Below are 131,579 nucleotides of genomic sequence, written 5' to 3' on the forward strand. Positions count from 1 at the left end.
CCAGTTCCTTTGTGCATCCCCAAAGCTTTGAACAATCCATTGTACATATTAAGCTTTTAGTCCTTGCTTACTTGATCAAATGAAACCCATGGCCTAAGGCGATGTATAGGTTTGGAGAGAACTGTGAATAGTTATTTAGGACTTCTACAATTTAACAAACCACCCAGATGTGATGAATAAAAGCAACATATAACAAGACTTCTGTAATAGGTGCACAGGTGGATACTTGCAGCCAGCTATTATTTAGTCTTTTCTGCTTCCAAAGATTTTTGGAGACCCCCCTGCACTTCCTAATAATTGGAAAGAATGTAGAGCTCTTCTCATTGTACCGAAGAAACACCAAAAAATAAGCTTGAGTGACTTATCCAGTGTGCTACTGTGATTTGGTCCAAGATGCCCACAGATCCCCTGAGTCATGCTTTCAGTCTGTTTTTGAAACTTAATGCCTTTTCAATGGGGCATGAGATTCTGGGTCATCTTCTCAAAATAAACCAGAAGGGTCCATGTCTGGTCTTGGGGAGAAGCGACTCTATTGCCCCAAAACATCAATGAGTAGAAGTCAAGAGGCAGTACTGACATCCTTGAGGGAAAAACTACACCACCAATGGCTCTTTTCTTTTCTTCCCTTTTCAGGAATTTGTGAGGCTCACAGTATCTGACATCCTGGTGACATTTATAACTATCCTGCTGGGAGACTTCCTTCGGGCTTGCTTCGTCAGATTCATGAACTACTGTTGGTGTTGGGACCTGGAGGCAGGATTTGTAGGTCATTGTTTTATAGGCCTTTGGTGCAAATGTTTTTAACTCCTTTATTTTATTTTTATATGTAGGTTTGTGGATTTTTTTTAATGCCTAAGGACAGACTATTTGTTATTTCCAAGAATGGAAGTGTCTACTCTGCACTTTCTGTAGGCAAGGAGATTTGCTTGGAGAAGGGAAAACATAGCTTATTCCAGTTTAATTTATACTATGACCTTCTAAAATGGTAGTCTTTGACGTAAGAAAAATTTAGTCAATACATTTAGGTGTTACTTGGATGGCTGCCATAGATGTGTGATGATGGGAAGAGTTATTAATGAGGCCAGAAGACCAGAAGAGTAAAGGAGAGCGAGAGAAGAGCAAAAATGGAATCAAAAGAAAAAAACAATGTAAGAAAGCTTTATTTCATTTTAGGAAGTGCTAGACAAGTCAAATAATGGCATGATTTTCAGTCCATTCTTTTGGAATAAACATTAAGACAGGGCCTTTCATATCCAATTGTTTCATTATTTAGTCAAGAGACATTAATGAAATACCCGCTCTCTGCAAAGCACTATCTTAGGTGTCAGGGATACAAAAACAAAAATAGTCCCTGCCCTTAAGCAGGTTGCATTCTGTTGTACTTTTATTTCAGTTAAATCAGCTCAGTTGATGTTAGCATTTTGGCAATATTGCCTTTCTCAAGTCCATGCCATTAATATAGCAATGACAAATCAACAAACCACAGTCCAGCTACACAGGGTTCTTCTTTCTAGCTCAGTTATGAAAGTCTACAATCAACTAAAGTCCCAGTATTCATACAAGCTCCCCAAAAAGGAGCCAATGAACCAAAAAGCTAAAATTTCTTATGGACAAGATTGTTATTGTTTATTCATTTCACTCATGTTCAATTCTTTGTGTACTGTTTGTTTGGGTTTTGGGGGGGGGTTGGATTTCTTGGCAGAGATACTAGTGGTTTGCCATTTCATTCTCCAAATCATTTGATAGATGAGAAAACTGAGGCAAATAGGGTTAAGTGACTTGCTCAGGGTCACAGAGCTTGGACAAGATTAGAACAAGTCATAAGTCAACTTTGTACTTTCTCCTCCTCTTCTTTCCCTTCCTACTTCAAGGTGGACCTTAACTATAGGACTATCTTTTAAAATGTCCTCATTATTGCATGAAACTCAGATCCTGTCCCTGATTAGTAAATAATGATGGCTTATAAACTTGGAATTCTCTTCCTTTATTGCAGGGCTGAAGCCCTCAAGCTGGAGATTTAGAAGCCAAGCAGCATTTGTCAAGCAATTAGCATCTCTGAAAATCTAAATGTAGATTTTCCCCACAGACATATAGCCCATCTCCCCATGTTCCCATTGTCTCCATGAAAGGTTACTTAAGCTTGCTTGGGACTCCCCTGGCAAGTGCAAGCAATCCTATCTAATTCCAGTATAGTTAGTGCTTTTTAAAGGGCTTTCTTTGCACCATGGAATGCACTCTAGGTTGAGGAAGGAAAGGAGTACACATGTCCTGCCCTAAATCACAACTGTTAAACTTCGCAGGCATCTTTTTATGGAGAAATATAAAATATTTAACATTTTATTAATTATTTCTATATTAATAATATAGGAAGTAATACAAATCTATATTCCTTGTTCTTATAGCTCTTCTCCATCCCCTTTCCCCCTGCCCCAACTATGTCTTTGGAGCTTGGTCCCATTAAATATTATTGTTGTTTAATCATTTTCAGTCATGTCCAACTCTTCACGACCCTTTTTGGGGTTTTCTTAACAAAAATACTGGAGTGGTTTGCCATTTCCTTCTCCAGATCATTTTACAGATGAAGAAAACAAGGTCAACAGGCTTAAGTGACTTGACAAGGGTCACACAGCTAGTAAGTATCTAAGACTGGATTTGAACTCATATCTTCCTGACTCCAGATCTGGCACTTTATCCACTGTGCCACCTAGTTCCCCACCCCATTAAAGATACAGGAATCTAAAAACTGGATGCCCATATTAAGTCCTTCCAAGGCCCAATAGCAAGTTAGCCAGCAATTCTTTCTCAAAAGAAACATAATTGGAAGCTTCAGGGGACAGAGACTTAGTCCAGATTCCCAAGGCGGGGAATGCCATTTCTTCCTAGCCAGGGTCTATCAAAAGCTCCATGCAGCATTATTATATATATGAGATATGTCCTGGATCACAGGAGGTAAGAGAATATATGGCTTCTTAGGCTGTTGCCTGCTCCTCTGGGTCTTATTCAAACCAAAGGCATTATATAGTACTGGGAAAGTGGAGAGCCCAACCATGAGATGTGTTGCCACCTGGGCTCCACTTTCTTTACTTGGGGCTTGAAATTTAACAGTTTGTGCAATACTTTAGCAGAGATGTCTCTCTGGGTACATGACCATTATCATCCAAAAGACTACCAAAAGAATGGGTTCTTTTTTTTAAGTTTTATTGATAGGTTTTATTTTAATATTATAAAATTGTACAGATTACTCCCACTCCATGAGAGAAAATAAAGCAATATATTTGGAAAAGTCATAAAATATTCTGTCTGTAGAACCCTCCCCCAATTCTCTGATTTTTAAAATTATTTTTAAGAAATGAAATCTCTTTTCTCTCCCTCTTACCCTTCTATCCCTTTGGGATAAAAAAAAAGAGAGAAAATAAAAGCAAATCCCTTGTTACAAATACTCACAGTTAAGGAAACTATATTCCTTCATTGAGTATATACAAAAATAGAATATGTCTCATTCTGCCCCCTAAATCTATCACTTGTCTGTCAGGAAGTAGATAGTATATTATTCCATCATTGGTCCTCTGGAATAGTGGGTGGTCCTTATATCAATCATAGTTTTATAGTTTTTAAAGTTTTTCTAAGTGTTGTTGTAGAAATTGTTCTCCTGGTTACTTTATCAATCCATACAATTCTTTTCATTGTCTTTGAAATTATCTATTTCCTCATCTCTTAGAAAATATTCAATCACATTCATATACCACAACATATACACCCATTCTTCAATTGAGGAACATTAATTTAGTTTCTGATTTTTTTGACAACACAAAAAGAGCTGCTATAAATATCTTTGTATATATAAGAACTTTCTCTCTTTCACTGATCTCTTCTGGTTATAGGCTTAGCAGTGGTATAGCCAGATGAAAGGAAATATGTTTAGTATTTTTTTTGTGTATAATTCCAATTTGTTTTCCAGAACAGTTGTACCCATTGAAAGGTCCACCAACAGTGCATCAGTGTTCCTAATTTCCAACAGCCTCTCCAACATTTATCATTTTCCTTTTTGGTCATCTTTGCCACTATGATATGTATGAGTTGGAATCTCAGAGTTACAGTAATTTCCATTTCTCTGATTAATCGTGATTTGGAGCTATTTTTTTTACACATAGCTATACATTTTTTTAACACATGGCTATAAAAAACCTGAGTTTCTTCCCTTGAGAATTGCTTGTTCATCTCCTTAGACTATTTATCAATTAGGAAATAGCTCTTATATTTATATATTGAAAGCCATTCCTTATTTATCTTAGAAATGAGACCTTTATCAAAGACATTTTACCTGAGGTGAGAAGGAGGAAGGAATTCTTTTCTATTTTTATTTACCTCATTAGTTAAAGGTCCTTTTCTTCAATATTCAGCCGAGACCTTTAAAAAACAAACAAACTCTAAAAGCAAGGAAAAGCCTACAAGAAAACTATGTTCACACTGAGTAATCTGGGTTGTTTCTTTCATTAACAAATAGGTTTGTTTGTTTTTTATCCCTCTTACAGAAATCTTTCAGTTTTATATTATTTCTTCACTTTCTTTTTAGTCCTTCAGGGAATTTATAATCTTTTATCTTTACCAGAAGCCTTTCACTTCCATACACTGGGGTTAAGGATCATATTTGCTACTTGTCTAAGAGGATAGCTCGTTTATAATTGAACTATTTGATGGCAGAATTCAACTGAGTTCTATTATTTTCCTCTACTCTGCCATCTTGGTTGGCTTTTTTTTTCCCTAAAGTTACATTACATCATCCCTTAACCTGTCAATACCATTACATGCTCTGATTTCCTGGGGCTAGAGCTGTGCATTCTCATTGCTGACTGGGATACTATGAATGTTGCATTAAGACAAAGAGAATCCAGCTGTAGGAGGTTTTTCTGGATCTTGTCACATTTCTGTCCATCCTACTGCTAAGAATCTTTCCTGGTCATTTCCCTAAAGCAAAGACTTTTAATAAGGTTTTTCCCCCTCCTCATTTGGCCCTAGAAAGAATAAGAAAAATACAACATAAAGAATCATTTTCATATTGAATCCTCTTTTGTATCCTAACGTATGGAAATGCACTTTTATGGGCCATTTAAGTTAATTTTTTTTATTCAGAAACAGAAAAGTAAAATACGATATAGGACAACACAAAGAACACTTATTAAAGGTAGGTGTTGGAATGGATAGAATGCTAGAAAATGAGTCAGTAAGATCTTAGTTCAAATGCTGCCTCAGCCACTTACTACCTATGTGACCCTGGGTAAGTCATTTAACCTGTTTGCCTCTATTTACCCATCTGTAAAATGGTAATAATAATAGCATCTACCTTCCAGTATTGTTATGAGGATCAAATGCATTAATTATGGTAAAGCACTTTGCAAACCTTCCAGTGCAGCATAAAGGCTAGCTACTCACTATTACTATATAAATACTATGCATGGAGCACTGCACTCAGAAGTCAATAAGCATAAATTTTAAGTAAGATTTGGTTTTTAAATGTCTACCATGCTTTAGGAATTTTGTCAGACTAGTGACTTAAGAACTATAAAAGACTTCCTTAGATCAAAGCACAGAACCTGGAACTCTTCAAGGAAAGTTTTGGATTATCAATTTCTTTCTTTCCTCTACATTTGGCTGAATTTTCCCCCTTCTTAACTTGGCTTCTTTTTCTACTCCTCCCCAAGAATCCTTTTCTTGAGAAGTATAAGAAAGTAGCATTTAAGGATGTCCACCGTTTAATCTTTTTTTTTCCTTTTTGCTCTTCCATACTTTACAAAATACACAATGTGTTTTATTTTTAAAGTTCAAAACCAAAAAGCAAAAATCTAAATCAAGGTTAACTTCACTGGCCTCCCTAGTAATGTTCACAGATGCTTTGATGCTCGTGGGGAAGAATTTACAAGTATTCTGTTTTTTCAAAGGTCCTCTTTTCACATCTCAAAACTTAATGAACAATATTTATCTAAACTTATTTTATTTATTGGGCTCATTCTTTTCTTGTTATTGCCAAGGAACATTTACAAGGGTAGAAGAAATAAAGATAAGTACCCTATCTTAGCTCCCCAGTAGAGGACCAAACTAAATCAAATAGACTAAAAGGGAATATTTTAAAACTATAGCCCATAGCAGAGGAAAAAAAGCAAATTCCATTTCCTTTTTCACGAGAAGACACTAGTCAGTTAAGAAGCAAGTGTTAACGGTTTACTATGTACCAGAAACTATGCAAAGCACAAGGGATACAATGAAAGGTAATATTTTTAAAAGGGCCTTTGGCTTCAAGAAGTTACACACATATACATAGTGTATATATATATTACATACATATGTAATATATATACACATTGTTGCACACATATATATGCATAAACATAGTATTGTTTAGCCTTAAAAACATGTTTAAAATCCCCTTTTTAAAAACCATGGTATTGTCAAAGAAACTGAGTCCAGTGGGAAGATGTTGGTGATGGCCATCCACTTTTTGAACTCATTTACTTATGCTTCCCCTCTTTCTCCTTTTTGGGTAGCCCTCATACTCGGAGTTTGACATTAGTGGAAATGTGCTGGGTCTAATCTTCAACCAAGGAATGATCTGGTGAGACACTTCTTGAGTTTTTAGGGGGCACCGACTTTAGGTTATCTTGATACTTGAATTGTATCCCTAATTCAATCACAAACAATGAAGTCAATGTGAATGATAAATTTTTTTTTAAAACTACTCATTTATATACCACTATGTGATCATAGACCAATCAATTCACCTTTATGGGCTTCAGTTTCCTCAATTGTAAAATTATTGTAGGGTAGATGATCTGAAATGCTTCTCAGTTTTCATATTTAACAATTCTATATAACCTTCCCACTTGGTTTCCTATTACTCTCTGGATTTTTCCCACATGACTCAAGCAGGTGTCCATTTCCCCAAAGAAATGCCAGATACTCTCATTATACCTTTGTGCTATATTCTTTAGCAAAATCATCTTGCCTGAAGAGAAAAGTATTAATATATGAGACTCTAATGTGAGCATTAGTAATTGATTGATCAAGGTCCTCTTTCAAAAGATCTACTTAGAGGAAAAAAATAGAAGGGAATCAGTAGTTTCTTCCAGATGCCCTTCTGAGTTTTAGAAGTTATAGTAGAATACTGCTAATCATTAGCCTTTATTCTTCCTTTAAAGGGCTCAAATAATTTTCTGAACACCAACTCCATTTTATTTAGAGAAACTCAATTGAGAGATCTGAGTGATTTGCCAATGGTCAAACAGCTAGACAATAGAGAAGAGATTAGAATTCAAGTCTCCTGATTCTTAATCTATCATTTTCTCCCTTCTGTCTTATTGCTTCTTTCACATGGTTGGAGATTTCATCAAAATAGCTTCATAGATGGGTTAAGTGAAGCTCTCCAATTCCTCCCCTTCGGTAGCCTTCCTCGCATAGCTATCAAAAGCCCCTCATTCTCCCAATCTTCCTATTCCCTTCTGTTCATACTTGTTGTTGTTTTTGTTTTTGTTTCTCAGGATGGGCTCCTTTTATGCACCTGGACTCGTTGGTATTAATGTGCTACGCTTATTGACCTCCATGTATTTTCAGTGTTGGGCAGTGATGAGCAGCAATGTCCCCCATGAACGAGTTTTCAAGGCCTCTAAATCAAATAACTTTTATATGGGCTTGTTGCTACTCGTCCTGTTTCTCAGTCTCTTGCCAGTGGCTTATACCATCATGTCCCTGACACCTTCTTTTGACTGCGGGCCATTCAGGTATAGTACAATGGCATATGTTGGTGGGGAAGTTGGGAAACAACCTTCTAATCTTGGTTTTACATGATCAAATCCATAGCTTGGGTCCAGATTTTGAGAAAGAGCATTGGGCTCAAATCAGAATTCTGGGGGTTGAGTCCTAACTTAATCACTAAAGCCTCAGTTTCCACCCATAAAATGGACTAAGAATCTTTGTCCTCAGTTAATTACAAAGCCTTCTAATTACCACAAGGATTAAGAGAAAAAAAGAAAAAAAATATGATGCAAGGGAAATGAGTGAGGAGTTTAAGGTCGAAGTCCAGCCTTGCCACTTAACTTCTTGTGTTATCTTTTTGTAAATCACTACTTTCTTAAGCTTTGGTTTGCTCATTTCCAAAATTAGAAGATAAATTTCTATTTCTGTTTGGAGGTGGTAACCTGCAGGTATGGAATACTATATATAACAGTGGCTTTTCCAACATGTTATTTCATTTTCTGAAGATGTTTTTGGAGTTCTTTGTTATAGGAATAACTCTCTGGGAAGGGAAGAAGGCAAAAGAAGCCATACAATCTTTAAGATTCAGAGATGACTTTTAAATTAACTTCCAGCTCTCAATTCTATCAAACGAGATAATATTTGTAAAGCGATTAGCACAGTGCCCAGCACATAGCAGATACTTAATAAATGCTTGTTATCTTCCCCTTCCTCTACAGAAAATAAATTTCATATGAATGTATATGGAGTCCTGGAAGAACAGAGGTCTTGATTCCTCTACTTTGCAAAAAATTCAATTCAACATTCATTAGTCAACTGCTATGGGTATGACACAGTCCTAGCTGCTGGCATACAAGATAAAAACAAAAAGTCTCAGTTCTCAGGGAATTTCCATTCTAAATCACATCCCACCACCACCACAGAGTCCATAAAAGTCACTTATAGAATACATATTAAAAGGTTTCCTAAGAAAAAAAGGTTTTCTAAGGAAGGTAAGCTAAGGTAAAGATGATTTATAAACTGATGGAAGGCAGATTGAATTTAGACATCAGCCATTGGTTTTGACCTTCTAGTAAAACCAACATTAAGTTGGACAAACTGGAGGGGGATTGCAAGATGGCAGGACACTGTGTTGGTTAGATATTGCTGGGTGCTTAACTCTACCTGTGACCAAGCTCCACTGACTTAAGCCAGTCTACCTCTGCTCCCCCAGGAGCATTTCTTCCCATGCTTCTGCCTTTGCCCCAGATGGCCCTGGCATGCTAATCACACCCTAATTGGACACAGAGACACAACATCATGTCTGAGTCAGAGGAAGGCAACAAATCTGGATAAATTGGACCTTTGGTTGCGTGGTCCTGAGCTTTTGCTAATGAACAGAGCCCTAGTTAGAAATCTGCTCAGAGCTCTAAGAAATGACCCTGTCATTGGCTAGTTAAATCAGCTATTATACTCCAGGGCACACTTATTTGCTTCTGTACATGAGACAGAATCAGGCTTTCAGGAATATATTTTTGATTCTGAATTCATTATTTTTTAATTTGATTATACTATGTTGGGGAGTGAAGAGAAGGAGAGATACACTTGCAGTTTATGTATTACATCTCCCACATTTTGTGCCTTTCTGGCACGATATTTGCTAGTAAAAAAGCACCCTAGATTCTGCTCATTCAAATGTAGCCTGGTCTTGATCGTTGGTGCTAGTAAAGGAAATGGAAAAAGTGAGCAGGGAAATTTACTACCGTCCCCCATACCTTGTTTTAAACCATAAATTCAGCCTGTCTTTCTCTTTAACTATTTGCTGAAACTATGAACAAAGAGAAAAAAACAATGATTGATGCTTCATTGTCATTTCATTCTATTAGATTACAAATTCCTTATGAGTAGAGATTATGTCATTCTTCCTATTTTTAATCCCAGGGCCTAGCTCAGTGTCTAGAACTTAGTAGGTATTTAATGATGCTAGCTGAGAAAGAGTGAAAGTAAGAAATCAGAGAGAGTAGATATTTACTCTGGCCTGGTCTGAACCAGGCAGGGCTTAAGAGGCCCCAGCAAAGGGGGCCCAGAGGTAAATTAAACAAAGGTTTTAGCCAGATGGCCTCCTCCAAGACGAAGGGCCTCTCTGGAGGTTAGTAGCTGCAGAACAAGCCAGGGAAAGGATTCAGTCTTTTTCACTCACTCATGTGGTAGTTCTAAGGAAAAATAGAAAAGCAGTCCAAGGTCCTCAGCCGGAGCTCCTCCAGGGTCAAGTTGAAGGTGAAAGACATCGTCACAGGAAGTTCTTTCCACTTTTTTTTTTACCCTTGTACTTTGGTGTATTATCTCATAGGTGGAAGAGTGGTAAGGGTGGGCAATGGGGGTCAAGTGACTTGCCCAGGGTCACACAGCTGGGAAGTGGCTGAGGCCGGGTTTGAACCTAGGACCTCCTGTCTCTAGGCCTGGCTCTCACTCCACTGAGCTACCCAGCTGCCCTCTTTCCACTTTTAAAGACCATTCCTTTTGTCACTTCCTGTGCCTTCCTTCCACTTTACGTGGATCAATTACAGCTAAAGTTTTGCTTAGGACTGCCCAGGGGACAGTCAGTCTATTCTGATGCATCACCCACTATTGCATACATGGTCACAGACCTCCCCATCCTTAAAGATAAGTGGGGTATATACCCTACTGGTGATTAAATCTAAAAATGGGCAGGGGAGTTAATCCCATCTTCACACTAGATTATGACATCCTCCAGAGCAGGAAGCCTATCATATAAGTCTCTCATTATACATAGTTTGACTTTGCATATGGATAAATAAGAAATAAGAATTTTGTAACAAATCAGGTTGGATCACATTTTGGAAGGTGCAATACTTCTAATGATCATAAATATCCTGTTGTAAAATTCCATCTCTTTTAATGCTATTATTCACTTGATGGCATTGTATGACTCTAGACAAATCACTTAACCTCTCTCAGACACAGCTTCTTCATCTGTAAAATGGAGATAATAATAGCACCTATCATATAATACTGTTATGAGAGGAAAGTGATATAACATTTGTGAAATACTTTACAAACCTTAAAGAGCTTTACAAAAGTTTGCTATTAACTATTACAATGAAATGGTCAAATTTGTTCATTTCAAACTAAAAAAAATTAATATACAGGAGAGTATAAAGACATAAACTTGTGAATATAGACTGAGATAACAGAAAACAATATGTGAGTAGGTAAGAGAATCAAGAGAAAATCAAACTAGGAAAAGCCAAGTCAATAATATTTATTAAGCACTTACTATGTGCCAGCCACTGTGCTAAGCACTGGAGTAAGAAATACAAACAAAAGGAAAGGTAATTCCAAACCTCAAGTAGCTTACATTCTAATGGGAGAAAATACACATAAAGGGAGCTAAAAGCTAGGCTAGACAAAGATGCCTACACTGAGGCAGGATCACAAAGTCTAGTGAGTGAAAGGTCACTTACTGGAACTTCCTCAAAATGGAGGTTCTGGGAAGAACCCACCAATGGTAGAGGAGCGATGCAAGGGTAAGGAAGAAGAGAAAAATACATAATAGAAAAGAGGAAGAATAAAGAGAACATGCATGTCTGGTTAATGAGAGTATAATATGTTGTAATCTGTGCAGAACATAAGTCTCTGGGAGGAAAAGCAGAAAAGATGGGTATAAACTAAAAATTCTGTTAGAACTCCTGCCATTGGTATGGTTTATCCTAATGATTTTCCCTTGAGCAAACAATTTATTTCTCTGCCACATTGGCAATGGGACTTGACTCTTCTATATTGGTAGGTGGAACACATTTTTAAATAGCAGGAACACAATTGCTATTTATATAAATCATAATGATGATAAAAATTAACAGGTGGCTGACCAGTCTTCTCTTCTCCCTAGTGGGAAAAATAGAATGTATGATGTCATCCCGGAAACCATTGAGAATGATTTCCCAACCTTCGTTGGCAAGATCTTTGCTTATATAGCAAATCCAGGCCTGATCATACCAGCCATTCTACTCATGGCGTGAGTTGGGAGTGGAGCTTGTCTACTTGCATGCCAGTGGCCTGTGATACTTCCTATCCTACTCTTTCCTCTGTAACTATTATGATGTTCTTCTGAAAACATGGACTGTTTGCTGATCTCATTTTCTTGGTTTCCAAAACAATCTTTAGACAAATAAATTTCCCTCTGAGGACTAACCTTCGCAAAAAAGTCATAAATTTGGCTTGCTCTCTGTCTACCCCAAAAGAATTTCTTACAAGAGAACAGTAAAGATATGAGGGGAAATGAGGTGAATTCAAAACAGTTGTGACCAAAATACTCCTGCCTTGGTGCAATGAAAATCCTTTCTCCCAAAGTCAACTCCTTTCTTTTTTGTGTATGTCGCCTCACCTCAGTAAAGTCAGCCTATAATGGAATAATGTACAGAAGGATAGAGGCCTTTAATTATTTTTATCTTTTTGTTCTTGGTCTGCATTTGATCAATAGGATTCCATTTGATGAGAAAAAATAGATCCTAATAAAATTATATAATCACGTCTTGATCATTCACAGAAATTTTTTAAAAAACAGTTTTCCTGTGCCATATGACACATGCTACCCCTTCTTCCTTTCTGACTTACATGGACTTCTGCATGCCAACCTTTGCATATATTTATGAAATGCAAATAGATGTTAGCATCAGTTTCAGTTTAACAGTTTCAGTAAAACATGATTGAGACAGTTACAATAACACCAGAAAAAAATAAGAATTATTTCTTATCTGGGGATGGCTAATTATTCATTCATTCACACCAGCGAACCCCATCTTGGTGAGTAATCAAGAGTTGTCTATATTGTATTGGGCCTCCAGAACTTTGTACTTGAAGTGTTTATGCTTAGCTTTCTTTTTTTTAAACCCTTGTACTTCTGTGTATTGTCTCATAGGTGGAAGATTGGTAAGGGTGGGCAATGGGGGTCAAGTGACATGCCCAGGGTCACACAGCTGGGAAGTGGCTGAGGCCGGGTTTGAACCTAGGACCTCCTGTCTCTAGGCCTGACTCTCACTCCACTGAGCTACCCAGCTGCCCACTTTCTTTTTATCTGTAAAGAACTCTTCCTTCTCCCAGAATCATTATTATTGTGACCCCACACTTAAATATATTTAAAGATAAACTGTCTCTGCCCTTTCGTCATCCCAATGATGCAAAGAACATGCTAATATAGTTCCATATTTCTCTCAGTCTTTTCACATTTCTGGCAATCCACAAACCTCCCTTTATTTCCCAAGTCTTCAGTGGTTTTTCTGCAGCTGGTTTACAGAAAGGCACAATGTTGTTCCATCCTCTCTGAAGGACTTAGCAGAGAATTAAAAGTAAGTACCAAGGACAGTACATCCTACAAAGTAGAGATGCCCACAAGAAGAGTGAGGCCAGATTGCTTGACCCATAATTCACTATTCAGGAATGCTCTCTTCATTGGGTGTCCAAAGAGTCCATGGTGGAAAAATGGAATTAGCCAAGGAAAAACTCTGGAAATTACAACAAAGGGAAGAAATATATAGGCCAGTACTTTAGTCAACCTAAACTAATGAAACCACCTTAGTCAGAGAAAGTAAGCAGAAAAGACCACCAAGCAAGAGGGAATCTTTTTACAATGGTCCTAGCTCTGTCCTCTAGAGATGTGATCATTATAATGATGGATCCCAGGCTACAACCTCCAGCAAGAAGAGGAATTAGGCACAAAAACTTTAAGACTGGTGATACCAAGAACTGTAAGTGTTGAGAATAGTCCAATAATTAAATTGCTCTACAGCCTTGAGGAACTCTTATTCATTGCAGTTTCTCCATCTGCAGAATAGATATAATATTCACCTATCATCTTATCAGAAAACTATGAGAAAAATAAGATAAACTTAATCATTGAGTTTGAAAAACAGAAATCTTGATCACAGTGTTTAAGGACAGTGAATCTCCCAGAAGGTAGTAGATAATAGAACACATTGCATTTCAAATTGATGAGACTTCTGATAACTTTGCCTTTGGGAAAAGGGGAATAGATTAGCACTATATTTAATTAACTACTTAATCACTTTGGGGGGAAACAACTCTATTAGCAACAAAACTCAAAAAAAAATCTTGGAGAATTTAACAAAGGAACTCTATGGGAATTGGAGCACTATCATAGGCCAAATCATCAGCCACAACAATACAACAACCTACAAAAATTTAACAACCATGTTTTAATAGATATCATCATACTTCCAAAAAGCATGTAATAAGAAGTTTTCAAAACATAGAGCCATAGCAAAAGAAATCAAAAGCATATGAGAATAGGAAGATTCATAGAAAATCAATATGGTCTTCTTGGCTACTGCATATGCCTCAGAGATGTCTAAAGTAGAAATATAGAAGACAAGCCAACATCTCAATACTCTTGTTCAGTCACAAAAATCAAATGTTAGCCATCTGTGTAGGTACATGAATCATAAAAGATTAATACTAGTATTTGTATATCTCTTCAAAGTTTGTAAAATGCTAAAAAAATATCTATATTGACCCTCAAAAAAATCCTAGGAGGTAGGTGCTATCATGGTTCCCATTTTACATATGAGGAAAGTGAGGCAAACCAAGGTTAAGTGACTTGCCCAGCGTCAGTAGCTAATAAGTATCTGAGATCAAATTTGAACTTGGGTCTTCCCAACTACAAGACCAGAATTCTATCTACTACATGGCCTATTTCAGGGCCATTTTGTGAGCAAACTCATCACCCATGAGAATGAAATAGTAATAATAATTCTTCACAATTATTTAGGGAATGAGGTTTACAAAACACTTTACATACATTATCTCATTTAAACTTTTAGATACATATTTCACTCTGTGGACAAACTGAGAGGCAAAATGCCTAGAAGTAGCAAATTCACCAGGGAAAGTCAGCACAGGACTTGAAGACAGGAAGACTTGAGTTAAAATCTTGCCTCTTACTAGCTCCATGACCTCCGAGTCAAAAATCATCCCAGTCTCAATTTATTCTGCTGAAAGCATGAATCCCCCAGTAAATCAAAAGTGATCTACCAGCTCCCTAATTTTATCCTGGTTATTTTCAAGCTAGCTACTACCGTGTTATTCTGGACTGACCTTGAATTAAGTCAGTCCTCTGGTGGTTTATGTTCAATGCTGAAATGAAATGAGATTATATGTAGGTCATCTGACTGTAATCCAAAGGAGATATTTAGCCACAGCAGGAGAAGCATCTTCAATAAATATATGCATTGAGGATACTCTGAGTTGCCTCAGCTAAGTGAATTTCTCCTGCCTCTGAGCCAACTATCTTGGTCCATCAGACAAGTGTACCTGGAGCTCCTCATTTGCTGTTTTGTTGTTTTTGTTTGTTTGTTTTACCATGAAATGATCTCAATAACTCTAACCTTTAGTGTCCCTGACCCAATCCAATCTCAGAGATGGTTTCAATGCCTTTGGAAGAAAAGCTAGTCCAGCTTGCATGAGAGGCAGGGATTAGAGTATTGCTCCAAGAACATGTGCCCTGCTCTCCCATTAAATTGTGAACTCCTTGTGGATAGGAACAATGTCTTTGCCTTTCTTTATATTCCTAGCACTTAGCATAGTACCTGGCATAAAACTATTAAATTTTTTAATTGGTTTTTTTTTATTTTTTAGAAAATTTTTCCCATGGTTACATGATTCATGTTCTTGTTCTCTCTCCCCCCATGCCTCCCCACCCCCCCAGTAGCCAATGACTATTTAGTAGTCATAAAACTATTTAAGAAATGCTTCTTGAATCAATGAATGAATGAATCTCCATGGCTCAAGAAATTTTCAATTTTGTTTTATTTTATTTTTTCCATGTTCGTTTTTGTAAGTAATTTCATTTTTTAATAATAAAACCAAAACCCCCCAAAATAAACCCAAATAAACAAATGAAAAATTGTAGGCTTCCATCTACATTCTAACTCCAACAGTTCTTTCTCTGGAAGCAGATAGCATTCTTTGTCATAAGTTTCTCAGAATTGTCCTAGGTCTATGTATTGCTGAGAGTAGCTAAGTCACAGTTTATTGCTTTTTAAAATTTTTATTTTATTTCTCAAGAAGTTTTAGAGTGGGAATGGGAACACCACCCAATGCCATGCCTCCCACCCCCAACACTCACTGATTTTTTTTCTCTCAAGTCACTGTCAGCCAGCCCTTACCACTCAGAATCATCAATATTCTTCCCCAATATAAAGTCAAGTCTAGAGATGGGAAGTCCTGAGTTAAAATTTGACTGTGGCATTGCCTGGCTACATGACCCTGGGCAAGTCACTTTGCCCCAATTGCTTAGCCCTTACTGCTCTTCTGCCTCGAAAATGTGGATTTTAAAATTAATATCCAAGAACTAAATATTCTATTTTATAAAGTTTTATTAATAATAAACTAACATAAAAAACTAGAGTGAAAAGGTGCTAAACTAACCCAGTCTGCTTCTGAGAGCAAAAAAGGAGGGAGGAGCTACAGAACTTATAAAACAATAACGTGACCATGCAAATATGGAATCAGAGGAGAGATTGAAGGGAATTTTGGGGAAATACTAAGGGACTTATGGTGGATGAAGTCCAAGGTTCAAAATCTACATTTATACAGAACCAGTAGCTAATATTGATTCTAAGACAGAAGATAAAGGTTTGTATTGCTGTGTTTTTTAAAGGCTTTGAGAAAATAAAAAGTATCTCTTTTTGAGCAAAAGAGTAGAGGCTCCTTTCCCCAGATCTTTGCCCCCTGGATCGTTGGGAAACTGGAAAACATTGAGGCTTATCAGTTACAAAAGTAACTGAACCACATTTTTCTTTTACAGCTTGGCTATCTACTACCTGAATTCAGTTTCTAAAGGTCTTTCAAGAGCCAATATACAGCTGAGGAAAAAAATCCAAGCAGTGAGTAGAATGGGTATTCCTTCTTGGAGGGTATAGGAATGGATTCATTCATTTTCAAAACAGATTTGCTTCATGAGCCCAGATGGATTATGAATAATAAGCATTTTAGCTAGCATCTATATAGTCATTTAAGGTTACTAAACTACATTACATGTTGTCTCATAACAAGACTGTTAGATGGGAACTATTACTCTTCTCTTTTTACAGATGAGGAAATTAAAGTTGGAAGAGATTGTCAAGGGTCACACAATTAATAAACACCAAAAGGAAGATTTGAACTCAGGTCTTCTTGACTCCAAGTCTAATATTCTATGCATTGTACAACCTAGAGTTAAGTTAAAGACTTAACTGAAATTCTTTTCACCTAAAATTGAATCTCCAGCTCTACATCAAAAAAAGAAATGAGCACCCCATTGTTCAATAGTATTCATTTACATATAGGCGCATTTGGGGGTTAATTACAGTAATGATAATGATTTCTAGCAAGTGAGAATATTGGCTCGTGCCAGATTAGAGAGGAATGAAGATGGAATCACAAACTCTGCTTGCATCATAAATCCATAACCCCAGCAACTCAACTAATTAAAGTGAATTCTGTGAATTCTACTGCCGGGAAAGTGTATTGTCATAATAATATATTGCTTTATCTCCAGAGCCCAACTCATCCACCAGATCTCAACTCAAGAAAGAGCTCATCATGTCCCCCCAGAAACTTTCCACTTTCTAAGCCACTCTCTGCCTTGTTTAACGTCAATAACTGACATTCTCATAGGAAGCCGAGGTTGGCCAAGCATTTTCTATACGTTGTGCCACTTTACTCCACAAACACTCCACAAGTGCCTGCTATGTGCAAAGTGCTAGAGATAGACAGGACAGTGTATGTATGTGTGAGGGTAAGTGTGTCTACCAGTAAATACAAATAGATAGATAGTATAGACTGATACACAAATATACATATGGATGTATTCTCTTGGCTTGGCTTGGCTTGGCTTTGTATCTATAGTGCCTTGCATATTTTCTTTTTTTTTTTAACTTAGAATTGGTACTAAGTATTGTAAGAAAGAGTGGTAAGGGCTACACAATGAGGGTTAAGTGACTTGCCCAGAGTCACACAGCTAAGAAGTTCTGAGGCTAGCTTTGAGCCTTGCACATTTTCCTGAGGGAAATAAATACACATACATATGTAAATTCCTTAAGAGAAATGACTTTTGGGGGCAGCTGGGTAGCTCAGTGGATGGAGAGCCAGGCCTAGAGATGGGAGGTCCTAGGTTCAAATTTGGCCTCAGACACTTCCCAGCTGTGTGACCCTGGGCAAGTCACTTGACCCCCATTGCCTACTCTTACCACTCTTCTGCCTTGGAGCCAATACACAGTATTGACTCCAAAACAGAAGGTAAGGGTTTAAAAAAAAGAGAGAAATGACTTTATATACATATATTTCTATACATATATAAAATAAAAAATGTTCATAAACACATAAAATGTACATTTTATATGTTTAAAAATATATAAATATATACAAATATATAAAAAAGATATAAAATGAATCACCCTTTTATCTATTGCAGATACTATAAATGTATATTTGTATTATGTATATTTATATTGTGTGAATATATTTATATATTTCATCTATTCAACCCCTTCAAAGAGTCTGCATATATGGTTGAATTTGTTTGTATATACATACATGTAATAAACATATTACATTATATGTATTTGCATAATTATGTAATATCCATTAATAAATTTTTTTCATGTAAATGAATACTATTGAACAATGGGGGTGCTCATTTCTTTTTTGAGGTCCAGCTGGAGATTCAGTTTCAGGTGAAAAGAATTTCAGTTAATTCTTTAATAAATATTTCATCAAATAAAATATTTATTAAAGATTAAATAATATTTTAATTTATTAAATAAAGATAAGAATGAAATAAATAATTGAGATGTTAAATGAAATAGAATATTTTTAAAATAAATTACTATGATCTTCTCCATACTTCTAACCAAAACTTCTTTCAGATCATAAAGTCGTTTTCTGCCTCCTTTTATTTAGCAATAATGTACAAATAATAGCCCTTCATCGCATCAGTCACTTAGAGCATTTAAGATTAAGTTATCAAGGAAAAGTAACCGTGTTTCCTACTCTTAAGGATTTCACTATCTTACCTCTCCCTATTGCCTGTGCCTATTCCTCATTTGTTTCAAAGGAATCACTAGACCTGGACCTAGAAGCAAGAAGATCTGAGTTCAGGTCATCTCTAAGTCATTTAACCTGCCTGACTCAGTTTCTCACATCTGTAAAATGAGGATAATGTTAACTTCTACCTCCCAGGGTTGTTGTTAGGTAAAATAACAAGGCATTGGTAAGGCAATATATAAACACTGAAGTAACATCTAAGTGCTGCCTATTATTTTTATTGTCATTATCATTCCTGCAGCTCCGAGAAGCTGAGAAACTGAGCAAAAGCTTCAAAGCCAGCGCTGCCAGGAAAAGCTTCCAGGACACACTCACAAATAACCTCAAGAACATGAACCAGCTCCAAACCCCTGCAGAAGGTGAGCAGGACTAAAGCCCCAGCTTTCCTTTCAATGGAACAGACTCTGAACCGATGGATAATGGGGGAATCTGGTCATTGAAGTATCTGGGCAATATTGGGTGGGGATAGTGGAGTCATATAGTCTTAAGAGGGGGATGATTCAGATGTAAAAAGAGTGTAAATACTGGAGTGTCTAGATATCCTTTCACCTCCTCCTAAAGCACTTATCCTTGTCTTTCTGAATTATCACATGCTAGAATATAGAATCTCTTAAGCTCCTGAAACTTGAGTACTTTATTGCTAGGTTCTGATTAATGCAAATAATGAATTCCACGAAGTAGCCAAATGTATTCAAACTTCTCAAAGTTATAATCATCAAAAAAAATTGGTGATGGGGCAAAACTAAATGTTACAATGGATAAAGTGCCAAATCTGGAATCAGGAGGACCTGGGTTCAAATCTAATCTCAGATACTTCCTAGCTGTGTGACCCTGGACATGTCACTTAATTCCATTCACCTAGTCCTTGCCCTTCTGTCTTGGGTGTTTTTATTAAGGCAGAAAGTAAGAATTTTTTTTTAAAAGAAAAACAGGGTAAGTAATTCCAGCCCAGTGGACATGCCATGCACATTCCAATAATGTAGCCACTTATTTACACTAATCAGGACCTGGCTGTATAGGAGAAAGAAAGAGTGCTAGACCTGGAGTCGTTACTATCTCTGACATAAGAATCTGAATGGCTAAGGGGCAAGTTATTTGACATTTCTGGGGCTGTTTTCCTATCTCTAAAATCTGAATAATAATCCCAGGAGTTCTTCCTCAGTGGGTTGTCCTGAGGCTCCAAGATGATACTTATAAGCTGCTTTGAGGACTGAAAAACACTGTAGAAATGCCAACTACTATTATTATTCCCTTAGCATTCCCTCCAGTTCCACATCCGCCTCTCCTCTTATGTTTTCAACTACCCTTACATTTCAAACACAGACAACCGGATTTATTTTTCCTTTTAACCAGCAAAGCATACCAGGCTGCTGACAGAAGAAAATGTTCATAGACGCCTTTAGAGCTACCTTAAAATACATTATGTAGTGGTAACCCTTTATGTATTAGTTTATGGGAAATCAGTTCTAGAGTTTCCATGGATATCTAAATAGGATTCCTCCATTCCACTGGAACAGAGGAGGACTGTGGGGTCTGGGATGATAAAGGAGCTGAAGTGAGGCTTTGGAAAGTTCCCATAGGGATTTTTCTTTATTTTAATGATAAAGGAAGAGAAGCAGATGAAAATCAAGTGCTTTCCCATCCCCCTTATCTTTGTCCTTTAAAAGAGAATAGTTCAACTCAATATTTATGAACTACCTACTACATACAAGGCAGTGTTTTGGACAACAAAGACAAAAAGGAGAGCGCTACTCTCAATGAGCTCACATTCTACTGGGCAAATATAATACACATACATAAGCAAACAATAGGTCATTTGAGGAAGGGAAGAGTGCTAACAACTTGCAGGGTGAGGAGAGTTAGGAAAAAAATTCATAAAGAAGGTGACCCTTAAGCTGAGTTGAGCTTTGAAAAAAATAAGTCTAAAATATAATAATAAATATTATATAATAAAATTAAATCCTTCAAGAGAGGGTAGGATGATTTTCTTTTTAACTATGGATGACTACTTTCTTCATATGGATAAATTAGATATCCTCCAGCTCTGCTTCCCCAGAAATTATCCTAATTTCTGAACAAAGGATCTCAAGGCTGGGAGATATTTACACAGAATCCTAAATATTATCATAATTCTAAGATAGTATTATAAACATTCATACCATTAATTTTATGGTACTTGGGACTATGCCTTTATCCATGCCTACTCCCAAAGTCTCTTTTATCTTAAGCTCTTACATTCCATTTTAGAATCAATACTAAGTATTAGATCCAAGCAGAAGAGGTAAAGGCTAGACAATGAGGGTTAAGGGACTTGTCCAGGGTTACAGAGCTATCTAAGGTCAGATTTGAATACAGGACCTCTTGTCTCTAAGCCTAGCTCTCAATCCACTGAGCTACCTAGCTGCCTGGCAAAGACACCAAAAGAAAAAGAAAAACAGCTTAATGGAGATGATTTTTTTTTCAGGTACATGGATATTTAGATAAAGGGCTCATGCTAATTTTCCAAGGACTTTCCTTATTTTGAAACCAGAGAGGGCTCTCTGCATATCGCCTCTGATCAAAGCACAAATGAAAATAGAAGTCAGAACCTTGGAAAGCTGATGACTGATTCTACCTATTCCATTTGTATCAAATTTGATTTAAACACATTGTAATAATTTATTTTATCTTACTTTACTTACTGGCCATGGCAATCCAAGAAAGAAGGAAAAATACAAACTAGCCTTTAGTCTTTCTGGAGTATTGACAAAGAACAAAGATGGTAGTGCCAAGAATCACAATTTTTAGACTGTGATTAGCTTATTGTTGGTATTTTCAATGCCAAATTCTTATCTATTAACCAAGCTATCAATCAACAAGCTTTATTAAGAAGTTAATATTTGCTAGGCACTGGAGTTACAAAGACAAAAGAAAAATAGACTTACCCTCAAGAAGCTTACATTTTAATAAGGAAAATGATATGTACATAAATAGATACTTAGAGAGATCAGATAGAAGAAAACCTTGGACAGAGACATTAGCAGCTAGGAGTACTAGGAAAGACTTCCTGCAGAAGGCAACCAAATCACAGACAGAATAATGAAAAAAAAAAATTGAATTGTGTTAGTCTCAACAGTTTTGCTATAAATCAGTGATTCCCAAAGTGGGTGCCACTGCCCCCTGGTGGGTGCTGCAGCAATCCAGGGGAGCAGTAAAGACCACAGGTGCATTTATCTTTCCTATTAATTGCTATTAAAATTTTAAGAAAATTAATTTCCAGGGGCGCTAAGTAATATTTTTTTCTGGAAAGGGGACAGTAGACCAAAAACGTTTGGGAACCACTGCTATAAATGAAATAAGATAAATAGAAGTTGTACCTAAATGCAAAGATTGACTCATAGATTCTTCCTAAAGAAGCAAATAAAGGAATTGATGGAGTTAGTTCTATCATGTATCTAGATAATAGACACAGCATTTCAGAGATAACTTAGTCATTTCATATTGTAGGACTCATGAAAAGCATTTGAAAAAGATCATCATGAAGGTAATTGAAGCTTTTGTAATAACATTTATTGCAAAAGATTAAGAAATAGAGCAATTTAATAAAGAAATCATTATACTTCTCAAGATTGATCATTATATACTTATACTGGCTCTAAAATGGACAGATAATATGGCTCAGGAATAGAAAATGAAAGATCCAAGAATCTTCTCAATGTAGCGAATTGGGAGTTACCTCGGTGGCAAGCACCAACTGACACAATATAAATGAAATTAATTATAGTCAAATATAAAATATAAAAAAAGCTAGTTAACAATGTAGGAGTCATTTCTGAATCAGCTAGCTTGTATAATCAGACTATCAACTTATTTAAGCAAGGATCAAAATTAATACCAAATTAGAGTAAGAATGAGAAAAAGCATGATGTGCTTTTAAATTAAATTAATTTAATTTAATGTAAATTAAATTAAAACTACAATGTGCAATTAAAACTACAATCTTATTATTTTAACAAAGTTATTAAAGCTCATTCATGGGGAGAACTAGGTGGTTCAGTAGATTGAAAGCCAGGCATAGAGACTAGGTTCAAATTTTACCTCAGACACTTCTTAGCTGTGGGATCCTTGGCAAGTCACTTAATGCCAATTGTATAAGCCTTATGGCTCTCCTGTCTTGGAACCAATACATAATATTGATTTGAATATGGGAAGTAAGGGTTTTTTTAAAGCTCATTTAAATTTATTTAAATAGTATTTTTAAATACTGAAAACTGGGAAATGGATAAAAGAACAGAAGTCAACAAAGAATATTGGCTTTTTTTTCAAGAAAGGTTAATCTATATTAATCAATCACAACAAAACTGAAAGAGCATAGAAATTGTCTCAGTCAACAAACCTTTAATTTCCTTTCCAAACAGAGCAGTATGGCTATCAAGGGCAACACCAGCTTGGAATATAAATTCATTTGTAAAATAGTGAAAAGTAGTAGAGGGGCAAAAAAAAAAAAAAAGCTTGATGAGAGACTCAATTAGCCTCAGAGGATCCAAAGAGCAAGTCAGGATGAGCCTGGAAGGACAACAGATGAAAAAATATAAAAGATTTATCAAGATTTCTACAACAAATTATTCTTTTCCATTAATGATGGCAGGACTAGCACATTCAGGCTCCTAACATCACAGTCCATGTTATTGATTATCTATGGAAATAAAAAGAGTAAACAAAATGAGAAAAGCAATTATACTAGAACAATTATACATAGAGAAGGTCCATGCTGAAGACAATATGAATTTGAGAGCATTTGCAGATTGGTTCTCCAGATAGTCAAAAGAGGAAAAGATTCTGAATGAATTGGAAGAAATTGTAATGGAAATGCTACTTGATTTAGAGTCCTAGGACCTCAGTTCAAAACCTGACTGCCACTTAACAATTTGTATGACTGTGGACAAATCATTTAAGCCTCAGTTTCTCATCTGTAATCAGTCAATGAATATTGATCAAGTGCCTATTATGTGGTAGGCACTACACGGAGCCCTGGGAATATAAAAAATATATAAAAGGTCCCCCCCAAGAGCTCACAGATAACAGGAGTGACAACATGCAAATAATTACATTCAAATAAAATGTACCCAAGATGAACAGGAGAAAATGAACAGAGAAGGCATTGAAAATAAGTGAAATTGGGAAAGTTAGATGGCTCAGCCGATACAGAACCAGGCTTAGAGAGAAGAGGTCTTGGGTTCAAATTCGATCTCAGACACTTCCTAATCATGTGATCTGGGCAAGTCATTTAACCCTTATTGCCTAAGCCCTTCCCATTCTTCTGCTTAGAACCAATATACAGTATTAATTCTAAGACAGAAGGTAAGGGTTAAGTAAATAAATAAGGGAGATTGGGAAAGTCTTCCTCCAGAAAGTGGGATTTTAACTGAGACAGCTACAGAATGAAGGGATTAGAGTACTTGACCTCTCATGTCCTTTCCTGCTTCTATATTTATAATCCTATGATTTTCTACGGCAGGCTCTATCTTTACCAGTTCCAGATTTGACTAAAGTGTTCAAGGTATATAAGATTCACTGTGCTTGCTATTTGTTGACTATTAAAAATGTACTTGATGTGATCAAGCAAAATGCTGTCTCAGACAAAAAACAGTTTCCTCCAACAGGGTGCCCCCTGGGCTGTATGTTAAAATCATACAAGATTCTTTAAAAGATGTAACAACAAAGATGTTTGCTTGACAAACCTCTGATCTTCGATATTAAGCAAGGCATAGAACAAGGAGAAGAATGTTCAGCAAAGGCATTCGCCGTTGTCTTGGAGGATGGCTTGCATTAAGCCCAAATTAAAGAATCATTCCCTGTGGATAACAAGATCCTCCTAATGTGTTTTTTGGTTTTTTTTTTCTCTCACTATTTTATTTCTTCCCTTCTCCAAATGCCAAACACACAAATTAATCAAACTTTTTTATCTAATGTGTTTTTGCTGATAACATTGTGCTGATTGTATTAACCCCTAGAACACTCTTAAATGAGATCCATAAAAACTGAATGTGAAATAAAAACTGAATGTGAAATGCCTATTTTCCAGAGTATAATATGCTGTCAATGGACAACCCATAGGGCTAGGTCTACCTGTGCATAGCTTTTAGGCACTATGGAAAGACAATCGAACAGGACTTATAATTGAATAAAAAGAAAAGAATGGGTTGGATTATACATGAAAAATTGCTTTTAATAAACCCCAAGATTTTTTTCTGAAACAAAGTTCTATCTGTTTGGATCAATATTTTTCTGACTCAAATGAGATAATATATTTAAAGTGTTTGACAATCAGAAGAATTTTGGAGTGCCAATTTTTTATTTTTATGGTAGTTATGTAGGCTGTTGTATATTTACCAAGAAAGAACTGGGCAGAAGCAGTAACATAAAAGCATGTGTATCATAGGACCAGAGAGAAGAATTCAAGGACAAGGAGATATGCCTGTTATGTAATAAGAGCATTTAACAACCAATGAATAAAATGTAAGCATCACTGGTATCTATAAGCTACAGGGAGAAACCTAGAACATTTGAAGTTGATATCCCTGTGGAGGATTTATAAAAAGGCATGAATAAGGATAAAAAGGTATTATTAGAAGTGAGAAGATGCTACCCCTTGATCACTTCCACAGTATCACAGATGCAAAATATTTGACTAGCTTAGAGTTAGGTGCTTTTCAATCATAGCATGTATAAGTAAACAACTCAACATGCAAATGTATGGAGAAAGAATACGAATAAATATATCCAAGGAAATATGCCAAGCTTATTTCATCAAATAGTCCAGGAATGAACAAAAAAAAATTTTTTTAACAAAGAGGGAACTAATACACTGATATTTATGTTATTTATTCTCTCTCCCACCCATTTTTTTTGTCTCAAGGAAACAAGCCAAACTCTGATAATCAAAACCATCCTAAGAAGAAGGAAGAAGGGGATACCAGGAATATTAGCTCTGGAAGAGGAATGATGCTACCAGCTACTCTGCGCCTGGCAGTTACCCGACCCCCTGGCTCAAGGTCTGGAGCAGCCCCATCTGGGCAGCCTCAGCCCCAACTCCAGACACTGAGCTCATCCCCTGGAAAGGGATAGGAGAACCCCGAACAATAACATGAAGGGAATGTTGAAGAAGAGAACAGTGTTTCAGAATTGAATCCCTCCTCTTTCTGCCCTCCCATGACTCTCCCTTCACACATTCCTCCCATTTTCTTATAAGAGGTTTGCTTTGTTATTCCCCAGTCCAGATTTCAGCAAGGTGTGAAATGTGTTGGGACAATGACTCACTTTTAATTTTAAAGTTCAGATGTGATGCCTTTTGGCCCACCCAGCCTCTACTTTTGGCCCTTTCCAGGTATCTGCTTCTCGGCAACCTTAGGTTCCATTGCTCTAAGTTTAAAGCAAATGCTCCCACCTCTAGGACTTCTTGAATTACCCATCCTTCGGGAATGGGAGCAGGAACAGGACTCACCATTCTTGGCTCTCTTAGTGTCTTTGCTCATGGAAGATGCAAATTTCTACCCCAAAGATGACCAAAGGTCAAAGAGGAAAAGAGAGAGTCCAAAGGTACCACTCTGTCTCCTCCATCAATCAATCAACCCATCAACATTTATTAAGTTCCTGCAATGTGCCAGGCATTATGCTCCTTCTGGGCATATAAAATCCAAGAAAACAAAATAATCTCTGTTTTAGAGCTTGTATTCTATCTAAGGGGATTACAACAGCCCCAGTTCTGGGGACAGAAGTATGGGGGCAGAGGTCAGGGAGCAGAAGGAAAGGGTCCAATAGGAGCACCAGAATCTCAGGGACACCAAGTAAACATCTGAGTTTTAACCTGAAGTGCCCAGAATATGTTGAGTAGAGGATTAAGTCTCTTTCATCTGCTCTGACTATAGCATCACATAGGCCAGCCCCAAGACTAATCTCTGGAAACCCAATGGACTTCTAATTAGGCATCTCCATCTGCCTTCAAGCCAGCATCCACAGAATCACAAAAACACAGGACATATATTAGTGCTGGTGGGGTAAGTTCTCATGTCACAGATGACAAAGGAGACAGAAAAATACAAAGGAGCATCACTGTGATGGAGAAGGATGGGAGAAGCCAGAAAGCTTCAAGAAAAAAGCTAGATTGGGAATCATGAAACCTTCCCCCTTCCTAGCTGGGTGATCCTGGGCAAGTCACTTAACCCCCATTATCTAGCCCTTACCACTTTTCTGCCTTGGAATCAATACTGAGTACTGATTCTAAGACAGAAGGTAAAGTTTAAAAAAATAACATAATAATAATAATAATAATAATATATACACACATATATATCACTTTGTAATGTTACATATGCTTTATAAATGTAACCTACTATAATAAAAGGTGAAGAAAAGAAAGTGATTCATCCAAGTTTTGTGGCCAATAAGTAAATCCACTAAGATATCCTCACATTTATAGAATCATAAGATTTCCTTCTTGAATTTAGTTTCTAAAGACTTTGGTTGGGCCAATGCTTGACTTGGAACTAAGCAGAATAGATATTCCATCCTGCAGAATGGACAGAACTCATTTGATTTCTGAGTCATAGACTCACAGACTCTTAAGGCTAGCCCCAACCTCATCTTATATTTTTTCCCTGATGAAACTGAAATCCTGAGAACATGTAAGGGATGGAGCCAGGACAGGCGTCACAAAAACCACAGAAACAAAATTACAGAAATGTGGAATCAGGATGACCAAGATTGAGAGATGGAATGCAAAGGACCAGTCACAGAGCTAAAAGGTCCAGGCCTAGAGTCACAGAATCAGAAAAATCAGAGAATCACAAAATCCTAAAATCACATCCCCATGAAATAAAGGAGTCATAGATCACAAAATGCTAGCACTCACAAGGATTTTTAAGTTCATCTACTCATTTTTTTGTTGACAGTCATTTTTTAGTCATGTCCAACTCTTTATGACCAATTTGGAGCTTTCTTGGCAAAGACACCAAAGTAGTTTGCCTTTTCCTTGAGATTCAGCTCATTTTACAGATGAGGAAACTGAGGCAAATAGGATTAAGTGACTTGCCCAGGGTCACACAGCTAGTAAGTATTTGAGGCCAGATTGAACTCAAAAATATGAGTCTTCCTGACACCACTGCACCACCTAGCTGCTGTCATCTACTCATAGGTTCATATAATTATAGATTTAGAACTGGAATCATCTTTAGAGGTCCTCTAGCCCTATTCTTTCACTTTATAGACAGCTGGGTGACATAGTAGATAGGCTATGAGACCTAGAGTCAGGAAGACCTGAATTTAAATCTGGCATCAGACACTATCTGTGTGACTCTAGGCAAGTCACTTAGCCTGCTGCTTCAGTTTCCTCATCTTTAAAATGGGAATAAAAGCACCTACCTCCTAGTGTTGTGAGGATTAGACAAAATAATAAATGTCAAGTGTTTGGCATATAGTAAACATTATCTAAATATTAGCTACTTTTCCTGGCTCTCTGTCACTGGGCAAATCATTTAAACTCTGTTTGTCTCAGTTTTCCCATTTATAAAATGGGGATAATAATTGTACCTATCTAACTGGGTTGTTGTGAGGATCAAATGATAAAGTATATGTAAAGCACAAATGCCTGCAACACAGTAGGCACTATAAAATGCTAATTATTATAGCTGTCATTATTAGATGAGAAAAGTAAGAAACAAAGAAGGGAAGTGACTTGTCTAATATCATATCCTTACTAACTAGTAAGAAACCAAGCTCAGACCCACATAATAGAATAATATATTCGCAGAATACCAGAATCATTCAATCAATGAATGTGCAAGTGGAAAGGATTTTAGAGATAATATAGCGTTAAACTGCCTTATTTTACAGAGGAGGAAACTGAAGCCCACAGAGGTCAAGTGACTTATCCAAGGTCACATAGCTAAGAGTGACACAGAGAAGATGAAAAAGACAGAATCACAAAAATAATTACCGAAATTCCAAAAACACATCCCTTTCCCCAATATTAATTCGCCCTGTTTGTTAAGCAAAGATTAGGATTGTCTTTCTCTTAAGGAATTTTCAAACCCATTAGCCACTCCCTATCCTATTGCCTGAAGGTTAAATTTACATCAATTTGCCAAGCTGCCAGTCAGAGTAATATCAGTGCTCCTTTTTAAGAAATAAATAAATAAATCTAGGGGTGGCGATAAGGACCATTTTGTGAACTGACTTCAAAAACCTTTTTTTTTTTTAAATTTTCTTCTGGCATCTGCAGGAAAGATTAAATCCATCTCATTTCTCCTGAGGCTAAAGAAGAAAAAGCTCAGCGGTATGGGACTGGCACCATTCTGCTCAATAAAATGTCTCCTCTGCCCATTTCTATGTCCCTCTGCTACTGCCTTTGGCTATACATTCACTATCACAGAACTACAGATTTAGAGCTGGAGGGAACATCAGAGGTCATCTATTCCAGCATCCCCATTCTACAGCTGAGCTGAGGTTCTTGGAAAGCAAGAAATTTGCCCCACGTCACCCAGGGAATAACCAGCAAAGCTAGGATTTCTAGCTAGGTTCTCTGACTTCAAAGAGAACATTTTTCCCACTCACAATATCGGAAATGTAGCAATGACCAAGGAGTATCCCTAGGATGGACTAATGAAAACATTTTTCCTTAGGAGGTTTGATGGCCGTTGTTTAAGATGAACATTCAACACATTGACTAAGACCCTACCTTGTGTTAAATGCTATACAACGCCTGGAGACATGAGAGGGAATTAAGACCCAGAACCTGCCTTCTAGAAGTTTCCCATCCATTGTGGGTCTAGGAATGGCTTCATGTCTAAATAGAATAGATAAGTACCTAAGCAATAAGCTCTGAGGGGACACCAAAATATCTCCTCCATTGACTCTTAAAGTCAGTCATTGCCATGAAAAATCATAGCAGCAGCAAGAATTTTCCAGGTGAATGAAGCTCGGAAAAAGCTAAAGGGAAAAGCAGATTAAGCATGGCTGGAATAAAATTCTCTGCATGCCCAAAGAATTCTGAAGTAGGATACAGTGGGGGAAAAAAAGCACTGGGTTGGCACTGGAACATCCAGGTTCAAATCACAGGAGTACTATTTAATTCTTATATGTCCTTAGGCAAGTCATTCAATGTGTTTGACTTCAGTTTTCTCATCTTTAACAAGGGGGAAGGAATAGTAGTGGGAGATCTCTGAAGTTTCTCCCAACTTTAAAAACTAAGGCTATGAAAAAATATACCAAATTGAGAGTCCTTTCTTTAGCTCAATACCTTGTCACTTATCTCTATCACATCTAGTAGAGCCAAGCTACTAGGGACATCTCTCTATCTTCCATAGGTTTTATTGTATTATTTATAATAATTGTGTTTCTACTTTAGACGCACCTGTCTTCCTCATTCTGATTTTTGTTTGTAATGATTCTTCCCACTACCAACGCAGGAACTTCCCATCAGCCACTGCCTTTCCCTCAATCATGCCTCACTTCCAAAGGAAAAAAAGTCATCCTTCAATCGATGTAATGTGGCTTACTCTGCCTGAAGTTCATGACTAGTAGAACCAGGAAAACTATAGTACTGACAATGACATTTATAGACTGATGCTGCCCAATAGCCCTCTGATGTGACTACAAATGTATTATCATCCTCATTTTACAAGAGAAGAAACTGAGACTCATTGAGGTTAAATGTACAAATGATTTGCCCAAAAATAAGCTTCAGAGGTGGGATATAAACCCAAGTCTCACTGACTCTAAATCTAATCATTTTGGTCTCAGTACAGACTTCTCCCTGGGTCCTCTTCCCTAGGATGGGTACCATTATGTCCTTAACACTAGTGCAAATGATTTTATCAGAAACTTTTCTATTTGTCCAGAAGGGATAGAATAGAAATGAAGAAGATGAGAGGGAGAGAAAAGGGGAACAGAGAGAAGCACAAAGTACAGAGCACTAAGCCTTTGCCTCAAGGAGAGAGGCTGAGTTCAAATTTTGAGAGCTCAGCACTCCATGTCCTGCTTCCATATATAAACATTAGCCATCTCCCATGCCAAAAATGAGCCCATCCCTTCTTCATTTCTGTCTCTGATATTTCTATTCCTTCATGGCTCAGCTCAGGGGTCACTTCCTTCAGGAATATTTCCCTGGTTTCTACTTCTCTCCATAACCCCATCCCAGCTGTCACTACTATTCTCTCCTTCTTTAATTTTCATTGAACTATATTAATTTCTTCATATGTTACATGTCCACAGTAGACTATAAGCTGATTGAGGGCAGGAATCATTTCATTTTTGTCTTGAATATCTTATATGTAGTAAGTACTTAATAAATATTCATTGAATTACTTCATAAATGTACCTGAGGCTGGCTCTTTATGGAATTGAAATAAATTGGATGATACTAAGTAGTGCAGGTGGTACAATGGAAAGTGGAGTCAGGGAGATCTGAGTTCAAATCAGACTTCAGATATTTCCTAGCTGTATGACCTTTTTTAGATACAGTTTAGCTTTTTTACATACAGTTTACATACAGTTAAACTGTACGATGTTTAACCCCACTGGCCTTGGTTTCCACGTCTGTCAGATGAACTGGAGAAAGAAGTGGCAAACCACTCTAATATCTTTACCAAGAAAACCCCAAATGTGGGCAGGAAGAATAGGATGTGACCAAAATGACCTAATAGTTCACCTCTTTTATCACAGGCAGGGCAGAGTTTTTTCCAATTTTTCCTGCATTCAAAAATTATTCCTTCAATGTGTTGAATTCTGAAAGTAAATGCAACCCTTATGTCAGAGGTAAGGGGACAGAAAAAGGTTCAACCTACCTTTTGGATGTCATCCCTCTTTTCCAACTTTGAGTCCTAACCTGGTAATCTAAGCAATACCTTCTATTTGGCAAGCTGAACTATCATACTCATAAGTACTCATAGCTTGAGTAAACATAATTTTTCCTAACAAGGTTTCTAATATGTGTGTGTGTGTGTGTGTGTGTGTGTGTGTGTGTGTGTGTGTGTGTCACCTTTAGGACCATTGACTCAAGTTCCTGTTTACTCTCAGAGGGACAGACACCTTCAGTTCCCAGCTCATTTCCAAAGCAAAGATGACTAACATGGCATGAGCTCAACAAATTATCAAGCCTTGCCCTGCTTGTCATGAACTCTACCCATTTCCCCAAGGTCTCTCTCTTGAATCATCACTTAAATGAGCTACACTGTCCTTTCCCCAATCCCCAGAGTAACAGTCTTCCAAAATCTTATGATAGTTTAAAAAAACACATCAAATATGCTTTAGAGTAACATCAAATGATCATCATCCACAGACTTGAGACCTTAAAGATCAGTTTGTACAATCTCTCATTTTGTAGGTGAAAAAACTAAAGACCAGAAATATTATGATTTACCCACTAATTTCTATCAAGGGATGAAGAAAATAGCTTCTCTGAGCGGGAAGGATGCAAGGTTGCTGGCACAAAAGCTTTTCAAAGCCAAATTATAAAGATGAGAGGACCAAGAAAAGTTCTAAGGATCTCCCTGCCACAGGGCATGTTAGGAGCCCTGATATGCAGTAACCATTACCGGCAAGTTTTAATTGGGATGCTACTAAGTCCATCACACAGAATCTATTATAGACCAAGCTCAATTGCATGTCCAAGATCCTGGAAAATTTGGCAACTAAAAATCCTTTTCTTTTTCCATTTTCTTTTTAAAAAGTTTTAAGCTTGATCATTGATTTAAGTCATTAAGTCTTTGATTTGAGTCATTGATTTAACTTTATATTCTTGACCATATTCAGCTCAATATTTTCTTTCTCATCTCCACTTTTGCTCATTATTTCCACCACTGCACTTAACACAGTGCTGAACACATGTATGTATTTATGAAATGAAGATCTATCAACCTTCAAAATATAGAAATTATTTTGTTCTTAAGCAAAACAAGGCCCAAGAAAATGATTTGCAGTGAAAGCATGTAGCCCTGAGTTTCATCTTGAGTGGTATTCATATTAGTGAGCAAGAGATCAATCTCCCATTCAAATAGTTTTTTACCCATTTTCACACAATCCACCTATGTCATTTTAAGCCCTTACCTTCCAGCTTGGAATTGATATTATGTACAGGTTCCAAGGCAGAAGAGTGGTAAGGGCCAGGCAATGTGGGCTAAGTAACTTGACCAGGATTACACAGGTAGGAAGTATCTGAGATCAGATTTGACCCCAGAACCTCCCACCTCTAGACCTGACTGTCTATCTACTGAAATACTTTGCCTGCCTTTCCCCTACCTCATCCTTGCCAACCAATTATATTTGAAGGTCAATAACTCACTGGCACTGAAGTCATTTACAGGGACATAGAGTCATTTGGCTTGACCTCCAAAATTAATGTATTTTCCCAGATGTATTCACTTTTCTCACTTTTGCTTAATAAGTTCCTGATTTCCTATTTTCCAACTTAAATATGTGCTTTCCCTTTCACAAATAAAAGCTACATTGATTTTTTTTTATTTTTAAAATGAGAGTTGTATCTATGAGAAGGGATTTTCTCATTATATTTTTTAAAAAAGAAGAATGAATCATAATTAGATTCTGATTCATGACTGACATTAGAGTCCCAAGTCAGACTCATTAGAAAAACAAAGGTGTTCACACTGGTCCCACATAGTCTTCTGCTGCAGAAACAGCCAATGAGAAAAAAGGACATATCTGGTACTAATAGAACATATTACAGAGAAAGGCAGTTCAAAATGAACCAAACGGCTAAAAAAGAAGAGGCTAAAAATATTTGGATCACAATCCATAAAGGCAAAAGGAATATAATTGAAGCCTGTAAAATATTAAGTGCTATCCAACAATAAAAGGAAGTGGTTGAATAGATTGTATTGGATATGATAAAGCAATTAAAACTAAGAAGTACAAAGAAAGTGGAGAAATCTAGAGAGAACTTTCTGAAATAATGCAGAGTGAAAAAAAGCAAAATTAGGGAGCGGCTAAGTGAGTAGATATGGTCCAAAGGCAGGAAGTCCTATGTTCAAATCTGACCCCTGATACTTCCTACTATGCAATCCTGGGTAAGTCACTTAACAGCCATTGCCTAGCCCTAACTGCTCTTCTGCTTTAGAACCAATATACAATATTGATTCTAAAATGGAAAGTAAGAGTTAAAAAAAAAAAGCAAAAAGCAAAGATAGGAGAACAATACAGTCTAACTATAACCATGGAAGAAGAAATGAGAATGTATGGAAAGAGAATCTTTTTGAAAACAGATGAAATAACTGAAAAATTAAGGCTTTTTATGCATTGAAATAGATTAATTAAATGTAAATAATTGCAAAATGTGTGACTGATGCTGATATTAATGCTGTCTTAATAAGTCATTAAATACTTGATCTGAAATGCATAAAGTTCTTCATTAATACTATAAATCAATTAAATCTGGCCTCAGACACTTCCTAGTTGTGTGATCCTGAGCAAGTCAATTAAACACCCATTGTCTAGTCCTTACCTGTCTTCTGCCTTGAAACTGATATTTGGTATTGATTCTAAGAGAGAAGGTAAGGGTTTGGTTTTTTTTTTTCATAATTCAAAAAAATACTAGAAATCAAGGGTAATGGGAAACACAGATTCAAAGATGAAAGGTACTTCAGAGATTACCTAATCCAACTCCACTCATTTTGCAGATTAGAAAATCGAGAAAACCAAGCAACTTGCCTGAGGTCATAAAAGGAATAAGCATTAGATTTGGAATTTGTACCTAAGTCTAGAGTCAATGCTCTTTCCACCACAATGTGCTGTCTCCCATAGCTCTAATTTTTAAAATTTTTTTTCTAGGTTATACATGTATTATCATGAAAAACTTGTTTCCATATTTTTCATTTTTTGTAAGTGAATAATCTTATAAAACCCAAACCCAAAAACATATACCCAAATGAACAAGCGATAAGTCATGCATTTTCATTCGCATTCTTACTCCAACAGGTCTTTTTCTGGAGGTGGATAGCACTTTTTCATAAGTCCCTCAGAATTGTCCTGGATTGTTGCATTAGTAGCAAAGTCTATCACATTTGATCATTCCACAATATTGTAGTTACTCTGTATAATGTTCTCCTGGTTCTGCTTATTTCACTCTGCATCAGATCACATAGGTCTTTCCAATTCTTCCTGAAATCATCCTTTTCATCATTCCTTATAGCACAATAGTATTCTGTCTGTCACCAACATATACCACGATTTGTTCAGCCATTCTCCAATAGAAGGACATCCATTTAGTTTCCAGTTCTTTGCCAGCACAAAAAGAGCAGTTATAAATATTTTTGTACAAACAAGTCCTTCCTCGTTTTTTATCTCTTATGCATTCTTTTATAGCCCTTTGGGCATAATTCCAATTTGCCCTCCAGAATAATTAGATCAATTCATAACTCCATCAGCAATGCATTAGTGTCCCAGTTATGCCACATCCTCTGCAATAGTTATCATTTTTCTTTGCTGTCATATTGGCCATTCTGATAGGTGTGAGGTGATACCTCAGAGTTGTTTTGTTTTGTATGTTTCTAATCAAGAGGGATTTAGAACATTTTTTCTTATGATTATGATAACTTTGATTTCTTCATCTGAAAACTGCCTTTTCCTAATGTCCTTTGACCATTTCTCAATTAGGGAATGATTTGGATTCTTATAAATTTGACTTAGTTCTTTATATGTTTGAGAAATGAGGCCTTCATCAGAGAAATTTGTGATAAAAATTTTTTCCCAGTTTGTTGCTTTCCTTCTAATCTTGATTGCATAGGTTTTGTTTGTATAAGACCTTTTAAATTTAACATATTCAAATTTATTCATTTTATATCTTATAATGTTCTCTATCTCTTGTTTGGTCATAAATTCTTCCTTCTCCAAAGTTTTGAAAGGTAAACTATTGCATATTCTTCTAATTTACTTATAATATCACTCTTTATATTTAAATCTTATACCCATTTTGACTGTATCTTGGTTAGAAGGCAGTGATGATGAACTTTTTAAGGGCTGTATGCCATGCCCCATCCCCATAGATTTTGTGCCAGGACCCTCCCCCACAAGGGATCAAGTGCCACCACCACCACTACTACCTTACCCTAGACAGAGGAGGGAAAAAGGGATGGGAGTGGCACAGATGTTCAACTCAGGGGAGGGAGGAAGCACTTCCATTGGGTTGCTGAGCAAAGGGACAGGGAGGCATGGTGGAGAAAGGGCAGGGAAAAGCCCCACTTGAGTCCCTCTGCCTTTCTAGTAACTAACTCTGGTGGGCTATGGTACATGCTCACAAAGAAGTCTCTGTGTGCCATCTTTGGCATGCATGCCATAGATTCATCATCATGGGATATAGGGTGTTAAATACTGATCTAAACCTAATTTTTGCCATACTGTTTTCCAATTGTCCCAGAAGTTTTTGTCAAATAATAAGTTCTTATCCCAAAAGCTGGGATCTTTGGATTTATCAAACATTAGATTGCTGAGGTCACTTACCTCTAATCTATTCATTTGATCCACCCTTCTATTTCCTAGCCAGTACCAGATTGTTTTGATGATCACTGCTTTACAGTACAGTTTATGATCTTGTACAGCTAGGCCACCATCCTTCACTTTTTTTCATTAGTTCCCTTGATATTCTTAACCTTTTTGTTCTCCCAGATAAATTTTGTTATAATTTTTCCTAGTTCTATAAAATATTTTTGTAGTTTGTTATGGCACTGAATAAGTAAATTAATTTACATAGGATTGTCATTTTTATTATATTAACTCAGCCTGCCCATAGGCAATTCATGTTTTTCCAATTACTTAGATCTAACTTTATTTGTGTGGAAAATTTTAATTGTGTTCATATAATTCCTGTATATGTCTTGGCAAATTGATTCCCAGATATTTTATATTGTTAAATGTTATGATGTTAAATTGAGTTTCTCTTTCTAACTCTTGTTCCTGAGTTTTGTTGGAAATACATAGAAATGTTGATGATTTATATGGGTTTGATTTGTATTCTACAATTTTGCTAACAATATTAATTATTTTATTTTATTTTTTATTGGTTAAATTTAATAATTCAGTTCAGAAAAATGTTTTAAAAGTTATTAGGAGACTTTCAAATGTTTGTGCATATATTCTTCCCTTTTTGAACTATTTCCAATAAGTAAGTTTTTGAACTATTTCCAATAAGTAAGTTTTAAGCAATTACCTCCTTCATTTTCTCTCCAGTGTGAAAGCTCTTCCTTGCATGCCTCTTTTCTATGAGAAAATTATCATCATTCTGCCTCTACCAGTGCACCCCTTTTTCTTATCCCCTAATTTTTTTGGCAATCATTCCAACATAATCTATTCACATCCAGGCCCTCTGCCTATTTAAACTCCTTTTGACTGCCCTAATAATGAAAAAGTTTTTAGGAGTTACATATATCATCTTCTCATATAGGAACATAAACAATTTAACTTTATTGAGTCCCTCATAATTATGTTTTCATATTACCTTTTTTATGTTTACCTTTTTATTCTATTGAGTCTTGTGTTTGAATGTCAGATTTTCTATTTAGCTGTGGTCTTTACATTAGGAATTCTTGAAAGCCATCTATTTCATTAAATATTTGTTTTTTCCCATTGTAGTCATCTTTTTTCAAGTGGCCATTTTCTACAAGCAAGATCAAGTTGGGGTTAAGAGTTTAGAACCCCAAAGAAGCCAGATGTCAGTTGAAAGACCATTAGAGCAACACTATAAAAGGAGGTGAATCCCAAGGACCCTGGGCAAGTCACTCGACCCCCATTGCCTACCCTTACCAGTCTTCTACCTTGGAGCCAATATACAGTATTCTGTTTTTGTTGGAGTTTTTTGCTGACTGCCACTCCAGAATTTGGCTTGAGGGCATTATTTAAAGTTGGTGTGACAGGAGGTCCTAGGTTCAAATCTAACCTCAGACACTTCCCAGCTGTGTGACCCTGGGCAAGTCACTTGACCCCCATTGCCTACCCTTACCACTCTTCTGCCTTGGAGCCAATACATAGTATTGACTCCAAGACGGAAGGTAAGAGTTAAAAAAAAAAAAGTTAATGGAGCAGAATGTTGAGAAGATTCAGCTGGGTTGCCTCTAATCTGCCATCTTGGCTCCATCTCCTTCTGTATATCCTATAAATATATTCTTATATCCTTAAATAACCTATAACCTTAAAAATTCATTGATGTAATTATTTGGGTTTGCTATTACCACTTTTTCTTCCCATATAACTTCCTTATCCCCCAAAAAAAGGCAATCTTATATCAAAAAAATATAGTCAAATAAAACAGATCCAAAAATTGGCCATATCCCAAATAGATGAGATTTTAGTTGGGGCTTAAAGGAAGCCAGGAGGGAGAGGTTAAGAGGGACAGCATTTCAGACCCAGGGGACAGCCAGAAAAATACTTAGAAGATGCAGTGTCTTGTATGCAGAACAGTGAGGAAGCTGGTGTCACTAAATTGAACAGTATTATGGCAAAGACTAAGGTGCAAGAAGAATGCAAAGGTAGGAAGGAGTTGTGTTATAAAAGGTTTTCAACTCCAAAAAGAAGATTTTGTATTTGATCCTGGAGGCAAAAGGGAACCACTGGAGTCTACTGAGTCAGGAGCAGTAAGGGTTACATGGTCAGGCCTGTGATTTAGGAAAAGCACTTCGGTGACTGAATGGAAGATGAACTAGAGTGGGGAAGAGCCTTGAGACAGATGGAGTCACCAGAAGCCTAAGGCAATAGTCCAGATGACAAGGTCTGCACCAGGGCCAGGACAGTGTCAGCAGAGAGATGAGAGTGTATTTGAGAGACATTGTAAAGGTTAAACTGTCAAGCCTTGGTACATAAGGGAGTTAGATCTGGGGAGGGAGACACTGAAGACTTAAGGATGACAATTAGTGAGTCATAGGGACTGGCAGGGTAGTATTGCCTTCTATACTAGTAGGAAAGTTGAGGAGAGCAGGAGGATTCAGAGGAAAAGATAATGAGTTCAGTTTGGGGTATACTGAGTTTTGAAGTTAAGATGTCTATTGGCATCTGGTTTGAGATGCCTGAAAGCTGGAGATACAAGACTGAAAGTCAATAGAGAGGTTAGGGGAGAGGTAGATCTCCATTAGCTGGTTTACGCTAATGTAGAATCTCAGAGGATTGGCTGGGGCCTTGACAATGAAGGGACTTGCTCCAACTCACAAAAACAATTAGGTTTGTGTCAGAGGGGAAGACAAGTCTACAAGGACCACCCTCTATCTACCCCAAACTGCCTTTGCCATGTTGCCAGCATTAAGTAGAATTCTTCTCAGTTCCCTTTTGATGACTGAAGATGTATTTTGAGCTACAAACTTTCTGTCCCAGAGTCAGAGCAGTTAGTCCTTGGTAGGAATTTTGGGAGATCTACAGGACAGGGTCAGGGACTGGGCCCCACAGAGTTCCAGGTGACACAGATCTGTATCATCTCTGCATATTACAGACAGAAAGTTGCTTAAAGCACTGAGAGATCTTTACAATTTCTTTAACTTCTCCTAAATATTCAGTAATGTTAACACCATTATTATAAAACTCTTCATTGTAATGCTTAGAAAAGAAAAGTTGAGTGTAGATACAAATACATGTTTTTCTGCCAAGTAACATTTTTAATAAACACTAAGAAAATCCTTGAATATCAAAGAAAATATGTCACTGAAGCCAGTGACTAAAAAGCCATATGTTCTAGAAACATAATTATAATTACAATTTCTGAGACATTAAGTTCATTTCTGATCAGATGATAAAGAAAAACAAGTAAGTCTATCAACTATTTGATCTCTTCATTTCCCAAAAATTTCATCTTCTTCCTTTAAATTCTGCAGAGTTTCAGTGGGAAATTTTCTGTGATGAGGTGATCATCATGAAGCAGGACCACAATACTAACTTCAAATTCAACTTTGAAATTGGTAGTTTCAAGAGTGGGGCAAGTGAAAAGTCTGGGAAATATCATGTATATGGGAACAGATAAACTCCTGCAAATATCACCATCAGCAATTTTAATATTTTGAATCTCTGTGGCATCTCTGGCATAGCCTTCCACACAACCACAAGTTTCCACTCTTACCAACTGTAACTCTATGTTTTTAATGGCAGCTTCTGAGTACTCAACCACCAGCTCCCCCGTCAGTGGCTGTGTGATAACATAGTTGAGTTGAGATGTCCTCTGATGAGAAATTTGGGGAGGGAAGCTCTCTCCTTAACATTTTGCAAGGTTTCAGGTGTGATTGTGAAATCCACAGGACTTGGAGTTGATTTACCCTTCTGAGGAGTTGAATGAATGATGAATTCACATATCTGTCAAGTCCTTGGCCAAAAGAAAGCGTTTCAAGTCACACCGGAGGCTATACTTAAGAGAGTTACAGAAAGCTTCAAACATACCAACACTCTTGGCACTGAGCTGCAGGTTCACTAGACCTTCCATTGTTAATAAAACTCCCTGGTGTTGTACTGAATCTTTGCTAGATATAACCACTACACCAGAGAGTTTTTCCCCAGCGTAATATACTCTATTGGCCCTTTTGATCTTGATGTCCAGGACGGTTCCCATAATTAATAGCAGCAGAAACAATCAGGGACACTTCCTACTACTGCAGCCTAGGACCTCCTATCACCCAGTCCCACGTATCTCCTCACTCTCTTCCCTTCTTTTTCCCAGCAGCCATAGAGTCCAGTATTAATTATTTTAACTAGTTTTTTAGTTGATTTTTAAGGATTCTCTAAGTATATTATCTGCAAAGAGTGATAGTTTAATTTCTTTATTGCCTATTTTAATTCCTTCAATTTTTCTTTCTTCTCTAATTGCTAAAGCTAGAATTTCTAGTACAATATTAAATAATAGTGGGGATAATGGGCATCCTTGCTTCACTCCTGATCTTATTAGGAAGGCTTCTACCTTATCCCCATTGCAGATGATACTTGCTCATGACTTTAAATAAATACTACTTATTATTTTCAGGAAAGATTTTTTTTATTTCTATGCTTTCTAGAGTTTTCAATTGGAACAGGCATTATATTCTCTCAAATGCTTTTTCTGCATCTATTGAGATAACCATGTGATTTCTGTTAGTTTGATTATTGATATGGTCAATTGTGCTCATGGTTTTCCTAATTATTTTTTTTAAACCCTTACCTTCCATCTTAGTATTGGTTCTAAGGCAGAAGAGTGGTAAGGGCTAGGCAATGGGGGTCAAGTGACTTGCCCAGGGTCACACATCCAGGAAGTGTCTGAGGCCAGATTTAAACCTAGGACCTCCTATCTGTGGGCCTGGCTTTCAATCCACTGAGCCACCCAGCTGCCCTCTGGTTTTCCTACTAGTTAATTGGTTTTCCATCCATTCCTGATATAAATCCCATTTCATCAGTGAATAATCCTTGTGATGTGTGTGTGTGTGTGTGTGTGTGTGTGTGTGTGTGATTTTTGCATCGATCTTCATTAATGAAATTGGTCTGTAATTTTCTTTCTCTGTTTTTGGTCTTCCTGGATCAGATATCACAGCATATTTATGTCATAAAAAGAATTTGGCCAGACTCCTTCTTTGGTTATTTTGCCAAATAATTTGTAAAGTATTGGGATTAATTGTTCATTAAATGTTCAATAGAATTCACTTGTGAATCCATCTGGCCCTGGGGATTTTTTCTTAGGGAGTTCATTGATGACTTGTTCAGTTTCTTTTTCTGTGATAAGATTATTTAAGCATTCTATTTTCTCTTTTGTTAATCTTGGCAATTTATATTTTTGTAAATATTCATCCATTTCATCTAGATTATCATATTTATTGCCATATAATTGAACAAAATAAGTCCTAATGATTGATTTGTTTTACTCTTCATTACAGGTGAAATCATCCTTTTCCTTTTTGATACTGGCAATTTGATTCTCTTCTTTCTTCTTTTTTTTAAATCAAATTAACCAAAGCTCTATTTTATTTGTTTTTTCATAAAACAAGATCCTAGTCTTATTTATTAGTTCAATAGTCCTTTTACTTTCAAATTTATTAATTTCTCTTTTGAGTTTTAGCATTTCCAATTTAGTTTTGAATTAGGGATTTTTAATTTGTTCTTTTTCTAGTTTTTCAGTGGAATGCCCAATTCATTGATCTTTTTTTTCTTTTTTATTGAGATACGCATTCAAGTATATAAAATTTCCCCTGAATACTGCTTTGACTGTATCCCATAAATTTTGATATGTTGTCTCCTTATTGTCATTCCCTTCAATGAAATCGGTGATTGTTGCCTCTAACAACTATGATAATGATAACATTTTTTAAGAATTCAAGATATTGTCTTTCCATATAGGAATATAAACAATTTGATCTTATTCAAGCCCTTAATTTTTTTTTTCCTTTCTTATTTACCTTTTTATGCTTCTCTTGAATTTTGTATTTGGTATGGCACTGAATAGATAATTAATTTCAGTAGAATTGTCATTTTTATTATGGTGGCTTAGCCTATCCATGAGCAGTTAATTTTTTTTTGTTTAGATTAGATTTATTTGTGTGAAGAGTATTTTGTAATTGTGTTTATATAGTTGCTGGGTTTGTTTTGGTAGATATACTCCCAGGTATTTCATATTGTCTAATGTTATTTTAAATGGGATTTCTTTTTTTATATCTTGCTTGTTGGTGGTAAAAAGAAATGCTGATGATTTATGTGGGCTTATTTTGTATCCTGCAACTTTGTTAAAATTATTAAGTATTTTTATTAGGTTTCTGGCTGATTCTCTAGGGATACCATTATATCATCTGCAAGGGGTGATAACTGTTTCTTTGTTGCATTTTCTAATTACTTCACTTTCTTTTTCTACTCTTATTGCTATCATGAGCATTTCTAGTACAATATTAAATAATAGTAGTGATAATGGGCATTCTTGATTTACCCTTGATCTTATTGGGAAGGGTTTTGGTTTATCCCCATTACAGGTAATACTGATAGTTTTAGATAGATGCCATTTATCACTTTAAGAAAGGTTCTATTTATTCCAATGCTTTCTAATGTTTTTATAAAAAATAGGAATTGTATTTTATCAATGCTTTTTCTGTATCTATTGAATAATCCTATGTTTCATATTGGTTTTGTCACTGATAGGGCCAATTATGCTAATGGTTTTCCTAATATTCAACCATACCTGCATTCACAATATAAAACCCAATTGATGGTGACATATGATTCTTATTTTATAATACTATAATCTCCTTTGTAGTATTTTATTTTAAAATTTTACAGCAATGTTCATTAGGGAGATTGGTCTTTAGTTTTCTTTCTCTGTTTAAGCTCTTTCTGCTTTGAATATCAGTACCATATTTGTGTCATGAAGAAGAGTTTGGAAGGATTCCTTCTTCCCCTATTTTTCCAAGAAATTTATATAGTATCAGAGTTAGTTGTTCTTTGAATGTTTACAGAATTCCCTTGTGAATACATTTGGTTCGGGGACCTTTTTCTTAGGGAGTTCTTTGATTATTCAGTTTCTTTTTCTGTGATAGAGTTGTTTAAGCATTCTATTTTCTCTCTTGTTAATCTAGGTAGCTTATATTTTTGTAACTTCATCTATTTCACTTAGATTGTCAGATTTATTGGCATTTAGTTGGGCAAAATAACCTCCAATAATTGCTTTAATTTCTTCTTCACTGGATGTAATTTCACCTTTTTCATTTTTGATACTGGTAATTGGGTTTTCTTCTTTCTTTTTTTTTTTTAAATTAAGTTAACCAATAGTTTATTTTACTTATTTTTTCATAAAACCAACTTCATTTCTTTTTTATAATTTCATTATTTTTCTTACTTTAAGTTTTATTAACTTTTCCTCTGGTTTTCATGATTCCCAATTTGGTGTTTAATTGGGGATTTTTCTTTGTCCTTTTTCTAGTTTTTTTTTTAGTTACATGCACAGTTCATTGATCTGCTCTTTCTCTATTTTATTGAGGTAAGCATTTAGAGAAATAGATTTCCCCCTATGTACTACTTTGGCTACATCTCATAAATTTGGATATGTTATCTCTGCATTGTCATTTTTGAAAGCTATTAAATTTTAAAATGCATAGAAAAGTATTTCAGAAATGACCACCAAGATAACTTTTAAATTAATATAGTAAATTGATTATATACTTTAAAAACTGTACATAATAAAGATTGTTGGTGTCATATAACACCCTCTATTTCTACTCTACTTCATATAGAGAAATGTTCTCTCTTTTTCTGGTGTTCATTAAATTCAGAATAAAAACAATTTAAAAAATTAAGATTTTTGACCTTGGAAGAGCCTTTAAAACAAAGGTCAGCACATGCTTGGCACAAACTAAGCATTTATCAAATGCTTTTTCTTTTATTTCATTCATATCTAATTACTCATTAATTCTATACCATAATCTCTCTCATGTTTGTTCCCTTCTTTCCACTTATATGATCACCATCTTAGATCAGGCTCTTAACATCTTTTGCCTACTATTACAAAAGGTTTCTAATTGATTTCCATGCCCCTTCTCCAATCCATCCTCTTCAAAGATTCCAAATGAATAGTCCTAAAATACAGGTCTGACTATGTCCCTGAAGTACTCATAAATTGTCAATGGCTCCCTATTGCCTCTGGGATCAAATACAAACTCTTCAATATAAAGAGCATTTAAAATCTGTGGCTCCGGTCTCCCTTTCCAGACTTATTTCATATGACTCCCCTTGTAACACTACACTCCAGCCAAACTGATTCCCTAAACCTGGTATTTCATCTCTTATCTCTTTGCTTTTTTGAGAAACTATCCCCCCCCATACCTGCAATGTATTCCTTTCTAAACTCCCCTCCCCTTAAGAGTTCCTAGCTTCCTTCAAGATTCCTTTCCTATGTAGACACTAAACAATAACTCCAATCCAGCTATCAATAGTATGGAATTAGATCTTAATCAATGATACATATAAAACCCAGTGGAACTGTGCATCAGCTACAGTGGGGTGGGGAGGTTTGGGGGAGAGGGAAAGAACATGAAACATGTGACTATGGGAGAATATTCAAAATTTTAAAAAGAGGAAAAAATGATTCCTTTCCTATACCAAGACAAACTGTGGCTGGGTTCCCCAAGTACTTAATGCTCACCCCCGCTTCAGATTATCTTTTTTTAATTCATCTATATAAATGTTATATTCCTACTTTCCACTCTCATTAGAGTTTTAACTCTAAAAACAGGGCCTTTTCCTGATCCTAAGAGTTGATGGTCTCCAGAGAAAGAACCATTAGAACTGGATGGATGTGGATCAAAGCAGACTATCTTTCAATCAGTGTATTTAGGGTTTTATTTGGGGGTGGGGTTTGGTTTTGCATGAGTGTGTTCTTACAACAATCGCCAATTTTTTTACATGTGTTTTACTCTTGTTTCACATGATAATGTGTTTTACATGATAATAAAAATAAATTTTTTTAATTTTTTACATGATAATAAAAATAAATTTTTTAAGTTGTTCATATTGTGGTAAAAAAATACTCTTCTAAACAACTTCTCATCTGATCTTGCAAACTCCGTGAAATAGAGAGGACAAAACTTATCTCCTTTTTCTGAGAGGAAAATGGAAGCACAGAGATATTGGAGATTTTTTTCTCAAGTTCATATAGCTAGTAAATGGAAAGAGCTAGAGCTTGAAACCAAGTTTTCTGACAAGTACATATTTTTCTACCTCTGTGGAAATACTTCTTCATACAGTAGTCACTTAGTAAATAAAATATTTGATGAATGAATGAATGAAAATCCAAAGAAACTATCCTCCACATAGGCCCACAATCTTTTCTTTCTGATCTACATGCAGAATAAACTTTTCTGGGCTACCTGCTCCATTCTAGCAGGCTTTTCTGTCATCTAAATCTCAGGTATCAAACACTCTTTGGGCAACACTTCCAAATGTTGGGAGCAGATTAAAATGTTATTGGGATATGACAAAGTAAAATTGTCATTGGGAAATTCAACGAAGTAAATAAAACATGGATAACCTTACATTTCAAAACTAGGTCAATGGATCCCCTTGCAGGGAATTTCATATGCAGATTATTGGACCCCATTTCTTCTTGAGTTCAACATCACTGATCCAGTCAAGAGTCTGTTGTCAATCAGAAGGAACCCGCCAGATCTCAATCCTTCTGTTCTCCCATTACCATGCATCAAACTTTGCATGCTCAAAAGCCTTGCTTTTTATATAGACACAAAAATAACTGAACCATCCAGGAGACTCTAAGGCATGAAGCCTCACCCAGAACTGCAAGCTGTCAGAATTCACAAAGGCACCCTCCACTCCTACCTGCTCCTTATTCTACTCCTCAAGATTCCAAATGGGTTTGAGCATGGATTTCCCAACTCTTTATTCTTCTCTCTTCCCATGCTTTCCATTCTTCTAGCTCAAAGCAGCTTCCTTATTCCTATTTTGATGCTTAAAATATAAGGTTATCAAAGGTTTCAGAGGTAAAAGCCTCAGGTGGCCTCACTGCAGTGAATCTTCAATTAACCAAAACCTCAACTGCTGCTACACCCTCAATGAATGGGAATTTTATTGTCCTTAAGTTTTAAGAAAAGGTAACAAATGACCAAAAAAAAAAAAAAAAAAAGAATTCTCAAAATTCGATTTAAAAAGAAAAAAAAAGAACGTTCATCTTTGTCACAGAGGTAGTACTTCAGTCCAGCTTTTTGTACCTTTGATATCTACAATGAAATAAGGATATTCATAGGATAACAGATTCAAAGGACATTTCCTCCACCCTATTTCTCTTACAAATGATCAGATTAAAGCCCAAACACCATAAATTATTGCTCCAAGGGCACACAGGTAGTAAATATCAAAGATGGGTCATGAACCCATCCAAATATAGTGTCCTAGCCACTGCTGTACATTGGCTCATGATGGTAATCTTAAATCAGTAAGAATAAATTCAATGTACTGAACCTAACTAAGGCAGGAAAACAGATTAATATAATTTAGAAGGAATTTCAACTAAGGTTTTTTGATGAATGGCTCACCAGAAAATTTAGTTAATCAGAATTTCCCTTCTCCTCATTCCACCAAACATTTTCTTTCATTGGGAGTTTGGGACACTTTTTCCTGTACCTTTTGGTGTCTTCTGGACAGCTAGGTGGTGGAAAGAGCCAGAACTGGAGTCAGGAAGACTAAGCTTTCTGAGTTCAAATCTGAGCTTAGACATTTAATATATATGACCCTAAGCAAATCACCTAATCTTTTTTGCTTCAGTTTCTCATCTGTAAAATGAGCTAGAGAAGACAATGGCACACTACTCTAGTATCTTTGCCAAGAAAACCCTAAATGAGGTCATGAAAAGTCAAACACAACTGAACAACACTGTCTTAGAAACAACTCTAAGACGGAAAAGTCAAGGATAGACAAATGAGATTAAGTGACTTGCCCAGAGTTTCACAGCTAGGAAGTATCCAAGGCCAGATTGGAACCCAGGTACCTGTGAGAAGACATACCAAAATGATAAAGAATACAATTAATTCTTCACTATGCCCATTAGGAGTTTTAGTTAACTCACTCTCCCTCCCCCATTTGCATCACCAATTTGTAATCAGCTACACCAGTATCATGTGCTAGATCTCCAAAAATCTTCCCCTCCAGCTGAGTCATTTCAAATGTCCTCCCTGCAAGATTGCTAAAAACAGTTCCCTGCAGTTCCCTCCAGGGTCTCTCTAATTGGCCTCCATAAGGTTGTCTTCCTGTTAACAAGTCTTAATTCCCCTTCTAACCGTCTGGCCTGAGACTCTCCACCAAAATAGAACAAGATATATGTATGCTATAATATCGTAGATGCCACCTAGCCTCTGAAGGGCACTTTCCTTTTTAACAAAAGGATTTTCCAGTCTGTTACCTTGTTTTATCCATAAAAAACCTCTTGCAACAGAAGGAAAGAGGGTATTATCATTCCCATGTTTCCCATGAGAAAAATGAGGTCCAGCTGATTACAAACTGGTGACACAAATGAGGGAGGGAGAGTGAATTAACTAAAATTCCTAATGGGTATAGTGAAGATTTAGTTGTATTCTTTATCATCCTGTTATGTCTTCACTGAGGTACCTGAGTTTAAATCTTGCGTCAGACACTTCCTAGTTGTGTGACCCTAGGCAAGTCCTTTAACCCCCATTTGCCTACCCTTTCCTTTCTAAGACAGAAAGTAAGGGTGAGAAAAGAAAGCCCCAAATGGAGTCACAAAGAGTTAGACATAATAACAATGGCATGGTGCCTGGCACACAGTAGGCACTATATATAAATATTTATTTTCTTTCCTTCCCTCACATGCCTAGTGTTTGTCCTGATGGAAAACCCTATCTCCACAAAACATCGAGGATTTTGGTCTCAGTTGCTCCAAAGCAAATATGCATGTGCCATTTATCTCAATGACCAACAAAACAGCGATCTGATCACAAATATTAAGGAATATGATTTCTTTCATTTCATAGACCATCTCTCATCCTTGGGAGAAGTCCTTTAGCATCAAGGTTTTGATCATATTTAGCTACTCTCTTCAGCTCACTGACCAATTAATTAAATGAATTCCTAAAACACTGGTTGGCATCGATGCCATTGTGTCCTTCATCTCTTTGGCTGTTGAGGAATTTGTTATAGAAGAACTTGTTTGGAGATCAGTTGTAGAATATAAGAAATCCAGAGGAACAAAACAAGATTTTATATGAGCTGGTAAAGGGCAGAATAGACAGAATGAAGAACAATATTACAATTGATTACAAAAATAAAAGTGAAAAGATCAAGAAAAGGCAAATTCTGAGTAACCGAAAAATCAATGATGGTCCCAAAGACCACATAATATATCTTACCTTCTTCCTCAAAGAAAGGAGACAGGTTCCTACCTGTATCACCCTGGACAAGTCATTCAACTCTACTGCCTAGCCTTTACTGTTTTTCTTTCTTGGAACCAACACATAGTATTGATTCTAAGATGGAAAGTAAAGTTTCTTTTGTTTTTTCAAGAGGGCGGCAGTGTTTGTTTTTTAAAGAATAGAGGGAGGCAGGAGATCAGTAGGACAGAATGGGGCACCTCCTTAGTCATCTTACCAAGAGTTTTTGTTTAATTTGGGATTTGTTGTTTTTAAGGAAGTGTTCAATGTATAGGGTAGAGATGAGGTTTCTATTTACTTGCTGTTGTTCAGTCATTTGAGTCATGTCCAACTCTTTGTGACCCCATTTGGGATTTTTCTTGGCAAAAATACTAGAGTGGTTTGCTGTTTCCTTCTCCAGCTCATTTTTACAGATGAGGAAACTGAGACCAGCAGGTTTACATGACTTGCCTAGAGGCACACAGCTAGTGTCTAAGGTCAAATTTTTATTTAGGAAGTCTTCTTGACTCCAAGCCTAACATTCTATCCCCCCCTACACCACTTAGCTACACAAATAAAATATTATTTTAAAAAGATTAATAGTAGAAAAAGATATAGCATCCCTACCTTGAAGAGGAAGACCTCCAACTCACCTAGAAAAACAGAACGGCATATATATTATGTCACCGAAAAAAAAAAGAAAAGGCTGAATGGGGACTATCAATGAGACAGGTGTGTTCTTATGTCCTTGGGAGAAAACTGGGTCCAAAATCTGGCTTGAACTCAAACTAATTATGGCTTGGCCTTTGTCAGTGGACTTGGCCTTAAGAAGCTGCCAGTTTTGCTCTGAATGTGTCCCAACATTCCTGTGAAGTGGGACAGAGTGTCCTGTTATCTCCATTTCACAGAGACAGCTGCAGTACAGCAATTAGAAGTAGGGCTGAGATGGAAACTCACCATTTGAGGGTGTTTGGTGCCAGGCTGCCCCCAAAGACTCATCGTGTGACTGTAGATGGAGAAAAGCTTCCTCGATCGATCCAATAGAGACACCGTATGTGGATAAGTGTATCTGTATGGATGGAGTGTCTCCATCACTATATACAAGATGTCCCCAAAGTCTACTATGGTTCTAAGTCATAATACTGCAAGCCGCAAGTATAATTTTTGGGATTTTTTGTATAGGACCTTTTTTTCCAATACAATCTGTGGTAGAAGTTTACATAAACTTCAACGTTCTTTGTGTCTTGACATATTTGTGATTATTATTTTTCCCCCCTTCTAGGAAATGAGATCAAGTAAGTTAGCCAGGGTTTCACAGCTAGGAAGGGTCAGAGACCAGGTTTGAACCTTCCTGATTTCAGGTTCGGTGCTTAAATCTTTAAATTAAATCAATCTAATATATGTATTACCCAGTGCAATTGCTTATCGACTCCGGGAGAAGGGAGGAAGGAAGGAGGGGAGGGAGACAACAAGAATCATGTAACAATAATATATTGTTATTATTATAAATAAATTATAAATTTTATAATTTATAAATTTATGTATATAATATATAAGTAAATGAATGCATGAATAATATATAAATTTATAATAAATATAAAATATAAATCATAAAAATAAATAAATAAATAATGTTTGAGAGTGATTAATGATTAATGATAAAATAAATGATCAAAAATAAATACATTTTGAAAATAAATAAATCCATCAAAACAATCAACAAAAAAAGAATAAATGTTGGTTTAATGTGTACCCTTTCTGCATCTTTTTTTTTAATTGTAGTTATCTGTATGTGTATTGTTAGTTTATGAGCTCCATAAGGGCATTAGTTATGCCTTATTTAATCTTTACACCTCTCCCAGGAATCTTGGGTTACCCAAAGGGCCATACAGGGAAGGTGCTAAAAAGTAAGTTCTAGCAAATTTCCAACAATGACTTAGTGAGGAAGGAATGTTAAAAATATCATATATGGGGCAATTAAGTGGTTCATTGGATGGAGAGCCAAGCCTGGAGGCTAGGAGTCTTGGGTTCAAATCTGACCTCAAACACTTCCTAGTTGTGTATCCCTGAGCAGGTCCCTTAACCTCAATTGCCTAGCCCTTACCACTTCTCTGTCTTGGACTCAATCCTTTTATTGATTCTAAGACAGAAGGTCAGAGGAAAGGCTCCAGCACCTCTGGTAAGACAGAGGAAATTCCATTGAGGAAAACTGATTTTTTTTCTTCACATTTACCTTCTTCTTCCTTTTATAAACAGCCTCTTTTTTTGCATGATTAGTTAATTGTCGCTCTTCTGCCTTGGATGGCTGAAGCTGGCGGTCCATGCTAACTCTACAGGCAACTGATCTCAAGCTAGAAAAAAAAAAAAACTCTTCCAAAAGAAGCCTAGCCTTGCCCAAATCCCCCTCCGGCACCTAGGACGGGGCCTGGCAGTACAGGGCCCAAGCTCAGAAGCAAAGCCAGCTTTGGCTCATGGGCACAAGTACTCGGCCTGTCTGAAAGCTAGTGAAGCCTGGCAAAGCAGCCAAAGGTCAGGAACAGAGAAAAGCTCAGGGAGGCAGGAGACAGGCGCAATCCAATTAGTTCTTAATAAGATGTGAATTTGTTTCTCCTCCGAATGATAGCTGCTTAAGGTCCTAAACAGGCATATTTTGCAATGCGGCTATGCCTCCTAATAACATCACCATGATTACGATTCCTGTCACTGCCACAGGATGCAAACCTCGAAATAAAATGTCGTTTCTCTAATTAAAGAATGTCCCTACAGGAGATCATTTCCACGGCTTGTAACTCAGAGGCTTAAAGAGACGTTTATAGTCTTCGTCGTGTCAAGGGCCATATATTTAATTTACTTAGCATGTATCTGAGAGCTGGACAGCTGATTTACTCATGGCGTGGGAAAGCCTACAAGTGTCCTATCTGATGCCCGTTTCTCTGTTAAGAAGCTTTTGTCAGGGGCAGGTAGGTGGCTCAGGGGATTGAGAGCCAAAACTGGAAACTGGAGGTCCTGGGTTCAAATATGACCTCAGATACTTCCTCACTGTGGGACCTTGCACAAGTCACTTCACCCCCATTGTCTAGCCCTTTCCACTCTTCTGCCTGTGTATTGACACAGTATATATAGATTCTAAGATGGAAGATAAAAATTAATTTTTTAAAAAAGCTATTGTTTAAAAATAAAATTTAAAAAATAAAAATTAATAAAAATAAAAATTTTAATTTAATTAAATTTTTTAAAAAAGCTATTTTTTCAACATTTCTGGAAAGATTTAGTGCCTGCTTTATCCATCTGGGCAAAGATGCTTCCCTCTTTCTCATGGCTCTTGTAGGGAAGAGGTGGGGTACCACAGAAACCAATGCTGCACTTAAAGACAAAGAACAAGTGTACAAATCCTGCCATAGCCACTTCTTATCTTCATGATCCGAGGCAAGGCACTTATGCCCTCTAGACTCAGTTTCTTTATCAGTAAAATGAAGGAATCAAACTAGATAATCTATGAGCTTGTCAGCTCTAAAACTATGAAGAAGTCAATTAAACAGTGGTTTCCAAACTTTTTTGGCCTACCACCCCTTTTCCAGAAAAAAATATTACTTAGCCCCCTGGAAATTAATTTTTTTTTAAATTTTAATAGCTATTAATAGGAAAGATAAATACACCTGTGGCCATCACTGCTTCCCTGGATCACTGCAGCACCCACCAGGGGGCGGTGGCGCCCACTTTGGGAATCACTGAGCTAGAATAATCAGAACAGCCACAAGCCTTAGCTAAGGAATAAATTCAAGATAAAAGAAATGGTAGAAAGGACCCTGGCATCAGAAGACCTCAATTCCTCTCCCAACTCCATTGCGAGAGAGCCACTCAATGTCTCTGTGCCTCAGTTTCTCCATTTGTCAAACTGAAAACAACCCAGGCTTCTGTGCCTTCCCGCAGAGGATTCATGTGTAGACCAAATGAGATAACTGTGCTTTGAAAACAGCGACATGCAGATAGAAAGTATAACTATCAGTCCTTACCATCATTGCTATTATGATTTCTTGTGTAAGGTTGTTTCTTCCTACTCCCCGTCTCCCTGCTTAGAAGTGCCCACAGGGTGCATGCAAGCCATAGATTAAAAATGTGTGTGCTGGCAGTGCCCTCTGCTGATCAGGATCAAAAGTTACACAGATGGTGACAAACTCGATTTCTAGTTCCTAGATCCAGAGCTCCTGGAATCATAGAATTAGAGGGCTGCTGGCAGCTGCCTTGGAAATGATCTGATCCAATGATATCATATTCTTAGCTGCATGCTGGCTTAGAAAGCCACAAAGTCACATTATCTTGGTTGTATTATGCTTTTATTTATTTTATTAAATAATTTCCAATTCCATTTTAATCTGGTTCAGATCTTACTAGAGCCCTTGACTCAGTGGATAATGAGAGGGACACTTCTGACTTAATTGAACCCCATCATCTCACAGATGGGGGAATAAAGGCCCAGAGAGTTGAAGGAATTTGCCAGAGTTCACACAGCCAGTAAGAGATTCAAGGCAGTACTCCAACTGCAAATACAGCCCTCTAACTACTTTACCACATTGCCTGCCACCCCACCAGCTTCTAAAAAAAGACAAAAACCTGTGAATTAGGCAAAGTTTGTGTTCCAACCATGCTCTCTCCATACCGCACAAAGAAAGCTTAATTCTTAAAAGTAATAAAACTTGCAGCTTATAGGAATTAAGATCTAAGGATAGAATCTGAAGCAATGAGTTATTTTTTGGGGAGGGAAAGCAGAGAAAGCTTCCTGTATCCTTTGAAATCATACCCTTTTGACAAATATCTATGCTATCTAAATATAAGAATGTTGTTTTTTTATATTAAGGCATATGATTGCCCTCTAGGGAAAAAATGGAATCTGGAATAAAAGTAGCTTTGGAAAAGCCTTATATTCATAGCTTCCAAGGAATTTATGAACAAACCAAAAAAAAAAAAAACCCCTATAGTTTAAGGTTTGATTCTAGAACACTGAAGGAAAACTACAAAAGGGGGTTTGTAGATTGTGGAAATCAATGAATTTATAGTCCAAATTAATCCCTCTTAAGAGACATTTATATAATTTACATTATATATAAACTCTCACACAAGTGAAAATTGAGTCTCCTAAGAAAGGCACCCCATATACCGATCTCTTTATCCTTTCTTGAAAATCAGAAGAGAAGCTGATCACCTTTAGATACAACAGAATAGTGTACTAGACAAAGTACTGAACTTGGGGAGAAAAAGGATGGCATAATGGAAAGGTAAGGTCCTAGATTGAAGAGGGAGAAGGTCTTGAGTTCAAATTTGATCTTCTATACTCACTAGCTAGGTGGCCCTGGACAAATCACTTAATCTCACACAGCCTCACTTTACTCACCTATAAATGGGGATAATAGCACCTAGCCCATTGGTGTATTGGAAGGATTAAATACAATAATAAATTGAAGTGTTTTTTTGCAAACCTTAAAGCACTCTATAAATGTAAGTTATTATTATCTTTACTATTCCTCCTCCTATTACTACAACTACTACTACTTTGCCTCTGGATTTTTGGAGCGGATTTCTACAAGTTTCCCCTTTCAGGTCCAAAGACATTTTCCATAGTAACATCTGTACAGGTCAATCCAAGAGTGAAATACAAGAGAAATGCACAGTAGGACTCTCCTTCTTAAGAGCAATCTGTTAAACTGTCTATCCAAAAGATTAACACAAAAGGGACATCCAATTGCATTTCTCTGGGCCACTGTCCTGAATTGCTAAGTATTCCAATCAAAGGATTGTTACAAACCATGACCTTCCTTCAAGGCAAATGTTTCCCTCTCCTCTGCCTAAAGTTATAGACATATAATCATGGCGCCATAAAAACTTATAGAGGTTTAGCTAATCCAATCCCCTTCTTCCTCTGCTACCTCCAAGCATCCCTGACAAGTGATCAGCCTTACATTCTACTTAAACACTTCCAGGGATAGAGAAATTACTATCCAAACAAGGAAGTCCAACCTTTGCTCCTACCCTTCTCATTTTAAGAAGGAGCCTGTCTATGCTTCATCTCACTAAGGCCTGAATTCACTCTCCAAGACTCCTCACTCCAACCCCATCTTTATTCCTGTGGAACAAGAATTGAAGCTGGCATGGATCAGCCCCAGGACCCAGCACCCTGGTATATGTGGCAGGAATTTGCCTAGAAGGTGTCATGAGTTGGTTTGGGCCCTTTTGTTTCGTTTTTTTTGTTTGTTTGTTTTGTTTTGTTGGCACTATAACTGAATCTTTGCAAGGGGAGAGGGGTAGGGGATGAGGGATGGAATGCCATTCACTGGAAGATGGGCTACAATTATTCCTTGCTAGTCTTGAGTAGATACAAGTTCCTTTCCTGTTGTTTATATGATAACCCTGTTTTGTCTTCAGATGTTTATTGCTGGTTTAATTATTTCTTTTTTATCTTTATTTGTTTTAAACCCTTACCTTCCATCTTGGAGTCAATACTGTGTATTGGTTCCAAGGCAGAAGAGTGGTAAGGGTAGGCAATGGGGGTCAAGTGACTTGCCCAGGGTCACACAGGTGGGAAGTGTCTGAGGCCAAATTTGAACCTAGGACCTCCTGTCTCTAGGCCTGGCTCTCAACCCACTGAGCTACCCAGCTGCCCCCAGGTTTAATTATTTCAAAAGAACTGAAGGTCCTCTCCAGAAGAGTCAGGACCAAGCCAACTTCAGCATTTCCTTAGGTGGTGGCTCATTCTTGTCTTTAAGAGGTCCCCATAACTGATCCCTATTCATATAAACGTGGACCAGAAGCCGTGAGCAGTGAGTTAGAGACATTAGAGGCTGTCTAGACAACCTCTTCTTGAACCACAATCTACGACATCCTAGATAAATGCAAATCCAGTGTCTGCTTGAGGAATTCTAGTAGCAGACATCTTGTTCCAATTCTTCCAAGGCAGGCTTTTCCCCTACAGCAGGGGTCGGCAACCTTTTTGGCTGTGAGAGCCATAAACGCCACATTTTTTAAAATGTAATTTCGTGAGAGCTGTACAGTGCTCACAGTACCACTCCTGTAACAGTGCCTGAAAAAAAAATGGACTTTATGGCTCCTGCAGAAAGAGCCATATCTGGCCCTCAAAAGAGCCAGATATGGCTTGAGAGCCATACGTTGCCGACCCCTGCCTTATAGGATCAATCTAACTGAAGCTTTTCCTTATAGTATATTCTACTCCCCATCCCCCCAAAAATCATATATATATTATAATTTATTTAAATGTATGTGTGTGTGCCATATATGCTTAACATCAATTTCGATAGCCTCTCCTAGAGATAACTGTTATTAGTTTGATGGAATACTAAGAAGCAACAGAACCTTGGACAGTGCTTAACTGTCTATGAGGAGACAGAGTTTAACTTGTTCTGAGAGTACTATTAACTGCAATTTTTAAAGAGAATACAGGCAAAAAAAAACAGACTAAGAGAATTTATTTCCTAAGAATATTAAGTTTAATGCGTATCTTGAAAAGAAACAGAGAGAAGTGTTGAGAAGACACTTTGGTAAATCTGAAACAAAACGATGGGACTATGTTTGCACAACTGAGAAGTTAGCAATTATTATGATGGTTAAAAATGATTTAGGGTATGATATTTCTCACAGCTAATATATTATAAATAATCATGTCTGTTTCCTTACTGTTGATTACTTGTTAATAAATAGTATAGTCAATAACCTTGATGTTTATTTAAGCTAGGGGATGGGTGGAGTGATTGAGATGGACAGATGGATGGATGAATAGATAGATGAATAAGATAGACAGAGATGATATAGAAGTAAAATCCTATGGGAAATTTCTCCAGTTTATTCTTTTTATTCTGAAGTAAACTTTTCCCAATATTTTTATGAAATAAACTAGGGTAAGGGCTTAGAACATGTTGATTAGTGAGACGTGTTATGATTAATTTAAAAAGAAATATAAAAATATATCCCATGGTTGTATTGCTTCTAACAAGAAAAATGAGCTAGTAGTATGAAGAAACATCACCCCACCTAGGCTATACATGAAGGTCAATCCTAAAACAAACCCATTGCAAGTAGGGACTTCCATGAAGGGTTTTGCATTTTTCTTTCCTATAGATACTGTCTTTCATTTTCAGCCCCTTCTTTTCCAATTTCCCCATCAAATAGGAATTATTTCATTTATTATATATTTGTATTGCCAGCTCCTAGAACAATGCCTGGCACATTGTAAAAGTTTTAATATTTAATTTACCTATATTACATGTTAATTGCATATAATATTTCATAGGTTATTATTGCATATAACTATTATTTCCTAGGTTATGTCTGCCTCTCTTGAATATTTTATCATTAACTTAACATTATTGATTTGCTAAATATAATTTTTGTATTGCCATTACTTGTAAAACTTAGAGGCTGACAAGTTTAATAAATGTTGTGATTTTTTAAAACTATAAATTCATAGGGAGCTCCTGATTCTAAGAACTGACTAAAAGAATAAAAATAAAGACATTAAAAATATATTGAAATGAAAAGTCTATTAGTAATATATAAAAATGCTGATGATTTATGCATTTTATATCTTGCTACTTTACTAAAATTATTGATAATTTCAACTAAGATTTTAGTTGAATCTTGAGTATTTTCCAAATATACCATTATATAATCTACAAAAAAAAGGTCTTAATCCTTCGATTTCTTTTTTCCCTTTTATTGATATTGCTAGCATTTCTAATACTATGTTAAATAATATTGTTGATAATGAGCATCCTTGTTTCACTCTCAATCTTATTGGGAAGGCTTTTTGGCTTACCACCATAACAAATAATATTTGCTGACAGATTTAGGTAAATGCTTCATACCATTTTAAGAAAAACTCCATTTAGGAATTCCATGTGAACTGGAAAGACCTCCAGGAATTGATACAGAGTGAAAGGAGCAGAACCAGGAGAACATTATACACAGAGACTGATACATTATGGCACATTCAAATGCAATGGACTTCTGACTACTAGCAGCAATGCAATGATCCAGGACAATCCAAAAGAACTTAGGAGAAAGAATGCTCTCCATATCCAGAGAAAGAACTGTGGGAGCAGAAAAGCGAAAGAAAAACATAGGATTGATTGGTTCGATGGGGATATAATTAGGGTTTTGACATTAAAGAATCTACTGCAAATATAAATAACATGGAAATAGGTTTTTCTACATGATACACGTATAACCCCTTCGAATTGTTTGTCAGCTCAGGAGGGGGAGAGAAGGGGCAGGGAATCATGAATCATATAACCATGGAAAAATATTCTAAAGAAAAAAAAAAGAAAAACTCCATTTATACCTATGCTTTCCAGTGTTTTAAATAGGAATATGTTATATTTTATCTATGGTATTTTCTGCATGTATTGATATAATCATAGTTACTACTTTTGTTATTAATATAATCAATTATGTCAATAGTTTTCCTTATATTAACCCATTCCTGTATTCCTGGTATAAATACTATTTAGTCACAAAGTATAATCTTAGTGATATATTGTTATAGTCTCTTAGTATTTTATTTAGAACTTTTGCATTCATATTCATTAATGAAATTAGTCTATAATTTTCTTCCTCTGTTTTTCTCTTCCTGGTTTAGGTATCAGTACCATAATTTGTTTCATAAAAGAATTTTGATAACTTTATTATTTCAAATAATTGATTTAATATTGGAATTAATCAATGTTGAATTCATTTGTAAAACCATCTGATCATGATTTTTTTTTAGGAAGTTCATTCATGGTCTGCTCAATTTCTTTTTTAAAAAAATAGGTTTATTTTGATACTATATTTCTTCCTCTGAGTCTAGGCCAGTGATGGGCAAACTAGGGCCCATGGGCCAGATGTGGCCCCCTGAAATGTTCTATCTGGCTGTGGGACATTATTCCTAATCTGACGAATACAATGAGTAGGATACAATACAATGAAACTTCAAAAGAGTTGCCTTAGAAAAAGATTGAGAGGTGAGCATTTCCTTTCCTTTGGCCCCCTCTTTAAAAAAGTTTGCCCATTACTGGTACTCTAGGCAATTTCTTTTATTTCACTTATATTGTTAATTTTTTTGGTATATAATTGAGCAAAATAACTCCTAATAATTGTTTTAATTTTATCTTCATTGGTAGTATATTCACTCTTTTCATTTTTAATGGTAGTGATTTGATTTTCTTCTCTTTTTTAAAAATCATATTAACCAATGGTCTATTTTGTTCATTTTTTTTTCATAAAACCACCACCTAGATTTATTAATTCAATGATTTTCTTAATCTTAATTAATTCAATGATCACTTTTAGTGATCAATGATCTTATCTTTAATTTTTAGGATTTCTAATTTAGTATTTAGTTGGGGATTTTAAATTTCTTCTTTTTCTAATCGCATTTCCAATGTACTGATCTGTTCTCTATTTTATTAATATAAGCATTTAGAGATATGCTGTATTCTATAGGTTTTGGTATGGTATCTCACTATTATCCTCTTTAATGAAATTATTTAAGTTTTTATGATTTGTTCTTTAACATACTCATTCTTAAAGATTGTTAGTCTCCAACTAGTTTTTGCTTTGTTTCCATGGTCCCTGAGTATTGCATTGAATATTGTAGCCTAAAAACAATGCATTTAATATTTCTGCTTTTCCACATTTATCTCTAAAGTTGTTCTGCCCTAAAATATTCAGTTTTTTAAAAGTATCACCTACCATGAAGTATATTTTCAATTCGTGTACACTTCTCTACAGATATCCGTCATATTTAACTAATCTAAAATTCTATTCATGTCCTTGATTTCTTTCTCATCCTCTCCCCTTGTCCTTCTAGTTCAACTTCAATCCCACCCTTCTATGGGTCCCTCCCTTGTCCCTTCCCCCTTATCTCCTAGTTATTATTCTACTCCCTCCCCCTTACAAAAATCCCTATTACTATCAAAGTCCTACAAGAAGAGAAAGAAAATAACCATTAAAATAACCATAGATAGAATAAAATGCCTAGGAGTAAGGAACTACACAAAGCATAATTATAAAACTCTTTTTTACGCAAATAAAGTCAGATTTAAATAACTGGAAAAATATTAATTGTTCATGAATGGGCAGAGCCAATAAAATTAAAATGACAATCCTACCTAAATTAATCTACTAATTCAATGCCATCTTAATCAAAATGCAAAAAAATTATCTCATTGAGCTAAAAAAAAAGTAACAAAATTCATTTGGAAGAACAGAAGATGAAGAATAACAAAAGAAATGTAAAGGAAGGTCTAACAGTGCCATTTTTAAAATTGTATCATAAAGTAGTAATTATCAAAACTATCTGTTACTGGCTAAAAAATAAAGGCAGATCAGTGGAACAGAAGAGACATATAATAGTAAAAAATTATAGTAACCTTATATTTGACAAAAATATAGGTCCAGGGTATTGGGAAAATTTGCAAAAATTTCTGGGACACAATACACTGAAGTACAAGGGTTTGTGTCCTCGAAGTACAAGGGTTTGTGTCCTCTTAATGACTACAATGAGTCCTCTTACCAAAGAGAGTCAAAGGACCTGGCTCTGGTCACTCAGCCAGCTGTACATAATCTTCAACTGGTCATTTACCTTCCCAAACCCTCTAGGAATGGAAGACAGCTTCCATTTTTCTACCAGCTGTGAGGATAATGATACTTATCCCAAGTCTCAGAATCTCAGAGTAGGAAAGCACCAGCACAGAAATGAAAATTCCCTCATGATCTAATGGTCAAAAAGCCTACATGAGAAAACCCTTAAATGATGGGAACTAATCCATCATTGGGCAGATGAACCTTCCCTAAGATGAGCCTGGAGAGGCCCCCAACTCTATCTGGTTGCCCTAATACAAAAATAAGTTGGAAATAACTAATTCAGGGAAGAAAGTGAAATTTAAAGGGTCTTAAAGACTTCCTGTAGAAGGTGGGATTTAAGCTGGGAAGTATAGGAGGTCAGTAGGTAGGGAGTTGGAGGAAAAGCATTCTAGGCATGGCGGACAGACAGAGCAAATATCCAAAGCGGAGATGGAACAGCTTGTTCTTATGGGAGGCTGGTGCCCTCCACAAGGGGATGCCAAGGAAAAGGAGATAGTTCCAATGGCTTCTGCAGAATCATTTCTCATTCCCAACTAGGATCAAGGTGAAGTTCTCTTTGTATATGCTAAAAATTGATCAAAAAAGAGGTTAATTGCATTGGGGGCCAATTATCTTAGCAGTATTGCAATAGCATTCCTGGACACAGCCTCATGGAAGACTTGACCCTGAAAAACTGAAGAAAAGCAAACTCACGTTCATTCCCCACCAAAATCATCCTGCAAACCCAAGCTTCTAGAGCCTGACTAGTCTGAAGCAATCACACTCCAGATTACTAAACAACACAGGACTCTTCAGGGGCTGCTGTTTCTTCCCTCTTCAGCCTCCCATTTCTCCCCATGCCTGACTGAAAGCCTAACACAAAAACCAAGACATACTTCCTGACACCAGTCAGACATAATGAATGAGTAAAAACATCACTTCTTCCTGTTTTTACTTCAGTGGCTAAAGGAGCATAAATGAAGTATTAAATGCCACCTTGCTTCAAAATTCAATCAGTTCACATCTTCCCCCATTTCCAGTTTATGTACATTGTTAGGGGTCTCCTGATGACTTTTCTCCTGTTACGAACCAGCAGCCTAGCATATAAAGCTCATTTTAAGGTTTACAAAATGCTTTTCATGTCAACTTAACTGATCCCAACAATCTTAAGGGGTAGGTTCTATTATACTGTTTTGGAGGTTAATAAATTGCCCAGAATGACAGTTAGCGTCTGGCAAAATTCCAAGTCCTATGTTCTGTCTACTCTATGTACCCTCGCTGTGCCATTTCTAAGATCCCTTCTACTTCCCATGAAACTTGAAAGCTTTCTAAAGCTTTCCCTGGCATACCAGTTCTTACTAAGTAGGATCCCCTCCCATTGACTTGCCAAAGAATTCCAGATATGCTGTATAACTGCTTGAATACATCAGGCTTCCTAAACAATAGTATTTTTTTTTTAAACCTTGCCTTGTCTTAGAATCAAGGGTTCCACAGCCCAAATAGTAAGGGGAGACAACGATGGTGTAAGTGCCCAGAGCTAGGTAGTGAAGACACATTTGAACTCAGGACCTCTACATCTAGGCCTACCTCTCTACCACTGAGCCAACTAGCTGCCTCATAAACTGGGTTTTTTATCTGGGCTCTGTGAACTTTTTAATTAACTTTTATTTTAAACTTCAAAACATTCTGAAAATGGGACTCAGGCTTCTGAGAGCCAAAGAAAGGGATTTATGACAGAAAAAGTGAAGACTACAATAGGAAACCAAAGATCTTGGATTTGAAATGTTTCATCAGCAATTTTTCAAATTCTATCTTAAATAGAAGTTTTATCAGCAACCATGACTTATCCTCATCACCAAAAAGCACAGCACTATTGGTTAGGCAGTGTTTATAATGTCCCTTTTGCTAGTGAGCATTATTCCCCAGGACACTATGGACAAAGGAAAGGAAACATGCAGTGTCTGAAATACCTCACTATAGCCAGCTACCAGGTAAATCCTTAGAAAGTCCCAAATTCAACTTCTCTTAAATCCCCATTATCAGTGTAGCTGGTCCCTCTAGGCTCACACTAGACTAGACATACAGCCACTGTAAACATATCCTACTCCCTAAAGGGCAGGCAGATTGATATTCCTAAAACTCAAAGGCTTCAAAAGTAGCATTTACTTACTCAACCACACTGTACTGAATCCCTCACTAAGTGAATAAGATCCTAAGGTAAGGTTCTAATGGATTCCTTTTCAGATCTGAAGCAGTTATAAATTCACTAACCAAGATGTTTCATTCAATTTTTGGTCCAAATCAATATTACTAGAATAAAGATTAGAAAATCAGCTCAGAAAGGATTAAATTCAAACCCCAATTACATTTAAGATATTGCAGTGTCCATGATGGATTCTTAAATCTCTCTAGCACTGTCTCCACAAGTCATTAAATAAATTGACCTTACTGTTAATCCTGGACAAGTGAATACCAAGGAGATCCTATAGGTTTTACAAATAGATTTATGACAGGTGGACAAAGGTTCAAGAAAGAATTCAAGGCCGTCTAAGGGTCTTTCAGTGTTCTAAAGTGTAAAAATCTGAGGCAAAAAAATTGGAATAACCAACATAAAGGATGAAATGAGACCAAGAATGTAAGAAACTGATGTTTATTTTTCAGTCATAATTTCTTCAACACTATTAAGAGCATCTGGGATAAAACTTAGGACCACTCTGTGGTAGTTCCTACCCACTCAGTAGCCTGAGCAGTAGGAGCTGCAGACCAGTCCTCAGTAGCTGGCTGAGCACTCCAATCTTCTAAAAATAGAAAAGAAAAAATCATGAGCTCTGTTCCCAGAGTGCCATCCCCACCCCATTTGCCTTTCAGTTCAATAAATATTATCTAAAAAAAAAAATCCACGATAACATATATATGAACCACATATCTATGGCCATATGTTCAGAGCCTCTTAAAACAGCTAACTGCTCTCCCCAACTCATGGAAATAACGTACTTCACTTTGTAGGTGCACAGTAGGATCAGAGTTCCCCATTGTCCATATCCTAATACACAAACTACATCCTCTCTTACCCCAATACTTACCAGTAGGGAACTGTTGAATGGGCACAGATGGAACCTGTACTCCCTCAGACCAATCAGCCACCTCTGGCTGAGTAGCAGTGAATTCTGGGGCAGGTGCAGTCCATTCACCCTGGAACTCCTCCTTTGTCACTGCCTTCTCAGCTGCGGCCTGCTCTTCCTTTTCAATCTAGTAAAAATCACAGGGAACACGTCCATCACTATGCTAACCAATTCTCCACTTACAGTGCAGGAACATAGCATGCAGTGTATTTTTCTTAATTTCAGAAAACCACTTTTGTTCAGGGTTAAGTTATAGGACTTAATTATGCCCAAACACCACATATCTGCCTTTCATCAAAGCTTCAATTCCACATTAAAAATGGGCAAGTTACCTCCTCTGGATCCCTGTAGAAGTAGAGATCAGGCATAACCTCCCATGGGTGCTCACGGGAGATAGTACCACGCATTCGCAGGACTTCACGGGCCAACATCCACCACATCAGACCCACTGAGTGAGCTCCCTGCAAAAGTCACATAGTCAAATATAATCATGCAAACATTATGACAGCTCCCTCACTTCATAACTGCCTATTGTTATACTTTCTCTAGCTTCTATAACAAAACGAAAAATTAACATCTACCTGTGGTTTGTTTCAAAGCTCAGTGTCGTACAGAAAGGACCTCTCATTGAACCTTAAAGCAACCTGCTATCCATCTGCAAATTCATAAAGTCGGGACAAGGAACCTTTTTAATAATAAGAAGGAGCAAAAACTAACAAAAAATAAGTAAAAGTGCAAAAAAAAGTGCCTTTACTATATAATATATCCAGAACTTGGGCACTTAAGGTCCTAATGTATCACAGGTTGCCCAAGACCCTCTCTAGTGCCTAGTTTACTCTTACTCTCTCCTTTGGAACGTATTTTAAAAGCAATTTAGTTACCTGTTGCATGGAATACTATCAAACTCCACTCATTGGACCACAAAAGGCCCTTGTGGTGTTAGCGAAAAACCTGCCATTAATGTAGCACACAACCTACACTTGTGAGTTCATTGGCCAGTAACTGGCCTCAGCTCCAAGCTCTAACAGTGTGCAAAATGACACCTAATGAGCTCTTCCCAAGAGCTAATTCTATTCTGATACTCCTAAGATGCTAATACCAGTTTAGCACAGTGCCTGCACATAGCAGCCACAATATGGATGTGCACTCCCTTCTCTTTTTAAGACCTCATTGGAAAATCTAAGTGATGGAGAGATCATTGTTGGTACCTTATTGTTACACGGAATGGCAATGTCCACATAGCGGAGTGGGGAGTCTGTGTTGCACAAGGCAATGGTTGGGAGGTTAACATACGATGCTTCGGTAAGAGGCTGGTGATCGGCACGGGGATCAGTGACCACCAAGAGGCGAGGCTCCCTGAAAGCTGCCTGGATCTGGTTAGTGAAGGTGCCCGGTGTAAAGCGTCCAGCAATAGGTGTGGCTCCAGTGGCAGCAGCAAATTTTAAAACAGCTCGCTGAGGACAAAAGTGACAAACCAAAGGATTACAACTGAACTGAGTATATATTCCACTGCAAGGACAGATGAGTATCCAACAATTCTGTCAGTAATGAACAAGGTTGCTTTTGGTATTGAACTTCAAGAACACACTCCCATATGCTCCATTTCCTTTTTATCATGTGGAAAAGGGTACATTCTTTATGTGCCCTAAGAAGTGACAAAATGTTGAGTTTCCTAGGAAACTGAAAAAGATTTCTATACAATCATGCAGAGATGTAAGCAGAACAAGTAAAATGTATACAATGATAACATTATAAAGAAAAACAACTTTCTAAGACTTTAAAACTAATGAATGCAAGCAATGATAAACCTCAATATGAAAAAAATTTCCCAATCCACATACCTGGCCAGTATTCCTGGATGAGATGACACTCACATCAGCTGGATTCTCAATGGCAACAATGGCCCGAGCTGCCAGCAGAAGCTTTTCCCAAGTTCTCTTCAAATTGATGATGTAGATACCTATAGCGGGCAGAACAAAGTTCTAAAAACCAACTTAAAACATGACTATGAACACCACCTAAAATCAAGACATGTGGCAGTGACTACTATCAAACTCCAGTCACAGAGACAAGCTCTACTGGTGTTAGCGAAAATCCTGCCCAACATACTGTAGCACACTTCCGACACTCAGAAGTTCATTGGCCCAAAACTGGCCTAAACTCCGAGTTTTAATAATGTGCAGGTTAGAAATGTCCCAAAAATGGAATCTTTTACATCCATTCTTTCCTAATTCTACCAATTTGACTCAAATTCTGATCACCTAGATTATCAAAAACTTTTGCCTTCTAAAGTTGATTTCTCTATTATGTTCAGTATCTACAAATCTCTTATCTTCAGTTATATATTAATTATATTTGTTTCATCTCAAGGGATCTGAATAGGAAAAGTTGACCACTTTAAAAAATGCTTCTAGAGTATCTTTATGCAGAGGGGAGTTAGAAAGACCCAAGCTGGAATAGTCTCATATAGCAGCTATAAGTTACTTAACCTGCCTAAGTTTCCTCAAATGTAGGATGGGGATCATAATAGTACCTACCTCACAGGGTTGTGAGGATCAGATTATTTGTAGAGCCCTTACATTAGGAACTGGTCCATAGTAGAAACTTAAATCTTTTTCCTCAACAACCCAAATGTAAAGATTAACAGAATCAAAAAGCTAAGGTGAGAAAGAACAGGAGTAATATTCACTTATCAGGCTATGAATTTACCAATTCTAAAATTAAATCAAGTCAAGAATGAAACATGAAGATACTTAGTATTTGCAATGCCTTTTTTCTTTTGTTTAGTGCTAAATTACATTATTCTGGAGAAAAAGGAAACCATTTTTTTTTCTTTTTGCCAAGAAAACTGCATAGATAGTACGGTCCAGAGGGTGACCAAAAAAAATTACTATTAATTTCATGTGATTATATTTAGTAAGATTAAGTGAGCTCATTAACAGATCTTTCTTATTCCACAGTATGGAGATACATTTAGTCCTACCACAGTGTAATTTTGAAAAAATTGGGAATCCTTAAATCACTACTTCCCGGATGGCATACACAATAAGCAGAAAAAAAGTAGTTTGGCCCACTGAATATGGAGTAAGAAAACCTGCAAAATGGGCAAAGTGCACACACCTCACACAGTTGTGAGCAAAGTGCTTTGTTAACTTTAAAACACTCTATTAAATGTGATCTTATTATCCCTAACTTTTCAGGATCCTGTTAAATATATCCTTAAATGGCTCAGAACTGCTCCCTCCCAAAATCATCCTCCAGCATCAATTCTCCCAGCCACTTCCTTGACTTGGTAGCCTGGTGTTCCCCAGGCACAGGACAAATTAGGAATATGCAGGCCTCCCAACCTGTCCAGCACTAGTTTTAATGTCAGAGACCCACCATCACTTTTTCTTTTGTAGATATACTGTTCCATTTGGAAGTCCAAATTGGTGCCACCCAAATGGGTCCCTGCAGCAAGGAATTTAAGGACATCCTCCTCCTTCATCTGCAAGACATCTAAGGCTCCGGACATTGTGGAAGTTTCCCTTTAAAGTTACGACGGAAACCTGAAATGGCAGAAGACAATCAGAATTTGGGTGGCCTTTTGAAAAAGCCATCCTCCTAAATAAACCAAAGAGTATAAACTGGAGCAGTATGGAAATATCTAAAAGCGTTTTGTCTGCATAGCTTCCTTGGTTGAAAAGCAGCCTCCATACGGGGAAGTCAAGGGTTCAAATCCCTCCAGACACTCTGGCAATGTGAACCTGGCCAAAGCCTTTGCAACTCTGTCACGTTAGGTTAAGAGAGGGGCTGCTAAGTTTCCTGACAGTTAACTCTCGGTGATTCTCCAAATGGGGTCTGCCAGGGGCCCCCCAAAGTCTAAACCATTTCCCTAACACGAAAGAGCTTTTAATTTCTATTAAGACACTAACCAAAGCCCCATGTCAATTAGAAGGTTCTCCAGGCTCATCCCTAACGCTTCAGTGAAGCTCCTTTGCTATTGGTCGAGGACCAGCAGCTGCTCTGCTACTGAAGAGATTCACTGAGCGTGGGTGTCAGAGGAGGCCGTAGGACCCCCGCTGCCCTGTGTCTTGTTCTGGGACCCTGGACAAGTCCTCTCCCTCCTACAAGGGTGCCTTTCCTGGCCCTTGCGGGTACTCGGATCGTACATGGGGGTAGAGGGGCCCTTTTACTGCACCAGCTTCAGGTACGCAGCGCGATTGCTCACCGGGCCCAGCCTTCTTTCTTTCTACGCAGAGGCGCGGGCTCCGGAACCTCCACGCGGAAGGCAAGAAGGAGCGCGGCCTGGCGGGCGGGCGGCCGAGGCCCGGGGAGGCCGCCACGTGCACCCGCCCTCCAGAGGCCTGTGGCCCCGCGCGCCGTCAGGGCCAGAACGGCGCTGTCCCCATCCCACCCCGCGGCCTCCTGCCTCCCACTTCCCGCCCCTCCTTCGGCCCAGAGCGGCTGCAGCCGCAAGGACGCGGTGGGGAAGCCGCGGACACTGACCGAGTACAACGCCGTATGGAACCCTCTTCTGGGGACCGCGGAAAGGGAGCACGGGCGGAAATGACGTCCTTATATAACCCGGTCACGCCAGTGGGCGGGGCAAAAGCAGGAAGTACTCCTTTGTCGCCAAGCTCTTCTTTCGCCACTTGTAGTCACCAGGGGGCGGGCCCAGCAGAGAGAAGGTCCTGAAGCTGACGGGGCTAAAGCGACTCCCGGTAAGTGGCCGACGGGAAAGGGACGCGCTTACTTCCTTCCTCACCGAAAGATGCCGGGTGTGCGCGTGCGCGTGCGCGTCCGAAAGAGCGCCTTTGTGAAACACGGATCTGAATAGACTGGGCACCAGCCTGAGCGCATGCGCAGCATTCTGGCTTGGAGCGGTAGGGACATAGGATTTAGAGGATTAAATTCTTTTAAGGCTCTATGGTGGAACTGGGAAAAAGAGGAAAAGGAAAGAAATATGAGAAGGAAGAAGAAAGGAAGGAAGGGAAAGAGGGAAAAATGGAGGGAGGAAGGGGAGGGAAGAGGGAAGGAAGGGAAAGGAAAGGAAAGGAAGATAAGAGAGAGGAAGAAAAAAGAAAAATTATGAAGCTTTACTGTGTGCCAACCCTGGGAATCCAAAGACCTGCAAAGCAGCCCTTGCTCCCCAGGGAGCTTACATTCTATCTTGTTCACAGACAACCTGTGGGCCAGAGGAAATTGATGATGCAGAAGATGTTTGAAGAATTGTAACTGATTCATGGAGAAAGTAACACCACAAAGCCCCAATGCTGCCCATCAACTTTTCTGTGTAATAACTCCAGTTGTGTCTAATCGGATAAAACTGCAACTAGCACTTAGAGACAAATTGAATTTTTGTCACAACAGAGATTTCATTCAACAAGTAGTGACTGAGTGGTGTGATACAGAGCCAGTGTGGTCCTAAGGAGTTTTGGACTTAAAATCTAGAGAGCTTCATGAACTTCAAATCCCACCAGTGATGCATGCAGCTATATGAACTTCAGAAGTCACTCCATCTCTAAGTTTTCATCATCTATAAAAGAATATATATATAGTACCCTCCTCATAGGGTTGTTGTAAGGATCAGATGTGATAATATTTATAAAGTGCTTGGCACATAGTAGGCACTAAATAAAATGCTTAAAATTTTTCTAGTCCTGGGATTCCCAGTGTCCATGCAGTCAACACATTTGTACCTTTCCTACACTCTGTCCTCTCCAAAATTGTATTTTTCCCTTCCTGGAACAACCTTCTTTCCCAAAAGTTGAATTTCTATAGGGCCTCCTCCTTAGCAATTAGATTAGAGTAATTCTTGATGGCACTGTGGATATAGAGCTAGCTTTGGAGTGAATAAGACTTGGATTAACACGTCACCAGGGGTATCTAGATGGTACAGTGGATAGAATGTCTGGCCTATAGTCAGAAGACTCATCTTCCTGATTCAAATCTGGCTTAAGCCACTTTATACTGAATAGGCAAGCCACTTAGCCCTGTTTACATCAGTTTCTTCATCTGTAAAATGAGCAGTAGAAGGAAATGGCCAACCATTACAGTATCCTTACAAAGAAACTTCAAATGGGGTCATGAAGAGTTGGACATTACTGAAAAAACACAACTGAACAATAACTACAAAATCCCTCCTCCAAGTGTTGGCTTTCTGTGCAACACTGAGAAAGTCACAACTTTTAACACCTCAGGAAACTCTCTGAGACACTAAGTATCTGAGAAATTACTAATCTGAGTTAAAGAAGGAGTTTCCACACAGAAATCTCCCTACACCATTAAAAAAAAAAGCATCAAAGGAGATAATTGCATTTTAGAAAAGCTAGTTAACCCAAAGGAATTATTGATTATTAGAATATATGGGGGAGGTAATTTTGAGAAAAGACCTTTCTATTACCTCTGTATACTCTAAGCTTGCCCACCCACCATGTTTTTCAATGATTATGCATCAACAATGGGTACTTGAAGGAGATGGAAGCACCCCTTTATATTTCAATACCAAATATTATTGCACAAATAAAACATGAAAATAAAGATTTACAATCAAAAGTTCCCTTCCCACTCTTAACCCTTATCCCATATTTAATTAGTAACTAGTTCCTTTCAATCTTGTATCAGACCCTTCCTTTCTCAATTACTATCACTTTAGTTCAGGCTTGATTATAATTTCTGTATAATTTTTTAACTATCAGAGCATAGCTTTCCTCATTTGCCTGATGCTCAAGGCAAAATAGTAAGACATTAGAAAATGAAATGAAAGAAGCACCAAAGAGTTCAGTTTTACTGAACTTTATGAAAATCAAAGCCAAAGAAAAAACAGAAACAAGGAAAAAGGTAGAATACATTCAAAAGGTAATAAAAATGAAAAAAAATTAGAGCTCACTAACACCTTGCTAGGAAATTCTGTGACTAATACTTGTTAGTTGTATTGTTTAAGGTTTGGAGATGTAAAATTTTATTTTTGACATTTTATGTTCCTGATTAACCATAATATTGAGTTTTTTGTTTTTAAACCTTTACCTTCTGACTTAGAATCGATACTAAGTTTATGTTCCAAGGCAGAAGAGGGGTAAGGGCTGGGCAATTATGGTTAAATGACGCTAGGAAGTATCTAAGGCAGATTTAAAACCAGGACCTCCTGTCTCTAGGACTGGCTTTCCATTGTGCTGCCTAGCTGCCCCCAGTATTGTTTTAATAAAAGAGTAAAGCTCAAAGAAGCCTAATGTTTCATGTCACGTTACAGAACCAAAGAATCATTTTTATGACAATTATCAGAATTCAGTGGACTATTTTCTACATTGCTTAGCTACATCACATTCCTCTCCTTAAATATATCCATTTTTCAGCAAAAACATTAGTTGACAGGTCTGTTACTAGTAGAATTGAAATATCTTACCTAACACTTCAGCAGATTCTTTGGAGAAAAAGCTCTCAAAAGTCTGTGAACTCAGGTCCAGTCTTAACTGCATCACTAACTAGCTGTGATCATCAGGTCTCATATACTCATCTGTTTAAATGAACGGATTGAACAAGATGATTCTTTGGCTTCATTTATTTCCAGATCCTATGATTTTAAGAAATAATTTGGGAATAAGTGATAGTATATAAAAAATGATAAATTTTGCTATCAGAAATTAAGGAAAGGAGAAGTCGATGTTTGTTAAAATTGCCTAGGAAATAGGCAGCTCGGTGACTTAGTGTAGAGAGCTAAGCTTGGTACCAGAAAGTCCTGAGTTCAAATTTGAACTTGGCACTTCCTATCTGTGACCCCGGGCAAGTCACTCAACCATAATTGCCTAGACCTTAGCACTCTTTTCTTAAGAACCAATACTTAGTATCAATTCTGAGATAGAAGATAAGGGCCCAAAAGAAAACTGCCTAGAAGAGTTTCATGGAAGAGATGGGACCTGAGCAGGGCCTTAGACAATAGTTAAGGACAATTGGAAATAGAGGGAATGCCCACTGGGGAATGGTGGAACAATCTGTGGTGTGATGATTGTGATGAAATACTGTAAGAAATGATAAGGAAGATGGTTTCAGAAAAACCTGGGAAGACTTACATGAACTTTTGCAGTGTGAAGTAAGCAGAAGCAGAAGAACATTGTACACAGTAACAACAATTTTGCAATGATGATCACCTATGGAAGACTTAGCTACTCTCGATCAAGATACTGATATGAGACAGTTCCAAAGGACCCATGATGGGAAATGCTATCCACCTCCAGAGAGAACTGAGAACTTGGGAGTGCAAACTAATATATACTTTTTTAAAACTTTTCTTTATTTTTCTTGTTTTATTTTTAGCAACATGGCTAATATGGAAATGTTTTGTATGATTTCATGTGTATAATTGATATATTGCTTGTCTTCTGGGGACTGGGGAGAGGATAGGAGAGAATTTTTAACTTAAAATATTAAAAATGCAAAAAATAGATAATAAAAATTTTAAAGAGTGAAAAAATTGCTAGGTGGAAGTGTGTGCCTCAAGAGGCTAAGAAAAGACACAGAGGTGGGAAGACTCTGCATCCTGCCCTGGATACTTGCTAGCTTTGTGGCCCTGGACAAGTCTTTTCATCCCTATCAGCCAGTTTTCTCATTTGTCAAATAGCACCCATCTCACAGGATGGGTAACTGTGAAGATCAAATGAGCCACTGCTGAGAAAGGGCTTTGCAAACCACAGCAACAGCTAACATTTTGGGGGCAGTTGGGTGGCACAGTGGATTGAGAGCCAGGCCTAGAGATGGGAGGTCCTGGGTTCAAATCCGGCCTCAGACACTTCCCAGCTGTGTGACCTTGGGCAAGTCATTTGATTCTCCCCCCCCCCCCCATTGCCCACCCTTACCACTCTTCCACCTAGGAGCCAAAACAAAGAAGTTAAGGGTTTAAAAAAAATTTTTTTTTGATAAAAAAACAAAACAGCTAACATTTATCTAGTGCTTGCTATGTGCCAGATACTGTGCTAAGTGCTTTACTCAGATTTGAGCTTCACAGCAACTCCAAGAGTTAAGGTGTTATGGTTATCCCCATTTTACAGATAAGGATACAAACAAATAGAGATTAAGTGTTTTGCCCATGATCACACAACTAGGAAATCTCTGAGGCCAGACTTGAATCCAGATCCATCCTCCTGACTCTAGGCCTGACACTCTATCCTGTTTCACCTTGCAGTCCAACAAAATGCCAAATGAATGTTCATGTATTGGCTTTCCTCACACCCTCATTAGTGCCTGCCTTTCCTTTAAGATCACACCCCCAATATAATTAATTAATTAATCAATTAATTAGTTTGAGGAAGCAGGAACCATCCCAGGGGAAAAAAAAAAAGGTTACATTCCACTGAGGCAGAGAGGTGGCTCGGTGGATAAAGAGGCAGGCCTGGAATTGGGAAGACTTGGGTTGAAATCTGGCCTCAGACACTTCCTAGCTATGTGACCTTGAGTAAGTCACAACCCTAATAGTCTAGCTCTTACCAATATTCTGCCTTAGACCTATAGCATAAGGGTTTAAAAATATTTATATTCTATTTACTGTTTCCTCCTCTTTCCCCTTTCATTTCTCCCTCTCCCCTCATCCTCCATTATCCACATATTTGTGTTTATGTAGCAGGGTGCCCCCAAAATCTTAGTGCAGTTTTAAGGCTTAATAGTGGAAACACCTTGTGTGTGTGTGCATATATGTACATCGACACATGGATGTAGATAGATAGAGAGACACACGTGCAGATTTATTTACTTGTCGCTCTCATTAGACAATGAGTTCCTCGATGCCAGGGACTGGGCTTGTGACAGGTAGCATCCGGAACCAGCCGGATTCAACTATGGGGTGTTCGGGAAACAGCCACCTGAAAGACCATAGGGGGAGGGAGGGGAACCATGCACGCAAGAAGACAAGGAAGTCTAATGGAACATGGCCCGTTTATTGCTGGTAAAGGACAAGAATATATATGTTCAGGGTGAGGGGGCTGGCGGTCGGGATGAAAGGAGAAAGGAACAAGTAGTTACGAAGCAGGAACATGGAAAAAGAACACGCAGTTATGTGGAAAGTCTGAAGGAGGTTTTGCAACTATGCCCCCGCCCAAGTGGGGCTCATAATCCATATCGTTCTCGAAGAGTTACTATTTTTATTTTATAGTCTTGGCTCCTAACAAGGTAGAATCTGAAATGACTGAGGAAATAATGGTTTGAATTTTTTTTTAATAAAAGTAAATTAAAAATTCAAGTAGTAGGCAGCTTTAAAAAAATATCTTGGAAAAAGGAAAACGACTTAACAACATCAATAAAAAACAATCAGAGAAGTCCACGTTTTCACATAAAAAAACTTAAAAAATAGGGGAGGGATTTGTCTTTAATGTGACTGATTCTGTAGTCACTCACATCTACCTTCCAGGACCCACACAATCCTCCAAGCCTGGGGCAGCAGATTCCAGACAGTGTTTTATAAAGTGGGAGGCTCCGTGTAAATGCAAAAACAAGTCATGCAGTCATCAAGATCCTCCTCGGAGGGTCAAAAGTATACGGCTTTAGTGAGAGTGGACTCCATGACAAGGACTACTTTTATCGGGCTTCTTTTTATGTAAAAGTTGGTGTGCACCACTCGGTTGTTCACCTACAAGGCAAAAAGCATCGTTACTCAAAGAAAGGAGTCAAATTCAATTCAACAGTTACACAGTTGGGCTCCAGGAGAGGCTTCTTTGGGTATCCCCAAAGCGAGAGACAGAAAAGGGGGGAGAGAGAAAGACATAAAGATAAAGAGACAGAAGAAGGGTGAGGGAAAGAAAAGGGGGGGAGAAAGAGACATAAAGAGAGAGAAAGGAAGAGTGAGAAAAAGAAAAGGGGGTGGGGAGAGACATAAAGATAAAGAGACAGAGGAAGAGTGAGAGAAAGAAAGAAAAAGGGGGAGAAAGAGGCATAAAGATAAAGAGACAGAGAAAGGAAGGGTGAAAGAAAGAGAAGGGGGGAGGGGAAGAGACAGAAAAAGGGAGAGAGAGAGAGAGAGAGAGAGAGAGAGAGAGAGAGAGAGAGAGAGAGAGAGAGTTTGTAGCATAGCAGAGAAAAGGGAACAGAGATGTCATCTCTACCAACCCATAATCTTGATTTGAGGCCTGGGACAGTTTTCTAGAATTGGCTGGGAGAGAACAATTTTCCTGTACAGCATAATAGCAATGTATGATATCGTTCTAATAAAAAAAAAAAGATGATAATGAAGATATTTCAATAAACTTGACACTGCTTTCTCTTCATTCAGCCCAAAGAATGTGAGGGCTGAGTTGTAGCTCCAGCTTCCAGGCTAATCTATTATCATTCCTGGGTAAAAATTCAAAACTGAAAGTGGCATGGGACATCGTACCCCAAATTTTAAAAGTATTTTAGGCCAAAATGTAAACAGGAAATTCCTTTGCTCCCTTATATTCTTGTGACTCCCGATAAGACCCTGTGAAGAATATTCTTGCATTGTCCTTTAGATTTGAAATGGACAGAGAGATACACCTCCAGGCTATGCCTTGATACCACTGGCTTAGATCTCAGACATCCATCTGCCCCCTAAAGGAAGAGGGTCACCCCCTATCATGTCTTCACTGTTGTAAAGGGTTAAAAGACCCAAACTAGATGTCAACTGGGAGGCAGCTTCCCACCTATGCTGTCCTGACTAGATTCAACATTACCTTCTAAATTAATAAATTTCTTTTTTTATTTTTAAGCTAAGTTTTGGAGTCTTGCATTCTTGCAAAAGGGTACCCTTCCTGAACCCAGGGGGTTCACCCCAAGCCCCTCACAACAATAGGATACAGAGGGATAAAAGAATGAAAAACTAAAAAATGGCTATTTAATGAACAGCCCGGCCCCTTGTTTACTAGCTGTATCAACAGCTGTACAATTCCTGAAATCAAAGTAGTTTAAAATCTACCAAAGAGACAAAATAATCTGAGAAAAGAGTTTGGAAAAAGAAGGTATCATCTAAGGGGGAAAAAGACTTTAGGTCAGAGTGCACACATGTGTGCCCTACACACACACACACACACACACACACACACACACACACACACACACCCATACATCCTACTCAGGGAATTCTAGGAAATGTTCTAAAAGAATTTAAATAAACACTTGTTAAATGGCGGAGGGGAAAAAAGCATAACATGGAGCATGAACCCATTTGCTGAATACTCACTTGAGTAAAAAAATCTGCAATATGCCACTTCTTGCCATGTTGCCGAAAGACTTCATCTATTGCTTCAATCATCACAGAACCATCTCTTGGATGGCGTAAAGCAACATGATCTAATAGTGGGGGAATGAGAATGTTGTTTATATTTTTTACTAGAGTGTCCTTAAAAAAAAAAACAACACACATTTGAAATCTAGAAAAACCATTTACTAAGCAAGATATCCCCTTGTTCTAGGAAACACAAGGCCATTTCCACATTTTTATTAAGGTGTCTAGTATTTACACTTTTGCTGCCTCCCAAATATGTTCCTTGGACCCTTAGCCCTACCAGCTCATTTGCCAAGTGGTCCCAATGCCTGACCCATAAAGAATCCATGGCGGATAAGAATAGAAAATAATTTACACTGGGCCAGGAACCAGGACAAGCTTCTTACTGTTCAGCAAAAGAATCTGGGGGGGGGGGGTCTCTGGATGCTATCTAAAGCCCAGGCTGTGTTTTGCCGGTGGTGTTTCAGCCAAGAAGGTGCAACTTTCAGGGTCTCAAATAGATCCTGCAAAGTAGCTGGCTAGTCTTCGAAGCCTCCTCCTGCTCATAGTCAGAGGGAATTCCGTGCCCAAAGAATGTCCTATACAACATCTTCAAGTATACAGTCAGTTAGCCTCCACCTAAAAACTTCAAATAGAGAAAACCTACTATCTATGCCAAGGTAGCCAACTCTACCTTTGGACAGCAATAATGGTTTGGCCAGCTTTACTAACGGTAACCCAAATATGCCTCCCTGCACTTTCTACCCCATCAGAATTTTAAGAGCCACATGCTTTAACCCACACCTAAATAAGAATTTACTCTACAACATGGTCAAGAAATGAATGATCCTCAAAGCTTTGCTTGAAGGCTTCTAACGTAAAGGCACCCACCAATTCCCAAACCAGTCTACTTTAGACTAACTAAATAGGAGAAGCTTTCCCCATCATCGAACCTAAACCTACTCCTTTGCATCTTTCACTCACTCTTCCTATTTCTGCCCTTTCCCAAGGTTAACAAATCTTATCATTCTTCCACATGGTATTCCTTCAAATTCTTGACAAATTCTTGACACGTGACCCCTAATCTTCTCTTTTCCCAAACTAAACCTCTCCAATTAATCTTCAAGCTATATTACCATTCTGGTTGCTCTACTCCTGCTCTCTCCAAGTTATCCACGTCTTTCCTAAATGAGGTACTCAACATTGAACCCAATATTCCAGCTATGCGTGGTCTGACTATGGCAATGGACAATGGGATAATCATTAGCCAATTTCTGGACATCCTCTCTTAATGCAATTTCTGTCTACCATGTCACACAGTGTTCATTTCTATTTGGCTTGTAGTTCATTAACATTCCTAAATATTTTTTCAATTGTATTTCTCGATAGCCAAATCTCCCCTATATTTTAATTGTGGAGCTCCGTTAAGACTTTAACTTAATGTCAAATTACATTTTACTAAATTCTGACAAAAATTCTAGCCTGTCTGAGATCTTTTTGGGTTATGATTCTAACAAGCAACTTATTAATTAGCCCGCTCAGTTGGTGTCCTCTGAAAATTTTATAAGCAAGCCATCTTTGCCTTCGTCCAAATAAGGGACTGAAATGTCAAACAATATGGAGCCAGTGGGAGTCCACCTAACTACAAATGATTGATCGAATCAATGGTGCATTAGGAAAGACAATGCATGAAATTAGTATTTCTAGTCCTTGGTGACCTATGTTTATATGGTGATGAGCAAGGACAGTTTTTACTACAAATGTGAAACCTAAATCACCAGAAATGGATTTAAAAAATTTAAAACCCTTACCTTTTGTCTTAGAATCAATACTGTGTATTGCTTCCAAGACAAGAGTGGTAAGATCTAGGCAATAGGCATTAAGTGACTTGCCCAGGGTCACACAGCTAGGAAGTGTCTGAGGCCAGATTGAACCCAGGACCTCCCATTTCTAAGTCTGGCTTTTAAACCACTGAGCCACCTAGATCTCCCCCACTCCCACCTCTAGAAATAGATTTTTAACAGTCATGATCACTTTCACATAGATGAATTAATCTGCCTTAGCAGCACATAAATTCATAGCCTTACCTTCTTGGGTGGGATAGATGATATAGTAATCACTGAATGTGGGAAGTCGCTTTTTCTCTAAATAATCCAGTTCCATCGGCTCATCATCAGCTTGAACAACGCCACCATCTCTTTGTTCTGTTTTTGAGAGAAGAGGTGAATGGACAGTGAGACGAGCAATCATCTAGTAATTTGTGCCAAACAAACACATCCTAAACAAGCCCACATCACTGCAAATACATTGGAGAGGGTAGATCACCATCCTGGGCCCCCAACAGCTCCAAAATAGCTATGCACCCCAGATCTCAACTTGGGAGCAGACTTCCCACGTGAGAACAACAACAGTCCTCAGACTGGTAGGTCGTTTCATCATATTAGAGGCAGATTCATGGCTAAGAGGGACTTTAGGGACAATCCTTCTTTTATAAATAAGGAAACTTAAGTCTTAGAGAAGTTCCATGATTTGTCCAAAGTCACAAAGGAAGTTAGCATGAATAACCTAAGTAAAGCGCTTTGCAAAACGTCCCTAGATAAATATATTTTAATGTCAGTTATTTGTAGTAATTATTTTAAATGACAGAACCAGGATTCAAATGCAGGTCCTCTGTTTCTAAATCTAGTACCTTTTCCACTACATTTAACTGGGCCCTGAGAAACCACAGAAAATTATCCCAAAGTGGATATTCCAAAGAGGATAGAGCCACTGGTGAACACATAAAAACAGAGAAGTAGAGAGTATGACAGTGGAAAAACAGTAAAGCCTTGGAATTAGAAATAATAAGATCTTGAATCCATTTACTTAAAAGGGTCCAAGACATACTTAATTTGTAGAATCTTAACATCATGGTACTTTGAGCCTAGAAATATAAAAATTTGACATTTTTATAGAGGCAAAGGTGCAGCTAATGAGTATTTCTTGTTATGCTATGAAGATCTGCAACAAAGAAAGAATTAAGTCTTTCTATGATGGAAAGGGTCAGAATTTCTTGGGACAAAAAGAAAATGCTTACGGGAAATTCCCTGCCACTTATGATATTTTCTTTTTCCTTCTGCTTACCTCCTCTACAGGCCTGGATTACAAAGATCTTTGGTTTCTCTTGAAGTGCTGGGCAGTTTTCATTGTTGAACATTTCAAAAATGTCTGATAAATTGACTCTTTCATCAGATCTTGTTTTTATAAAGCCTTTTCCTCCATGGGCCATCAGAGTAACAAGGCAGCAGCTAACTTCTTCTTTTATTCTATTTATCCCATCTCGAAACTGTGTTAATTTCTCAATTAACTCCTGTGGCAAATAGCATTGCAAAATGCATTTATTCAAAGGGTAGAATTAAAGCCATGTGCATAGTAGTTGTCAGAGTTCCCTCATTTTACCCCAGTGGTAATACTGATCGTTTATCTTCTAATATAAAATACAGACCTTTAAAAAGAGGTGAATTTCTAAGATGCCATTATCTTTGTAGGAAGTTTTGAAAAGGACTTTGGCACTCAGGAATAGGCTTAAAAGGCAAAAGAAAATCAGAGGAGGAATAAATATTTCATTTTTATTATAATCATGGAACTCTGGGATTATTTTGGGGATTGCATATAGCACCTAATATAAATTTCACCATGAATTTTCAAGTTACAGATGGGAAATCTAGTCTCCAACTTCTGTTTACAAAAATAAAATTGAAGAATGAATGTAAAAAATTCAATATTAATTATTATTGGAGTAGTGGGACCAGCGATGGTCTCTAGGACAAGGGGATGGGACTTCCCGGAGCTATTTTTCCCAGTCAGGGAGTATCAGGCAGGGTGAAAGGGAACAAAGTGAGGACAACTGGTTGGGAGGACTTTGTAGTGACCAATGAATGTAGTGATTTGTAGATCAATGTATTTGTAGTGGCCATGAATCTCAAATTCCACCCAGCTCAGCACACCTAGCGGAATCAAAACAATTAATGAGCATTCATTTTTCTTAAAAGTTAGGGAAACAACGGGCTCTCTGGGTCTTTCAATTCCATTGAAATATTTAAAAGACTAAACCTCAAATAAACCAAAAGAATGCAATGAAATTCATTAATAATTCCTGTCTCTCAAAAGATTCTCTTATCGGGGTTTTTAAAGGGAGACTCCATTCCTTGCTGGGTCGGGTGGTATTTATGACTGACTCTTTAAAAAAAAAAGAAAGAGGCCATAAAAATCAGTTACCAGCATAAGGATTGTGTCTTAACATTTACCTCTTCATCAGGATCATCACAAGATATATATTCAAACTTGCACTTTTCAAGCCAGTTTCTTATTCTACTTATATCCTGTTCAGCCCCTGGTCTGCCTGTCTTCACACACATCACAAAGGCCTTTCGTGTTCGATCCATGTTGTAACAATCCTGTTTGTAAATAAAATCAATAAGTACAATTCAGTCCCATGTAGCAGAAACTATAACATCCTGGCCACACAGACCTATCTGCTGTCCATCTAGCCCCTGTGATCAGTGATGGACCCTCAGGTCAGCTCAAAACTGACCATCTCTCTTTGGGGCAGGGGCGAAGGGGGGTGTGTATGTATTTGTAACAAATCAGTTTCATTTAGAAGTCTCTGAGATGCTCCTTTTAGACTAGATCTAAGAGTACAAATCACTCATTCTAAAGTACACAGAACCAGTTAGACCCATTTCTAATGGCACGAGTGTTTCATTACCCCATACAAAACACCTGAATCTCACCACTAGTTAACATTATACCACTCCGAGGCAAGTAGGTGTTTGCTTTGGGTTTATCTGGAGAATAGGTAAACCTTGAAGGGAACAGAAAATAGAATATTATGGATTCCTTACTTCCTGGGCACTTCTAATTCTTTCTACAAATCAGAAACTTTGGCAAAATTAATTGAATTAAACCAGAGCATTAAGGTACTTTGTAGTCCCCCAAATCTCCCCAACTCCAGTGGTGTGGATCCTAATGATTCCAACAAGAACATGTCACATAAGTCTCTGTACAGATGTGGCCTTACTCTTTCCTCTACCCATAAGTCAGTCCAGAGGTGCCCACCACCAAAAGGATCAGGGTCCGATGACTGCTGGGATACAGAAGCAGTGTGAGTGAACAAGAAAGCAATTCTGGCATTGCTTAACAATATGAAATCAGTTTGAAAAGCTCGGTTGTAACCAATCCGTGAGAAACTCTTCAATGCCAAACAGAAGAGTCTATAGTTTATCTCAGAAAGAACAGGAAACCAAACGGAGTTTTTTTAATAAAGGAGTAAAATAACATATAAATCTTCCCTTTTATAGCTAGATTAATATTTAGGTCAGTGGCCTAAATGAGAAGCCATTTGGCTGTTAGACACTTACATTACCCAGGTTTAGGCAAAATTTAGAATTTACCAATTCAGAGCTGTCATCTTCATATGGTCTCTTCAAATTCATCCTTGACATATTTTCTATTTTCAGGAAAAACGGATGGAAAAAAAGAACAAAGAATCGAGTTACTCATTCATTGCTTTCCTATGTATTCTTTCTCTCTGTCCCTAACAGAAGGTCCCCAAAACTAGCACACCCCCTTACTTTCTGAATCCAGCACTCTGGGAAGGTCTGAGCGGACAGCTCATCCTGAAAGGCATCTCTGTTGCCACTGGGATCCGTATCTTTCCTAGGTCATGACCACTGCGTCGGCTTCATTTTCTCCCCTTCCTAAATCTCAGCTCTTGAGTGAGTCAATTCAACACATTAATGACTTTTGCTCTCAGATCCTTTGCTCCCTTTGTCCTATCACCATTCCCACCTTGTCAAAGTCCACCTGGATGACTCTTCCCATCTCTCTCTTTAGCTCCTCTTCAAGTGCAACAGGAAACAGCTGAGAAATGTCTTCCAACAGAACTAACAGGATCCACTAAAGATTTAACCTACCTAATCTCAAATGGGCCTTCATTAGAGCAAGGTAATACTTTTACTCTCCCCAATCACCACAATGGCTGCTTTCCTTTTTTCTTTTCTTCTTTCCTTTTTTCCTCCAGCCTCCCCTATCATTTTTCCTCCTATCCTCTCAGGTTAGGGCCTTGCCTCATGTTTAACATAAAAAAATCACTCCCGTTATGAAGCACAGGAGACAGAGAGCTAGGACTGTAGTCAGGAAGACCCGAGTTCAAATCCAGTTTCAGACCCTTACTAGCTGTGTGACTATGTACAAGTCACTTAACTTCTGTCTGCATCAGTTTCCTCTGCTGTAAAAAGGGGATCATGATAGCACCCACCTCCCAGGGTTGCTATGAGAACCGAATGAGATCTTATTTGTAAATTGCTTAAAACAGTGCCCAGTGTCTCGATAAAATTCTGCAACAAAGAGAGAAAATGAGACACAAAAGTCAGAGCACAATCTATTTATCAGCAAGAATAGCAATTACCAATAGCAGAGGTCAATGATCGCTCAATGATCAAAGACATATTTTATAGTCAGAACAGTCTTTTTTACAGTTTAGTTACTTGAGTTCGTTACATAAGGTTCACTGGTACCAACTAAACTAAGACTGTGAATGATCTATAATTTTGCTGACTTGCAAAAGGGGGTAGGGGATCTCTAGAACCCACAGGGGAAACGCAGAATTGAACATCCTCTGGAAAGTATCCAGTCCAATTCCCACTCCTCACCCCCATACCAGAGAAAACTAGTGCTATGAAAAACATCTCCTGACCAATTGGATTTGACCAACTGAATCATTTTCCAACCATCTTCTTTATCTCCTTAAGAGGCTAGAGGTCTAGTTCAGCTGAGTATGCACAATCTACTACCTAGTTACTTCCAAACTTTTCAACCAATTTCCTAGATCCCAAAATAAACCTAAATCTAAACTCTAGACGTTAGCTACAATGATTACTAAAACTCTTAACTATTAATCAATCGATCAATAATCAATAATCGGTTTCACACAAGCACAAAGCAAGTGTTTAATAAAAGCTGGTTTCCTTCCTTTCATGAACTCTACTTACCTGTACTGCCTCTCTCCTCTCATTCTTCAACCCACTGCAATCTGGCTTATGGCCTCATCCCTCAACAAAAACTGCTTTCTGCAGATTTATCAGTGACCATTTCATTGACAAATCTGATATCCTCTTTTCAACCCTTATCCTTATTCACCACTCTACAGTATTTGACTTTAATAATGATCCCCATCTTTTCCTCCTAGATACTTTCTCCTCTATGGGATCTTGGGATTCTAGAGAAAGCGAATAAGTATTTATATAATGCCTACTATGTGCCAGGCACTTTTTACAAGTATTATCTCCTAGGATCCTCATAACATCCCTGCAAAACAGTACTACATTATCTCCTTTTTTCACCTGAGGAAACTGAGGCAAAGAGAGATTTTTAGCTAGTGTCTGAAGTTGGATTTGAACTTCAAATAGGCCCAGGGCACTAACCACTCTAACAGCTGCCTCTCTTGATTCTCCTCTTTCCTATCTGACTGCTCTTTATCAGCATCCTTTGCTTGATCACCATCTATATTATGTTCCCTTACAGTGGGTACATCCCAGTGCTCTTCCTGGTACCTCTTCTCTTCTCTCCCCGCACCCCCCCCTTTAATTGATGGATCACCACAGAGTATAGCTACTATTCCCTCAATTATTAACATCATTGGTTTCCAAGGATTTAATCATGGTCCTGGTGCAGGTAAGTCTCAGATCCCCTTTCTGGCTCTAGTATCTCTCCTCACCTCTAGTCCCACATCACCCATTGCCTTCTCAGCTAGATGTACCACAGACATCTCACAGGAGTTATGTCCAAAGCAGAATCCATTATCTTTCCAAACACCCCATCTCTTCTAAACTTTCTTATTTATGGTGAGGATCACCACCATCATTCCTGTCACTCAGTAACTTCGGTGTGCTACTCAGCTCTTACTCCCCAAATCCAATCTGTTGTCAAATGTTATAATTTCTGTCTTCATAATATCTCTTCTACATGTCCCTTTCTCTTCATCCACAAAATCATCACCCTAGTTCAGCCTTTTAACGCCTCTCCCTTGGACCACACAACAGCCTCCTTTATCTAGCCTCCCTTCCTACTCCAACCCTTTGCTCACATACCAGCCAGAGTGATTTCCCTAAGGTACAGATCCACTCTCTTTCTCCCTAGTACCTCTAGGATCAAATATAAGACCCCATTTTAAAAAGCTCTTTACTTTTTGGACCCAACCTATCTTTATAGGTCTCCTAGACTCCATTTCCCATCATGCTTCCTCTAGTCCAGCTAAATGGACCTTCCTGCTGCTTCTCACACATAATAATCTTCCACCTTTGTACTGAGATATACTATCTTCATCTCTGCCTCTTAGAATCCTGGGGCTCCTGCAAGGTTCAGTTCAAGTTTCATCTTCACATGAGGCCTTTCCTGACTCCCCCGTCACCAGCTACAGCAGTCTCCAAAATCACTGTGCATAGATTTCTGACTTTATTTTGTACGTATACTTCTATGTGTATATGTCAAGCTCCTCGAAGGCGGGAACTATTTCACTTTTGTCTTTGTGTCTCCAGCCTCTAGCAGTGCCTGGCAAATAGCAGGTACTTAGTAAATATTTACTGACTGATTTTTAAGATCTGGTTTGTTTGTCTGTTTTAATTTCCAAGAGGGTTTTATTGCTTTTGTCTATTTGCTGGATGCTATGTGGGAGGAAGGAAGAAGAAGGAGACAGAAGGCAGGGCAGAAGTAAACCATAGATGTAAATGCAGAAAGTATATGGAAGAGTGGGTGAGGCTAAGGGGAGAGGGGTTAGGCTACAAGAAGAAATGAATTTCATAAGTCAGAAAAATGTAGGTAGAGTCAGGCCCTTTTGTTCAAAAGCTTTGCTTGACTATACAGGTTTATAATAGAAAAAAGAGATAGATAGCTGATGGGTGGATGGATAGATAGATAGACAGAAAGATAGAGAGATGGATAAACACATCAATTAATGAATGAATGGACAAATAAATGAAGAAATAAAGAAAAATTAAAAGAAAGAATTTCAGTTTTCCCACTTACAAACTCCAGCTTTCTTTAAACTGGTAATGGGATAGTTTTAACACTGGAAACATTTATTAAGTGCCAACCATGTACCAGGCACTGAGGTAAGCACTGGGGATACAAAAGTTAAAGACAATTCCTGCCCTCAGTGAATTCACGGTCTAATGGAGAAGACAACATGCAAACAGATATGTCCAAACAAGATAAAAACAGACTAAATAGGAGATGACATCAAAGACAAGGCACTAAGATTAAGGAGGTTTGGAGCCGACTTCTTGTAGAAGGGGTGCCTTTAGCTGAGACCTGAAGGAAGCCAGGGAAGCCAACAGGTTCAGATGAAGAGGATAGGAGGCTGTAAACATATTTCAGTCATACTCACCCATAACTGTCTTTGCTGTTTAAGTTCCTCAAGATGAAAAAGGTTTCCTGCTACAGAGTAGCAAGAATCTACCAGGATTATCCATTCCCCCCAACCCCACTCCCCTTCACCCCATATTCCCAAGCAAAGTGTGTATAGGGGGTGGTCAGAAAAACCAAGTGGAGTGGGAAGGCATAGCAGACACACTGAGAAAACAGCTGGTAAAAGGGAAAATAAGGCTCATGTCAAAAGGTTTTCTGCTCCCTTCATTTTATATTTATATATTTATAATTTTCTAGTTCCATAATAAATCTAGTTTGATTCCCCACTTAAAGTTCCCCAGCTAATGTTCCTTTGACTCTTTTCTCATGGGCCAACTTCTGGACTTAGTATCTTCACTGACCCGTGGAGCTGGAAAAGGGCTCAGAAGCCCTCTAGTAAAATCCCAAACCCACCAAGAATCTCCATCTACAATATCCCGGATGCAGGTCATCTTGTCTACGACTGAATGAAGAGAAGCCTCTTCTGGATAGCTGATTGTTAGGAAAGTTCCTCTTACATGAAGTCTAAAATGTACCCTTTTGTGACTTCCCCCCCCCCTCAGCCTGGTTCTGTCCTGTGGGGCCAAGCCCAGCTAGAACTGACTGCTCTCCCCGACCTAGTCTGACCCGGGGGGTGTTACTAAATCTACTTAGGCTCCTGCATCTCAGAGCTCAGAAAATCTGAAGGCTGGTGTGGAAAAGACCTATTTAGACGTAAAAGACCCGAGCTCAAGCAGTAGGTATGCTGGTGAATAGGTTTAACAAGCAACCTGAGGGAAGGAGGAAACCTAAACTGGACACTTTTAAGCTTCATCAGCATTACTCCTATTTTCTCCATCACTTTCTTAAGCCTGGACAATCAACAAACAATACATGCTGTGTAGATGCTCACACGGACAATGGAACCATCCCCATCACTGCGGCAGGCTCCCAACACAGGTGGGTCAAGTCTTGGTTCTGCTCCTTATCCTTATGGACCCTTAAGCTGACTAGCTGGGTGACCATGGATAGGCTTAAGCTCTGCGCCTCGGTTTGCTCGTCTGTAAAATGGAGCTCGACAGTTTAAGGAGCGGTAGTTCCATTAGCTTAGCAGGGGTCTAACGGGGCTGGCGCAGGAGAGGAAGACTTCTAGAGCTCAGTGCAGAGAGGGCTGGAATATTCTTTTAATGGGAATGAGGGGGTGGGTGCGAGCCCCGCCCCCTCCCTAACCCCACCCCTCGGAGGCAAGCCCGCGCCGTGCAGCCCCCTTACCCCACTCGAGGGCCAGGTCCTTCCGGGGCACCTTCCCGAGCACCTGGACGAGTACCCGGGGGGTCCGGGTCAGGACGTAGCGCTTCAGGAGCAGCTCGGCCAGCTCCTCCGGCTTGGTGGCCATCTCCAGGTCGTGCTTCGAGACTCGGGGCTCCTCCTCGACGTTCCTCAAGTAGATCCCAAAGAGCCTCAGCTCATTCTGGCTCAGCTTTATCAACGTGCTCACCACCCGGGCCTTGAACGACTCCATGTCGGGCTGCTGCATGCTGCCTGGCCGGGGAGAGGGCGTCGGGGGAGCGGGCGCGGGACCGAGAAGGGGGAGCGCCTAGAGGGGGCGGGAGCAGCAGCGAAAGTGAAAGAGACAGACCCGGGTCGCGTGAGCCTAGCCGACCCGACCAAGCTTCGCGGGCTGGCGGTCGGGCGGGGAGGAGGGGCGAGCCGGCGCGGACCCCGCCCCCGGGGTGAAGCCGGGCTACGGGGAACTGACGTGCTCCTCCCCTCAGCGGGCCTGTCGGTCTGTCCGTCGGCCTGTCTGTCTGCTGGTCCTTCCCTCCTCTTCCCCCGTCTCCCTCCCCCATCTCTCACCTCCTTTCTCCCCACCCTCTCCTCTCAGCCTCCATCTCTCCATCACTCCTTTCCCTTCCTCCCGCCTCCTCCCCCATCTCTCTCTCTCTCCTTCCCTCCCTCTTTCGAGTATTGTTTGCCTTCTCCATCTTCGCGCGGAGGGTTGGGACCGTTCAGGCCGATGCCTTAGGCCTTTTGCCCTCTTCCCTCGGAATATTCCAAAACTTAGGGAAGCTTCGAGATGGGAGGAAAGGGCTTTTCGGATCCCCCAGTGCAGTCTCCTCTTTTTATGAGCAGTTGTTTAGACAGCGCTGATCTCTGGGCTGTCCTGTTACTGCCGCCTAAAATGTAGGGACGATCAAGGAGCAGTACTTAAAATCCAGAATTGAGGGTAAATCCCGGCTTGATGGATTACTCCTTGGGCCACGTAGGCCAAGTGATTGTAAGCCTCTGTTTTCTCCTCCGTAAAAACTGAATTAGAGCGGGACCCCCTGGAATCCTCTTGGGCAATAGGGATCCCCCCCCCCCCCCCGAGGGAGTAGCCAGACCGGGGTCCTTCCCATCTGCCAGGTGGAGAGACAGTGACCAAAAGACTGGGGGTGGGGGTGGGTGGTTGGTGGAATAATAAATAAAGGAAGCCCCAGGAAATAAAGCCTCTGTGATCTTCGGGAGGAGATGGGAAGGAGACCAAACTACCATGAGATCTGGGAGAATATTTTCAATGACATCCCCCTTTAAAGCTAGGAAAGGGCATCAGCCCTGACAACTCTAAGTGTTAGAGCTATTACTGTTCCCATTTTACAGACGTGCTAAGAGATTGTAGTCAAATTTGGGCCTTCCTCCTGACTTCACGTCATTCACTCTTTGCTGTCACATCACACCACTTTAAAAAACCCTTACCTTCGGTCTTAGAATAGAGACTGAGATCTGGTCACCAGGCTGAAGACCAATAAGGGCTGAGCAATGGGAGTTAAGTGACTTGCCCCGGGTCACACAGCTACAGTATCTGAGGCCACTCTTGAACCCACAACTTCCCATCTCTAGGGCTAGCTCTCACCCTAGTTGCCCCAACCACTGAATCACCCTAGTTGCCCCAACCACACTACCTCTCAAAAGAAAATATGGGTTTGAGAAATGTTTTAAAAAACGAAAGACGGGAGCTGGTGATTGACCAAAAGCAGAGAGAGGAATTGGAGAGGTCACAGATGGCTGAGGGTTTGAGTCATAGGTGATCATAAGGTAGAAACAGGCACAATAAAAGCAAATTGCTGGGGGCAGCTCAGTGGATTGAGAGCCAGGCCTGGAGACAGGAGATCCTAGGTTCAAATCCAGCCTCAGACACGACCCTCATTGCCCACCCTTACCACTCCTTCTACCAAAGAGCCAATACACAGAAGTTAAGGGTTTAAAATAAATAAATAAATAAATAAAAAGCAAATTGCTTTCTGGCAAGAATAGTTCAAATGGGGTAAGTGAGGGGGGCCAGTGCAGCCAGCTCTAGTCTTAAGGGACCAGAGAGACCACAGAGGGATCTGAATTTTTTTCCTCTTTAACGGATAATCAAACTTGCACTACTTCTCTATGAGGTTGTTTTGAGGGTAAAATGAAACCATGGAAGTCCTTTGTAAGCTGTTATTATGAACTCCTTGAATCTTAGAGCATATTCATTTCCAGATATGAATTTTCTGTGATGAAGAGGAATACAGCACAGATGCTATAGGCAGCCTGGGCAAGAATCCTAAGTCTCTAAGTAGGAAAAAGATGCTTTTGATAATTGTGAATTGTAAGGGACAGAGAAGAGAATCAAAGACAGAAACAACCTACCGGACTTTTCCTTTGTGATTAAATATGTGGATATTAAAAGACCCATGAAATCATGATCAAAATGTGCATTTGTGACCTCCAACAATCCAGAAACTTCAGAACAATTTATCAGGAACTTTACTCATATGTCATCTACCTAATTATGCCCATTACTTAAAAAGAATTGGTGTCTCTTGTAAGCAAGAGAGAAGTTCTCAGTATTGGAAGAAGTACACCATACATAACGCAAAAAATAACCGCCAATAAAAAAGCATTTTATTCAAAACTAGAAAGATATCAAGAACTAAGATAATTTAAATTTAACTTTAAAATAGGCTTTCAATTTGAAAACAGGCACCATTTTTTAAATATTATCACTTCTTAACAATTCACAAACTTTTATTCAATAGTAAAAAAAAGTTTTGGAAAAAAATACAGGCATCTGTGAACCCATTTTCTTTTCATTTCTGTAACTTCTTCAGACATACATCCATGTCCATAAGTGGCTGCATACATACATGCACCCTGTATATAAGCAGACTCAGCATGTTATAAAAGTCAAAGGGCAAACTGTGGTCATAAATGATAATGCCAACATTTTATGATTGGATACAAAGGCATTCATATGTAGCTCTGCATACATAAGTACATATTATCTATGAAAAATGAAAATTTATCTAAGTTCTGACTTGCTTTTTTCAAGTATTCATGTATTCTGATTATCATTTTCAAAGCAAAGTAGGCCCTAAAAATCAGCTTGCTTTCAATGGAAAAATTCTTCCTTCTATTCACCAATTAAAATCTGAACTTTTATATGAGGCTTACCTTGGATGACAGACAGCAAATGAGAGACATCTGAAGTACTAAAACAAACACTACTGAAATTGGTAGGGGAGTGCTAAAGACCCAAAAGCTGGGCTGTAAAATTCAGAAGCATCTTATGTCATGTTATTTCCTAATACTTCAAAATTCTATGGAAGCTGAAAGGCCTTCCCTCCAGCAAATACATTACTGGTATTGCTGATAGCAAATATAACAATGCCAACAAAACAGATATTTCTGGGCTGGCCACACCAAAGCACTTCGCACCCTCACCCCAGTGCCTACAGATACTCAAAAGTAATTTTACACAAAATCCCAGGTGTATGTTTCCTTCCCCCTTGATTACTTACTTTCTCGTGTTATAATAGTGAAAACATGAAAAGTCTCTCACACTGTAAATCATCAGTAAGTAACTTGGGTTTCTCTGCCTCCAATATTCAATTAATTCTCTTGTTCAGGTTTAGGCTTGACTTCTGGGGAAAGGGCTTGCCTGGACAGGAAAGGTCAGGTCATGGAGCTGTGGGGGCAGCAAGCTGCTTTTCTGATTTTTTAAAAATCTGATTCCTAAATATTTGGGCTGGCTGATAGACCCAAAGCAAGACCATTAAGTCCCATTGCCAGAGATTTTAGAGCCTGTTACTGAACATGTGTTGACGGTGGATTAATTTGAATACTAAGAAGTAAATGAAAAGGGTTTGTAAAATGTTGGACCATTTCACCACCACCACCATGCAGAGCCAGAAGAATATCAGAGAAAAAACCAAACACAACTTCAAAATTCACCATTTTCAGTGACAAGAGAGAAACGTATATAGGAGTTTATCCACGTCAACTCTAGTCACACCAAGGAGATGCATTAAGAGTAAAATTTCCACTTCAATTAGTTCAAGAAAGACATTGGGTAGAGCTGGAGCTGGAGTGTGTACAAGGGAGGCTGAACTCTTCTGGCATGTCTAACAGAGATCAGTCCAGCGGCTACAGCCAAAAGAAAAGGCCTCCCGGAGTGATAAGCCAACTCCACTCAATTCTGCTGGGGGCAGTTCACTTTCCTCCCTCCCCTGGGATTTCTCCCCAAATCCCAAAGTTATCTAACTACCCCAGGCATAGTTAGTCTAGCAGGAAGCCCACCCAAACTGAGAGTTCCTTTCTTATACCCACCTACAATTTCACCAATGTTTCTATTAGAGATACCAACATGTTAAAAATTATTTTTTCTAATTCTCCCCACCCTAGTCCATTTTCTCTCTCAAAATGTTAATGCTAAAATACAACTAGGGTTAAATGAACTCTGGAAGGGCTTAAAAATATTTAATACAAGCCCTGAAGAACTTTACCACAATAGGTCAGGTCAAATTAGCTTTGAAGCACATACTAACAACTCCTTAGTGAAAAGGAAGGGGAGACCCATTAAGTAACTGCCCTATCACAGAAGATATATTTAATGTAGGCTTGGAGGAAGCTTAGTGGCCCAAAGGGCTCGTGACATTTGCCAAAATTAGAATCATGGCACATCCTATCTTTTTCTTTTTAATCTTATTTTGCCCAAATTAATGAAAAAATTAAAATGCCATCATAAGAGCAAATTGTTTCTTTTTATTTAAACAACACAAGTTGGGGGCAGCTAAATGACTCAATGGATAGAGAGTCAGGCCTAGAGATGGGGGTGGTGGTTCTGGGGTCAAAACTGAACTCAAACACTTCCTTGCTGTGTGACCCTAGGCAAGTCACTTAACCACTTTAACCCTACTGCCTATCCCTTACTTCTCTTCTGCCTGGGAACCAATACAGTATTGATTCTAAGATGAAAGTCAAGGATTTAAAAAAAGCCCCCCAAAACAAAACAAAACACAAGCCCTTGCCTCTCTGATTGCTCAACTTCAAGTTTACAATATGACTTTCAGAGCTGGGCCTACTGCTACTCTCCTAATGGCCTGGTACACAAAGAATTGTGGTTGTGGAGGTTTGTGCAATATCCTGAAATTAGGAGATTTGAAATAATACACTGGTATCCTCAGGTAGAAAAAGATACTATTTCTTTCCCCTCCATCCCTCAAATACTGAGTATCCATCAGGGAAAAGTATTTAACATGAAACACAATAGAAAGCTGTGGGTTAGATCTTTAAAGAATTACATCTAGTTGGCATGTTTTCTTTAATAACCCAAATTTAGGAAACTACCTGAGTTAAGCCTTTAGCAAACCTGCAAAAGCAGCCAAGTCCTCCAATGGGAGCAGAGAGGGAGCATTTCTGTGAAGAGCCTTCCCCAAGATGCTTTTAGAATAACAATACTGACTCTTTCTGCCTTCCCTCTTGAAAGGGGTCTTTGGATCTATTGCTTTGGCAAGTTCACAGTACAGAACACAAACAATTTTCCTAGTTTGAAAGGGAGTCAGAAGGCAGTTTCATCACCACAGGTCCTGGATTAGAAAGATGGCTGCCTTCCTGGAGGCACTCTAGGACACTTCTTATCACTCTAAGACAAGCAGGTGATGCTAGCCATGCAGTCTAAGCAGCTTTCAATAATATGAATGTTAAAGTGCTTGATTATAATTATAAATACCAACCTCGGTTGCTGAAAATGTCAAAGCAGCTTGTTAGACTAGCTTGGAGATTAGGCAGAAATAATATGTTCTTTCTAAGCCAAAACATAAGGGAATTGACTTGATAGGAAACCAAGTTTGCTCAACCTTCAGAATTAGTATTAGGACTCAATTAAAGCAAGGATTTCTTTTCTATCTTACAGTTTGCCAAAAAACAAAAATTGCTACATAGCGAAGATCTACGAATAAAAGCAGAGAGATAATTATTCCACTCATCAGATCCTCAATAAATTAGTAAATTATAATTCAAAGAAATCCTCCTCAGCATAGGCGATGGGGCAGACTTTAATATCACAAGTGCTTATCCAACTAAACTTCTCCAAAGCCTATCCTGATGCGCATAGGTGGCTGAAGTAGAATTACTCTAGACAAATTGAACAGAGAGATTTGCGTGGTATACACAAACCTATACCCCATCCCCAACCTAACGTCAGTTTATTGACAAGATGGGCCCCTTGGAATGCTTCAAATGGTCAAATACTTCCATTTCCTTTATACACTGACTGCAGAAGGTGAAGCAATTCTGCCTGGACCTTTGGATTAGAAACCTCATCTCTCCCCAAAACAAACTACCATCATTCAATGGGGATGGGATAGTAGAAATAGGCTCATTCCATCTTTCTCCTTCCATTCTTTCAGGACTTTAGACCCATCTTGGCCATCATCTCTTCATAGACTGTCCATGACATTGCTGCCATCAGAGTTCGTCTAAGGGCACGAGGAACACAACCAGAGAATAATCCGAATGGCCCATAATCCTGAAAGAAGAAAGAATTGATACTAAGAGCAAAATTCTACCACCAATATTAGAGTATGCCACAATGAAGACAATACTAGACTTGGGAGCCTGGGCGATGGGTTCAAGTTCCATCTCAGACATTGTCTACCTATGAGATGCTGGGTAAGTCACTTACCCTAAGTCTCCATTTCCTCATCTGTAAAAGGCAGGGATTAGACTAAAGTACCTTTAAGGTCCTTTTTAGCTCTGTGGTCCTTTAGTAGGATACATGGGTGCCTCACTATACAGGGTGACCCGAACGTCTCAGTGCAAGGCTTCTTGGACACCCCATTTTCACGTACTATCCTTACTCAGACATCTAAACACTATAGATATTACCTTAAGCTAGGCCCAGACAATGTCTTAGCACAGTGATGGGCAAACTTTTTAAAGAGGGGGCCAAAGGAAAGGAAATGCTCATCTGTCAGTCTGTTTCTAAGGCAACTCTTTCAAAGTTTCATTGTATTGTATCCTACTCGTTGTATTCGTCAGATTAGGAATAATGTTGTGGCCAGATAGAACATTTCAGGGGGCCGCATCTGGCCCGCGGGCCGTAGTTTGCCCATCACTGTAAGCACATTTTCTTCACCAGAAAGTATTCTTAACCCTAAAGGAAAAATAGTTTTTCCCATTTTGGAGACACAAGAATTCCTCTTCTCATCTTTTAGGAGCAAACCAAGACTTCCCCAGATTGGAGGTCAGATGGAGACACAAAGCAATGCCCAGCGATGAGCCAGATCAGCCTTACTTTGAGGATGAGAATGACAGTTTGGTCAATCCTCCGAAATTTCTCCGGTGACGACTGCATGTAGGTTTTGATAACATCGGCAGGCTGAGTGGCCAGTGATGCCAGAATGCCAGCAAAGATCCCACAACTGAAGTTCATGAACGGAACGAGGGTGGGATCTGTGTCATCTGAAATAGGACAAAAGCAAAATTCACTGGAAAAGGTCTCACCAACTAAGGATGGCACCAACCTTCCCATTCCTACCACTTCTTTCTATGCACTAACAAACTATGGATTCCAAGTCAACCAAAGGGTGTGTAATTGGGATTAATTTCAGAAGCAAATTAGAAACATGGCCTTTTATAAAAAAAACACAATGCAACCCATGAATTCCCTCTGTCACCAACTGGTTGGAGCTAGGTCAATAGCACTGAGGGTTTTTTAATAGCACCAAATCATGTTTCCCTCCTTAAAGAGCTGTCACTCCTGCCCCCAACAACAGCAACATGTGTCACAGTGCCTTCCCCAACTAACTCATCCAAAGCTATGATTTGGTCCATATAATTGGCCAAATTAGGATTTTTTAAATTGGAAATTCTAGTAGATATTCAGTTCCTTAGTGGGTGGAGGATATGCTGGTCATGTATAACTTGTCCATTCCCCGAATGCCTCAGAAGATCACACTGATCCTTGTTTCTAATGGAACTTGCCTAATAGGCACCTCTTTATTCCAATGAAAGAAATTAAAGTTCAGTAGGGTTAGGCTATATTAAGAAGTTCAGTATACACCATGACTCTGAAACCAAAATATCTTCAAGGACTTTGGAAGAAGATCTCTCTAAAAAGCTGTTTCTTTTATGTCTTGATTTTACCTCACAATATTGTGATAACTAGCTATTTCTAATGAACTGTTAGTCTTTCAAGTGTTCATCGTGGCAAGAGTACTGGCTCTGGAGTAAATGGACTTGGGTTCAAATCCTACCTCTTGACACATATGGCATGGCCTTTGACAAGTTACAACTTCCTTGAGCCTCAGTTTCCTTTATTTGCAAAATGAGGAGTTTGACCAGAGGCTCTCTGAAGTCTCTGATCCTGTAAAACAGAGACATATTCTCTACTAATAACTTCCCTGAAAATTTCTCAACCAATCCCCCAAAGTAAATTTACTACTGATATGGTTCCCTTGAAATTCATAAAGCCATCAAAAGAAAGTTTACTCTTTGATAAGTGAGAAAGAAAATGAGGCATTTCTGCTTACTCTTTAAAGTTCTTGATTAGCAATCCAGAAAATTTAATTCAAATAACTATTAAGTACCTGCCATGTCACCCACTATGCCAAGCAGAGTACAAAGACAAAAACATACAAATCCCTGATCTCGAGGAACTTTTATTCTACTAGAAGAACTAAACATGGTCCCAAAGAAATCTAACACAAAGCAGTTGGGGGAAAGGTGAGACCACCAGTAACTGGCTAAAGAGGATGGGGACAGAGAAGGCATCAAAGGAAAAAAAAATCCTAATGGCTAAACCTCTGAAGATGTTGGCTAGTATGAAGAATCTGTATTTTTGTCCCAAGGCAAAGTAAAATGAAGGATTTTTTAAAAAGGGAACAGCATGAGAAGCCTTGCCTTTCCTCATGTACACCAAAAAAGTTACGAGGTAGGATCACTGATTCAAAGAATAATTTATCATCTTTTACTACAAAGGCTCAAAAGCCATTTTTAGATTTTATTTCACTCTAAAACAGAGGGCAGATGAGGTCCCTTGAGGCCAAGATATCTTTCCTAAATTCACCAAGTCTCAGTTTCCTGATTCTATAAAATGAAGACACAGAGAGGTAACATGGCTGAATGATGGGCTGGACTTGGAACTGGAGGGCATCAGTTTGAACCCCATCTCTGCCCCTTACTGCCCATGTGACCCTGGGCAGGTCACTTCTCTCTGGGTCCCAGTTTCCTCATCTATAAAATGAAGGGAGGAATTGTACCAAATCTCTAAGATTTTTTTTTTCAGCTCGGAACCCCCAGCTCCCCAATTACTAGCTGGCATTTATGCTGTGCTTTACAACTGGAGAACAGAGAAGGCCAGAATCCACCGGCAGAGGCCACTTTCATTCCTCTATCTTCCAGGGCCAAAGCCTCATTTTTCTCTCAACACAACAGTCCTTCCTTCTCACTGCCTAATGCTGGCTACCCGTCGTAAGCCTTTGGTAGTCCCACAATTCCTGTAGGACATAGCCTGGTTTCATCAGACTTCATTTCCTTTTATTGATGGGGTTTGGTGTCATGGGAAAGTTATACCTAGAGTGTAGCTAGATTTGGGAAGAGCATTCCTCTCTCTCGTGAAGACCCTTCATCCAGCCTTGCAGAAAAGATGGAGAAAAGCTGGCTGGATGCTGGGCTGCTGAGAGATCAGAACTGAGTAGAATGAGTTAGCAGTCACCACAGCCCAGGTCTAGGAAACATGTGGGCCAAAGACTTCAATAAAGGCCTAGCTGGAAGGCTTAACAACTTTATATAAGCCTGGGGGGAAGAGGGAGCAGAGCTGACAAACTGGATTATAGAACTAAAAACCCAAAATCTTTCAAAAGGCCAGAATTTTGGTACACGTCTGATAAGGGATCATCTAATAGTGATCAACATATGGACCTGCACTTGAGTTTGAGCTGCACTAAGACTCTTCGGACACCCTGAGGAGGGATCGCCCTGTGAAAAATCTTTGGGAGATTTTAGTGAACACCCCAAACTCCTTAGGTGGCTCAGTCAGTAAAGCACTGGGCCTGGAGTCTGGAAGACTCATCTGCCGGAGTTGAAATCTGGCCTCAGACACTTCCTAGCTGTATGACCTTGGGCAAGGCACTTAATCCTGCTGGCCTCAGTTTCCTTATCTGTAAAATGAGCTGCTGGGAAGGGACTGGCAAATGGCTCCAGGAACTTGGCCAAGAAACCCCCAAAAGGGGGCATAAAGGGTTAAACACAACTGAAAACGGCTGAACTTTGAGCACACTCCTTAGGAGCCAACAATGTGTTCAGTAGTCAAGGAAGCTTAGCACAATGTGCTACGAGGTGGAGCTTCCTATTTGGAATTCCCACTTGTGTGACAGAAGTGAATGTGCCCTTCTCAGACTGAGCATTTAGCCTATAAAAGCTAGTTTGTGACCTTTGTGTTGGTGAGACTCTCTCCTGCCTCACCTGAGCTGGGTTGGAAGCACAGGGGTTTTGATTTGAGGGTCAAAGCCTGGTGCAGAGGCCTGGCAGGGAGCAGGGGAGCCTTGTGTATATACTGCCTGCTAGCTGCCTCCGCAGTCGGCACTTCTTAGCCCATCTCTGGAGGGCTCGCTTTCATTTTCATTTATTCCTACCTTCTGTCTCTGATCTTGTTCCCCCCCTCCCCCCCCATACTGAGCTCTATCCTGGTCAGGCTACTCTGGAGTCTTGTAGTCCGTTTTAGGAGCATCCACAAGAAGGCAATGAGGACAGTGAAAGGAGCTTCAAGTTTAGGGCACAGAATGTCAGGAAAGCTTGCCTTGGAGGCAAATGAAGGATGGAAGGGGCTGTCTTTAAGCATTTGAAGAGCTGTCCAGGGTGAAAGGATTAGACTGTTTTGGTTCTTGAGGGCAGAATTAGGAGCAAAGAGTAAAGCTGCTAAAAAGTCCATTTAGACTTCCCTGAAGGTGAAAATGTCTTCATCATTCCAGATATCCCAAAGTGGAGCTGGCTGCCTCAGTGTCCCAGGAAGCTCTAGATGACCAACGGATGATCATGCTGGAGGCAGAATTCTTGTTGAGTCCCCTTCCGGCTCTGAGATTCTGTGATCCCTCCAAGTCTGACCTGCCCACTCTCCAGGGAAGGACCTGCCTGAAGCCTGAACAGGAGTCCCACTTACTGCCAATAATCCCCTCGCTGAAAGCTGGAAGCTCCCTGCTCTCACTCTTTCCAAATGACCTGACAGTTGCTTCTCTGGGTAAATGCTATGTCTCCTTTAATAGAATGTAAGCCTTATTAACAAATGCTTCCTAAGGAGGGAGGGAGGGAGCTCAGTGGATAGAGAGCCAGGCCTAGACTAGCCTCAGACACTTCCTAGCCTGTATGACCCTGAGCAAGTCACTTCACCCCCCTTGCCAGCACTTCTGGCTCTTCTGCTTTAGAACAGATACACAGCGTCAATTCTAAGGTGGAAAGTAAAGGTTTAAAAAAGCTGCTTCCTTCATTTTGCTGCAGATGTTGGTGCTTTAAATCCACAGCAACCTAGACAGACTCCTTGTAGCTGTTCTTATGTTTACAGAGACCAATAGGCTTCGCCCCACCTGGGCAAGAGATGAGCTTCCCCCTCTTCTGTCCTCCAGGCTGCCGGTCCCTTCCTGTTCCCCCAGAATCCTAGAGCTAGAAGGTCCAGTGAAGACTCTTAGTCCTGCCTGACCTCAACAAGGCTGCCCCTAGGGAAGCCCCGTCACTGGGTGAAGAAGGGTCATTAAACCTTCCCCTAAAGACTCCAAAGGGAACATCTCCCGCAGTGAGCTCATCCCGCCCAAGGACGGCTCTGATCTGGCTGCTTTCCTACATGATAAGGAGCACCTCTCTCTGCCCTCTGGGGCATCTGCCTACTACCCAGGCCTGCCCTCTGGGACAAGCAGAACCATACTCATCCCTCAACTATAGATTCGTTCTTTAGGTCATTTTTAAAGTCACCCGTCATACATGACCCACCCCACGCCCTCAACATCCCCAGCAGCTTCAAGCAATCTTCAGAGGAACTAAAATTAAATAAACAAGTGAAGTCCAGCCTGGGTCCCACAGCCTCCCTCATCCGCCAGAGGGGCTCTTAAGGTGACAAGAAGAATGGAGAATCTAAGCAAGGCTGAAGGAGAGTACCAGATCCAGAATGTTACCAAAATCGGGAAAGGAGAAGCCCCAGAGCGGCTTACCTTTCATCACGAGGTTTTTGGTCTGGTTGTAAAACATCAGGTAGATCCCAGAAAAGGGGGCGTCTCGGAGGAGGGTGGCCGCCATGCCGCTGAACAAGCCCCTGTGCCCTTCTGTGTGGTAGATGCTCTTCAGGGCGCCATAAATGCTTTGGTAGCGGTATTTCCCACTCTACAAAGCACACAGGAGACCAGTGACTTGCACAGGAAATCCTCTACTCACACTTAACTGAAAGAACTCGGGGTGACAGGCACCACAGGGTTTGGGGTGACCCATCACTAGCCTCGTGCTCTGAATTAAGTTGGGTCACCACAGATGGTGCCCCCAGCTGCCTTCTGCCAAAAAACCCTTCATGTTCACTTTGAATATACTCATAGGCCTACCTGTTGTCTCCCCATCAAGGTCCTGAAGGGCAGGAACAATTTCCTGTCTGTATCCATCATGCTTAGCACACAGTAGACACTTAATAATAAATACCTGATGGGAGAAGCTAGATGGCTCAATGGAAGATCCTGGGTTCAAATCAGGCCTCAGATATTTCCTAACTGTGTAGCCCTGGCCAAGTTTCTGGCCATTTAACCCCCACTGCCTAGCTCTTCCTGCTCTCTCTTCTGCCTTGGAACCAAGATTGATTCTAAGACAGAAGGTGAAGGTTTTAAATTATGCCTGATGATTGGTAGATGAGAGTCATCTAGTCTTGTCCCTTCATTTTACAGAGGAGAATGGAGGACCCATTAAGGTGTAGTGACTCACCCAGGGTCATCCAGGCCTTAAGAGGCAGGGCCTCGATTCAAACCCAGGTCCCTGGACTCCATGTCAGCCTCTTTTCACTTTCTCCCAATCCTGTCATCCCGTGGAAGGTGACAGAGGTTTGGGGAGCGATTGCCTTTCATCCTAACACCATGGGAACATAGAGGCACAGACAGTTCCTAAGCCCAGGCCTCACCTCATAGCGAGTCTTGACCACAGTTACTGGTAACAAGCAGACGCCTGCAAAAGCCCGGGAGCCGATGCCCAGCATGACGGACTGTAAGGCCGTCGGGGCCTTCCCCAGGAGAAAGTGCTCCTTCACGAAATAGAGCGTCCCGAAGTAGATCCCAACGCCAGGCACACATCTGACGATGGACTGCAGAGGAGGAGGAGAGCCAGGTTGGAGGCTGCTGCAAAGATGCTCACATGCATTATAGCACACCCAGAGCACCTCACAGAAAGAACTGGCCTTGAAGGCCAGACTATCCAATTATTTGACCCACATGTGCTCCAGAGCCGGTGCCCATCTCAATAAACAGAAGAGATGCCCCTACGCCAGCACCCAACGCCCAGGATGCCGGAGGTCCTGCCCCTACCCCACCGCACCAATGTTTACAAACTCAGGGAAAAGCCAGTTTTTCAGTCATTTTTCAGCAGAGAAGCTAAATGGGATTGCCCCAGAGGGGCTCCAGCCCGCCTCTACCCAACCTCTAGCTCACAGGTATATTCAAAGAGCTCAGGAGAAAAGTGTAAGCATCAAAAACTAGAGTTCCAGATCCAAACCCACAACAGCTTACTGGAGACATTCCTTTCCACAGTCCCAGCAGACTCTCTGTGCGAACGACTCTGAAGAGCAAAGAGAGCATTCCGATGCGCTTGGACCTGAAGGACAAGACAAAAAGACAGAAAAAGAGTCGTCCCCAAGCCAGGTTAGTTTCTCCAAAAAACACGTGCTGTTCTGAGACCTCGTGATGCAAACAATTCTGTTTTCATGACTGCTAATGTTTGTAGTTCCATGTTTACACGACTATAGAGCAACATGGGTAGAAGGAGACACACCTTGTCTTGTGCAGCGAATTCTCTGCCATCCCTCTCAGAGTAGATATTTTGACTACCTAACAACACAGCAAGCTGCTTCTGGGTTAGGACCAGCTTTTGGTATTCCTCAATGACTGATTCACTGACAAACACTTCCTACTTGAGTTCATCGGTATCATCCATTATAGGAAAGCCCGTTGATGATGATTTCTTTGGCAAGAGTGTGAAATGTCACCCAAGGATGCAGCCATCCAAATGGATGGACAGAAGGATGAATGTCCCAGGAAAAGGAATGAGGAATTGGTGGGAGAGGCTGAATTCCAAGGAATTCGCATGGGGAAAAGAAGATGAGGCAAAGGATCAAGTTAGTCCTGAACTAGTAAGCATGATTTCATGGATCAAACAGTCTGAACCAAGAATACAACATCAAAGATGAAGAGAAAAACAGACAGAACTATATGGAATAGATGGAATTAGGCATAGAGCGAAAAAAACTAGTGTTCAAAGAACCCACCTCAAGAAATAAATGAGGATAAGAGCACAAGGGTATTCTCAAGAAATGAAAGCAAGGTGCAGAGTTTTGCTGAAAAGCTTTGGTGCTCAACAGATCCAAAAGCATTTACTAAATATTTACTGGGTGCCAGATTAAAAAAAAAAAAAACTTTGAATGTGAAGTAGCTCAGCTGACAAAGAAATTGGAAAATGAAGCTAAGGAACAAGGTGGAAAGGCATTAAAATGTTCACATTGTTGATTTGAAGAGTGAGAGGCTAAGAAAATCAATTCACCTTGATATAAAAGAGCTAAAAAAAGAAACTCAAAAGGAAAGAGTTAGCTCAAAGGTATCAAAGTCCAGCTGACTTCCCAATCTGCAAAAAGCTCTAGAAAATGTATGGTTTTCACATCCTAGCTGGGCGACCTGGGCAAGTCACTTAACCCCATTGCCTAGCCTTCACCTTCGGTCTTAGAATCAATATAATTATTGATTCTAAGATGGAAGCTAAGTGTTTTAAAAAAAGAAAAAGAAGGAAGGAAAAGAAAAGGCATTGCTTTGGGTGTAGCAGGCACTATAAAACAAATAGAGTAGGATGGAGAAGGACCCCAGTTAAGATGAGATGGGGAGAGCTGAACCCAGAGACAATACATTTCTTGCCCAGAACTTCAGATAGATAGTTCTCTACATTAACAAGCTAGGTCACAAAGTTTGGAAATGTGGGTATTAAATCTATATGATCAATCAAATATACAGGTATAGAAAGTGTAAAAGAATGAGAAGCATCAAATCTATAAACAGGCTTCATTGTGACTTTACAGGAGAAATGGTTATCCATTCAGGCAGATGTAAGCCATTGCTGAATTGCACACAATGTTGCTTTGCGCTTTTTGATAAGCACACATGGTTATGCATATGTTGCTATAATTTACCCATTACTTCTATTTCGAGTACAGCGTATGAAGCAAATTGTATTGCATATAGATTTTGTGTAACTCAAAATGATTTTCAGGAATGGAAAATTTTTGGCTTCAGAGAGATATGCTCAATACCAGTTTCAACAGTCTCTCATTGCTACTGTTTCTTAAAGAAGCAATGGCATCTTATACAGCTACAATTGGTCAGTTTTTGAGAAGTCTAAACTATTAACTGTAACGGCTTGAGAAAAAACTGTGAGAAGATCGGAAGAAAGAACTTCTTTCCTAAGCAAACTGTATTAATTTGTAACTTTCCAAAAAACAAGAAAAGACTTAAATTGTACTCTGAGAGAGTTGAATAGTGGACCTGTGTTTCCAGAATTGAGAAAACAGCAGCAAAGGTGATGGGAAGAAGTAACTGGTTGAGATATTGTTTAAAGCACATATGTTGTGAATTATTGTTTTGATTTATGGTCATATTGTTAATAATTGTATAGCCAATAAACATATTTATTTAATGATAGGAGATTATAGTTTGACACAGAGAGCAGGAAAGGTTTCTACTGTTTATTTAATAACATTAAATAAAACTATTGATATGGTTTCAGAGCTAATAATTACTTAATGAGAGGCATTGTGGTTTTAGTAATTCATGAAGAAACATCTGAACCTATTCTTTGACAAAATCAAAATTAGAATAATTTTAAAAATTGAGCTAATAGCAAGTAGAGAGGTGATTACTCCACATACAATATATCTGGGATAGTCAGTGTACTCAAATCCCTGTTACCATGATAAAAGACACTGATAGGATCTAATTAGAAAATAATTTGACACAAAATAATTACTAAAAGAAAATGAAAAAGAGAAATACAAAAACTGCTAATGGAAGTTATATGGGACAAATGAAAGGGACACTTTTCTCCATGGTACCTGGAACAGGAGAGGTGTTTTAAAACTCATCAGTCTTTTCTTTCTACAGAGTTGCTGAAACCTACTTCTAATTGGTAGAAGGTGTATCATTTGAAATTGTTATAAGCCCTGAAACACTACAACTCCCAGGACTCTCTCTGTTACAACTTACAACTTCCCCTGACAACTCCCACTTCCTTTGTGGGAGGTGTCAGGGAAAGTATAAAAGGGAAAGTTTGGCCCCTTTTCTCTCTCTCAGACCCTTGAGGCTGGCTGACTCTTTCAACTTTGGAAGCACTCTCTATGCTGGAAGTTCCGCTCTCTACCCTGAGACCCTGATCTCTTTCTTGGTGCCTTTTTCCCTTTCTTCCTAAGTCCTAGTTTTCCTTAGACCAGTGGTTCCCAAACTTTTCTGGCCTACCACCCCCTTTCCAGAAAAAAATATTACTTAGCCCCCTGGCAATTAATTTTTTTTTAATTTTAGTAACAATTAATAGGAAAGATAAATGCACCTGTGGCCATCACTGCTACCCTGGATCGCTGCAGCACCTACCAGGGGGCGGTGGCGCCCACTTTGGGAATCACTGCCCTAGACCTTCCCTTTCCTAATCTAAATAAAACCTAGCTATTCTAAACCCTGAAGTTGATCTCTGGTTATTCATTTGAGGGCTCTGGTCAATTTCCCCACTGGGGGCTGGGGATGCTACCTTCCTTTCCCTTCCTCTCTCTCCCATCCATTCTACCTTCCTACCTCCTCCCTAATCCCCTTCACTTTCACTACACAGAGGTATAGACAATTCTCACTTTTTTGTAAGTGGGTCTTTTGGCAGACCATAAAGCGATTTCCACATAATTCAAATTTATCTATTGGCCAACTTGAGGAATGGAGGGAAGCTGGAAGGGGAATCTTTGACCATGGAGGGAAGAAGGGGGCTGGTGACAGAAGTGAAAGCAGGAGGAAGAACACAGGGCCAGGCAACCTAAAGCAAGAACTGTCTATAATTAACACCAAAGGCAGTCAGCAGGGGACACCTACCCAGGTTGTGCTGTTTGGACGATCTGCAGTCTGGTTTTAAGCAGATCCAGAGGTTGAAAGAGAAGAGTGGAGCAGGTTCCACTGATAGAACCACACAGAAAGGCCTTTATCACCGGATGCAACTGAAAGACAACATCAGAATACAAATGAACAACCAAAAGTTATCAGGCAAATCCAGAGGAACTCAATCTCATCTTTCCCCCAAATGTCTGAATATTCCTCTAAAAAAATTATCTACATTATTACAAGAAATTAAATGGGAATTGAAGTTCAGAACTTCATTTCCTGATTACTAGTCTGCTGTTTTCTATTACCCACCCCACAAAATACTTAGATTCATTCATTCATTCATTCATTCATTCATTCATTCATTCTTTTTTTTTTTTTTTTTTAAACCCTTACCTTTTGTCTTGGAGTCAATACTGTGTATTGGTTCCAAGGCAGAAGAGTGGTAAGGGCTAGGCAGTGGGGGTTAAGCGACTTGCCCAGGGTCACACAGCTAGGAAGTGTTTGAGGCCAGATTTGAACCCAGGACCTCCCATCTCTAGGCCTGGCTTTCAATCTATTGAGCCACCCAGCTGCCCCCTTAAGATTCATTCTTATACCCTCTCCCACAATCACTTTTTGAGACCATAATTTTAAAACCTAAAAATCCATAATCTTAATTTAAGTAACATTATTATTTATCATCATTTCTTGCTTCAATAATAACCCCCCCTGCCAATCTCTACCCTTCTCCCATCACAAGTTCTAAATTAGATCAGTCATGCCCTGTAGTCCAAAAGTCATTCTATGAGTTAACTATTTCTAACACTGCCAACTCCATAGCTCCAGCTATCATCAAATCCAGGTCAACCTTCCTTCAAAGGAAACTCTTTAAAAACAAAAAACAAAAAAACAAAAAAAAACTACCTTCCATCTAAGAATCAAGACTGTATATTGGCTTCAAAGCAAAAGAGCTGGTAAGGGTGGGGCGATGGGGGTTAAGTGACTTGCCCAGGGTTACACAGCTGGGAAGCATCTGAGGCCAGATTTGAACCCAGGACCTCCTGTCTCTAGGCCTGCAAAGGATACTTTCTGACCCATCATGTTAAAGGGACCACAAAACATGTTTTACTGTTCTGTTCAGCTATTAGCTCTAAAACAATGGGCTAGGTACACTTTTTTTTTTTTTTTAAGGTACACTCTTGCAGAGACAAATGAGGCTACACATAATGGAGCTTAATCCAGCCTGTGATAACTAGTGGATGAGACCTTTGTATTAATGCTTATAAGATGGCAAATAAAAGCTATGTGTTTAACCTAAGCAGAGAAGCGCCTAGAGCTCCTTCCTTACTTCTGTGGTCAAGTCACTGGTGCACAAGGCGATCTGCCCATCATTTTACAGGCTCAGGGAAATGAAGGGACTTTCCCATCATCCATCATCACACAACTAATAAGAATCCAAGTGAGGACTTGAACACGGGCAAATGTCTTTAAATCCAGCTAGCAGTCACATATTGGCTTTAAGGCAGGCAGAGTGCTTCACAAATACTTTCACAACAACCCTGAGAGGAAGACACTATTTTATCCTCATTTTACAATGAAGAAAAAGGAAGCAGAGGCTTAAAATGACTCAACCAGGGTCACATAGCTAATAAGTGTATGAGGTAGGATTTGAACTCCAATCTTCCTCATTTCAGGTGCAGACAACTAGCTACACAATGCCGTATTGCCTCTCCAACATTCCTGTGCTCTCTGTAATGTCTACTGAGTCTCATGATAACCCTGTAGCTACTAGAGGCATTACGGACTCTTCCATAAATTTAAAAAGTGAGAAAGGCTCAGCCCCTGGTTACACAGATTTATACAATTCCTTTATGAAGAGGCCATTCATTTAGAGGCAAATGTGTCACAAGGCTTTCTGAACAACTGCTTTAAGGGGAGTGACCTGGTCCAATAGGTCTTTGGATACCATCTCAACACCATTAGTCAGGTCCTTGAAGGCAAAAGACATCAATATTGTTATGAGTTCCAAAACAGAAGGGCATGGTAATTAAGTGACTTGACCAGGGTCACACAGTTAGAAAGTGTCTGAGGCCAGATTTGACTCCAAGATTTCCCATTTCTGGGCTCGCTCTCAAGTCTACTGAGCCACCTAGCTGCCCCCTATAACAATATATATATATATTTTTAAACCCTTACCTTCCATCTTGGAGTCAATATGTGTATTGGCTCCAAGGCAGAAGAGTGGTAAGGGTAGGCAATGGGGGTTAAGTGACTTGCCCAGGGTCACACAGCTAGGAAGTGTTTGAGGCCAGATCTGAACCTAGGACCTCCCGTCTCTAGGCCTGGCTCTCAATCCACTGAGCTACCCAGCTGCCCCCTCAGTCATATTTTTTAAAAATTGATGGAAAAGATGTTTCAGTTAGAGCTCAAATAAAGTAATGTTTCCTTTTCCCATCCGAGTTCACACACCTCCTGAAATATGTGTGTACCCTGAGTTAAGAGCCTCTGGTGTAGTACCTTGCACACAGCAGGTGACTGCTAAATGGCTGGAAAACAACCTCAGTGTTGGGAAGAGGGAGTGATTTAGGAAATGAGTTAATGGACAAAGTCCCAAACCAGGAGTCAAGAGGCCCTGAGTTCAAATGTAGCTTCAAACATTTACTAGTTATGTAACCCTGGGGCAAATCACTTACCTTGTGACTCAGTTTCCCCATCTGTAAAATACCACCTGCTTCCCAGGATTGGGGTGAGGATAAAATGAGATAAACTCTTTGCAAGACTTCTAGGCACTACAGAGATGTTAAGGGCAGCGGGCAGACAGGTGGGTCACTGCATCACCAGGCCTCAGGCCAGGAGGTCCTGGGTTGGACTCTAGCTGTGTGACCCTGGGCAAGTCATGGCCCCAGTCCCCTAGCCCTTACTGCTCTTCTGTGTTGGAACGACAGTTGGGTTCCAAGACAAAAGGTAAGGATGTTCGAAGGAGAGTTAAAGCCTTTTCCGAGGTGGTGGGCCTAGAGGGAGGCCTTGAAGGAAGAGTGAGGGATCGGGAGAAGCGGAGCTGTTTGGTTGTGCAGGACTCCTGGTGACCCCGCTGGGGGTTTTCTTGGCAAAGATACATCAGGGGTCTGTCATTCCCCGGCTTTCTTTCACAGATGAGGAACTGAGGCAATCGCTGTCAAGTGATTTGCCCATTCGCACAGCTAGTCTGAGGCGGGATTTGAACTTGAGTAGTGCGGCCTGGGCGCTCTGCGCAATGTGGCGCCACCTAGCGGCCAGAGTCATCGACAACTCTAGTTCACCGAGAAAAGCCTGTCCCATTCCTCCAGGCAGCCTCTCCTCAGCGTGCCCCTCCCCCACGGAGGTCCTGCGCTCACTGTAGGTTCTTTACCCGGAGCTGGGCTCGCATGAGGTCCCTCCAGGAAGGGGCTGGACCTTCCCCCAGCCTCTCTCTGAGAGGGAAATCCCGCCCCCCCCAAATTCCCACCACATCGAGGGGGTCCCAAATCCTCACACCCACCCCTGCCAAGAGCTCCAGAACCATCTTCAGCCCAGCATGCAGTGGCTGGGCCCACCTCCGCGGCAGCCAATAAAGAGACAGAAGCCTGGAGGAAACCGGCCAATCCGAGGGCAAGGAGTGGTCAAAGGGGCGTGGCCTCAGGCCTTCAGGGGAGAGGATGTGAAATGATGAGAATGGGGGATGGGAAACGAGGGCAGAGAAGCCAGTGTCAGGCTGGGTTTGAGTTCCCCAGAGCCAGGACAGGGTGAAAAGAGCACTAACTGAGGGCACAAGTCCTGGGTTCAAGTTCTGCTGGCATCATCTTAATAGCATTGATATATTAACATTCATTTGGTGCTTACTGTGTGTACAACAGGGTCTTCAAACTCACAAACACCCTGTTAAGTGGTTTTGTAGAGGAGGAAACTGAGACAAACAGAGGGTGACTTGACTAAGGTCACAATGATTTATGGAGCATTTAAAAAAATATCTCATTTGATTCTTACACTAATTCTGGGAGGCAGATGCAATGATTACCCCCATTTTATAGATGAGGAAACTGAGGCAAGTAGACTCTTATGAGGCTGGTTCAGGGTCTCAGCGCTTTACAGAGCACTTCAAAATCACAGGCACACCTTGGGGACATTGTGGGTTCGGTTCCAGACCACCTCTAAAACGTGAATATCACATCAAAGTGATTTATAAGAACTTTTTTGGCTTCCCAGTGAATATAAAAGTTTTGTTGTTTTCCAGTTGTATCTGACTCTTAATGACTCTTAATTGGGGTCTTCTTGGCAGAGATACTGGGCTAGTTCGACATTTCCTTCTCCAGATCATTTTACAGATGAGGAAACTGAGGCAGGGGTGAAATGATTTGTTCAGGGTCACACAGATGGTAAGTGAATGAAGCCAAATTTGAACTTAAGTCTTCCTGACTCCAGAAATCACTGTGCCATCTAACAGTAAAGGATCTGGGTTCAAATCCTTCCTCCATTATTTTCCAGACTGTGTGAAATTGGACAAATCAATTAACCCTTTAGCCTCCTCTGCAAAAAGAAGGAGGAGGAAGGGATGAAGTTGGCCAGAATGGACTCTACAATCTCTTCCCAGCTCTTATCAAAAACTCCATGACTGGAGCAGTAAACAGAGCACCAGCTCTGTAGTTGGGAGGACCTCAGGTTCAAATGTAACCTCAGACACTTCCTAGCTGTGTGGCCCTGAGCAAGTCATTTAACCCAGATTGCCTAGTACTGATTCTAAAACGTAAAGGCTTAAAAAAAGAAAAAAAAAATCTAGGACCCTCTCACTCCCATACACAAATCGGGCAACTCTCTAAAGCTATTAAAGTCAAGTGGTAGACCCCAAATGCAAAGAAAGAGGCATCTAAACCAACCCTCTCAGCTTCCAGCCAGGAAACTCCAACAGACCCCTTTTTATTTATCCAGGACTTTGAGGTTGACCAGAAACAGCTGATAAAGCCCTGCAGGTGGAGTCAGGGAGCCCCCGTTCAAATGGAGGCTCAGAAATTTCCAGGTGTGCAGCTCACCTCACCAGTCTGCCTTCAAATGTCTTCAAATGAAAAGGATAAGAATAACACCGACAACCTCCCAAGGCTGGTGTGAGGCTCCAAGGAGCTATTTGTAAAGCAGATCCTGAGCGCAGGGCAGGATACATTGTAGGCACTCGGTCAATGCTTATTCCTTCCTATGTCAGCCTTTCTAAATATTAATGACTAGCTCTGTTTGAGAGCCACTTCTAGTTCTCTCAGTCCCCTCCGTCCCCTTCTATGCAGGAGAACTGCTGTGTCAGCTTGGAATCTGGAGACCCCAAGTTTGCTCTACTTGAAAGCTGCAGACCCCCCAAGTTGGTTCCTGTTCCCCTGAGAATATATCCCAAGGGAAGTTTCAAACTTAACTATTTCAGATTGAATAATAGATCTTAAGATACTTAATGGCCCTAGTTAGTCTGCTAGTTTCTCCCACTGTATTAAAGTCCCTTTCCCAGGGAGCCCAGCCCTCCTCTGGGTGCTTCCCTTTAGTATCCATGGTAGGTAGTCCACTCCTTTCCCAAGCGCCATTGTATCTAGTCAGTGTAGCTTGGACACTCCCATTTCCTTGTAGCCATGGTAATGTCAATCAATTACATTTCCGGTTCCTCCAGCTATCTTCTAGCCCGCGATAGTCTCAGGGATACAGTCCCCAGGGGGGAGACCTTGTAAAAGTCGGACCTGTCCCTTTCCTGATGAAAGGCTTGGTTTTACTGACTTCTTTAGTAGTTCTGGGTTATTTCCAAGTTAACAAGTTCCAGTGCAAAAAGCAAAGCCCTGCTGGGACCCGAAGTGCCCCAAAGCCCCAAGGCAGGAAGGAGAGAAAAACCACTTTTCACTTTCCACATCCAGAATCCAGTTGCTCCTGCAAGTCCCTCGCAAACCATCCCCACAAACGCCTCTCCAGGCCACAAGAAACCACCCACCCCAGGGCTTCCAGCCAGACCAATGGAAAACATCCATTTCCAGCTCTATCTACCCCAACAGCTGGGGGTACCAGCCCCGCCCTACCCCGCCCACACCGAAGCAGCAGCCGCCAGCCAGGGGAAGACCAAGGGGAGAGCCACTCTCCTCCCGCCTAGAGGCTCCGGAGGCAGCTCCCTCCTGTCCTTCCCCCACCCCCCCATCCCTTACCATGAGGGTTTCCACTCTGTCTCCAACATCTTGAGTCTTGAGTAATGGGGTCCGGGATTTTTGGATCATGGAAGAGAATGCGCTCGGGTGGGTGCCGCGGAGTCAGGCAAACTTCTGGGGGAAGGCGGGCAGCCCCCGAGGGCTCGATCCGGGGAACCCAGGAGCAGTGAGGGAGGCAGGCCAGGAAGGGAACCCCGGGAGGCAGCCCTACTACAAAGAGGAGGAAACGATTAAGGGCTAAATGGCTACTTTTCTCCTCAGCTCCTCCTTCAGTTTACTTTGTGTCTCTCTCAGGGAGCCATTTACTTCTCTGATCCCAAGTCCTTTCCCTAGTCTAGGGGAGCACAAACACTCCAAAGTGCTCGGTCCATTTATGCTGCTGTCTTCATCGCCACAATACATGAACTAGAGCCTGGCATACAGGAGGTGCTTAATAAGTGCTGGTGGGGCTAAGTGGCTGGGGGGATGGAGAACAAGGCCCAGAAATGGGGGGTTCCGGGATCAAATCCGGCCTCAGGCACTTCCTAGCTGTGGGACCCTGGACAAGTCACTTGATCCCCATAGCCTAGTCCTTACTGCTCTTCTACCTTAGAACCAATGCACAGTATTGCTTCTAAGAGGGAGGGGGAGGGTCTTTTAAAAACAAACGCTGCCAGAAGAGAACAGAATTCCTGCTCACACTATCTTCAAAGGGACTCCCAGTGTGGCCTGGAGTTCTCTAGACTCGGGAGAGACAGACACTTCCTACCTCGGGTAGCCCCGGGTCTGTCTTTTAAACCCTCGAAGCCTCAGTTTTCTCCGCAGGGACAGGGGAGCTTGGCTACCGCAAGCCCTACCCCAGCGTGCAGGCTAGCCGGGGAGAGGGAGGGGCGAGATCACGTGAAAGGGGCCTGTTTACCTTGGATAGGTAACAACAGGAGGTTCTTTTCACCCGCTACGCGGATGCGGCTGCTCTTCTCCCTCCATCTCCCAACTTTCTCTTGTCTCCCCTCCCCCCCCCCCAGGGCTGCTGCTGCTGCAAGGCAGGGAGGGTCTAGGGAACCCCCGTCCTCCCTCCACCCCCCAATCCACTTCTGTGGCCTCTCCCAGCACTCGAACCCCCGGTCTCGCGTCTACGCGGGCGCCTTCCCTGCTAGGTCTGGCCGGTCTCAGGATGCCCTCCAAGCCGTTGGCCCTCAGTAGGCTCTTCCTGCTCCCCAGCACAAACCTCTCTGCGCCCGGCGAGTTCCTCCCCTGGTCCCCGGGGCACGTAGCGGCAGACTAGAGCCGCCACATTTTTTTCCCCAATGGGTGGAGAAAAGAGCCGGGCGTGTTCTGCTTCCGGGTTAGCTTGAGTGCTGCGGCTGAGCCGAGGCTGATGAATCCTTGCTCGCAGTGACACCTGTGGGCAGCATCGAGCAGTGCAAGCGTGTAATAAACTGCCCCGGGGAGGAGGGGAGCAAAGCTCTATTTTCCTAGGTTATAGCTAGAAAAGACCGTAAAGATCAAACAAAGGAACCCTCTTAACCTTTCTTTAATCCTTACCTTCTGTTGTCTTAGAAGCAATACTGTGCATTGGTTCCCAGGCAGAAGAGTGGTAAAGGCTAGGCAATGAAGGTTAAGTGACTTGCCCAGGGTCACACAGCTAGGATAAGATGTGAGGCAAGATTTGAACCCAGGAACCCCCTATTCTAGGCATGGCTCTCTATTCACTGAACCACCTAGCTGCCCCCCTCACCTCTTTATCTTAATCTTGAGTAATCTTGGGGAAACCAAGTTGGGGAAAGAAACAGGGAAAATAAGGTAGTGAAGAGGCAGAGTTAGTATTCAAATCCAAGGTTCCACTTTCCACCTACACCATAGTTTAAGGCCAGAGTTCCTAACTTTTTGTTTCCCTTTGGACCCCCCTAAAAGTCTAGTGGAGCCTGTGGACCCTTTCTTAAAAAATATTTTTGAGTCATGAAACAAACTCCCTTAGATTGCAAAAGAAAAAAAGGATATTGATAAACAGTTATCAAAATAATAAAAAGACCAAGTTCATGGATCTCCAATTTAAGATCCTCAGAGCTTTAGGGTTTGTAATAATTGTTGCTGTTCACCCTTCTTAGAAGAAGACCAGTGACATTACAGGATGGTATTTTGACTTCTGAATGAATTGGATTTAAGTGAGGCAGAATTACACAAAGGCATCAGCCTCACTCTCTCTTCTAGCCATCAAAGTCCCGTGGCAAGACAAAAGTCAGGACAACTGGTGATGGCTTAGTATGTAGTGGATGACCTCACTGTGTTCCATGTCTGACTAAGCTCTAAGCCCTCCCCAATGCCTGCCTCAGATGCCTTCATAGCCACTGGAACAAATCCTTCTCCTCCCCCACCCCTTCTGATAGGAGAAGTCTTCACATATTTGGGTTAGATTCTCCCTAACTCTGACACTTTGAGGCTTATCAGTCACCCTCCACTTGGCTTAGCTCATCCACTGAGATGACTTTCTGGAGTGTGCCTGGTACACATGCTACATTTTCTTGGAGCCACTGGGGGAGTTGGGGGAAGTCATAGAGCACACAACACTGGTCTTCCCACCAGGGGTGCTAGTCTACCCTAGACAGCTAGGTGGCGCCATAGTGCACATAACACAACTCCCATTAAAGGTGCTAGTCCTCACTGGGCCACCAGGTGGAGCCATAGTGCACCTAATACTGTCCCTCCCACCAGAGGTGCTCATTCCTCCTGAACACCACATAAACTCCCCAAAGGCTTTTAATGAAATGGCAAAGGAATAAAAGCCACAAAATCTGGCCTCCACGAGCCTGTGGTGCCTTCTCTCACAAACACAGCATCAGTAGTGAGAGGAGCACATAAAGGGACTCACATGGAGAGGTGCATGCAGGGCACAGGGATGGCCAGGGCATATCTTCCTTTAGAGTAGGCACATGCAGTGGGTGTGTTTATACAGAAGGGAAGAGGCGGCCCTCACACTGGGCAACCAGGTAGCAAAGTGTATAGTGTGCTTGGAGTCAGGAAGATTGATCTTCCCGAGTTTAAATCTGGCCCCATTCACTAGCTATAGGACCCTGAGCGAGTCACTTAACCCTGTTTGCCTCAGTCTCCTTATCCATAAAGTGAGCTGGAGAATGAAATGACAAATCGATCCAGTGTCTTTGCCAAGAAAATCCCAAATGGGGTCAAGTCAGATATGACTGAAAAAGTACTTCAAAAGGAACTATTTCCTTGAAAATTCCTGCTTTCCCCGAAAAATGAGGGGATTGGATTCGATATTTTGTTGTTCTCTCTGAATGGGATCAAATCTGTGTCTTTCTAGAAGTGTTAGTTGTATGTACTTTCCCTTCCTTTTAGGACACAGCCTCCTCCTCTAAAAACAAAAACCTTGGCCTCTCATAGTCAAAAGCCCTGAGGGGTGGAGTAACTCACAATCCATCAAGTCTTGTCATCTATAACCCAGATTGTCTACTCAGTCATTGGCTCACCTTTTGAAAGATGCCAAAGATGATGGAACAAAAGGTGGGAGGGGGAGGAGTTTCTTTGATTGGAGAGCCTATACATTGGATCTTTGAACTCAATACTTTGACATTCTTTAGGCACCAGAAGCTGACAAATGTCCCTCTCCTGAAAGAATAAACTGCTCCCTTCTACTTTAGCTTCTGAGCTCCATGTTTGTGAGCTTCTTTCAGTAGAGGGTCCACTGTCCATGACCCCATGGCCACACACCTCCAACCCTAAGAGTCTGGGCTGTCTCTCTTCTGGTTTTTACCGGTTTTTTTCTGACTTTGAAATGATTGGTCACAAAGCAGGCAGGTAGATTCTCTAATATGAGGCAAAGTGGGGAAGCCTTTCCCTAAACTTTAGACCTTCCTCCCCCTTAAGTAGCTTTCCTAAGGCTGCTTGTGGTTGATTTAGATTTCAGACTTCCTTTGCTTGTTATTGACTGTTTTATGCTCATGAGTCCATTTGGTTTCCTGCATTTGGTTCAGGAGAATGATTTATAAACCCAAATCAAGTGGGACTGGTAAGATCTTGGGCATGAGAGTGGGGTTGGAGTTCCCTGGCTTCACCTCACAGCAGCACTTTTGGTCTTGGAATCTGCCCTATTTGCTTCTTCAGTCTGAGGCAGGAGGTAGCAGAGAAAAGAGGATGGAACTCACTAGACAGAGCTTCTGCCATCATCCATGCCCCAGTCCTCTTCCTCCTCCTCTGTTCACATGCTTTGACCATTTAAGTTTTAGAGAATGATTCTTATTTAGAAGTGAATCTGCTTTTTAGAAATATGACATATTAGACCTTTATCAGGGCAACTTGCTGCAGAGATCTTTCCCCCAGCAGGTTGTTTCCTTTCTGATATTAAGTCAATTGGTTTTGTTTGAGCCAAGCTTTTCACTTTTACTTGATCAAAATTGTCTATTTTGTCTTCAGACAATATTCATAAGCAACACTTAGCACCGTGTCTTTATGGAATTTTGCTGGAGCTTAGAAAAGAGTCTGACGCTTAAAAAGTGCTTCATAAATATTTGCTGATTGATTGAGGGTAGATATCACATTATTGGGTCCAGATGAACAGGAAGCAAATTTCTATTACTCCTAAACTCCCTATAAACAATGTAAAAATTGTTCCACAATTAATGCTGCTGATAAAAGAAATGAGCTTTCTTAGGAGGTAGTCTTTCCTGTTAAAAAAGCCTTAAACTCTTGCATCTTGGAAACCATACACATAGTTTTCCTTTTAGGGCCTTCACAATTGAACCTCGAGCTTGTTTGTCCAGGCTGGAGGCACATTTTGTTCCTTCATTGTATTCTAGCCAAGCGAATGACTTTCTCTGCTGGCATGTAATCTTCCATTTCCCTTTTTAGTATACTTGCATTGGCCAGGAAGGCACTAGTTCCTCACCTCTACCCTATAGAAAATCTAACTTCATTTAGGACTGTGTTCAAGCAATTCTTGCTCCAAGATTCCTATTCTGATCTTTGCTATTGGGACCACCCTCCTGTGACAAAGCACCATCTCATCTGCCCTGGCTGATGTTCTTGTTGTGGGAAAAACCAGGCAAGAAATTTCTGGGATGGAGCCTTCCTTTGTTAGTAATTTTGGCCATTGGTTTCCATTGGTATCCCCAGTGCACAGTACATAGTATATGCAAAAGGCAATCAAGAATGGACTTATTTCCATTGTATTTTATTTTTAGCTCTGAACACTTGCCTTCTCACTACCTCCCATCCCTCCCTCCCTTCTTGAGAAACTAAGGAAAACAAAACAGTTCACAAACATGTATAGTCAGGCCAAAGAAATTTCTGTATTAGTCATGTTCAACAAAAGATCTCTGCCTCTATCACCATCCTGAGTCTATCACCTCTCTTTGTGGAGATGAGAAGCATGTTTTCTGCTGAGTTCTCTGGAATTCTGGTTGGTCAGATATTGATCAAAGTTTCTAAGTCTTTCAGAGGAGTTTGTTCTCATAATAGTGTTTGTCACTATCACTCCTTCTTCTGGTTCTGCTCTGATCATCCCTGGCGAACTCCAGCTGCTCCTGCTAATGCTGCTGCTGCCACCACTCAAAGATTATAATTGGAAATTCTAACTTGGAAAAGAATAACCCACCTCTTTCTCATTGGGAACATTCCTTACTTAGCTGCTCTGAGTGTGTTGCCTTTTAGACAATGATTAGCCTCCTAAAGGGAAGCCCAGGTGTGTTTCCTCTTAGACATTAAGGACTTTTAACCTGAAGAGAGATTCTTTAGCTGCTTCTCTAGCCACCCCCCACCCTCCACGTGGGATTTCCAGCCACCAGCTCTTCCAGTCCTTACCTCAGTTTGCTTCAATGCTCTGCCTGTGGGGGAGGGGACTGAGATAGACTTACAGCCTTTTACCAAACAGGAATTTTTAAAAGTCTGGAGGTAAAATTAGTAAGCCTTCTCAGACCACTGGTTTTTGGAAAGTCTCTGTATCTTATTCTATTTTGCTGATTCTTGTTTTATGATTTAATTTTGTTGTTTTAGGTTCATATATTAATCTGTTCAATATCTTTCTGTTACACTGAATCATTTTTTAAGCTAATGTGGTTTTGGCTGCTAGATAAATCCTGTTCATAATTTTATTGTAACTCCTTAATAGTGAACACGTTTATTCTGATTGTTAAAAATGTTTTTAACTACACTGCTTATAATTTGTCATTTGCTTTTATTATTGTATTTCCTAATTTCTTTAAAGTTTAGAAATTTTTTAAGTTTAGCTGTATTAAGCTAATTAAATATCTATTCTGTTATGTGATTCTTTATCTATACCATCTCCCTATGAATTTACTGAACAACATATCATTGTAAAAAGATGATGAACATCTTACACAAACATTTTTTAAGTTGTAAAAGCCCATCAGTCTTATGTATACTGGATTTGTCATGTCAACTATTGAGATCACATATTGCTTTAACAGTTTTTATCCTATCTTGACAATTGTATACAACCTTGAAGACTATGATGCCTTAACTATTTAAATTGTAATTTTAGAAGAGGTCTTTAAAATTGACTTTAAGATTTTATAGTAAATTCTGAATGGATGATAGGTATACACACACACACACACACACACACACACACACACACACACATATATATATAATAAAGAATGCTATTTTAAAAGGTAGAGAAAACAAATAGAAGTCTCCTACCCAAACACTTTATATATATAAAAGCAGGAAGCCAAAAGAGCTCCTGTATGCATGGTATTTTAACTCTTTATTTTAATTTACTTTCCCATCAGAAGGATCTAGAATTCTTGGTTATATTTTAGACCCACAAAACTTTTTTATCAGATTTTTTTCTAGGCTCTACCCCACATTTAGATGGAGGCAGTAATAGATTTAGTTAAAATATCTCAGCCAAGGTTGAATGATTTACTATACCTGTTGAATTTGTGACAAGTATACATTTTTTTAAACATCTCAGCAAGTGGTTATATAGAAAACTCATGTGAGTTTGTTTGCTGTTGTCTTTAAATGTGTTATTGTAATTTTGGGATATTTTTGTACTTTATTTGAATTGCATTATAAATCTGCTATTTTGTAAAAGCCATTTGCACTCACAGGAGTTCATGGAAAATATTAAAAGGAAATGGATGCCATTTTTGAGTGAGAAACATTTCACTTATTCTAAGCTATATACTTTTGATTTTTAAAACATTCTTTTATTATTTTTACCTTCTATGTGCAATACAGTATTTGAGTTTTTTACTTTCCTCTTTTTCTCATTTCTTGTACTTAAAGTACATATAATCAATTTTAATCCTTTTTTATTTTACTGTAATATAAGTTTAATATAAATATATAACTGCTGTAATATTAGGTATACCCAAAAGCTATAGTCTATGGAAACTTGCCATGAATTGGTAAATGTTATGGGACTGTGATTAATGATTCTGTCTGATTCCAGGAGAAGGGAACAACAGAGCCACTATACAGTGTAAAACTGCACAGTGCCAAGGTAAAAAAAAAAAAAGACCATACCAATCCAGGTAGGATTGATGGAACTTCCATGCCAATACTGTAGGACTTGAACCTAGTGTTTGGAGTTCAGGATTGCAGCTTTTCTGACACATGTCAGAGGCCAGACTTCCCTGAGCTTTCCCCTAGTTAAATACCAAAGGTTTGCCATCATCCTGGCTTGCCCTGTCCCTAAGAGTTAAGGCAAATCAGACTAGGGAAAGACACTTCCCTTTCACACAAAAAAATTTGGTCCTTTTCTTTCTCTTATAAGTGTGGCAACTTTCTATAGTCATGGCTACTGAATGGATAATTGCACAATTGCTTAAATCACTTTAATTGGGCCTTGATTCAAGGACCTGCTATGAGTTAATTTTTTCCTTACATTTTTGCACATAAGACTTTGACATTTTACATTTCATTCACAAGTTATTTTTTTCTCTTTTATTTGGATTTTTAAAAATCTTTTTTATTTCTTTTGCCAACTGATTCACACAACCCCATAACTCAGCCATGTAGCCTTAGCTGATCTGGGTGTTGGCCTTAATCCTCTTGATGGGGAAATGTGTGATTAATTCTCCTTAGGGAGCTATGTATGTTTTCTAATCAGAATGTATGTATTATAATCTATAATGTAAAGTTTAAATTCTTTTGAGAGTAATTTCAGGATAAGAAATTTACCATCTCCCCAGATTCCAGCCAACGAACCTGTATGGAGAAAGTATCATGAAGATGCCTGCAGAAACTTACACTGCATCAAGAAGATCCAAAATGAACTTTGGGATGCAGTTGGTTGAACTATGGGGAGTTGAATGCATTTGTTTTGAATGAACACTCTTATGCCAAAGGGGACTGACCCCTAAATGGCCTTTTGCCAATGTGCCTAGAATTATTGGATCATTGATTTTTTCCTCTTTTCTTTTATTCCCAAATTTCAGTAATATATAAGTTAGTTATGCTTTCATGATACTTTCGGGGAAACTGGTCTCTCAACCAGGATCACATGGGGAAATGTGTTATTGACATCTTGAGGTCTCTGATCTAAATTTCCTAGGGACACTTTGGGGTCTTTGAAACTACATTTCCCATGATCCAACTGGCTTCCTGTCTTACGTGGTAAAGTAAGACGGATATGTAATAACATAGACAGAAGGATAAAAACAAAGTTCCGGGATTGTCATATGCTCTTTTCTGGCTAAAAGCAGGATGGTGGCAGAGGTAATGGTGAGACTTTCAAACTGACTCTTTTTTTAAATTTTTTAGAAAAATTTTCCTTGGTTACATGATTCATGTTCTTACTTTCCCCTTCACACCCCCTTCATCCTCCCTCCCCCATAGACAACTCACATTTCCACTGGTTTTAACATGTGTCATCTATCAAGACCTATTTCCATATTATTGATAGTTGCATTGGTGTGGGCATTTCAAGTCTACATCCCAAATCATGTCCTCATCAACCCAAGTGTTCAAGCAGTTGCTTTTCTTCTGTGTTTCCTCTCCTCCAGTTCTTCCTCTGAATGTGGATATCGTTCTTTTCCATAAGTCCCTCAGAATTGTCCTGGGTCATTGCATTACTGCTAGTACAGAAGTCTATTACATTTTATTTTACCACAGTGTATCAGTCTCTGTGTACAATGTTCTTCTGGCTCTGCTCCTTTTACTCTGCATCAATTCCTGGAGGTTATTCCAGTTCACATGGAATTCCTCCAGTTCAGTATTCCTTTTAGTACAGTAGTATTCCATCACCAGCATATACCACAATTTGTTCAGTCATTCCCCAATTGAAGGGCATACCCTCGTTTTCCAGTTTTTTGCTACTACAAAAAGCACGACTATAAATATTTTTGTACAAGTCTGTTTATCTATGATCTCTTTGGGGTACAAACCCAGCAATGGTATGGCTGGATCAAAAGGCAGGCATTCTTTTAAAGCTCTCTGGGAATAATTCCAAATTACTATTGTAACATGGAGATGGCAGGGTACAATTCCTGCAAGATACAGGGTCAAGCCTCAACCCAAAATTCCAGCCTCCCTCCCCCAGAGAACTCTGGGTGAGGGGGCAGTTGAGGGCAGTGAGGGGCAGTTGGTTCTTGGGGTTGGAAGAGCAGATCACCCTGCTTGCTGGTCCCAGTTCATGATTGCTTTGGGAGGCCTTGTGGCAAAAGCCATTTTGATTCTTCACTGCTGCTAGCCTATTCAGCTGAGCCAGACCTTTCCAGCAATAGCATTATTGTTACCATTTAATTTTTTAGATATTAAAAGTGTTTAATTATAGGCTTTGAGGGCAAGCTAGTTAGAAAGACTGCCTCTCCCTCCTGGGGGAGGGGCTGTTTCTACCTAACAGTTCAGGGCTTCCCAGATCTTAGCCTAATCCTTGACAAAACTGCCCTTCCTTCCCTTCCTCATTTATAGCAAACCTTCATCTTTTGGGAGTAGTGCCTGTCTATTATTTTGGGAATACTCACATCCGTCTTTAGCTACGTTTCCTTCAGCTGTCCAGCCCATACAAGTCAGATTCGTCTGTCCCTGATAATTATAAGACATCAAGCTTCTCCTATTATCCCTTAGTCAAACCTGTGGGGAAATAAGTTAAGATAGTCAACATCTTTAGGAGATAGCCTGGCCAGCCTTGCCAGAAGACATCAGTCCAACCACCATTTCCAACTGATTTCTAACTGCTTATCGGGAGGGGGGAGAAGGGAGCACTGAGCTAGATTGTGACCCTCCTTTTTCACTCAAGGCTGTCAGTGGGGGAGGAGTGAATCTAGCAAGTTACTGAACACTGGTATATCTTCAGCTTCCCAAATCTCTCTGTTAAAACCAACATAATACTATCCAGAATGGTTGGATCAGTTCAAAACTCCACCAGCATTGCATTAATATCCCAATTTTGCCACATCCCCTCCAACTTTCATTACTCTCCCCTGCTGTCATTTTAGCCAATCTGCTAGGTGTAAGGTGATACCTCAGAGTTGTTTTGATTTGCATTTCTCTAATTATTAGAGATTTACAACACTTTCTCATGTGCTTGATGGTTTTGATTTCTTTATCTGAAAATTGCCTATTCATGCCCCTTGCCCATTTATTAATTGGGGAATGGCTTGATTTTTATACAATTGATTTAGTTCCTTGTATATTTGAGTAATTAGACCTCTGTCAGACTTTTTTGTTATTAAGATTTTTTACCAGTTTGTTGTTTCCCTTCTGATTTTGGTTGCATTGTTTATGTTTGTACAAAACCTTTTTAATTTAATATAATCAAAATTATTTATTTTACATTTTGTAATTTTTTCTAACTCTTGCTTGGTTTTAAAATCTTTCCTTTCCCAGAGATCTGACAGGTATACTATTCTGGGTTCACTTAATTTAATTATAGTTTCCTTCTTTATATTCAAGTCATTCACCCATTCTGAATTTATCTTGGTGTAGGGTGTGAGATGTTGATCTAAACCTAATCTCTCCCATATTGCTTTCCAATTTTCCCAGCAGTTTTTGTCAAATAGTGGATTTTTGTCTCAAAAGTTGGGCTCTTTGGGTTTATCATATACTGTCTCGCTGATGTCACTTACCCCAAGTCTATTCCACTGACCCTCCCTTCTGTCTCTTAGCCAATATCATACTGTTTTGATGACCACTGCTTTATAGTATAGTTTAATATCTGGTACTGCTAAGCCACCTTCCTTCTCGTTTTTTTTTTTCATTATTTCCCTTGATATTCTTGATCTTTTGTTCTTCCAGATGAAATTTGTTATAGTTTTTTCTAATTCAGTAAAGAAGTTTTTGGTAATTTGATAGGTATGGCTCTAAATAGGTAAATTAATTTGGGTAGGATGTTCATTTTTATTATGTTAGCTCGTCCTACCCATGAACAGTTAATGGCTTTCCAATTGTTGAGGTCCAGTTTTATTTGTTTGGAAAGTGTTTTGTAGTTGTTTTCGTATAATTGCTGTGTTTGTTTTGTTAGATTGATTCCCAAGTATTTTATATTGTCTAGGGTGATTTTGAATGGTGTTTCTCTTTCTACCTCTTGCTGTTCTAATGTGTTGGAAATGTATAGAAATGCTGATGATTTATGTGCATTTATTTTGTATCCTGCAACTTTGCTAAAGTTGTTGATTATTTCTACCAGCCTCTTAGTTGATTCTCTAGGATTTTTTAAGTATACCATCATAATATCTGCAAAGAGTGATAGCTTAGTCTCCTCCTTGCCTATTTTGATACCTTCAATTTCTTTTTCTTCTCTAATTGCTATTGCTAGTGTTTCTAGTACTATGTTGAATAATAGAGGTGATAATGGGCATCCTTGTTTCACTCCTGATCTTATAGGGAAGGCTTCTAATTTATCCCCATTGCATATGATGCTTGTTGATGGTTTTAGGTATATACTATTTATTATTTTTAGGAAACATCCTTCTATTCCTATACTTTCCAGTGTTTTCAATAGGAATGGGTGCTGCACTTTGTCAAAGGCTTTTTCAGCATCTATAGAGATAATCATGTGATTTTTGTTTGTTAGATTGTTAATATGGTCTGTTATGTGGATGGTTTTCCTAATGTTGAACCATCCTTGCATTCCTAGTATAAATCCCACTTGATCATGGTGGATGATCCTCTTAATTACTTGCTGGAGTCTCTTTGCTAGTATTTTATTTAAGATTTTTGCATTTATGTTCATTAGGGAGATTGGTCTGTAGTTTTCTGTTTCTGTTTTTGATCTACCTGGCTTTGGAATCAGTACCATATTTGTGTCATAAAAGGAATTTGGTAGGACTCCTTCTTTGCTTATTATTTCAAATAATTTGTATAGTATTGAGATTAGTTGTTCTTTGAATGTTTGATAGAATTCACTTGTGAATCCATCAGGCCCTGGCAATTTTTTCTTAGGGATTTCTTTGATGGCTTGTTCAATTTCTTTTTCTGATATGGGATCATTTAAGTATTCTATTTCTTCTGCTGTTAATCTAGGCATTTTATATTTTTGTAAATATTCATCCATATCTCCTAGATTGCTATATGTATTGCCATATAATTGGGCAAAATAATTTTTAATGATTGCCCTAAGTTCCCCTTCATTGGAGGTGAGGTCTCCCCTTTCATCTTTGATACGGTCAATTTGGTTTTCTTCTTTCCTTTTTTTATTAGATTGACCAGTACTTTGTCTATTTTATCTGTTTTTTTCAAAATACCAGCTTCTAGTCTTATTTATTAATTCAATAGTTCTTTTGCTTTTGCTTTTATTAATTTCTCCCTTGATTTTTAGTATTTCTAATTTAGCTTTCATCTGGGGATTTTTAATTTGCTCACTTTCTAATTTTTTGAGTTGCATGCCCAATTCATTAATCTCTGCCCTCCCTAATTTGTTAATATATGTACTCAAGGATATAAATTTCCCCCTGAGTACTGCCTTGGCTGCATCCCACAGAGTTTGGTAGGATGTCTCATCATTGTCATTCTCTTCAATGAAATTGATGATTGTTTCTATGATTTCTTCTTTGACAATTTGGTTTTGGAGAATCATATTATTTAATTTCCAATTAGTTTTTGAGTTGCCTGTCCAGATGCCCTTACTAATTATTATTTTCATTGCATTATGGTCTGAGAAGGTTACATTTATTATTTCTGCTCTTTTGCATTTGTTTGCAATGATTTTATGCCCTATTACACAGTCAGTCTTTGTGAATGTTACCATGTGCAGCTGAAAAGGTATATTCCTTTTTGTCCCTATTTATTTTTCTCCACATATCTATTAAATCTAATTTTTCTAGGACTTCATTCACCTCTCTTATCTCTTTCTTATTTATTTTTTGGTTTGATTTATCTAGACCTGAAAGAGGAATATTTAGATCTCCCACTATTATGGTTTTACTATCTATTTCCTTCTTGAGCTCTGCCAGTTTCTCCTTTATGAATTTGGATGCTATACCACTTGGTGCATATATATTGATCAGTGTTATTTCCTCATTGTTTATACTGCCTTTAATCAGGATGTAATGACCTTCCCTGTCTTTTTTAATCATATCTATTTTTACTTTGGCTTTGTCAGAGATCATGATAGCCACTCCTGCCTTCTTTTTCTCATTTGATGCCCAAAAGATTTTGCTCATACCCTTAACCTTGAACTTGTGTGTGTCTACCCGCCTCATATGTGTTTCTTGTAGACAACATATGGTAGGATTTTGGTTTCTAATCCACTCTGCTATTTGCTTCTCTTTTATGGGCAAGTTCATCCAATTCACATTCTGAGTTATAATTATCAGTTGTGTATTCGCCAACATTTTGGTATCCTTTCCTAGTTCTACTCCTTCTTCTTACACTATTTCCTTTTAAACCAATGATTTGCTTTATGCCAGTAACCCTTGTCCCCTCCCTTGGTTTACTTCCCTTTCTACCCCCTCCCTTATTATTCCCCTCTTTTTATTTTTAAGGCCTAATGAATTCCCTCCCCCTTCTTCTTCCCTCCCTTTTTTGACCTCTCCACTCCCCTGTTCTCCTTGGTTTATCCCTTCTGACTTTCTCAGTAGGGTTAGATAGAGTTTTATATTCCAATGGATAAAACTACTCTTCCCTCTCAGGGTTAATTACACTGAGAGTAAGGTTTAAATATTACCTCTTAATGCTCTCTTCCTCTCCTTCTTATAATAGTATTCATCCCTTCCCCTTCCCATGCCCTCTTTGTGTGTAATAGAATATCCTATTTTTCTTATTCCTTCAAGCTTGTCTTGGTGTCCTCTCCTATTCACCCCCCTCTCTTTCCCACCCACCCATATCATCTTAGACCATTTAGTATTCCAACCTCTCCCTATGAATAATTCTTCTAATTATTACAATAGTGAATACTATAATGATGAATTGAGTCCACTACAGAGAATTATACATAACATTCCTCCACATAGGAATACCAATAATTAGATCTTATTGAATCCCTTAAAGAGGCAAATTTAAAAAATATGAGTTTTCTTACTTTCCCTTGTTTCTTATTTACCTTTTCATGTTTCTCTTGATTTTTGTGGTTGGATATCGAACTTTCCATTTAGTCCTGGTCTTTTCTGTGAAAATACTTGGAAATCTTCTATCTTGTTGAATGCCCATACTTTCCCCTGGAAGTATATAGTCAGTTTTGATGGGTAGGTGATCCTTGGTTGTAGACCCAGTTCTCTTGCCTTTCTGAATATCATATTCCAAACCTTGAAGTCTTTTAGTGTGGAGGCTGCCAGATCCTGTGTGTTCCTGATTGCTGCTCCTTGATATCTGAATTGTCTCTTTCTGGCTTCTTGTAAAATTTTTTTCTTTTACTTGGAAGCGCTTGGATTTGGCTATTATATTCCTGGGGGTTGTCTTTTCAGGGTCTAGTGTGGAGGGTGATCTATGGATCCTTTCAATGTCTATATTGCCCTCTTGTTGTAGAACTTCAGGGAAATTTTGCTGAAAAATTTCTTTTAGTATGGAGTCCAAATTTCTATTAATTTCTGCTTTTTCAGGAAGACCAGTGATTCTCAGATTCTCTCTTCTAGACCAGTTTTCTTGATCAGTTTCTCAGTGAGATATTTCATGTTTCCTTCTATTTATAAGTCTTTTGACTTTGTTTTATTTGTTCTTGCTGTCTTGATAGATCAGTGGCTTCTACTTGCCCAATTCTTGTCTTTAGAGACTGGTTTTCTGCTATAAGGTTTTGATTTTCCTTTTCAATTTGGTCTGTCCTATTTTCCAGCTGTTTGATTTTGGTCTCCAATTTGCTTATCAATTCTTTTAATTTGGGGGCATCTTTTTTGAATTGCCCAATTCTAGCCTTTAGAGACTGGTTTTTGGCTACAATCTTTTAGTTTTCCTTTTCAATCTGGTCATTTCTGGTCTTTGATTTACTTGCCTCACTTTCCATTTGTGAAATTCTGCCTTTTCAACTGTTATTTTCTTGCCAGATCTCTTCCATCTTTCTCATAATCTCAGATTTGAACTCTTCAAGACCTTTTGACCCGTTTTCATTGTTTTGGGAAGGTTTGGATATGGTTACTTGTTTGTTCTCCTCTGCTGTTTGCTCTGTGGTCTGGATTTTTTCTATGTAAAAGTTGTCGAGTGTTAAAGGTTTCTTCTTGCTGATCTTTCTCTTCTGGGGTTCCTGATTCTGGCTTGCCATTTTTAGCCCAGCTCCCTCTCAGCTTTATGCTCACACCCAGGGTCTGTCTGCGTTCTTTAGGCTCCTGAATTCTCAGGTATGTTTGTTCTCAGGGTCAAGCCTCCAGGTGGTCCCCCCACTTGCTCTTCTGCCTGAAACCCCTTCAATAGTCTCAGGGCACTGCTTCCACAGTCAAGCACCTCTCTGCCCTGGGTCCCCACTCAAGGTCCACTCCTGCACTCAGGATCAGCCCCTTTGTCCACGCCCCAACCCGCGGCTGTGTCCAAGCCCTCCCCTGCGCTCAAGGTCTATGTTCAAAGTCCATGCATTCTTTAGCCTCTTGGGGTCTTAAGTCTTGCTGCTCTCAGGAACAGGCCCTGGTGAGCTGCCAACAACTTAATGGGTGCCCCAAACTTGCTCTAACTCTTGTGTGCTGACTTTGGCACTGTAGGTGGTGTGGTGGGGGAGGGGGTTGCTCAGCTCGCATTTTAGTGAGAGCTGTTTCACCCCTTTATAGCATGGAAGTGCCCTGAATCTACGTACCTCCAATGCTCCACCCAATGGTGGCATCCCTTCGTTCATCTGGATTTGTTTTTATGTCTTCTTTAGGAGTCTTATATGCGTGGGTTAGGAGAGATTAAGCAGCTGCTTTTTACTCTGCCGCCATCTTAACCTGGAAAACTCTATTCCCTGATATCTGAATGACTTCTTTTTAGCAGCTTGTAATATTATTTCCTTGGTCTGGTAGTTTTTGAATTTGGCTATAATATTCCTGGAAGTTGTCAGTTGTGGATTAAGTGTAGGATGTGATCTGTGGATTCCTTCAATTTCCACTTTTCCCTTTTGTTCAAGAAAGTCAGGGCAGTTGTCTCTGATAATTTCTTATAGGATGATGTCTAAACTTTTTCTTTTATCATGATGTTGTGGTAAACCAATCATTCTTAAATTGTCTCTTCTAGCTCTGTTCTCCAGACCTTTGGTTGAATCAATGAGGTATTTCATATTCTCCTCAAATTTTTCATTTTTTAAATTTTGTTTTATATATTCTTGCTGCCTTGTGAAATCATTTGCCTCTAGTTGTTAAGTTCTGTTTTTTAAAGACTGAATTTCATCCCTGGCTTTTTGGACATCCCTCTCCTTCTGGTCTGATTTTCTTTGTAGATCATTGCCTTCTTTGCTTCATTTTCAAGCTGGCCAATTCTGGCTTTTAAGACTTATTTTAGTTCATGTATTTCCTTTTTCAAATTGTCTTCAGCCTCTCTTGATTGCTTTTTGAGTTCCTGAAGTTCTTGAGTTAATTGAATTTTGAGATCTTCCAAAGCCTGTGTCCAATTTGCTGAGACTTCTTCCTCTTCTTCTATTTCTATTTCATTTACTCTTTTTGCTTCCTTGAAAGAAGCTGTCAATTGTCATTTCTTTTCTCTTTTTCTATTGTTTACTCATATTTTTTCCTTTTCTGTTCTGCTAGTTTGAGCAGATAAATTTAATGATCTTTGATGAAAGATCTTCCTCCAGCTGGCAATGGAGGTTTGTAGTTACTTTCTCTGCCCTTTGAAGACTTCTTGTCTTTCCAATTTTTGGTATTTGGCCTGTTCTGATTGGATTAGTCTATACTTCTTAATGTGCCCTGAGGAGGAAAACCTCAAGAGGAGGAAAAAAAAAACGTGGAGGGACAGGAAGGAGCCTTTTCACTGTGCTGAGCTGTCCAGCAGTGGGGTCCCCTTGAGCTGTCTTTGTGTTTGATCTGGTTTTCTTTCCTTTTGAAGCCCTGTGTTGTCTATCTCAGTATGAGGAAGCCAAGCAGTCTTCCTCAAGTTTGGCTCTCTCTAAGCCACCTTCTTCTGGGTGTTTTTGCTGTGTTTCTCTGGTTTTCTCCTCCAGTCACCTCTCTAGTACCTGTGTTGAACTCCCCGAGTCCAGTGCCAGCAAGGCCCTCTCTCCTGGCTGGTGTGCCTAACCATCCTGAGATTTCAGGAACTGCTGGAGACTCCACACAACACATGGGGGAGGTGTCCTGGGATTCCTGTTCTATACTCTCATACCCGACAGTTCAAGAACTGAAGCCTTTTTCTTGGCTTACCTCTTTCTTTGTGCAGCAGTAGGATTCCCCCTGCTCTGTCCCTTGTTAGGTTTGTTCCTCTTTCTTCTCGAAGCTCATTGTTTTCTATCTCGGTGTGTAAGGGTGAGGAGGTTTTAAGATTTGCTCCATCTAAGCCTCCATCTTCCCAGAATTCCCCAAACTGACTCTTTTTTTTAAACCTTTACCTTCTGTCTTGGAGTCAATACTGTGTATTGGCTCCAAGGCAGAAGAGTGGTAAGGGTAGGCAATGGGGGTCAAGTGACTTGCCCAGGGTCACACAGCTGAGAAGTGGCTGAGGCCAGATTTGAACCTAGGACCTCCCTTCTCTAGACCTGACTCTCATTCCACTGAGCTACCCAGCTGTCCCCCAAACTGACTCTTAACATGGCATATGGCTTCATTTTTATAATGGCTACCAATAAATCTTTAAAAATCATAATATTTTTAAATCTATCCTTCTATATCCATTTTATTTCTTAAACAGGCCACCAATATAGAGCCTCATGAGAATGATCTCATCACAGCTGTTGGGTCCAGACAAAGCATTGTTGAAGCCTGGTTTTAGAAGCTTCTCAGCCACAGGATCCTGAATCCCACAATACACAATCTCTGATGTTCTGAGCAACAAGAGGATCTTCAGGGTCTGGAGGATTCTCATGTCTCTGTGGACACCTCTCTCCTCTTCATAAGTCTCCTTTCACCCTTATTGAAACACCTGCTAACACCAGGGCACTAGGAAAACACAAATTCTGTTTTTCTTTTCCATGCCTTGGTCACAAGGATGTGGAGATTTTGTCCAGGGCATGTCTGATATATGATATGGAAGTCCACATCCTTCTAGCTCTGCCTGTTGTAGGTCTTAGAACCCAAAGACATTGCCATCTTGGAAGTAGCAAGAGCTGCCTTGGCTCTTTCTAGGAGAAGTAGGAACTCCTGCTGTTGGCCCCCAGACAGGCCAGCTGTGACAACCCCCACTTCTATGTTATGGCTCTGAGTATCTGGAGCTCCCTGGATACTTGAGAATTGGAGTGGTAACTCAGGCCATATGCCCATGATCTTATGAAGCTCCAGAGATGGATAGCAGCCTCCTTTAACTGCAACTTTTTCTCTTTCCAGCCCCAATATTCCTCTTGGCTTCAGTGGACTCATTGAACAAAGCTTTTTGGTTTTTGTGAACAAACCTACTCTCCCATTTCTCTTAGTTCTCACCCACATTGGTTAAGGGCCAGATTTGTGCTTGCTAAACCTCAGTGACAGACTTATTGCTTGAGCTCTTTTTATTTCATTTTTATTTTAATTTTTTTCTGCTTTGCACATGCCTTTGTTGGTTAACAAACATCAAAGTGCTTTCTATGTAGTAGGTTCTGTAGTAGATTCTGAGGAAAAGATTTGGCTTTGGACTAGGAAAGTGGAAATCCCAGGTAGAATTGGGAGGACGAGACTGGCAGAGAGGAATGGGAGGTGGCCCTTTGTTCATGTCTATAGATTTTCTGCACAGCACGATTCCTCTTTGGATAATGTCCCTTATAGCACAACTAGTTTTTAGTAACTGGATGTATTTTTTTAAACCCTTAACTTCTGTATATTGGCTCCTTGGTGGAAGAGTGGTAAGGGTAGGCAACGGGGGACAAGTGACTTGCCCAGGGTAACACAGCTGGGAAGTGTCTGAGGCCGGATTTGAACCTAGGACTTCCCATCTCTATGCCTGACTCTCAATCCACTGAGCTACCCAGATGCCCTGGATGTATTTTAACAACTATGGTTGCTTCTCTTTTTCATCGGCAAAGGTTATACATGTGTTCACATATAGTTTCTTTGTGCCCAGGAGTTACTTTGAGGCTGCAACTTATTAGCTGTATGACTTTGGACAAGTCATTGAACTCTTCTGGGCTTCAATTTTCCTCCTCTGTAATTTAGGCAGGGAATTTAATTAGATATTTTTAAAGCCTATTTTAGTTCCAAATCTGATAACAATTATATAATGTCATATAATATATAACTCTATAACAATTCCAAAGGAGTCATGTTATATGTATGTTTCTGAGTGGGGTTCAGGCTGCATCACAGAATTCCATAGTGCTTCCCAGAACTCCAAGGGAGGGGGCAGTTAAGGGCAGTTGGAGTCCTGGTATAAAAGCCAGGTCACCCATCTTGCAGAGGTCCTGACTCTTGGCTCTTGGCACACACACTTTGTGTAGCTTCAGGGGCTGAGACATTCAGTCTCTGACAGCCAGGGGCTATATTACTTTGATAGCTAACCTCAAAGATAGACCTTCAAGCAAGATCACTGTCTACCTTCACTTTAGGTTTTAGAAGGAAGATTATTTAGGGGCTTAGATAGGAGTTCAGCCATTCAATATACATCTCCCCCACCCCAGGGGAATGTGTTCCTAACCTGTATTTAACAGATTCAGTTAATTTACCTTCTCTCCTTTTTCTCAAACCTGGTCCCCATCTCTCTGTTCCCTGAAATCATTCAATTCATTTAATTTGTGAAAGATAGTGCTTGTATCCAGTTAACTTGGGGTCATATTTACTACTTTCCTTTCACCAAGTCAAGTTTGGGCTGAAGCTGGCTCTGTCCTATGGCCTGTGGTCTGATCTGTAGAAGACCTTAACCACATATATTTCTATCCTGTGGGACAATAATTTATACAAAGAAAGTTATTATCACAAAGGGTTTAAGTCACTTACCATCTTGGCCCAGAATTTACCAAGCTTGAATAACCTCCATAACCAGCTCTGAGAGTATTCTGTTAGCTATTTCCAACTGTTTCCGGTGTGTGGGAAGGTGGAGAAGTACTCCAGTTGCTCTTGCCCCACCCCCCATCCAGTCAAGTTTGTCTGCTTCTCCTCTGATCTGAAACTGAGGAGAATCCATTGCCATCTGACCCTAATCCTACAGTCATGATGAAACATGCCCTCCCCCTTGAGACAGGGAGCCCATAAACTCAACAGTATATGTAGCAGGAAGCACTTATTTCTCTCTCTCTTTCTTTTTGAATATGGCTAATGCAGGAACTTATTTTGGTTGACATACATACATGTAATGAGATTTTTCTTGCCTTCTCACTGGTTAGAGCAGGGAGAAGTAGAAGGTAGAGAATTCAGAACTATAGCTGAAATAAAATTAAACATTAAACTTTTAAAATAAACATTAAACCTTAAAAAATCACGACACTGATGTCTTTAAGTTAATTGTTGAAACAGGCTGGCAGTCAATGAATTAAAAATTCTAGCATGCATCTTCTGAATATACTGCCTGTTTTTTTCCTTTAGAGCAGAAAGCATTGAATTGAGGAGTTTCAGAAATATATTTAAGACAGTCATAAGAAAAATAAATGAGCCTTTTTCCAACTCTTTGCCAAAAGAGTCAAAGGAATATGTACCAGTTAGGTGTCCTGAATCTCCTTCCTTTCCAATCCAAGAAAAGTCTAAGAAAAGATGTCATAGGACCATCTGGCCTCTGGCGTTTCTTCCTGTATACCTCTATTTCCTCTTCTGCAGTGTATTGGGCTTCATACATACAATGGTATACTATAGGGCCTCTTCCTCTCATGTAGCCACATGATCTCCTTGACATGGAGGAGGTGGGCTTCCTCAGCATTTAATACCTTTTCCAGTCTTTCATGTTTCTTCTTTTCTTCACCCTCACTGTCAGAATGACTATTCCTGGGTTTCTTTTTCTTCCTCTTCTCTTTCTGTTTGTCTTGGTGAAGCTCCATCAGAGTTTTCTGACTGTTCTTCTGCTCTTCTCCTTCAGCATCATCAAGGATACATTCATTTACATGAGCAATTTCCTTCCTAGCCTCTTCACTACAGTAGGAAAACCTGACAAAAGAGTGACAACACTTGAATCCCTATCTACCATCCTTCCAATAGGAAACCCAGATCTGTATATGAATGTTGATCTTGACATCTTCCTGCTACTTAGAGCAGACAACAGCTCGCTCTTGTCATTTGATGATTGTTCCATATCTTGAATATTCCACATAGTCTTCTGTTTGAGCTAACAGTAACTCGGGGGGGGGGTGCAACCAGGTGTTCTTCACCTCCATACTTCCCTAGGATGCTTTCTCCCTGCCCACACCACTCAGGGGCACCAGCTAGACTCTGGTCTTACCA

General features: G+C 39.4%; 4 protein-coding genes, 2 non-coding genes and 1 pseudogene across 9 annotated transcripts in view; 1 reads left to right on the top strand and 6 right to left on the bottom strand.

The window, feature by feature from the left end:
• The window catches only part of TMC2 (transmembrane channel like 2), a 131,928-nt gene extending 112,712 nt beyond the window's left edge, over window positions 1–19,216 (top strand). Inside the window, exons 14-19 of the mRNA XM_044678907.1 lie at window positions 634–762; window positions 6,540–6,607; window positions 7,530–7,769; window positions 11,633–11,758; window positions 16,565–16,643; window positions 19,085–19,216. Coding sequence (XP_044534842.1) covers window positions 634–762; window positions 6,540–6,607; window positions 7,530–7,769; window positions 11,633–11,758; window positions 16,565–16,643; window positions 19,085–19,216 — 774 coding nt within the window. The remainder of the gene's footprint in view (window positions 1–633; window positions 763–6,539; window positions 6,608–7,529; window positions 7,770–11,632; window positions 11,759–16,564; window positions 16,644–19,084) is intronic.
• A 20,451-nt stretch (window positions 19,217–39,667) lies between these two features.
• LOC123250400 lies at window positions 39,668–40,405 on the bottom strand (annotated as a pseudogene).
• A 22,507-nt stretch (window positions 40,406–62,912) lies between these two features.
• Window positions 62,913–67,922, bottom strand: RPSA (ribosomal protein SA). Its single transcript, XM_044679826.1, has 7 exons — window positions 67,889–67,922; window positions 66,782–66,948; window positions 65,242–65,360; window positions 64,609–64,854; window positions 63,733–63,861; window positions 63,362–63,527; window positions 62,913–63,076 (listed from the first exon to the last, which is right to left on the bottom strand). Exons 2-7 carry the CDS (start codon window positions 66,912–66,914, stop codon window positions 62,982–62,984), a joined length of 888 nt encoding a protein of 295 aa, XP_044535761.1. The 5' UTR covers window positions 66,915–66,948; window positions 67,889–67,922; the 3' UTR covers window positions 62,913–62,981.
• Window positions 64,280–64,436, bottom strand: LOC123250800. The gene has a single exon (XR_006506436.1). It is a non-coding gene; the product is annotated as a small nucleolar RNA SNORA62/SNORA6 family (small nucleolar RNA).
• LOC123250801 lies at window positions 65,430–65,584 on the bottom strand. Its single transcript, XR_006506437.1, has one exon. It is a non-coding gene; the product is annotated as a small nucleolar RNA SNORA62/SNORA6 family (small nucleolar RNA).
• Window positions 67,923–73,619: 5,697 nt separating the features above from the next.
• On the bottom strand, window positions 73,620–86,541 carry LOC123249139 (caspase-14-like). The gene is made up of 7 exons (XM_044678125.1): window positions 86,277–86,541; window positions 81,014–81,069; window positions 79,868–80,017; window positions 78,705–78,930; window positions 77,669–77,785; window positions 75,558–75,667; window positions 73,620–73,994 (listed from the first exon to the last, which is right to left on the bottom strand). The coding sequence occupies exons 1-7, from the start codon at window positions 86,539–86,541 to the stop codon at window positions 73,893–73,895; spliced, it is 1,026 nt and encodes a 341-aa protein (XP_044534060.1). The 3' UTR covers window positions 73,620–73,892.
• Window positions 86,542–91,261: 4,720 nt separating this feature from the next.
• On the bottom strand, window positions 91,262–111,080 carry SLC25A38 (solute carrier family 25 member 38). Of its 4 annotated transcripts, none has more exons than XM_044677573.1 (8): window positions 111,008–111,080; window positions 109,801–110,010; window positions 103,637–103,758; window positions 100,040–100,124; window positions 99,439–99,618; window positions 98,495–98,663; window positions 93,592–93,758; window positions 91,262–92,823 (listed from the first exon to the last, which is right to left on the bottom strand). In XM_044677573.1, exons 2-8 carry the CDS (start codon window positions 109,867–109,869, stop codon window positions 92,701–92,703), a joined length of 915 nt encoding a protein of 304 aa, XP_044533508.1. In that variant the 5' UTR covers window positions 109,870–110,010; window positions 111,008–111,080; the 3' UTR covers window positions 91,262–92,700. The 4 variants fall into 4 exon arrangements, with proteins under 4 accessions (XP_044533508.1, XP_044533510.1, XP_044533507.1 ...); XM_044677575.1 differs by lacking the exon at window positions 111,008–111,080 and adding an exon at window positions 98,402–98,417 and having other exon boundaries at window positions 98,505–98,663; window positions 109,801–110,125; XM_044677572.1 differs by lacking the exon at window positions 111,008–111,080 and having other exon boundaries at window positions 109,801–110,125.
• Window positions 111,081–131,579: the final 20,499 nt, after the last annotated feature.

The sequence above is a fragment of the Gracilinanus agilis genome, chromosome 5 (genome assembly GCF_016433145.1).
Source record: "Gracilinanus agilis isolate LMUSP501 chromosome 5, AgileGrace, whole genome shotgun sequence".
Lineage (NCBI taxonomy): Eukaryota > Metazoa > Chordata > Mammalia > Didelphimorphia > Didelphidae > Gracilinanus > Gracilinanus agilis.

Coding starts and splice junctions, on each gene's coding strand:
- RPSA (XM_044679826.1), bottom strand. CDS start 66,914: ATGTCCGGAGCCTTAGATGTCTTGCAGATGAAGGAGGAGGATGTCCTT. Junction 65,361..66,781: donor CTACAAAAGAAAAAGTGATG/GTGGGTCTCTGA, acceptor TGCCCGCTATAG/GTATCTACATCATCAATTTG. Junction 63,077..63,361: donor CATTCAACAGTTCCCTACTG/GTAAGTATTGGG, acceptor TTCTATTTTTAG/AAGATTGGAGTGCTCAGCCA.
- LOC123249139 (XM_044678125.1), bottom strand. CDS start 86,541: ATGCAGCAGCCCGACATGGAGTCGTTCAAGGCCCGGGTGGTGAGCACG. Junction 78,931..79,867: donor GTGATGATCCTGATGAAGAG/GTAAATGTTAAG, acceptor TATTTGCCACAG/GAGTTAATTGAGAAATTAAC. Junction 73,995..75,557: donor TTGCAGATTTTTTTACTCAA/GTGAGTATTCAG, acceptor TTTGCCTTGTAG/GTGAACAACCGAGTGGTGCA.
- SLC25A38 (XM_044677575.1), bottom strand. CDS start 109,869: ATGATCCAAAAATCCCGGACCCCATTACTCAAGACTCAAGATGTTGGA. Junction 103,759..109,800: donor ACAGAGTGGAAACCCTCATG/GTAAGGGATGGG, acceptor GTTGTCTTTCAG/TTGCATCCGGTGATAAAGGC. Junction 100,125..103,636: donor GTCCAAACAGCACAACCTGG/GTAGGTGTCCCC, acceptor CTTGTCCTTCAG/GTCCAAGCGCATCGGAATGC.